This window comes from Miniopterus schreibersii, assembly GCF_964146895.1.
Source record: "Miniopterus schreibersii genome assembly, chromosome: 6".
Classification (NCBI taxonomy): Eukaryota; Metazoa; Chordata; class Mammalia; order Chiroptera; family Miniopteridae; genus Miniopterus; species Miniopterus schreibersii.
In genome coordinates this window covers 16,951,532-17,095,710 of record NC_138107.1, presented here as the reverse complement: position 1 = coordinate 17,095,710, position 144,179 = coordinate 16,951,532, and the positions used below count along the sequence as shown (strand labels likewise).

At 43.2% G+C, this 144,179-nt stretch overlaps 1 protein-coding gene and 1 long non-coding RNA gene across 5 annotated transcripts in view; both read left to right on the top strand.

Annotated features, from left to right (window-relative positions):
* LOC308558742 overlaps positions 1 to 4,569 on the top strand; it is a 7,752-nt gene extending 3,183 nt beyond the window's left edge. Inside the window, exon 3 of one of the 2 annotated variants that reach the window (XR_013999042.1) lies at positions 878 to 4,569. This is a non-coding gene — a long non-coding RNA (uncharacterized lncRNA). The remainder of the gene's footprint in view (positions 1 to 877) is intronic. The other variant, XR_013999043.1, reaches the window with a different exon arrangement.
* Positions 4,570 to 57,823: 53,254 nt separating this feature from the next.
* On the top strand, positions 57,824 to 120,629 carry TNFRSF21 (TNF receptor superfamily member 21). Of its 3 annotated transcripts, XM_081139905.1 has the most exons (7): positions 57,824 to 58,390; positions 77,635 to 78,286; positions 79,879 to 80,373; positions 98,786 to 99,051; positions 115,398 to 115,505; positions 117,746 to 117,974; positions 119,233 to 120,629. In XM_081139905.1, exons 1-7 carry the CDS (start codon positions 58,304 to 58,306, stop codon positions 119,460 to 119,462), a joined length of 2,067 nt encoding a protein of 688 aa, XP_080996031.1. In that variant the 5' UTR covers positions 57,824 to 58,303; the 3' UTR covers positions 119,463 to 120,629. The 3 variants fall into 3 exon arrangements, with proteins under 3 accessions (XP_080996031.1, XP_080996033.1, XP_080996032.1); XM_081139907.1 differs by lacking the exon at positions 115,398 to 115,505 and having other exon boundaries at positions 57,856 to 58,390; XM_081139906.1 differs by lacking the exon at positions 115,398 to 115,505 and having other exon boundaries at positions 57,890 to 58,390; positions 98,786 to 99,117.
* The last annotated feature ends 23,550 nt before the right edge of the window (positions 120,630 to 144,179 follow it).

The following is a 144,179-nucleotide window of genomic DNA, read 5'->3' as shown; positions in this document are numbered from 1 at the left end:
CCTCAGCGCTAACTCCCTGGTGGGGTGAAGCAATGGGATGTTTACTGCTCTACCAGTTTCCATCAGTCATTTTTAAGGGCTGCTCCCCAGATGTCTATGTCCCTAGAGCCGGGTGCAGCCGCGTGAACTCCAGTGTCTAGATGAAGTCCTTGGGCAAAGGGGCCCTAATGCTGGCAGCTGGACGTCATAAAGGCTGAGCCACGGACAGCATCTACCGCAATATATTTAATTCAGAGGTGTTTTGTTTTTTTTTATTACTAATTCTAATGGGATGATATGAATTTAAATTGGAAGAGATATCTTGATTAGGCAGATTTTGAATAACATACTATAGCACCTACTGGGTGCGAAGCACATGTCAGTCACAGCATCAGCCGCTTGCTGCTACTCTTATCGCTGGACCGTCTACATCCTTAGCTCCGACCCAAGTCTTCACTTCGCAAGCCGCTCCTCGTCCCCTGCTCTAGTAAGAAAAGGCACACAATAAGAGCCTTCCTTTCGGAAGAAGGAAAACTTGGGTGAAAATCTCAGTGTTCTTCTGAATGTTATTAAATCTCACTTTTTTTTGTATCCCAACCTGTCTATAAGTATCTACAGCTTTTCTGGGGGTGTGTGGGGGGGTGTGGCGTGGGAGCGAAGCTGGTGGAGAAATCTCCTGGAGGACAAGAGATGGGCCAGGCTCTCAGGAGCAAAGCTAAGCTGTGCCTGCAGAGCCGTGAGAAAGATCAAAGCTTAATTTCAGTTATATTTCAATAAATACCAGGGACAACTCTCACCGTGAGACTATTTTTGTGTGGGTGGGTGTGTGTGGCCTTGTTGGAAACTTTGCAACTTTCTCTGCTTGCTATTTCCATACCCTTCCTGTTGCATTTTGCAGTAAAACCCAACCTCACCAAACGAAAAGTCCTTGAAAAACCTTCAAAACGTTATGTGGTTTGCGATGGCGGTGGGCCACATAAATGTCTCTGATGTGTGGGGCCCTGGGAAGACTAAAACCCTCACGGACACATCTTTGGAAACGGAAGCCGACGGACCCATCCCGATGAAATGGCAGGAAAAGGGAGCCCCCCACACCTCTTGTCCTTGGCACGCACACTGCAAGTCGCCCCCCTGGCTTAGAGCTGAAGAAACCCCCACTATCTGAGAGATGAGAAGACAGTCTCTTGGGATACTAAGTTGACATCAAGACCTGGAGAACATTTAAAAATGTGACATGCTGACAGTAAAATTACAGTTTAAACAGGTTTTCTCTGAAGCTCGAATGTCTTAGCATGTCCCGCTTTTGAGACCAAGCTCATTTTTATTTATGTCAAGAAACTCCTCAGCTGGAAGCGTTCGTGAGAGGGAACGTTCGTGTTAACCACTGAGAAAATATTGCTTTTCAGTTACCTGCCTGGCCTGTATTCTTAGAGTTATACATGTATATCAATGTATATAGGCCCTTCCTGAGGCATGAATGCCTGGCTTAGAACGGTACTGTATGAGCTATCACGCCATGAAAAGCCAGGGAGGAAACTTAAATGCATAGTTGGAAGTGCAAGAAGCCAATCTGAAATGGCTCCATACTGTACGACTCCAAAGAGGACATTCTGGAAAAGGCAGAACTATGGAGAGAGTAAGAGGATCAGTGGTTGCCCAGGGCCAGGGGCCAGGGAGGGATGAGCAGGCCGCCCACGGGATTGTTAAGGGCAGTGAGACTATGTGTCCGCTGTAACGGTGGACACTGTCATTGTACATTTGTCCACATCCACAGAATGTTCAACAGCAAGAGTGGACCCTAACGTAAAAATAAGGACTTTGGGGGATAACCACGTGTCACTATAGATTCACCAGTTTTAAGACTTACTCTAGTGGGAGATGTTGGTCATGGGCAAGGCTGTGCATGTGCAAGGGGCACAGGGCGTGTGGAAAATCGATGTACCTCTGCTCAGTGCTGCTGTGAACCTGAAATTGTTTTTAAAAATACTGTCTGTTTTGTTGTTTTTTGTAAAAAGGGTGTAGGGTATGTTTGGCTATTGGATACTTACACCTCCTACAAGGCCCCTTTTTCCATTTCAGAGGAGGACAGTCTTGGATCGATTTCGCCACCTAGTGGCCGACTTGGGGACGTGTCGGATGCAGGACGGCCTTTCACAGAGGCGTGGAAACTTGTAATATTCCAGACTGTCTTTCAGATGTTCACAACTCACAGCTCAGCACATGCCGCTGAAGATAATGTCTTACGCACACGGGCTCGCTCCCCTTCCCTCCCCCCTCCCCCTCTTTCCCTCTGCTTACAGCCTCCAACTGCTGCTGTTCTTTCTGTTCTCCCACAAGGCAGTTTTGTCATTTCCATACCCTCTCCTTACTTTTTTTCCTTCATTTGTGAACCCCTCACTCAAGTTAACAAAGTTCGTATGTCTTCAGGAGTTATTAGAGACGCTGAAACCAATGTAATAACGCCTGAAACGTTGGTGGCGCCCACAGTTGCCCTTCCTTCAGAATCCCCGTAAGGTTTCCTCTCGCCCCTCAATTAGGTCTGTTTCCCTCAACCACCAGCATTCAAGGCAACGTTTTAAAATCACTTAATATATTACTTGTCCAGGTGTATTTGCTGATATTTGTCAAAGGAAAACTGGTAAAACCAAGAACTAACAAAAATGATTTCTGTCGGGGATGGGAGAGATCAGAGTTCAGGGCAGGAATAGAGAGACTTGGCTGATTGTAGTTTTGTTGGTTGTGTGTTTTTGTTTTTTTTAAAGCAGATTTATTGAAGTATAATTGTGTAAATAAAATTCACTCATTGAAGTGTACAACTCAATGATTTTTAGTATAAATTTACTAAGCTATGCATCCGTCACTACTATCTAATTTTAGAGCAATTCAAACAACCCCCAAAGAAACTTCGCCTTTATTTGAACTAACTTCCCATTCCCACCCCCACGGCCAAGGGAAAAGAAGGTGGGCACCTCTCCTGTAAGACAGAGCATGGGGGGGTTAGTGTTCCCCAGGAACTGGGACTTTTTAATAAGTTCTCCGAGGGATTCCAATGTATGCGTTCTGTGAGCTTCTGCCTCTAGGGTGACGGTGATTAAGCATGTGGCCTTTGGAGCCAGATTCTAAATACTGCTGCTTCATACCTGTGCACACGTTGGCAGGTTGGTTGCCCTCTTTGTGTCTCAGTCTTCTTATCTGGAAAATGGGGCTAATGATAGATAGTACTCATTTTATAGATTTGATGTGAGGATTGGACGAGTTGATAAGTGTAAAGTGCTTGAGATACAATAAACACTCAATACTCATTGATACAGAGACAGACTGGTGTTGCCAGAGGTGGGGGAGGGAGATGAGGGGCGAGCACCATGGGTGAAGGGGGTCAAAAGCTACAGACTTCCAGTTATAAAATTAAAAAGTCATGGGAATGTAATGTAGAGCATGGGGACTATAGGTAATACCGTGTTGCTTTTTGAAAGTTGCTAAAAGAGTAGATCTTAAAAGTTTTCATCACATGAAAAAAAATTTTTGCAACTATGTATGGAGACAAATGTTAACTAGGCCTACTGCAGTGATCATTTTGCCAGATACACAACTATCAAATCATTGTTGTACACCTAAAGCTAATATAATGTTATATGTAAATTATACCTCAATAAAAAAATTTAAAAACTAGAGCCTTGTTTTAGTTAGAGCACCCCATTACGAAGGAAATGAAAAGTAATGGATTTTTTGTTTACAAAATCATCTTGGGCCAATGAGTAATACCCAGTTTCCTGTCAAAGTTCAAAGAATTCAAAACTTTGGTAGGATTTTAAGCAGGATATATGATTCTATTTTGGGTACCCTGTTATCTGCCACTAATCCACATGTCTATTTTTACCCAGAAGTCTAATCCTAGGGATTCATTATACCCTCAGGACTGGAGTGCCTGAAAAAAGTTAAGTTTTTAAAACATGAAGTTTGTAGCAGATGGAAGGTTAAGAAAATAACTAAATCTCTTACGATGACAATTTTTAGATGGTTCTAAATCTCCGCCCCCCCCCCCCCACACGGGATCTCTTGCCTGATTTAAGCTCCTTAGTAAATAAAAATATTTGTTCTAAAGTTGACAATAACCTTTGAAAGTTTCAACAGACGGGATCTTAAATAGCTCTGGGATACTTGAGATTATGTGAAACAGAGCAATATAAAAAATAACTATAATCTTTCCAGGGTTTTATAAAATTATAAAATAAACTATTATTTGCTTAGTTATTGATTTCTGCCTAACCCTGTTTGCAGAACTACTTCTGAGAGCAGCATTTAGGATTGCCGGGACATCATAAGTATTCAGTTGTCCCTCAGTATCCATGGGGGATTGTTCCAGGACCTTCCATGGGTACCAAAGCTGCAGATACTCAAGTTCCTTACATAAAATGGGAAAGTATTTGCATGTAACCTACACACATCCTCATGTATACTTTAAATCGTCTCTAGATTTCTTATAAAGCCTAATACAATGTGATTGCTATGTAAATAGTTGTTACACTGTATTGTTTAATGACATCGAGGAAATAATGACAAGAAAATAAAGTCTGTCCATGTTGAGTACAGCAACCATCTTAGGCCTAATATTTTCGATGTGCAGTTGGTTGAATCCGCCTATGTGGAACCTGTGGAGCGGGCCTACTGTGTGACTTGGGCACTATGCCAAAAGCTCTTGATTTCAGTTTGTTATTGGGGATATAGGGGCTCTTTTTTTATTGTGGCTCCTTGCAGACAACGTTCTTGCTAATACCATCACAGCTACCGTCTTCCCCATCTCCTTCTCCTTGATAGGGTTGTGTCTGTGATTCGGGGTGATGGTGACCATTAGAGCTCAGTGGCAAACACAGGGATCTCCATCCTGGGTGGGTTGTTATGATATCCTAGCTCCTGCCTGTGGTACTCCACGCAACCTATGAAAAGCATTCTTGCATTAAGCTCAGGAACATGCCTTAGCTCCTGCATATTTCATAATAACATTTCCTCCTCTCCACACCCACATGACCAAGCCATATTTGCAAATCTTTTTCACTGAGTAATTGGTAATTTATGTGAGGCATCCTCAAGTGCTCAGGGCCTGGCTTTGTGCTCCACAGAGCCCCAGGGTGGGACCACAGTGGAAAGGCCTTGCCAGGTCCTTTATGACCTAGAGTGGATCTGGCTCTCGGCAGGGAGGGCTAAGCAGGCGATACGAATCAGCAAAGTGTCTGACTGTTGTTTAAAGGCTGCTATTTCTTAGGGTTCCTCAGCCCCAGGATATTCATTCTAATCCCTTCAGTTTCTATCCATATATGGATGATTACGAATTCCATAATTTCAACCCCAAACTCTCCCCTGGGGTTTCGTTCCATGTAATCAGCAGGCTCTCCTCTTGGCTGTCCCTTGGCCCCCTGTGCAATCCACCGCCACCCCCTCGCCGCCCAGAGCGCTGCTGCTTCAGGAGGTGTTTCTCCCCCAGTGAGGGCCACGCCGCCCGCCCGACTTCTCCAGGCGGGTCTCAGGCTTGACTCCTTGTTTCCTACGTCACCTCCAACATGCACTACTGTTCCTTTCCTCTCTGTCTTCCCCAGTATTTCCAGAAGTCATCTGATTCCTTTCCCGCCCGCTGCCACCATCTCCACCCTCGCGGCCACTCTCAGCTCCTACGCTTCCAGCTCCTGGTCTTCTTGTCCCCTTTCCAGTCCTCTAAGTGCAACTAAAACACAGTTGGGATCATATCGCTCCCCTGCTTGAACTCTTCCTGGAGTCCTCTATTGTCCTCTAAATAAACACCAACTCAGCACCCCGTAGTTCTCAGGGCCCCCATGCTCCCACCCTCCTCCTAACTGGTACTAGACTAACTCCTTCCTAAGGTGCAGGGTCGAGTTGTTTGTTATTTCCCCTGGGGAGCCTTCCCTGCCTTCCTGAGGCCAGGCCCCGCCCCGCTGCTCCCACGGCTCCCGGTGCCTACCTCCAGAGCACCAGTGCTATTCCACGGCTCCCCTCTGTCGTCTTCATCACGCTCGAAGTGCCCGGTGTCTAGTTCAGCGTCGCAGTGCCAGTGCCTGGGAGGCGTTCTGCAAACATTATTGCGAGAGTTAGTGAGCCGATCCGCCTCCACCAAGATCACCATCCCTGCTGAGTAGTTCGTGGACGTGCGCAGGCCCTCCAGCAACAGAATGAAACACAGAATGGGGCCCGGCTGGCGTGGCTCAGCGGTTGAGCATTGACCTATGAACCAGGAGGTCACAGTTCAATTCCCGGTCAGGGCACATGTCCCAGTTGCGGGCTCGATCCCCAGTAGGGGCGTGCAGGAGGCAGCCGATCAATGACCCTCTCATCATTGATGTTTCTATCTCTCTCTCCCTCTCTCCCTTCCTCTCTCTGAAATCAATAAAAACATATTTAAAAAAATACAAAATGGGGAACATCTTATGTTTGAAATTCTGTAATCCCAAAGAACAAAATTGAGCCCCATGAATGGAAACATTTGATTCTTGCTCCAGTCAGGAGGTATTAGAATGAACCATAGAGAAAGTCAAGATGATTAATTCATTTATGAGCAAACGAGTGCCAGGCCTTGGAAACGCTGAGGTGACTAAGGCCTGGTGGCGCTCTCCGGGAGTTCACAGCGGAGTGGGCGACAGACTCCCAGGGTGCTGGAGCTGGGGAGGCACAAAGGAAATCCAATTCGGCCCCCTCGTTTTACGGAGGAGGTCTAGATGCTGTCTACAGTGTCTTTCAAATGACTCAATAGTTGGATAAAAAGAGAAAAATTTTCTGGTTACGCACCCACGCTTTCCCCAGCTTCAATGAACCGACTTCCTTAAAAAGGGGGCATTGTATCAGCGATGCTATGAGAGCACAGCCAACGTAAGTGCGCCTTGGAAAGGAAAAGAAAGGTATGGCCTGCCAGAGCTGCTGGAAGGGTCCACTTCTGTCTGCAATCTTGGTATCCCAGGTGCTTTAGGGGGTAAAACCCTGTCTGCGTGAAATAGTTTAAAAAAATAATCATTAATTACAATCATCGAGCTGTGTTTGCAGGATATGGGAAGAATTTGATTAGACAGTTGTTTGACTCAAGTATCTCGCTGGCCAGGAACCGGTTTTAAAAGAGAGAGTGGAATTATCAAAGGAAGATAGAATTCGTCTTTAATGGACATTTGAGGAGTAAAATGACCCTTTGTGCACCTTTGAATGTGTTGACGTCAGGCAAAGGCAGGCCAACTGGTTTGCATCAGGTGCGATGCGAGGAAGTGGCCTGTCAAAGACTGTTTTTCTTGGATAAAACAGCCTTTATTCACAGGGTGTGTGCCCCACCGGAGGAGACGGGCAGAAGGCAGCCTAGAATTAGAAGGTTGAAAATATCTACATCTTCAAGTCAGACAACCAGAAATGCTCACTTATGGAGGACAGCCGGTGCCTTAAATACCCTAGTTTCACTCACATGTCACCTGTTTCCTGGAGCTCGGAACAGCCATAGGTGGGGTTTCACATGTTCTGTTTATATTTAGAGGTTCACTGACCTTAGAAGACCTCCCATGTGCAAAAAGTCATACGCTAGGGGTTAGATAGCTTCGCCATTGGTGATGCTTGCTCTAGTATAGAGCACCATTACACACACATGCATTTTTACATATACATATGTGTATATTATTATATATACATGTTACTATTACATGTATATCTATACATCATTATAACTACTGGCAGCAATTGTATTAATCAATCAGACTATTCCTCAGTTAAATTCTGGGCATGGTTTTCCCTTTTGAATTTTATAGTTAGTGAGGGAAGGCGGGGAAAAGCTTTTCTTTTTTTTTTTGATATTTACTAGAGTAGCAATGACACTGTTCCTTCGAGTAGAAAGGTTGAAAGTTGCATCTCCTTTCAGAGATTCAAACAGCTCTCAGTTTATATGTCGGTCTCATGTGATCTGGGCTGGAATGCAATGGAATTTAAATTAGGCATGCTCACCGCCGAGAACCATTTTCTAATTAGGTAAGTGCCGAGGCTTGGGTGGCAGATGACAGGAACAAAATCTCTGGGAAGGCATTGTAATGTGCTTTAAATTTTTTTAAACCATTATATGTTATGCTTTTATATGTGTGTGTGTGTACGTGTGCGTGTGTGATTTTGAATTTGTTTACAGATACAATTTTCTCAAATTTGGGGTTGTGACCCCAATTTCAGTCAAGGGGACAGAGGCTCATAGCATGTATATAACTTGCCCAAGTTCTCCCTGCTGGTGTTGTAGGGGCGCCAGGGTTAGGAGACCGAGTCTGACTGCAGAGCCTGGATCCTTTCCTCCAGCACACACTCTCTAAACCATGCTATTCCTCCCGCTCCAGACCTGCCACCCAGCATTTAACAGAGTACCCGACCATGATGATTACTCAGCAACTCCTGGTGGAATTGAGGTGAACCCAAGTGTAGACGTGTTTACCACATTCAGGGAACAGGCCTTAAAAAGAAGTGGAAATCCAGGCAGCCACGTAGACAAAGAGGTGAACATGGACCTGAGTGCCACACTCTGCCTCCCTCACCACCTCCCAGCCCGCAGGAGAAAGACTTCAGTGTGACCTCAAATTATTTCTGCGCAAGTGGGACAAAGAATTCAAAGCTAGCACTGCCAACTCACTTGAGAGGTGGTTAGGAATGAATTTGGTTCCAACTGAGCAGAAATTCAATCTTGGCTTCCACTCAGCTCAGAAATAAGGTCAGTTGTGTAAAACTGTGTCCCAAGGAAAGGCTGAGTGTCACAGGTGATTATCTTCAAACTTCCAGCGTCCTGAGGGAGCCAATGTTAGTCTTAGTGCATCTGTATAAGCATTGATGAGCCTCAGCCCCGGCTTGGTTTTTATATTCACAGAGTTTACTCCCACGAGCCACACTATCAGTTTTTTCCCAGCTCATTGAAAAATCTCATTTCCCGACGGCACCAGTTCTTTGTGGTCCTCTAGCATATCCTTCTTGGGGCAGACAAGCCATCATTCCCTTCGTTTGTAAGGAGGCAGCCAATTATGGATTTTTATGCTTAGGATTCTGAAACACGACACTGGAGACAGGCTTACTTTCATCCATAGGTTCCCTCCGGCATAATCTAATTACCCACAAGGTAGAATACTTAGAGTCTTGCAGAGAACTCTGGAGTGAAGGCTCCATATCAACCAGAGATATCAATAAAGGAGCAGGAACTCCTAAGGCAGCACTTGTCGAACACCAAAGAGTGTTAGACGGGTCACAATGTGGTAACGAAGGAGTGAAGATTCTCAAAGCAGGATGGAGCCAGTTTCCCATCTGGTTGTGGTGGAGCCATAAAGATGACCAGGGCCTGTCCTGCTCACACTCAGTGAAGACAAGTCCTATCTACCCTTCCACTGGAGGGACAGAGACGAGCTCTCAGAGAGGAGCAGAGTTGAGAGGACACTGGTCGGAAGGTACAGAGGAGGGCAAAGAGCAGGGATGAGCCCCCTATAATGGGAGATCTTGGCCGGGAGGCGTGAAGACTGGCTCCGCTGGGAGCCAACACAGCACTGGCCAGACCATCCTCCGACCAGTCTTCACCCAGGAGCCGGAGGTGGTTTCTCCCCAGGGAGAGTTACAGAGCCTTTCATGTGGGCACCACCCAAGTACAAGGGCTTTGTCTACTCTTCCTTGGCTCCCCTTGGAATATTTGTCTGGCTTAACATCCCAACCTGGACCCTTCCTGGGTCCTGGCCACCCCTGACACGGGAAATGCACAGCGCGTCGACCTGTCCTAGGCTAAGCCTGGAGCTAGCTCTTATGTCACTTTGAATGCTTGTGGTTGGAAAAACTGGCTTTAGGTCTCTATGACTCTGGAGTGACGCACTGAGGTGCTAAGTATTTAAAAAAAAAAAAAAAAAAGTAAACTGATCATTTTGTTAAGTACAGTCGACACTCATTCGTTCATTCAACCAGTGTTTACTGAGTGCCTACCGCGTTGTTCGGTACTGTCTTAGGCGATACAGCAGTGAGCAAACAACAACATCAACCCCCTTTGCTCCCCCAAACCCACCAAGCCCCTAAATCCCTGACCTCATGGAGAGACAAGAAAATTAGATAAAACTATAGAGCGTAGTGTGCTAAATGATGTTAATTAAGCTCTCTGGGGGAAATAAGGCACGGAGGAGGGATGGAGAATTGGTGTGAGGGGTGGGGCTGTGATTTGAGAAAGGTCAGCCAGGAAAGGATGTCTGGGCAGGCAACATGTGAGTCAAGACCAGAAAGAGGTGAGGGAGTGAGTTATAAAACCCATGCCGGGAGGGCCATTCTGGGCAAATGAAAACGCAAGTGCAGTGCCCTGAGGCTGAGTGTGATGGAATAGTCCAAGAACACCGAGGAGCCCCGAGGGGCCGAGTTGAGTGAGGGAGGGACAGAGGGGTAGGAAACGGGGCCAGAGGGGGACCTGGGGAAGGGGGTGAGGGGGTGGAGGCAGGACAGAGCGGGAGGACTTTTAGGCCGTTGGAAAATGTTGACATTTATTCTGAGGGAGATGAGAGTCAACGACATCTGCTATATAGATATTTTTCATTTAATAAATTTTTTGGTGAGCAGCTATGAAGAATATAATGGTATGACTAATTGTTTAGGAAATGAAAATAACTAGGGCCCATTTATGTAGAAGTACATTTCTAAGAACAGGCTGCTGAAATTGTGGTATTTATCTGCTGTGTGTTCGAATCTTGCCTTTCTTTCTGCCCCTGATATACCGACATCTCACTCCCTGACTTGGTTTCCAAACGTCATCTCTGCAGAGAGGCCTGCTGGGACTACTTCGTCCGGCATGGCACCTCCCATCGCTCTCTGGTCTCCTCTCCTGTTTCACTTTTCTGCAAAGCACTTAGCATTACCATCATTACACTGGAGGTGGAAGTCAATGGGAGGGTTTGTCTTCTCTTTAATAGCTACTATGCTGAGAACATATCGAAAGGAGGTCAGAGAAGGGGCAGGAAGACTAGTTATTGATAGAATGTTGTTTCTCAGCATCATATTTGACAGTTCACTTAGAAGAGATTGTATACATAGTAGTAACATTTATCCATTTAAAGAGATGCACCAGGAGTTTAGGTCTATACACACGTTCTCTATTCTTAAACGATCCTGAGAAATACAATGTAATATCTGACAACTGTCCCCTGAAATTTTGTCTCAATTATACAGAAACAAGGTAAAGCCGCCTACAGAACACTCCCCTAATCTGAGAATTAGCACTGTGCCAAGAACAGACAAATTTACTTTCCTTGTTCTTGAGGTTCATAAAGCTAAGCTGCCACCTTCCACTACCATGTATATATATATGTGTGTATATATATATATATACACACATATATATATGTATATATATATGATACACATAGAGTGTGAGACAAAGATTAAAGAAGACAAAATTTTTAGAGTCACTCTCCCTGCACCACTTATTTGCTCTGCCTCTGGGGCATCTGACACTCTGAGGCCCAGGGACAGTCCCTGGGCCTTGTCTTCCCATGGCTAAGTGAGAACACAAAGGGAGACGCGCCTTGTCAGGTGCTCCAGCCCGCAGGGTCTGGAATGGAATGGCACTTCTCACCTGGCAGCTCTACATTAAAAGGGGCAAGAAAAAATCTGCCCTCCTCCTGTGCCACAGGGACCAGTCCCAGAGGCGGACAGTGCAGGTGGCTTATGTATTCCTGACTTCAACTCAAGGAAGCTCCTTCCTTTTTCCTAATGGTTTCTTGAGATAGTAAGATCCTATTTTATTTTATTATTAAAAAAATTGTTTTTGCAGTAGGATAATATTTTTAAAATGGACACACTTCTTTTTGTTGTTGTTGTTGGTTAATTCTCACCTGAGGATATTTTTTCCATTGCTTTTCAGAGAGAGTGGAAGGGGGGAGGGAGAGAGGAACATCCATGTGAGAGAGACATCGGCTGGGACAGGGGATCGAGACTGCAACTGAGGTAGGTGCCTTTAAGCAGAATCAAACCCGAGACCCTTCAGTCCCCCGCCGACACTCTAACCGCTGAGCCAAACGGGCCCGGGCCATGCACTCACTTCTTACTAAAAGGACATTTCGTTACCGCATCTCATTTTCCTCATACGGCTGTGTGCAGAGCCGCCTGAGACATCGCTGGGTTTCCAGGCGGCTTTGAAATAGATCGAATTCTGTTCCTCCCTCAAACGGATGAATTGCTCTAGGTTTCAAAGGTGGGAAACTTCTTGGTGCTTCACATGAAAAAGTTAAAGGTTGCTTGAAGCTTACAAACAAGGAATTTGTGAAGTGGAAGGAAAGAAGGAGGGGGGAGGAAGGAAGAAGGGAAGGAAGGAAACTTAATTTGATCTGTACCCCTTTAGAATCAAAAGTTACTGTGTAAAAAAAAAAAGTTACTGTGATCTTAATGCCTTCGGATATTCCTTTTCCTGCACTCAGATTCCTACCCTCCTGCTTCTTTCCCAAGCTGAAGAACATGGCAATGATTTCGCTTTAAAATCATGGATACCGTATCTCTGATTTAAAAGGGAGACTGTTACTGTGTTTTCAGTTTCCAGTGTTGCTGCAGAAGGCAGTCAGCTCATTCGATTCTGTCACCTACACTGCATTTGAGGTTTGGTGCACAGCACAGGACGTCCCTGATGCCATTCATTGCATCCAAAGTTGAGGGCAGGACTCCAGAAATATGTCTGCACCAAAAAACACACTAAGCGTTTGCATGGCTTCCATTGCTTGGGTAAAGTAACCCGATAATTAATGTTGTTTTCCATTTGGAAGTCTTCTCAAGAGGAGATGAAAAAGACCTGGTTTGAAAATGTGTGTGTTTTAATTCAAATGGCACACAATCAACATGAATTGTGCAAGCACAGACTTACTGCGGTGCAAATTCAGAAATCTCAGCGATTTAAAACAATGTACTTCAATTGTTACTAAGGACTCTTAAAAAACATCCAGTCTATTCTGTATCTCTTTTTCCTCCCTCCCATTGATTGAGAAACATTTGGGGTAAAGTAATTGCTTTCATTTTATTATCTCTTTTCGTATTTTTCCCCCCACGTTACTGTTTTACAGATGGTTTACTTCTTTTGGCTATTATGGTTCCTAAACAACACAAGGCTTATATTTACCCATTTAAATCTCCCGGGACTCCACCCAAGTGTTTGCCCTCTCTGCGTTTAATGTTTATCCATTCCATACCAGCGAGTTTCTAGAGACTTTCCACAGGATTCTTGGAGCCAGCGCATTTTCTTGCAATTTTATCTTGGAATGATTAGGATATAAGAAGAGTCATCAAAAAGAAAAAAAGAAAGAGAGCTATCCACCTATGGCATGATTAAAATAATTGTTTTATTGATTGATAAAACATTATTGAGGCAGTTGAAACATTATTGAGGCCACAATGAACTGAGTTACCACATCCTTCTAGTCTAAGTGACATTTCTCTTTCAGGTTCTATAATTTGCTTCTCCCTCTCTTTGGTATCTTATGTTGTCTTCTGATCCAGCTCATCTGCCTTTTAATGGTTGCTTGTTGTGAGCAGAAATCTTCAGTGTTATTTGTAGTTAAGCCTAAATTTTGCCGTCTGGATTAGTCAAAATTAAGGCTTAAAGCGGAGTCTCTGAACGGTCCTCAGTTGAAGCTGTAGCTGCTGCAGAGACCGGGGAACTGCAGGGATGCTAGGCTGTTCCTCCCGACTCCTCCTTTGCTCTGCAAACTGCAGGAGGCAGCCACTCATTGTGAAAGGGCACCGTTGTATATGTGCCCGTCCCTCCTCTGAGCTCAAGCTGTCCCTGGCGCACAGCGACAGTGGAGGGAGCCGTAAAAGTCCCTGGATCTTTGGACAGGAAAAGAGTGGTTTCCAGGCCGAGTCTCCAGCTTTTTTTCCATATTTGTTTCCCACTATAAAATTCCCACTCCATGCCCAGCTGGGCATGGCTCAGAGGTTGAGCATCGACCTAAGATCCAGGAGATTGAGGTTTGATTCCTAGTCAGGGCACAGGCCCAGGTTTTGGGCTTGACCCCCAGTGGGGGGCGTGCAGGAGGCAGCCGATCAATGACTCTCTCATCATTGATCTTTCTCTCTCTCTCTCTCAATCTCTCTCTCTCTCTCTGTTTCCCCCTCCTTCCCTCTCTCTGAAATCAATAAAGACATATTTAAAAATAAATAAATAAATGAATAAATAAATAAATAATAAAATTCCCACTCCAGCTTTGACTGCTCAAAACTTTATCAGTTCACGACCCCACAAATACTACTGCATGGAAATGCAAAAGAAGCCAGGTCAGCTCTTCAGATTTTCTGCCATTGTCATCTGGCCAAGCAGAGCTGTAACTTCTACAAAGACCTTGACACGTCCCTCCTCACATCACCCTTTTTCGGCATGTCCTTTCCTGGGTGCCCCCTGCCCTCAGGCCATCGATGGCCCCTTGGGAAGTCGGGAATAGCTATGGATTGCTCCGTCTGCTTGTTATACTTTATCTTCCTTCAGGTTATGGCACTCCTTTTCTTGGGGTAATTGTTCCCTTTTTTCCTAGCTTTCCTGGTCGGGCTCCCCCCATTCCCCCCCACTCTGGGCCCCATATGCAGTAGTCATGTGGCCCAAGCAGGCCCAAGCAGGGCCTTATTTGATATTCATAAAAGGGGGGTGAAAAAGAAATCCTTTGTGTACGGGCCTGAGGTTATGTCTCCCCGAAGCCATCCTCTCTATTATGTGGCACAAGCCTGTCTCTAGGATGAAACCAAGGAGAAACGCAGGCATGGGTGATGGGTGATGGTGATGGAGGGAGAGAAGAGTCCCGGTGTTGGGAACCCCTCTCCCAAGGACTGGCTCCTGCAGCTCAATTTTCAGTCATGTGAATTGCCCAGTATCCCTCCCAGATAACTGAGCGAATACATTTCCTTTTTATTTCCCCTCTTAAACTCCTTTGAGTTGGGTGCCTGTCCCTGGTGACCTGAAGAGCCCTGGCTAGTCCAGTCATCCCTTCCTGAGCTGCCCGTCATTGCCTGTCCTTTCTGTGAAGAGTCCGATTTTCACAGGCGATTCTCTATTACTCTCTTTCAGACCTCCCGTAATTGACTCCTTGTCTTCTTGGGTGCCCTTTCCCAGCCTCTTCTCCCCTCTTTCCAAAGGGACAGCTAAGATAATCAGCACCAATATCTCAACAGCCTGGTCTTTTCCAAAAACATGTTTAAATACTCCTAGCGGTATATTTAATGCAACATTTTACAGCCCCAGAGAGGACACACCCTGTATATGTAATGCAGTCTTATACAAAGGAGCCTTATGGTCCCTTTCACACAGATACCCAGACACTCTCATCATGGAACCTCTCCACTTTTTACAGTGAGTCCAAGGATATTTATTTTCCCAGCAGCTGGTACAGGTTTCCTTATAGGGTGAGATCTGCCACTGTTGAGAAGGTGCTTGGTTAGAGCCACTCCCTAAAAGCAGATGAGCTTCCAGGATCTCAATAAAGGAGACGGATTCTGCAGATGACAGGGGGAGAGTGTGCCCATTGCTCAGGGCAGGAGAGGAGGGAGGAAGGGTGGAAGGGTGGTGAGGGTGTTAGACATGGCCTATGAATTAACGGGAGATGACCAGTTCATGATGTGGCCTCTCTTGCAGTTTCTGGAGTCCCTGAGTGCTTGGGTGTGAATGACATGTGTATGGAAACTGCTGAAGGACTAGACATTCTGTGACCTGGCAGCACATGTGGGTGGATGGTGGCGGAGAGAATAAACTCAGGGAATCTGTAGAAATATTACTTAATTCTTGCATATGCGTGCAGATTATGATTCAGGGCAATTTACTAAGGAACTTATTGGCAGCAAAGAGAAACCCTTGACATCTCCGTTAAATTTTTTTTTTTTAAATTTAAGATGTTTTGTTAAACTTTACTTCAATTATGTTCTAAAAGTGTACGTTCTGGTGTTAGCTTGAATTTGTGCCTGGGGGCATGGGGTCTAAAACAGTAACTGTATCTGTTGATGGACAAAAGCAGGTTGCTAGGCCCAACCTTGTCAGCAAAGGAAAATAGAGTATTTACAAGTCCGATACACTCTAAATGGCATCTAGAAATCTAAGGCAAGAGAAGTCATTTAATTCCTCCCAAAGTGGCACCCTTTCAGGAAATCTTGAAGAGGGAAGATGACCTAATGTATTCCAAACTGCTGTTTTGGAGGGTTACATGTGTCTATTAGCTTGTAAGCTTCTGTCATTGAAAGGAAAACAGAGGCACATGAAGAGGCAATGTCTTTATCCCAAGTCTCCTACCGGCTAAGGAAGGGAGCGATGGAGGGCTGGCTTATTGCCATTGCTCCATAGCACCTGGGTCTTGACTCCCCAGTTTCTGCTGAGTTGAATGCTGAACAGGCAAACTTCTGAGAATGGAGTCAAGTGAGAGACAACAAAGGGGTGAGGGTTTCTCTTTGGAACATAAAGAGAACAGAGGACCAGGGCAAAATGATTTCGGATCATAAGAATTTAATAAGAAGGAGTGTATACAAGACCAAATAAATATCTGTTTCCATTTTTTTTTTTTTAATCTTCACCTGAGGATATGTTCATTGATTTAGAGAGAGAGAGAGAGAGAGATCGATTGCCTCCTGTATGCACCACAACCCCGCAGGGATCGAACCTGCAACCCAGGTATGTGCCCTAATGGGAAATCCAACCCGCCGCCTTCTCGGTGTGTGGCACAGCGCTCCGATCAGCCGAGCCGCCAGACCGAGACGATTTGTTTCTATTCTTAAACCTTGGTCAACAGCCTTAGTATAGTTTAGTAATACTTGATGGAGTCAGCTATTTTTATATACAGTTCTGTATTTGTTTTAATTATGCCAAAATTTCCAGCTCGAGCAAACCATGTCCATGGCAGATATTCCTGTTTCTCCAGGTGCTTGACCAGACCGTGACTGTTTTCCTGGTGTCAGTACAAGCACCAGAGCTCAAGAGGAAATATCCTTTCTAGCTTTAAGCTACCAGCCTAAAAATGCGGCACTGATGGCCCGCCGTTCGCCCACTTGTAGACGCCACTGCTCTCTTTTCTTATCCTAGCAACTTCTTTTCCTTAAGTTCAGGTGGACAGCAGTGTGGGAAGCTGAGATCCAGAGGAACCATAGTGACTTTGATTTCTAGCTGAGGGAGAACATGCCCCGGTGGCCGTCCTCCCAGCACCAGGATATCGATGGGGACAGGGGCTGCAGACATCAAGGTGAGCATCCAGGCCGACAGCTGGACGCTTCCTGCCCGGGTGTCCCAGGGGAGCTGGCCCGGCACCCTCTGCACTGGCCTGCGGAAACGAACAGGGAGTGCTCCAAAGGACAATTACTCCTCCAAATGGGGGGCAGGCAGGCTTACTGTTAAGAGAATATGAGAGTTTTAAAGAGTAAAATATCAAATGTGGAGTAGAAAGGGCATGGGTGAGCTTAAATCACTCTGTTTATTTAAAAGGGCGTAAATAAGGGAATCAGACAGCCCTGAGCTTAATCTAGGCTTCTCCACTTACTAGCAGACTTTATTTATAATTTGTCACACAGGAGACACAAAATTCTCACTGAACAAAATTCCTAAAAACTCACTCTAATGTTTAGCATCTTGCAGCCCTTCCTGTTACACCCCAATTCGTTGTAATATTTTCACCCTCCGAACTAGTTTTGCATTTAGCATCTGCACAAACTCATTGGCTCTTAGGTATGTTAATTAGGGTTCTCTAGAGAAACAGAACCGAGAGGACATCTATAGGAATAGAGTTATTGTAAGGAACTGGCCCGTGGGGGCTGAGAAGCCTCACAGTCCGCAGTCTGCAAGCCAGAGTCTCGGGAGGGCCGGTGTGCGATTCAGTCTGAGTTTGAAGGCCTGAGAACCAGGGGAACCAAGGGCAGGAGAAAACTGATGTTCCAGCTCAAACAACTAGGAAGGAAAAGCCAAACTCTTTCTTTCTCTGCCTTTCTGTTCTGTTCAGGGCCTCAACAGATTAGGTGATGCCCACCCACACTGGGGAGGGCAAACCAGTTTACTGAGTCCACTGACTCAGGTGCTAATTTGACCTGGAAACACCCTCACAGACACACCCAGAAATAGTGTTTAGTCTAATATTAAGGCGCCCCATGATCCAGTCAAGTTGACCATAAAATTAACCAGCACATAGTAGATGCTGTCCTATCATACTATTGTATGTATAAATATATTTATCATATTTAGTATTTTTTCCTTTGTCTTTTTCTTTCTTTTTTAATCTTCACCCCAGGATATTTTTTTCCATTGCTTTTCAGAGAGAGCAGAAGGAAAAGATAGATAGAGAGAGAGGGAGAGAGAGAGAAAGAAACATCCATGTGAGAGAGACACGTCCATTGGTTGCCTCCCTCACGTGCCCTGACAGGGCCCGCGATCGAGCCTGCAACGGAGGTACATGGCCTTGGCCGGAATCGAACCCAGGACCCTTCAGCCTGGGGGCCAACACTCTAACCACTGAGCCAAACCAGCCAGGGCTTTTCTTTCTTTTTGTAAATCCTTGCCCAAGAATATGCTTTTATTGATTTTTAGACAGAGGAAGGGAGAGAGAGAAGGAGAGAGGTTGATGTGCCCTGACTAGGAATAGAACCCGAGACCTTTGGTGTAAGGAATGACGCTCCAGCTGAGCCACCCAGCCAGGGCTGAGTATTTTTCCTTTTTCCATGATTAGGAAATGAGCCCCAGCCCGGCCAGTGTGGCTCAGCAGTTGAGCATTGACCTAGGACCCAGGAGATCGAGGTTCGATTCCTGGTCAGGGCACATGCCTGGGTTGCGGGCTCGATCCCTGGCAGGGGGCATGCAGGAGGCAGCTGATCAATGACTCTCATCATTGGTGTTTCTATCTCTCTCTCTCTTTCTCCCTTCCTCTCTCTGAGATCAATAAAGATATATTTTTAAAAAGACAATGAAAAAAGAAAATAAGCCCCATAATGGCAGAGGGGACTATGTCTTATGCCTCTATATTCTCTTCAGCCAACGTAAGTGCTTCACCACGAGACCTCTGTTGACCTCTAAGCCCTGGCAGCCTCTGATCTTTCTACCGTCTGCATAGTTCTGCCTTTTCCAGAATGTCATACGGGTGGAATCAAGCAGTATGTAGCATTTTCATATTGACTTATTTCACTTAGTAACATGTATTTATGGTTCCTCCCTCTCTTTTTTTTATATAGCTTGATCGTTCGTTTGTTTTTAGTGCTGAATAATATTGCGTTATCTGGATGTGTAACAGTTTATTATCTGTTCACCCGCTGAAGGGCACCTTGGGTGCTTCCAAGCTTTGGCAATTATGAGTACAGCTGCTATAAACATCCGTGTGCAGGTTTTTGTGTGGACATAACTTTTGTCACTACTTTCGGTTGATTCTCAAGAAGTGCAATTGCTGAAATGTATGATAAGAGTATCTTGGGCTTTGTAAGAAACTGCCAAACTGTCTTCCAAAGGGACTACCGCTTAGCATCTCCACCAGCAAGGAATAATAGCTCCTATTGCTCCATGTCCTTGCCAGCATTTGGAATTATCTGTTTTCTGGATCTTGGCTCTTCTAGCCGGTGTGTAGTGGTATCTCATTGCTTTAATTTACATTTACCTGATGACATATGATGTGGAGCCCCTTTTCCCATGCTTAAATGCCATCTGTAATCTTTCTGGTGAAGAATTAGGAAAGTCTTTCACTGTAAATACAATATCTTCCATATAGGCCTACTCAAGCGATGCATTTTTTCTTGAGCAAGCATTAGCAGTTTGTATCTTCCAAGAAATTTGTCTGTTTTATCAAAGCTGTAAAATGTATTGCCACCCAGTTGCATTAATATTATCTTTATTACCCTTTTAAAATCTGTAGAATCTGTAACTGCATTCCCTCTCATTTTCTTGATAGTAATAATTTATCTCTTCTCGTTTAAGTCCTCACTAGGGTTAACGTTTATTAATTTTGTTGAACTTTCCAAAGAGCTACATTTTTGTCTTAGTGATTTTTCCCTCCACTGGTCTTCTGTTTTCTGTTTCATTGATTTCAGTCTTATCTTTTTAAATTTCCTTTCTTCCCCTTCTCTGAGCAGTTGAAATGAGACCATTTAGAAATGGTAAATAGGTGAGTAAATATAACTATTTTTCCTTATTTTTACATTTCTTTGAAAGAGACGTTAGCCCCAGCTGGTATGGCTCAGTTGTTAGAGCACTGGCCAGTACACCGAAGGGTCTTGGGTTCGATTCCGGGTCAAGGGCATGTACCTGGGTTGCAGGTTTGACCTCCTTCCCCAACTCCAGTAAGGGCATGTGGGGGAGGCAACCAATCAATGTGTCTCTCACATCGATGTTTCTCTCTCTCCCCTGTTGTAAATGTATAATGATAATGTACAGTTTATAGCTTATTTAGATAACATATTTACTATGTTATAATTTGTATAACAATATACATTGTAAATTTTATAATTACAGTCTATAATTTGTAGCATATGTAGAGGTCAATTGTATAATAATCTATAGGGTATCCCCAAAAATGTATACACACACTTTAAATAATAATAAAGGCAGTATTTATTAAAATACATGTCATTTTCAAAATTGAGTTAACAGCTGTCACAGTGTGTGTATTTTTTCAGGAAACCTTGTATATTGGTGATATGCAAATGCCTGAAGTTTGGGAAATAATACAATAATTGAAGATGACTTGGAACATTAAATTAACTTTGGTATAGAAAGTTAAACCGACCTGATATTCATATATTCATACATTGCTAGATTTTCTCTGCTGGCAGATATTAACTGATGACGTACAATGAGATTAAGTTAACTTGACTCAAAGGTAATTTATTAAGATAATGCCACTTGTTTGCTTTGTAATTTCTGCAATCCTAATACTATTATCAATATTATTTAACTTTTCTGCCTTAGTTTTCTCACCTTTAAAGTAAGGGAGATAAGGTATCGACCTCCTTGGCAGGTGTGAGGATAAGCTTGCGTTCCTACGAATAAAGCCTGAGGAGCCAGGGCTCTAGGAGGTTAGCTCTGGGAATTACTGTTTCCTCCCCTCTGTTCCCCTTCTCTTGGTTCCTGTCACACTTTTTGCAGGATGCTCACTGAAGTCTCCCCTTGGGAAAGGCACCAATACATCTGTTCACATTAAGGCTCCGGGGAAAGAATAAATGTGGCCCATTAGGGGAATAAAGAGAAGGCTGGTGGTCTTAGAGCACGAGGTGCGAGGAAGGAAATGATGGAGTGGAGACTGGAAAGAGGGTAGGAACCCAAAGAGATCAGAAAGCCTTCAATCAAAGTGATGTCTTAATGATAGAGCTTTTAGACCACTGTGCTGGTAAAGGAGATAGAAAAAAAAGATGCATGGCCCTGAGAGCCTGCACTGAAATCACAGAGCAGGGGTTCTGAGCACAGGCTGTGAGATAACTGGGCTAAGCGCCAGGGTCTGACATCAGCGGGAGCCCGCCCTCGGTGGAGCAGGCAGGCTGCTGCTGCGGGCGGGGCTGTGTTCTGGAAGCCAAAAGAGCTTGGTGCGGTTCACTGCTCAGCCATCAACTAGCTGCACGACCTCTGCCATTCTGGGCCTCAGTTTTCTCACCTGTAAACTGGGACAAGGGAACTTTTCAACCCTCTCCATTGCTACACCATTCTACAGGAGAAATCACTTTTGGCTGAAGTGGTACAGGAGAGCTTTATGGAAAATAAAGAGTGTGAATTCATTGTCCAGTGTCAGAATCCAACTTCCTAAAGCTGCTTTAGGACGTATCTCCAAAGAAGAGGTCCCCATAACATATTAGTTTCCTAGAGCTGCTATAACAAATTACCACAAACTTTGTTGCTTACAGCAACAAAAATTTATTCTTCACAGTTCAGGAGGCCAGAAGTTTAAAATCAAGGTGTTGGCAGGCTGTGTTTTCTCCAAAAGCTCTAAGATAGAGTCCTTCCTCGCCTCTTGGCATTCCTTGACTTGTGGCACCATAACTCCAATCTCTCTGCCTGCTGTCACAGGGCCTTCCCTTATCTGTGTCTTCTCTTCTGTTTCTTATAAGCACAGTTGTCACTGGAGTTAGGGCCCCACTTATATAATCCAGCATGATGTCAAATTAAGGTCCCTCACTTAATTACACCAGCAAAGATTCCTTTTCCAAATAAACTCACATTCTCAGGTTCAAGGGGTTAGGATATTGAGGCATCTTTTGGGGGGCCACCATTTAATCCACTCTACACATGGCTGGTGGTAAATACCCCAGCTTTCTGACATAGATCAGATATGCTAATGTTCAAAAGGTAAGGACTTTGATATGAAAGGGAATGCCCACTGGCGGAGTGGGCAAGGATCTCGGATGCTAGCTGTGTGGGATCGGTCCTCATGAAGGAGAGCTGACCCATGTCTTATAACAAATTTCCAAAGTCCTACCCAACTCGCATATGTCCCCAAGGACATTGTTGTAGGTGAATTCTGTTTATAATTATTGGTTCCAGAGCATATCTCTAGTTTACAAACAACCAGGAGGTTATATCATCCGTGAATTTCATTTTAGAGCAGGGAGAAGGGCATTGCAAAGTATTTATTACAAAAGAGGGTTTTGGAGTCTGATAGGGTGAAAACTCACTTGTATATAAAAAGAAACCCCGCCCTAGCCAGTCTTCCTCAGTGGTTAGAGCCTTGGCCTGCAGACTAAGGGTCCCAGGTTTGATTCCAGCCAAGGGCACGTTGTACCTCGGTTGCAGGTTCCGTCCCAGTCGGGGCTCGCGTGGGAGGCAACCAATGGATGCGTCTCTGTTCTCAGTGTCTTAGGCCTGGTCCTTGGAGCGCCAACTGTGTGTTATGCCCCTGTCTCCCCTTGGAACTCTCTTCCCCCAGATATTCTCGTGCCTCATACTTCATACTTCATGTTTCCTTCTTTCCTGGCTTCCTTATAGAAAACAGTATCCCCAGCCAATCATATTACTTTGCCCTATTTATTTTTCACCGTAATACCTGGCATTATATCTCATATGTATTTGTTATTTGTTTATTGCCTCTGTCTCCCATGGGGACATAAGACCCACAAGGGCAGGGACATTGCCCTGGCTGGTGTGACTCAGTTGGTTGGGTGTTGTTCCTTGCACTGAAACGTTGCTTCGATCCCCAGTAGGGAGCGTGCAGGAGGCAGCCAATTGATGTTACGTTCTCGAATCAATGTTTCTCTCTCTTTCTCAAAATCAATAAAAAATATTTTATAAAAAGGGGGGGCAGGGACATTGCCTAGTTCATTATACTATCTTCTGTGCCTAGAACAAAAAATGGCATATAATGAGCTCCTAGTAAATATCTGTGGCCTTTTGCATTTCACTCTTTCTTAATTGTATATTTTTCATCAGAGCTACAATTCCAGGTTGGTACTTATTCATGAGTTTCTTTGGCACATGTTCTTCATGATTTAAATGATGCATTTCTCTAGGACCAAGAGCTTCTTCTTCCATTTTTGTTTTATGTTCTGAATTTCCTTTTGATAGTTAATAAATATCTTTGTCTGATCAGCTTTTATTATTTCCATCCAAGCAATTTATTAGTCATGGCTTAAAGGACTACTTAAGAGTTTGGCCACATAGTATGCTAGGCTTTGAGGGCCCCCAAACATGGCTCAGCTAATTCATTATGTAAACTTTGCAACCATAGACCACTAAACATGGGCAAGATTAATAGAGCATTACAAGGGGATTTATAGCAGGTGATAGGAGCATGGAGTCCTTGAATTGTTTATTATTTATGTTATGTTGGGAAAAAATGTCTGTCTTGCTCTCTTCTATATTTTTAGGCCCTAAAACAGTGTTGGGTATACAGCTGGGGTTCAGTAAATGTTTTGAATGAATCACTGAATAAAAAAATAAATACTGCCATTGGGGAAAGAGCAGGAGGACACTCTGGAAATTAGTACTGGTAACATTTCATTCATGTTTCTATTATCAGCCAGATAATTCAGAGCCCTATCACATCCCTGACTCCTTATATTCACTGATATAGTTTATCTTATATTTAGTAATTTTTAACAATTTTATTTATTTATTTAGTAAAATTTAAGTAACAATACCAACCATCAACTGATCTTAAAAAAAATAAATGAATTCTTGAAGCGTTGTTTTTAAAAGTCTTTTCTCACAGAAACTTGTGCTAGAACAACAAAACCCTCTTCATTTTGTGATCGACTTTAGCAGCATGACCACTGTTGTACAGTGATTTTCAATCTTTTTCATCTCATGGCACACAAACTAATTACTAAAATTCTGCAGCTCCAAAAAATACATTGTATTTTTTGCTGATCTGACCAAAAAACCCCCACAACAGGTATACTTTTGATTGGTTTACAAAAAATAATAATAATAGTAATTACTATTTGCTCCAAAGTGACTTTTAAACAAATCAGGTGCCTATACTTATATATATAAAGATAGCTGGAACAAAGAATTAACCAATCAGGTGCAACCTTATTATGTGATGTGACCAATAAGATACGGTTCTATTATATGACCTATATATTTATGGTTCAAGAAAGACAGGGCATTCACACTGGATATCTTTTGTTGTGTTGGCTGTTGCAATTTTTTTAAAAAAAATCCTCACCCGAGGATATTTTTTCCATTGCTTTTCAGAGAGAGTGGAAGAGAGAGAGAGAGAGGGAAACATTGATGTGAGAGAGACACATTGACTGGTTGCCTCTTGCACGTCCCCTGATCAGGGCCGGGGATCGAGCCTGCAACTGAGGTACGTGCCCTTGGCTGGAATTGAACCCTGGACCCTTCAGTCCACGGCCAAAGCTCTAACCACTGAGCCAAACCAGCTAGGGCTATTGTCATTTTTTTTTTTTTTTTTTAATATATCTTTATTGACTTCAGAGAGAGGAAAAGAGAGGGAGAAAGAGAAATGGAAACATCAAGGATGAGAGAGTCATTGATCAAGCCCACAACCCGGGCATGTGCCCTGACTGGGAATTGAACCCTGATCGCCTAGATCCTAGGTTGATGCTCAACCTCTAAGCCACGCCTGGCCGGGCTATTGTCATTTTTTAAATTTGACAATCTAAGGGAAAAGAGGTTAGTGCCCCTGACTAAATAGTCAGGTATTGCATGTTTTAAAAATCCTTGCAGCACACTGGTTGAAAATCGCCGCTGTAGTAGATTGAATGGTAGGCCCCAAGAGATAAGCCTATGTCCTATTCCCTGGAACCTGTGATTATTATCTTATATGGCAAAAGATGTGATTCAGTTAAGGCTCTTGCCGGGCATGTCTCAGTGGTTGAGCATCGACCTAGGATCCAGGAGATCAGGGTTCGATTCCTGGTCAGGGCACATGCCCGGGTTGCGGGCTCGATCCCCAGTTGGGGGCGTGCAGGAGGCAGCCGGTCAATGACTCTCATCATTGATGTTTCTATCTCTCTCCCTCTCCTTTCCTCTCTCTGAAATCAATAAAGATATATTTTAAAAAATAATACTAAGTTAAGGATCTTGAAAGGGGAACTTACATGCATTATCCAAGGGAACTCTACATGCAGTCACATATACTCTCATAAGAGAGAAACATGGAGGAGACACACAGACAGCCAAGGAGAAGCCACTGGGCGGTGTGGTCACACGTCAAGGAATGCCGACAGCTACTCCAAGTTGGAAAAGACAAAGAACGAATCCTCCCCTAGAGTCCCTGGAGGAGTGTAGCCTGAAGACATCTTGATTTCGGACTTCTTGCCAGCAGAACCAAGAGAAAATAAATTTCTGTTCTTTTAAGCCACCTAGCTTGTGGTGAGTTGTTACAGCAGCCGTAGGAAACTAATGCACTCACTCGCAGTCTCTCTTTAAAAAAATAATTGAGTTGCCATCAGTTTTGTTCAGGGCCTTTCTTAATCTTTTGGTGTTCTTTTATTCTGATTTTGTCATTATGGTTAATCTTGTTTCCTTCCATTGTAAACTGGCAGTGCCCTGCCAGATCCTCACTAATCAATGGCTTTTGTTTGGGATGTGGGCGGTTGTCTAGCTGCCAGTCAGGCTGAGTAGGTGTGGATTAACTTTACATGACCATCCTGATGATCCACCCTTAGAAAATAATGACAAATTATGACCACTTCTGCTTCCTTGACCAGTTCATACATGGAAAGGCAGAATAAAGGACTCCCCTGAACACGTTGGAAAGGGTATGAACTCAGAGAGATCGATGTGGGCTCGGTAGAACAGTCAGAAAAGCCTACAAGGAAATCCTTGGTCTGTGTTCTGAAAGATAGACCAGGACTGGCCTAGGGAGAGAGGGCACCGAACAAGGGTATTCTGGGGCTTAAGTGGCTTGTGATCGGAGCCACTTTCTTCGCCAGCTTTACTTGGTAGGGCGCCGCAAAATGCCTTCCTCACGCCATCAAGTTTCGTCGAAAGGTTACGAGGCCCACTGGGCTTCGGTGCTGAAGATCGTGTAGAGAGTAAGAGAAGCAGGTCTGGGTGGAGTTCCCATCCCACAGCCTCACTCTGTTTACCGGTCTTTTTCGGAGTGGCCCGAGAGTGGCAGATGGGCCCCACTTAATTACCTAACCCGATAGGACGTGAGAAAGACAAGCATGGTTTCCAGCTGTCAGGCTAAGTGGCATGTCCTGTTCCCTCCACCTACTGAGCTCAGCTGTGCTCTGCCACTCTCAGCAGGCCCTGGAGTCCTGACCCAACACAACAAATTAATAGCTCTTTCATTTATTTCGTAGCTACGTTCCTCACACAGCTTGTCAATTAAGATGATATAAATTGAACCTGATTTTCCCACATGTGGACACAGCATTGGATGCTGATGTCTTAAAATCTAGAAAGAGTCCAGGCCAATCAGATTTTCTAGATTTGTGACTCCCAATGTTCTTGTTTTTTTTCTAAAATGATTTTAACATCCCCTCTACTTCAACTCAATCAGGTGTGGATATCTTAGTATTTCCTTTTTTTTTAAAATGTGTTTTTATTGATTTCAGAGAGCGGAAAGGAGAGAGAGAGAGAGAGATAAAAACATCAATGATGAGAGAGAATCATCGATTGGCTGCCTCCTGCACGCTCCTGACTGGGGATCAAGCCCCCAACCGGGCATGTGCCCTGACTTGGAATCGAACCAGGATCTCCTGGTTCCTGGGTGGATGCTCAACTGCTGAGCCACACTGGCCGGGCTCCTTTTTTGAAAAATTTAATTGAATTTTATTTTTTAAAATTGAATTTATCGGGGTGACACTAGTTAACAAAATTTTTCAGGATTCCGGTGCACAGTTCTACAATGCATCATCTGTACATTGTATTGTGTGTTCACCACCCCAAGTCAAATCAAAGTTAGTATTCCTGTAATGGCTTGAATAGTATCTGTAATCTCACCTGGAGTATAAACTCCATAAAGGCAGGGATTGTCTGCTCTGTTCTCTGCTGAATCCTCAGATTGCAATGGAGTATGTTGTAAATGGCAGGGACTCAACAAACATTTGTTGAATCAATAAACAAATGAAACAAGTATCACCTCATAGTCCCAAGGACGCTGAAGTCATATGGTTCAGAGTTACCACGAGAGGTAAAAACATACATCTTTGAGCCCCCTGACATAGAAGTCAGAGAACAGCCCATACTGTGATTTCACACCATTCTTTATGTCACAGGCTCTTTCACCATTACATCTTTGAAACTGTATATCCCATGGATCCCTTTTGTGAATGTTTATTTTACTGGGAAGGCTTTCTTCATCTACCTTGATAAGTCTTCCAAAGCCACAGTTTGCTGCCATACTTCAGGTTTCTTTGCAGAAGATACGTATCCAAAGTCCCCTTCATGGGTGAATATTCTATTCTCTGCCATGAAAGGGAAGGCCGAATCATATTAGCTAGGTCTTGACGGTCTGGGCAAAAAACATTCACCTAGCCCGGATAATTTCTCCCTCTGGAAAAGTTCTGAAATGGACCTCTAGACATCAAATTTTAGAATAATAACATTATCTTAAAGGTAATCTGTGTGAATAGGTACACTGATGAGGCAATGGGACAAAGTGTTAGGCTCTTCTTCCCACCTATTTGTTTTCTGTAGGTCTGGTTCTTTCCCTGGTCCTCTGTTTGCCTGATCTGTGAAATGGGCGTGAGAGCACCACGCCTTCCCACGGGACTAGAACTTTGACGTCAGCGAGCTTCATTAGCTGCTGTTTGCCTCACCAAAGAGAACACAGGAGAGGTGGAAAGTCTTTTAATTATCTGTCTGCCCACATGCCAGGTGCCACTTTCAGACTGAGATAGGCATCAAATAGACTGGCCAAGCAAGGAGACCCGAAACAATAGAAACAAAAGACAGAAAGAAAAGGCTGCTGGGTAAGCAGAGCTTTGGTCTGGGGCCTGTGTTTCAGATGGTGGAACAGAGACACCGTGTGCTTGGCAGTTAGGCAGACTCCGATTCAAATCCCAGATGAAAATCTTTGCAAGTTACTTGAGTGTCTGAGCCCTATTTCCAAGATAATACCCGTCTTCTAGGGTTGTTGTGAGAATTGGGGGCATGTATTTAAAGCATATGCTGCATTGTACCACTCAAAAACTAGCAGGTGTTGCTGTTTCTGGTACTCCAGGGAAAGAAGATATAGTTTGATAACTCCTGCTGTGTGTTCTGGTGAAAGAAAGTAGCCAGTTTTCCCCCTTCGTGCTAGAAGAAACTATTGTCTATTCATTATACTAATAAATAGATTTTGAAGATGAAAGTTTGCTTCAAAAATTTTGCTTCCAAAAAAAATCCCTTGCCTCCCTCACCTATCAGTTTTGTTTTTAATTTTATTTTTTCCACCTGAAACATCTTTCATGGAAACTCACCCTTGGTTGTAGCTGAGGCTATTGGAAATTAATTAAAAAAGAAATACAAACATGTCATCTTGATGGGTGTCTCCTCCCATCCCGGGTACACTGCTGATGTCTTATTTCACATGTCCCCTGCTCACACGGACACTGACTATGTACTCAGGCCTACAGTGTCCGGGAGCCAGAATGACCACACACTGTGTTTGCCCCCCTTGAGAGCTCCTCACCCTGAGAAGTCTCTGAGAGCCTTATGTTTTTGAGGAACCCCTAAAATATTTTAGAAGAGCATGTAGAGTTCCCAGGAAATGTAGCTATAGGAATCTTGGCTGAGCCAAGCTGATGTGACCCTGGTATTGGGGGAGCTAGCATAGAAACACAGTCCAGGTAAAAATAAGACTTTTATAAAAGCCAGCAACAGAGAGCTCAGATACAGAGAGGGAGAGCAGAAAAGTAAAGGAGGGAGGGTTTGCCATTGGGTTAGCCAAGATATCATCCCATGTATTAGCAAGCAGCCTTGGGCGTGGTACCTAACCTTATTTTTCACAGCTTTAGTGGCCCTAGCCGGTTTTGCTCATTGGTTAGAGCATCAGCCTTTGACCGAAGGGTCCCTGGTTCAATTCTGGCTAAGTTGTAGGCTCAATCCCCAACCCTGGGAAACAACTAATCGATGTGTCTCTGTCACATCGATCTCTCTCTCTTTCTCTCTTTCAGTCTCTCTGAAAGCAATGGGAAAATATCCTCAAGTAAGGATTAAAATAATAATAATAATAATAATAATAAATAAATTAATTAATTAATTAATAGCTTCACTCTTGGCTGCTTCATGGATTGAAACGGGATAGGAGCAGGAGTGGAATCAGGGAGACCATTCAGAAGGCTACTGCAGTTGTCCAGGTGAGTGATAGATTAGGGTAGTAATAGAAAAATGGAAGAAATGGGTGAATTCAGGATACATTATAGAGGCAGTTTGTCAGACCTAGCTGATGAGGGTGAAGGGGATTACAGAGAAAAATCAAGAATAACTACTAGATCAGTGATTAAAAATAAAATAAAAATAAATGGGGATAATGAATACCTACCTTAAACATTTATCATCACGATTAAGTAAGATAATATTGGAGCTCAGGCGGCATGGCTAGTGGTTGAGCATCTGCCTAGGATCCAGGAGATCCCGGTTTGATTCCTGGTCAGGGCACATGCCCAGGTTGCGGGCTCCATCCCCGTTGGGGTCGTGCAAGAGGCAGCTGATCAATGACTCATCATTGATGTTTCTCTCTCTCTCTCCCTTCCTCTCTCTGAAATCAATAAAGATATATTTTAAAAAATGATGGAGAATAAACATTGGGATTTTGTGTCAAATAACCTAATGAAAACTGAAAATGATGGAGTAATAACGATTAATGTTAATGTAACCAGAGAAGGTGACAATGGCATTTCATTCAGGCCAGGGCTCTCAAGTCCCAGTTGTTCTGAGCATCCTGAGAGAGTAGAAGACCACAAAGGTCAACATCTCAAGTAGAATAAAGTCAGCATCCTTATCTTCTAACCAAATACATTCAGCAAACATATATGCACCAGGGCCCTCTATATTAGATGCCAAGGATATAACTAACAGTGGTGAAGACAGTTTCTGCCTTCAGGGGCTTTACAGTCCAAGGAAAGACAGGCTAGTAAACCAGAATAGCAATTCTGAGTGACAAGCGTCATGACCGGGGGGAGCACAGGCTGCTCTAGAGCTCTGCGGTCTAATACAGTAACCACCGGCCACCTATGGCTACTGAATACTTGAGATGTGGGTAGTCCACAGAGAGATGTGCTGCAAATGTAAAACACCAGGTTATGAAGACTTACTATTTTAAAAAGTAAGCGATCTCATAAGTAATTTCATTATATTGGTTACATGTCAAAATATTCATATTTTGGATAGATTGGAAAAAATAAAATATATCATTGAAATTAATTTTACCAATTTCTTTTTGCTTTTTAAATGCAGCTTCTAGAAAATTTAAAGTTATATATGTAGCTCATATTTATATTGGCCATTTGTATATCTCATTTGGAGAAATGTCTATTCAAACCCCTTGCCCATTTTTAATTAGATTATTTTGTCTCTTTGTTGTTAAGTTGTAAATGTTCTTTGTTATCCTGGGTGCCAGGCTCATCAAATAAAAGCTTTGCAAATATTTCCTCCCCATCTGTGTCTTTTCACTTTCTCTATCTATAGAGTTCTTAAGATTGTTTTGGCTGTTCTGGGTCCCTTCATTTTACATAAATTTTAGGATCGGCTGGTCCTTTTCTGCCAAAAACGTAGTTGTAACTTTTTTAGGGATTACATTGAATCCGTAGATCAATTTAAGGAATATTGTCATCTTAAAAATATTAAGTCTTCCGATCCATGAAGATTTACTTAGGTCTTCTTTCATTTCTTTCTGCAACGTTTTGCAGTGTTATGTGTGACAATGTGGCTAATTTTTTTCCCTAAGAATTTTATTTTATTGACACAGTTGGATGTGGAACTGTCACACTGGGATGGCAGTGATTTCATCAGGACTCGCTTTGGCTGCCTCTTTTCTGGTATCTCTGTTAAACTCTCTGCTGTCTTGGTATCACACTGAGCTGGTAGGCTCCTCTAATTGCCAGCTGATTGCTCTGCTGTTTTAGACAATGCCCTGGGTGCTAATTTGCTCCCCAGTCTGATCCACATAAATTCGGGCCCTTTGCAGAGCAGTTTTGAGGCGAGTCTTTGAAGTTTGTTTTGACACCTGGGAGGCTCTCCTTAGCTGTATCTTTCCCTGATTCTTTTTGGTCAATTAGCTGACCTATGGTTTAACTTGTCACCGCAATGCAGCTACCAACCTCCTCTTAATGGCTTGCCACCAAAATCTCCATTGTTTTTGAGAGTTACTTTATATTTGAACTTCCTCAAATCTGTTTCAAATACAGTTCATTTCTCTGGGAAGGGCTTTCTGTTCTTCCAGGCCAATGTGATCTCAGGGGTTCCTATAAGTGGAAGGGAGATTTTTGCCTCTCCCTTTGGGCAAAATCTCTGATACCCTGCCCTGGAACTGGAAACACCCCTGCTTAGCGGGCAGGACACTGGATGGTGGTGCGGGGGAGGGGGGACAGTCTGTGGTCGTCGCAGTTTGCCTCTCTCGGCATGAAATCTCTGCCCTGTGAGTGAGCTGGGGCAAGGGGGGTTAGGGCCCATTATTTTCAGCTTGCCACATGGGGGTCAAGCCTGTGCACCTTTGGGTATGGGGTGGACGGAGGAAGGAAGCCCCCTATTTCCTCTTCATGCTCCCTGGGAACTTAGCTTCAGCATCTTAGGGCTGGGGTGGGGGCGAGGGTGAGAAATGCTGGTGGTCTGCCACTCCTGGGGGGATACTGTCTTTCATGACTGGAGGCTGAGAAGGAGCCTTGTTTTTAGTCACCCTTGTTTTTACTCAGTGTCACCACTGAGGTTTAGTAGATTTTCTTGAATAAATATTTCTTCATTTTTTTATATGCCCTTGGGAAAATTTCTAGAAATTTTGACTGGTTGTTTTCACAAAATTTTCACCAGTTATAGTTGTTTCCTGTGGAACGAGCCCACAGCGGTAGTGATTTTTAAAACAAAACTCCAAAACCATGAAGGGGATAGTTTATATTGGTTTTCACCATATTAAAATAACATAATGGGTGGCAGGCTGATGTAAAATATTTACAAAGTATATTGCTAATAAAATATTGTACATTGTTAACCCATATACATTTAAGATATATAGGAATTCCTGTAAATCTACAAGAAATAATGGGCCACATCATAGAAAAATGAGCAATAGATATAAACAGTAGTTCACAGAAGAAGGAAATCCTTAGAGCTGATGAGTTCATGAAGGCAGCCTCATTAGTAGTCATATGAAATGCAGTTAAAATAAGATTCCACTTTACTCTCAACAATAGCCAAAATTAAGTTATTTGCTGCCAAATGCTGATGAAAATGGGTAAACAGAAAGTCTCATGCCCGTCAGTGTGGCTCAGCGGTTGAGCATCAACTTAGGATCCAGGAGATAGTAGCTCGATTCCAGGTCAGGACACAGGCCCAGGTTTCGGGCTCAATCCCCAGTAAGGGGCGTGCAGGAAGCAGCCGATCAATGACTCTCTCATCACTGATGTTTCTCTCTCTCTCTCTCCCTTCCTCTCTCTGAAATCAATAAAGACATATTTTAAAAAAAGTCTCATGTATTATTGGTGAGTCCATAAGCTTTTGGAGAGCAATTTGGTGGTAGTGAAATTAAGTATGTATTTAGCCTATGATTTAAGAAATTCCATGTTTGGGTAAATACCTTAGAAAGTGCTTCACAAAGAAATGAGGGGAAGGTCATTATTATTATTAATTCCGTCAAAGCAAAGATTTGGAACCAATCAAAAAGTCATCAACAGATAATGGGTAAACATAGCCTGGTATATGCATATTGTCAAATTCAGTGTATCAATAAATAAAAAGGAACTAGATCTACATATATCAAAAAGGGGAGTTCACAGATTTAATACCGAGTTTAAAAAGTGAAAAGCAGAATGAAATGCTTAGTAAAATGCAATTGATGTAGAACATAAAATAATACTTTATGTTGTTCATTGCCATTCAAGTTTGTGACTAGAAGTGTGGATAGTGGAATAATATACATTAAATACATGAGCATGAGCGTGTTTAGTGGGAGAAGAGATGGAGAATGACACTGAGTGTGGGAGGTGAGAGTGACCAAAAAAACTGTGTAAAATTAAATTGAAAAGAGACTATGCAGGTAGTGCTGTCAATAATCACTGCAAACTAAGAAGTCTGATTGGTCTTATCAATCAGATTCTATGTGCCTGAGAGCCTCAGAATAGTACTGATGATAAAATAAGAAAATGTATGCATAAGTGACTAGCAGGGCAACCACCCATTCCTAATTCTCCTTTCCTTTCTGACTCCTTAGCACCAGAATTAGGGAGCTAGACATTCACCTGAACTTACAAAATTCTCACAAAAAATTTTAGTTTGAATTACTTTTGCAAAAATCGGGCATGATTTACTGTAATAAAAATTACTATTTATTTGTTTGAACTGGCCAGTGGCGTAGTCAGGTAGCGACCAACTGGGAGCATAGAGTTTAAAAAGAAAATGTTTCAGCAAGGCAAGGTGTCCAGGCTCACATGAATTACACACAGAAAAGGGAAATAAAAAATTCCTGGACAAAATCTGTGAGTCCTGAAATGTGGTTCAAATAGTGCCATCTGTTCATAAAATCATGGAGAGGCTGTTGGAACTTTCCAGCACAGTGCTGGACTGTCTCCACGAGCTGCCCAGGCAAAATTCTGCAGCACCGGATCATCAGGAGAGTTTCCAAGGGAAAAAGGCCACTGGAATAGTTTCACTCACTCTTCTTGTCTGATTTCTGCACAGCAATTCCCAAAGTAAAGAAAATGAAGATTTGCCCTTATCAAACACCAGTCTAAATCGTATTTCCTTCTACAGAACACTCCTTCCTTATTAACACCACCCATCCAATTCATCATCATTCTTCAAATCTCAAGTCCGAGAGAGAGTGGAATGAGTGAGAAAGGACGCTGGATACAGACAAACCTGGGTTCAAATCTAGACTCAACTACTTATTAACTGCATGAGCTTGGGCATAGTTTTAAATCTCATTGTGCAACAATTTTCCAAGTAAAATAGGAAAAACAATACCGAACTTTCAAGTTGTATGAATGGAAAAATTAGAGCAGATAATCAGATCAATATTTATCTCTGCCTCCCTGTCCCTATTGATCTCTCCCTTCCTGGAACTTCCCCAACACCCGTAGGTGCAACTCAATAACTTCCTGTATTTTTTTTTTTTTTTTTTTTTTTTAGAGAGACAGAGAGAAAGGGAGGGAAACATCAACTTGTTGTTCCACTTATTTACGCATTCATTGGTTGATCCCTGTATGTGCCCAAGGAATCGAACCCACAACCTTGGTGCATGGGGATGACATTCCAACCAACCGAGCTACCCGGTCGGGCAGTAACTTTCCGTCTTGATTGTAATCCCACCTCATGGTGTAAGTCTTACTGCACCAGGGAAAGCTGGCATAAAGCTCCTTTTCCTTCTTTGGACCTGCCCTTGCCTCTCCTCCCCATTTTCTCTCTCCTGTGCCTAAGGGACCAGAGCTTAACCAACCCTTGGAGACATCCTGAGGAGAGTGCTCCCAGCCTTCCTAGAGGCCTCCAGGAGGACATCTCAGTCAGGTGAGAGGGAAAGTTTATTACTAGAAAGTGAAGCAAAATGTTATTGTTGGACAAACAACTGCAGTGCACTGGATAGTGCCAAGTATTCCTGTGTGCCCAGAGTCACCTCTTAGTGCTTAGAGAGCCAACCTCACATAGGCACCTGGAGGCCTTTTCCAATGTGTTTCCTCGTTTCTCCTCCCTCGATTGGCCCCTACCAACCATTCCTTCCCTTTTGCACCTTACAGGGCACCTAGAGGAGCACTTTCTGGGCCTCTGGGCCCTGGGAGTTACTGGTGGTTCCATCCAGAAATATCTCCACCCTCCCTGGGTGGAGCTGGAAAAGGCATTAAAGACCTTCAGATTCTTCAGAGGGGAGCACTTCAGAGCCATAAGCAAATAGTATTTCTTTTGTAAATGTAAAATTTTGCTCAGAGAATAACTTTATTGCCTCGCTCTGCTGAAAAAGCCTCTATTTCTATATTGCCTTATAACAAAAATACCTCCCATTCATTGACTACTAAAGTCTATGAGATATAAACTCTTACTGCCTCTATTTTAACAAATGAGGAAACTGAGGGGCACAGAGTTTGAATAACTGGCACAAGGTCTCTATCTATTGCCGGATCTACTCTACTTCACCCCTACTACCTCAGAGTTAAATAAGGTGGGAGAAAAAGAAATTTTCACCCTGCCTCACAAGTCTTGATGTATGGGAATGCTTCCCCAGAAGTCCCTCAGACTTGCCAGTGACTGAGTGGGTGAGAGGGAATCTCATTGTCCCTCCAATCCCTGAAGGAGATTTGATGGGGCTGGGACCTGGCCAGCAAGGACACTTCTCCAGGCCTCTCCTGGCCTTACATGGTCAGCAGGGAGCCCGGGAATCTGGGAGCATTTTCACAAGGGCATTCTCAGGGAGCTTCTTCATAACCAGGTGACCTGGGTGTGATGAAGCGGAGAATCACAGAACTACAAGAGGCGTTAAGAAAACCCCGCCCTATCTGAAGAAAGAGGAACCAAGGGGGTGCCCTGTGAATCCAGCCTGCGTGCATCCCTGGGAACAAACCCAAAAGAATATTCATTAGCGCAGGAGCTGGGCCGCACATTACCAAAGTGCCACGAAGAGATTCTAAGAACAGAGGGAGCCTTGAATTTCACTTAAAATATACTACTGGTGGCCAGTGATGAAAAAAATGTCTGGAAGTCCTCATCAGACAAGGGTGCTTTAGGTAAAACAAAATTGAAGGAAATGTTTTCAGCCACAGTGGGGCTACACTCATTTGTCTTTATGTTTTCATTTATTTTATTTTATTTATTTTTTATTTTTAGAGGGTGGTTATTAAAGCTGGGGACTGAAACAAGGGCCTCGCATAGAAGAAGCAATGGGAGAGAGAGTCGGTGGGGAAGTGAGCGAGGCGGGGCTGCGTTGGCTCACTGGGAAGTCAGAGAAAAGGGGCCTTGGAGACAGGTTCAGGGGGTAAGCCCTGGACGAGCTGCCGCTGCCCACTGCTCCCCTGGTTGCAAGTCTCATGGGGTCCCTTAGAGTTGCCTATGGGGGAAGTAGAGGGGGAAGGGGAAGGCGCGGGCGAGCTCCTGGGAGCGAGAGCTCCCCTCTTTGTCTTTAAAGGGGCCCCAGCAAGGGGAAGCCAGATCCTGTGTCTCACGCTCCACAAATACAACAGTGACTCAAATTCTCCTTTCTGCTGCCACAAAGGGAGGGGACAGTTTACTTTTCCTACAATAAATCTAAAGTAGATAATCATTCTTTTCTCCAGTTAAAAGGCAACACTCACAGCCAAAAAAGATTCTCTTTTTCTAGTGCATCTAAACTCAGAATTTCACATAGGCCTGTAATAACATACCAGCCCCCGAACACAGGCCAGTTTCATCCTACAGCTCCCAATCAGAAAAAATATATATTTTAGTTGGAAAAGGAAAGTATTGAGAGCTAAACGTCATAGCAAATCCTTAAGCATATGGATGATTTCATGGCTACATAGCCAACCCATTTCCCCAACATTCACTGGGAAAAGAGATGATACCTGTTTTTCCAGGTGCAGGAAGCTGAGTGCCCTGCTTGGTGGGATGGCATGTCCTTTCAGGTGCCATGTCGCAGTGGTCCCCAGGAAGCCAGTCACTCATCCAGCCCTAGGGTGATGAACTGCCAAAGTTCTGGAGACAAAGAACTTTACCCCTTTTTAAAAATGGATTAATTGAGGATTGATTGATTGACTTTAGAGAGATAGGAAGAGTGACAGAGATCAATTTGTTGTCCCACATATTTATGGATTCATTGGTTGATTTGTGTATGTGTCCTGACCCAGAATCAAACCCACAACCTTGGTGTATCGGGACAACACTCTAACCAACTCAGCTACCTGGCCAGGGCTTCACTTCTTTTTAAGGCAATGCAATTTTCAATGAAGGGCTTATAACCTTTAAAGGAACTTAAAGTAGTTACATTCTGGCTTTGATATAGAGGCCATTTGTTCCACAGGTTTAAATCAATCCAGTTACATTCCAATTTACACAGTTAATATTTGCTGAGTGGCTACTACGAACAAAGCACTCCATACATGCCCACGAATAGCAGCTCTCACTCACGGAAGGGAAATGAGAAGACCTGGGGAGCTTTTCTTTTCTTTCTTTTTAACAGCTTTGTTGAGGTTTAGTTCACATATCCATAAAATTTTAAGTATACAATTCAATGATTTATAGTAAATTTGCAGAATTGTCACAATGCAACTTTAGAACATTTCCATCACCTCAGGAGCTTTAAAATAGACTGAGGTACAGGCCTCACCCAGAGCAATTTAGTCAGACTTTTTGGGTGATTTAAGCAGTTTCTCAAGTGGTTGTGAAATGCAGCGTATTGAGAAGGACTGTTGTTCAGGACATGAACACGGGTGGTGCCTGGTTCCTGCTCTTAGGGGACTTACAGTCTAAGCTGTCTTATCCTTGGCACTGTGGACATTTTGAGCAGGATAATTCCTTCTTGGGAAGGGCAGGCTGTCCTGTGTATTGTACAGTGTTTTGCAGCATCCCTGGCCTCTACCCACCAGATGCTAGCAGCACTGCCCTCCCCAAACTATAAGGGCCAAAAATATCTCCAGATATTCTTAAATGACCACGGGGGGGAAGGTTCCCCCTGTTGAAAACTACTGGTCTACAGAGGTGATAAGACATGATTCCAAATAAGTTGAGTACTTGACAGAGGCATAGTAATACCATGAGAGATACAAAAGCAATGCTATAGCAGTTTAAAGAAAAAGAGATCCTGTGTGTGTCTCAGTGTGACAGAGTGGCAAGATGCTGGGCTTGGAAGCTACAAATGTTTAGACCGATATCTTGGGTCTGCCACTGGCTGGCTTTCTGATCTTGGATAAGGTAGTTACATTCTAGGAACCTGTTTTCTCATAGTAACCATTCAGTATGAATCATTTATACAATTTAGTATTATTTGCAAAAGAAAGATAATGAAATCTTGGCAGGGGGAGTAGAGGTGGTGTGCCAAGTATTAGCACATAGTAGGCACTTGATATAGCCTTACACTGCTTGAGCATTGACTCTGCTGGGCAATGGAGTAAGTGGAAAACTGGGGAAATGTGTGAGACTTTGATAGAAATAATGAGGAAACAGCATGAACAAAGGGGAGAGGCTTAGATGTATGGGGCGTGCTTGGGTAAGAGGTAACGTTTATTTTGCACTTAGGGGAACAGGCACTGTCCTAAGCATATTCCACATGTCATCTTATTTTATCTTTACAAACAACTTTGGGAGATCTGTACTGTAATCTTCTCGTTTACAGATGGAGAAACTGAAGTGTAAAGAGGTGAAGGAACTTGCGTAAGATCTCATGGCCGTCAAGGGGGCCAGCCAGGATTTGAAACCAGACAGCTTGCATCGCAGCCTCACAACAACCAGATGGAAGTACCCGAGGCTCCGCGAGCGTGTGGAGTTTCTCCAACACAGCAGCTCAGTCGCAGGGATTAGACTGAAATGTGAGTTTCTCTGTTCCCGAATCTTTACTTTTCTTCAAAACGCCATTGCCTGACTCTGAATTGTGAGGTGCTTTAGATACTGTAGCTTCCTAATTACTTTAAAAATATTTATTGTATGCCCATCATTCATTCAAAATAGTCAACGGAGTGTGTGCATAGGGCGAGAGCCCCAGAGCTACACAGAACTAAGGCATCATGGTCGTATCCCAGGACATCACAGTCTTGAGTGGAAACAGACACAAGAACAGTTACTTCTAACAGTGGGAGAGTGTAAAAAGCACTCTGTCTAGAAAACAGGATGAACGAAATTCTTCCCAAGGGAGCAGAAACTCGATGCGAAGGCCCAGGAACCCTGCTGGGGCAGAGTCTGTACTCAGTTCTCTGCAATAGGGCACAGGTGAGAGCAGAATCAAATGGCATTTTAAGGTGAGTCGAAAGTAGGATGGAAGTGGGTGGAGAGCAGATAAACTGTTAGTCCAGGCAGAAAGCTCTCCTGGGAGACTGGGAATGAAGCGGGAGATGCTGGGGACCTGAAGTAGGGCCGTGAACGTGAGGAAGAGAGGGGAAGGGGACAGGGGGTGCAGAGCATGTACCCAGTGAACACGCGGTTAGTGGTCAAGTCCTTTTTGTGCTCAGTCCTCGTAGAGGACTTGCAGAGAGAGGGAGAGGGCGTGAGGCGCAAGGCCAGATCCCAGTAATTACTCCCCTAACCCCGTGGGAGCTTCTCGGACCCAGAGCAAAGGAGGACTAGACAGTTGTCCTTTGGCCATGCAGATGCTTCTGGGAGAGCGTCTGACGTCTGGGAGGAAATGAATGAAAGGTCGAGACAAGCTTTCCCAAATTTTTAATTTTGCTAAGGCCTCTGCTGACACTTGCTGAGTGAATGCTAACTCCGAGCAGCTCTTTTTATCACAAGGATGCAATTCTCACTAAGTAAGCAGGGCTCGGCGCTGCTCTCTGCCACCTTTCCCCTTCCCCTGCAGCCACGACCATGAAGGCTGAGCTCTGTGGTTCTAACAGGGGTAAGATCTGCCCTGGACAAGGGAGGCTCTGCACCAGGACGGACTGAAAAGGTTTCCCAGTTTCTTAATGCCAAAGGCGAGCCTGCATTCCTTTCTGAGGGGAGTCCTTGGCAGGTCAGCTGGGCCGTGCTCTGCAGAAGGACGCACAGGAAAGGAAGGCCCAGATCCATTCAAAAGAAAAGGACCCGCCATGCAGTCAAAGCCCAAAAGGCCGTCACTGGTGCATCTCTTGCTGATTTAACGACCAAAAGGGGTCAGAAAGGCCTGAGGAAAGGTGAAGGTGGATGAAAGTTTAACATGGTGGCGGTGGTGAGCGGGCAGGCTAAAGAGCCATCTCAGACGGTGAGTAAAGACAAACTAAATTTATTAAAAGGGGATGGGGGTATCCAAAGGGAAGGTCTACACAGCACTGAGCCAAAGGGTATTGGGTCTATGATGGCAGCAAAAATATAGTTGGGACAGTGAAACTAGGAAGAGCATAGAAAAGCAACAGGAGAACCTAGGCTGGGCTGCTTTGGCTCACTGAGAAGTCAGAGAGAGAAGGGGGTCTGGAGACAGGTTCGGGGACCTTGGAGACAGGTTCAGGGGGCAAGCTCAGGATGAACTTTGGCTGCCCATTGCTTCCTTGGTTGCAAGTCTCGTGGGGCTGGCGTGGTCCCCTGGTGAGGAGTGTGCCCTGGCTCATTTATCTCCTTCTTGCAGGTGAGAATCTTAGGGGAGGTCTCAGGGGAGGGTCTCAATAGAATATTCGTCAGCTTTCCAGGTGTGCTCTTTCAGGGTCGAGGCCTCCACTGATTGGCCAGTGCCAGGGCAGGGGGTCATTAGTCCATGCACCTGGTCCTTAGTCAGCCACTTGTCTGGTTTTGCTGCTTACCTGGGCCTGGAGCTGAAATACAACTGAGGCCTAGATGTTATCTTTAGGGAGCCATTCCCGCCGCCTACAACAATAAGATGTGCAGTGGGAAGGCAAAGTCAGAGGGACATGAGGCGGGGCCAGTCCTGCGTGTAGCTGGGCGTTTGGGTATTATCCTGGGGTGAGGGGAAGTTCTACTAAATTGTGCAATGTCTCTACTTTCCTTTCTCCTGCTGCTGTGCCCTCTCCTCCTTCCTATGCTAGTCAGCATGTGCTTGTCATTCCCACCAAGTGTGTCAGTGGAGATGGGAGCATTAATTTATTTAGCAGACTTGTGTCACCATCACTGGGAGAAAAGGCACTGGACCCATCACTGTACACTCAGATAATGTGATTAGGACCAGTTTGAAAGCAGCAAACCTCAGGCCCTCCTAATTCAGCCCTGACTGCTTCAGCCCTTTCTGCTTCTCGGCCTATCTTTTTAGGCATTCTACTTTCCTATCCCCCCCTTCTCATTCCCTTCTCCCCACTACCACACACACACACACTTTGCCCATCTCAGTCTCTCCCTTGTCTTGATTCTTGTAATGGCAAACCATGATACTCACTAACCTTCCATAACAAGGAAGGGATAAATTCTTAGGATCCATCTCCCTTAATGGGGAGATGGAAGGGACTGTAATAAAAAGATGTTTCGATCCTAATCTCTTCACATCTTTATTAGATTCATGAAATTCTAAGGAGGGACCTTAGAGACTATCTAGTGAAATTTAACTCCTTCGTTTTAGAAAGAACAGTCCTGACTGTCCCCATCAGGGGTGGCTCAGCCCCCAAGCTGCATCCTGTAGTTGAAACTCCAGAGGGTTGGGCAGTTTATCTTTGAGAATGTGGAAGTTGGAAAATGGGCCTTGAGTTTGAAATTCGGTCATTGCACTGGTCAAAATTGAGGACTGAAGAGATAAGCCCCAATATTAGCAATAATAACAAAAACAAAAAGTAAAAATGGAGCTACCTTATGACCCAGTGATTCTACTTCTGGGTAAAGTATATCTGAAGAAATCCAAAACACCAACTCAAAAGAATACACGCACCCCTGTGTTCATGGCAGCGTTGTTTACAACGGCCAAGATATGGAAGCCCAAGTGCCCATCAGTAGACGAGTGGATAAAAAAGCTGTGGGACATATATGCAATGGAATCTTGCTGGGCCATAAAAAGGAATGAAATCTTACCATTTACAACAGTATGGATGGACCTAGAGGGTATTATGCTGAGTGAAATAAATCAGGAAGACAAACACCATATGATTTCACTTATATGCAGAATCTAAAGAACAAAACAAACTAAATAGAAACAGACTCATGGATGCAGAGAACAGACGGATGGTGGCCAGAGTGGAGCAGGATTGGGGGACAGGGTGAAAAAGGTGAAGGGATTAAGTACAAATCGGTAGTTACCAAAATAGTCACAGGGATGTAAAGTACAGCATAGGGAATACAGTCAGTAATATTGTAGTAACTGTGCATGGTGCCAGGTGGGTACTGGAAACATTGGGGGTAACACTTTGTAAACTATATGATTGTCTAACCACTATGCTGTACACCTGAAACCAATACAAAATAATATTGAATGTAAACTGTAATTGAAAAATACAATTTAAAAAATGTAACTTTTTTGGACAGATTTCCTCATTCTGGTATATTTTTAAAAAGAGTACAACCAGCCCTGACCCATGTGGCTCAGTGGTTAACGCGTCGGCCGGAGCACCAAAGGGCCGCAGGTTCGATTCCCTGTCAAGGGCACACACCTGGGTTGCAGATTCACTCCCTGCCCCGGTCCGGGCTCGTGTGGCAGGCAACTAATTGATGACACACATTGATGTTTTTTTTTCTCTCTCTCTCCCTCCCTCCTTCCCTTTCACTCTCTCTAAAAAATATGGAAAAAAATATCCTCAGGTGAAGATTAACCAAAAAAAGGAGTACAACCAAAGAGATCAAACAAAGAATGTATATGAATATATGCATAACCTATGAAGGCCTGTAGGGGGGCGGGGTAGGGTGCAGGGAGGCACAGGGGGGAAATGGGGGATACCTATAACAGAGTCAACAATAAAAAAAATAATAATAAAAATAAAAATAATAGAAAAAAAAGGAGTACAAAGAGTAGGCAAGTTAGGCAGGCCTGGGTTCAAGTTTTGATTCTGAAACTTAATAGCTGGGTAACTTTAGTCCATAATTACATTTCACAAGTGCACGAATTAACTAATGGGATATATCTAGGTGACCACCATCCTCTTTTGTTTTGAACTTTCTCTCCCTCTCTCCCCTCCCTTCCTCTCTTCCTCTCTCTCTGTCCCTTCCTCCCTCCCTCCATCTCTCCCTTTCACTCTCCCTTTTGATTTAAAAAAAAATTATATATATATATATATATATATATATATATATATATATATATATATATATATATATGTTATATCCTTATTGATTTCAGAGAGGAAGGGAGAGGGAGAGAGAAAGATAGAAACATCAATGATGAGAGAATCATTGATCGGCTGCCTCCTGCACGCCTCCGACTGGGGACTGAGCCCGCAACCGGGCATGTGCCCTGACCGGGAATTGAACCCCAATTTCCTAGATCCTAGGTCGACGCTCAACCACTGAGCCACGCCAGCTGGGTTCCCTTTTGATTTTTTCAAGAGCTGTATGGCATTCTAAAGACATTCAGAATGTACAATATACCATAAACATTTAATGAAAATGTTGACATTTTTCTAAGAAAATGCTTCAGTGTTCACAGCGGGTGTCATGCCAAACCAAAAGCAGTGAGGAGGAGGAGAGGGAGGAGAAACGGTGAGAGGGATTTATGAAGGAAGGAAGGAAGGAAGGAAGGAAGGAAGGAAGGAAGGAAGGAAGGAAGGAAGGGAGGGCTACGTAATATTCTCTCTCCTCTCTCCCTTTCTCTCTCCCTCGCTCTTGGAATGCAAATTCCCAGAGTGTAAGTTTCCCAAATATACTTTTACTTTTATATCAACTTGTCCACGTATCCCAGAATAAAGGTTGGATGGACGGCTGGTCTTGAATTAGATGGGCAGATGTATATCAAGCCTTTGCATGGAGAGCGTTTTCCAGGTTTGTATCGGCCCCAGAGCTGGGATTACGAGCATGAATAAGAAAGATCTCTGCTTTCAGGTGGCCTGCACTCCAGCTGGGGCACATAGTCTCATGAAAATGACAATAGCTGTAATGCAAAGCAGACGTTCACGCGTAAAAAGAGCATGTGTAAAAGGAACCAAATAACTAAATTGTCCTTTCTGTGGGTCCTTGGGGTTTGTACATCTAAGGATTAGGATAGGAGGGTGTGGGGCAAAGCTGGTACTGTTGACTCGAACCCTAGTCCACTCATAGCCATCACCCTCTCTAGTCTGAGCTGTTTCAGTAACCTCCTGAGTGGTATCCCTGCTCCCTTACAGTCCATTCTGAACACAGCAGCCAGACTGATCCAGATAAACACACATCAGATTATGAAACTCTGCTCAGTGGCTTCCTGAGTCACTGGAAAATGTTGTCTTAACCATGGCTCCCAAGGCCTCCAGGATCCGGTCCCTGTTTTCTCTCTGACCTCATCTCCTGCCACTCTCCCAGGCACATGCAGCTGAGGGCCCTCCCTCAGTTTCCTCAGATCTTTATGCAAATAACATCTTCTTTGATCACGCTATTTAAAATTGCAACTTCTCTTTCTCTGCTTTGACTTGTCACTATTATACTGTATAACTAACTGTACTGCTTTGCTAGGGCTGCCATAACAAGGTATCTCTCACTGGGAGACTTAAACAACAACAACTCATTTTCTTGCAGTTCTGGAGACTAGAAGTCTGAGATCAAGGTGTCAGCAGGGTTGGGTTCTTTGAGGCGTCTCTCCTTGGCTTTAGCTGGCTGTAGTCTCCCTGTGTCTTCACATGGTCTTCCTTCTGCACAAGACTGTGGCCTCATCTCTTCTTATAAAAATACCAGTTATTAGATTAGATTAGGGCCTATCCTAATGGCCTCATTTAACCTTAACTACCTTTGTAAAGGCCCTATTTCCAAATACAATCACCTTATGAGATACTGGGGGCTAGGATTTTAACATATGAATTGGGGGGGAGGGGCACAATTCAATCCATTAAAAAATAACTGAAGTATTTATTTTTATTTCTCAGTGAGTTTCATGAGGGCAGGAGTTATTGTCTATTTTGTTTATTGCCAGGTACTCAGAACCATGGCTAGCACAGAGTGGATACTTAATCAATATTTGAAATAAATGAGTAGTAAAGGAATAAAAAAGAAAACAAAATAATCTTTTAGTAGTTTGGATATGTAATAATGGGGTGGATGGTGGTGGTGGGAATATGCATAATGAGTTTAGAGAGCTGTCTTCAGCAAGGATCATATTCTTCTCTGGTCTTAGCTGGATGAAGCTGCATTTCTCAAACTGCATCTTTGTTCCTGCCCCCAACAGGTGTCATCGAAAGCAGCCCAGTTGGACTTTAGCTTTATTGCTTGGTTGTGTGATCTTGGACCAGTTGCTTGCCTCTCTGCAAATTTCTTTCTTCTCCCATAAAATATGGTTTAAGGATTCTTGCTTCACAGGATTAATATGATATATTTGTGAAAAGTGCTGGCATACAGAACGCATACTAAAAGTTCCCAATCCGTGAAATTTAAAGTTATATACTTCTCTGATCTCTGCAGAGATAACTCCACTCCCTAGCGCTGGCTTCCCCATCCTTAGAATCTGTTCTCTGCTTTGCAGATCCCTCTGTCTCAGCCCACACAGCAGGAGAATCTGAAGCAGAAACAATAGAAATGAGGGTGTGGCTTTTTTCTTTAATTGCTTGTAAACAGATATAATTACTTTATTAGGGAAACAGTAATTTAATGCCTTAAAATGAAACTCATTTTTACTTCTAAGAGAAAAATTGCAGAAAATAACAATTTAGCAGCCAATAAAGGCATTTTCAATGTTTACTTTAAAAAACAGTAAACAGCCCGGCAGGGCGTGGCTCAGTGGTTGAGCATCGACTTAGGATCCAGGAGATCGAGGTTCGATTCCTGCTCAGGGCACATGCCGGGGTTTGTGGCCTCCATCCCCAGTCGGGGGCCTGCAGGAAGCAGCCAGTCAATGACTCTCTCATCATTGATGTTTCTCTCTCTCTCTCCCTCTCCCTTCCTTCCTCTGAAATTAATAAAGATATATTTTTAAAAAAAAAATAGTAAACAGCCTGGCCAGTGTTGTTCAGTGGTTGAGCATTGACCTATGAACCAGGAGGTCAAGGTTCGATTCCCCTGTCAGGTCACATATAAGAAGCAACCAATGAATGCATACAGAGGTGGAGCAATAAACCACTGCTTTTGCTCTCTTCTCTCTCTCTCTAAAAAAAAAGTGTATATGTTACAAACACCACCAACCACCACCAACAGCAAATCTTTTGAAAGTGTATTATTTCAATTTCTTTACTTTTATTCGTTTTGATGAATTTTGAATAATTAATATTTTATTTATCTTTTTGTTTCATTTTGGTCAATGTTTGCCATCTTCAGTAGGAGAGACAAAAAAATACAATTAAATATGTGTTACTCCAAAAATATTTTAAAAATTGTAGTAACTACAAAACAGTTAAAAAATTAAACTTCTAAAATTTTTGGTAAGTTTGCAACACATATTCTTCTGAAAGTACTAAGGTTTCAAACTGCACTAAGACCTTTGGGATCCCCCTTATGAAACACTATATATGGTAAGTGCTGGGGGGAATTAATCAGGTTTAATCAGAAGGGAAAATTTCCTCTTGAGAAAAAGATCCTTTTCCCCCCTTGGATTGGTTGTTACAGGCCAGTCATCCAAAAAACTTAAAGGCCCTATGTGATGGTAAATTGGGGAGCATGGGATAGTATTGCTTAAATTTCTATTGTGTCGGTAAGTGACTCCGGATCCAGTTTTCTTTTGCCAAGGAAGTTTTTCTCTGTCCATTTGTCAGAGGCTTTTAATGCTGCTCTTATAATTTCCAAGAGCTGAAAGAATGGCTCTAGAGAGGTGCTGGTGTATCTATTCACCTAAAAATCTTCTGCAACCAACAACCTATTATTATGAGTCAATCTCCTGTGTATTGGCTAAGCAGGTGAGCTATGAAGCCACAAGACTTGGGTTCAGATTCTGTCTCCTCCAGTGGCTAGGGTAGGTATGTGACCACAAGCAAGCTACAAAACCTCTATAAGCCTCAGCCTGCCCATCTGTAAAATGGGGGTTATGATTCCAATAATATATACCCCAAATGAGATAATGTATGTAAAGGACTTATAAGGTGACCAGTCCATAGTAAATGCTCAATACATGGTGCCGACTATTAGTGCTACTCTGACTACAGTACCCCAAACCTTCTCCTTGCTCCCATCATAAATAGAACCTGGTTTCTTCATTTGAAGATGGCAAAAGGAGAACACTACTCCTTTGTTTTGCAAAATGCCTACTTGAAAAGCAAAGTCCTCTGGTGTCAAGAGGGCTATTAACATAGCAAAATAAAATCTTCTCTGGGATATGAAGGTTTTTCTATGCAAAATACTTTGGGATTTCCCAGGGAATGACTCCAGGGAGGTTTGGGGAAGTGTAGGGATGCTGGGAAGAAGAAAGATGCAAGAAAGGACTGTGAAGAGAAGGCTGGCCTGAGAAACAAGGTGGGATTTTCCAGGAGCCAGAAGGTGGTTTGTCCCAGGCTCCCTTTAACTGGCAGCTGGACTTTCAGAACATGAGCATCTAATCTAACTTCCTGTTGTGCCCAGGACCTTAACAGTTACCGGAAAGGGGACCTGGCCTTGAGTGGGTCTGCCTAGAGCCAACTGAGCCAACCCAGCCAACCGAGCCAACCAAGCCAACCGAGCCAACCGGCAGTGTGGGTTCTTGACTTCATGCAGGAAAAATTTCATAACGCGAGTCCTGGTGAATTGTACAGGACATTTATTAGAGCTGGGGACAGTGAAATAAGAAAGGGCTGGGGAAATGAGCGTAGGTTGCTCTCCTTTGGCTCACTGAGAAGTCCGAGAAAGGGGGCCCTGGGGACAGGTTCAGGGGGTTTGTCTGGGGCGAACTGCTGCTGCCCATTGCTGCCCTGGCTGCATGCCTCAGGGGCCCTTAGAGTTTAGGAGATGCACGCCTGTGGGGGAAGATGGGGGGAGGCATGGGCGTGCTCCTGGGGGAAGAGCACAGGCTGGACCTTGGTTTTGAGGGGGTTTAAAGCCGGGGCGTTTAAGGAGGTCTTAGGGGATGATCTTAATAGATTATTCATTAGCTTTATGCTGATGTACCAAAATGAGGTTCAGTCTCTTCATCTGTCCTTGGGTCTGGCTGGCAAATGGCACTAATTGGATTTCTGCTGCCTCCTGGAGGAGAGTGATTTAAGCTATTTACCCTTTGGTTGGGGAGGAAACGTGCAAACCATTCACTCTTAAGTGTCCTTGGTTAGGGAAGATAGGATTTATTTACTAGGTGGCTGAAACTGCTTGGCATCTTCATTTTCTCAGATGGCTGCAAACTGCTGTTTATCTGGCCTCAGTTTCCCTATTCTGCTTGTCCTGGCTTACTGGCCTTTCTCACTCACCACTATGCTGCAGGGCATCCCTCTGCTAGAAATGCAACTTCTTCTTTAGGCCTTCCCAGATGGACCCTCAGTTGAAGTAGATCTTTATTTCCTATTCTCTATTGTGCACTATGCACAGCATGCACTGTGTTTATTAGTACAGTGTCAAAATCTGAACATATTTACATGTTTCCAACATGTCTTTTCAATAATATTGCCAGTCCCTTGGAGGCAGGAGTCACCTTTACTCACCACTGGGTGCTCACACTGCCCACCATAGTGCATTCCACTAGTCAGTCCACAGTCAGTATTTGCTGAATTGAATGAAACTAAATAGAGGTAAAATATTAAGATGGGTCTTGACTGATGATTTCAATTGGTAGAGATTCCAGGCAGAGGAAATAGACTAAACAGAATCACTTAGTAAGAAAACGCATGGTATGGTGTAGCAACAGTGAAAAAACTCATGTTCCTATGGCTAAGGGAGTGGTGGGTGGTGATGCAGAAAAGGGACGTTGAAATCATATTGTGGAGAGCCTTGGATGTCAAAATGAAAATTTTATACTTAATGTTTCAATCAATGGGGAATCATTGAGAGTTCTTCAGTAGCTCTGGGAAATAATCAAAGTTGTGATTTAGGAAGCATCATTTGCCATGCTATGTAGGAGACGCAGAAAAGTAATCAGGCTAATCAATTCAGCTAAGCAAAGATGGTAGAAGTTTCAATTAGGTTGTTTGTAGAAAGAAATGGAAAGACATACAAAGACATGAGAGACTTTGCAAAAATACAGGTCTTGGCAGCAAAGCAGGTGCTGGGATTAGGAGGTAGGGAGTGTTAGAAGGCAAAAAACAGGGCGGGGGATGGTTTTGGGAATCAGGCCCATGGGTAGGAAAAATGGGGTGCCATTAAAAACACCAAAACAGTGATAGCAAAGAGATGTTGGTTTATTTAGGAAAGAAGTGGAAAATGGTAAAGCGCAAGGGTTTCTTTTGCTTGTGTAATTCTTTATGCATTTTAGGACGAAGAGAGATTTTTTAAGATGCAGGGAGGAAAGGAGTTACAATCTTGGAGAAGGCAGGAGCAGGGAACTCAAGATCACAAAAGGAAGCATCGGTCCTGGCAAGAAAGACTAAGAGACTGACTCAGGCCTGTGATGAAGGAACTGGAGGAAGCTTTCATCGCAGAACCATGAAGTCAAGATTATCTGATGAGGGTGAAGCGGCCAAGGTGGGGACAGAGGATTTGAGGTAAATAGAAGTAAAGGAAAAAAGCCCCTGAGCAGTGAGGACAGAACTGAGGTAGGACAGCTTGTGGAGTTTGTTAGCATAGACAGGACTTCTTTACCAACACTGACGTGAGAAAACCAAGACATAACAGATAAACGTTTTAAGATGGGGATGGTAGGCCACAGGGTAAGGACTTCTGGGATGCCTCTGGGGCAAATGAAGTGACAGTGGGAGGAGGGAGACAGACTGGGAGAGCAGAGAGAGGCAGATCGATCAGAAACCCCGAGGAGAATACAGGGCAGGCTCAGCAGGACTGAAGGGGGTGGGGGAGGACAGGGTACTTGGTCTTAGAGCTTGAAATGGCAATGCCATGTCTTCCTTGTCCCTGTGCCTTTGCTTGTGTTGCTTCCCTGGCTCAGAAACCCAAGCAGTTAATTCCAGTACAGATTTTCCCATTCAGTCCCATCCAATCTTCTCCAACTGCTCAGACCTTCGCTAGTCTTCCCATCTTCTATACGTGTTCAGTTTGGACCACCGCAGCTTCGCACTAAATTACGGTCTGGCCCTGCCGGGCGTGGCTCAGCGGTTGAGCATCGACCTAGGATCCAGGTGATCAGGGTTCGATTCCCGGTCAGGGCACATGCCCGGGTTGTGGGCTTGATCAATGACTCTCTCATCATTGATGTTGCTGTTTCTCTCTCTCTCTCTCTCTCTCTCTCTCCTTTCCTCTCTCTGAAATCAATAAAGATATATTAAAAAAAAAAAAAAATTACGGTCTGATCCTGTAGGCTTTTCCTGTATGTTCATCTCACCTATCTGACTTTACTGAAACTTCTGGAAAGCAGAGAACTTGCTCGATGTGCTGTCTGCAACCCTGCCTCTCAGCACAGTGCTAAGTCAAAGCCTGCCGTCCATAACAACTTGGTGATTGAGTGGATGAAAGGAGATCAGTCAGAGAGAGCAAGTGAGAAGCACGGAGAAGCCAAGGACTCGATAATTCCCAAACTGGACAAACGACTCCTCAACAGAAGCTGATTGTACTCCATGCTCCTTCCACACCTCCCAGCATCTGCTTCGACCGCCTGCTCCCAAAATTCTTCCTTGTTCAATCTTCTCTGCCTTCCTACTTCCAACAATTGGAGCTCCCCATAGCCAGGAGAAAGGATTCCACATGAGCCAGTTAGAATCCTAGAATTTTAGGGGTAGGAAGGATCATTAAAGATCATTTGGTTGCCCTGGCAGGGAAGCTCCGCTGGTTAGAGAGTGGTCCCAATAAGTCAAGGTTGGGAGTTTGATCCCTGGTCAGGGCATACACAAGAAGCAACCAACGAATGCGTAAACAAGTGGAACAACAAATCAGTTTTTCTCTCTCTTTCCCTTCCTCTCTCTCTCCAAAATCAATCAATAAATAAAATTAAAAGCCCAGCCGGCGTGGCTCAGCTGTTGGACATCGACCTAAGATCCGACAGATGCAGTTCAATTCCAGGTCAGGGCACATACCAGGGCTGTGGGCTTGATCCTCAGCAGGGGGCATGCAGGAGGCAGCCGGTCAATGACTCTCTCTCATCACTGATGTTTCTATCTCTTTCTCCCTCTTCCTTCCTCTCTTTGTGAAATCAATAAAAATATATTAAATTTTTTTTTTTTTAATCTAAAAAACAAACCAAAAGAGACCAGTTGGTCCATATTTATCATTTTGCACATCAGGAAGCTTAAAAGAAAACCCCCCAAAATGCAGAGAAGGGCAGCTCCTTGTTCAAATTCACACTGCTGGCTAATGCCAGAGCCAAGGTCAGAAATCTTGGCTCTCAACTATTACACTTTTCTTGACACTATATTGCAGGCTATTAGAGTAAGCAATTTTTCTATCCATTTTAACCCCCAATTCTAATGCATCTCTGAAGAAATTTTAAGCTTTTCAACCTAATGTTTCTTCTCTAGTTAAAGTAGTTTATGGAAGATTCTCATTTCAGAAAGGGATTGGAGAAGGGGAGTTAATTTATTGAGTGCATAGTGAAGGACAAGCGCTGTGCTGGGAATTTTACATATTTTATCTCATTTATTCCTCATTTCACCACTATGAGATAGTTCTTACTGTCTTATAAATGAAGAAACCAAATAATTGATAATAAAAATGTTCTTGCCTAAACCTACCCAACTAAGTGGTACAAAGGAAATTTGCTCCATATCTGGTGGCTCCCCAAACCCATTATCTTTCAATTAAACTATTAAACAAGGCCTATTTTCTCATCAATAGGGAAAGTAATTCAGCGCCCTGAGTGGAAAAAACTTATGGCAAAATGAAAACATGACAGGTGTGGACTTCTAATGCACATGGACAGCAGGCAATTCAAGGTGAGCTCCACTCTTCACAGTGCTGAAGGTTCTCTCCTTCAGAGAGAGGAAATAATTTAACCACACTGTTTTGGGGAATGAACCAAATGTGTCATACCTTCAAAGGATTGGCTATTTTACTTTTCAAATTATCCCTCTCTTGTCATCCAAGAGGAAAGGAAGCTTCTGAAGCCCTGCCTGCTCTGCAATTCTGTTCCCATTTCATCTTACTCACGAGTGCCTTCTTTGTCACCATGGAGACTCCATCAAACTCATGCTCATGCACCTTAATGTTGCAATATGTTACCGACTGGCTGATATTCCTTCTTAGCCAAAGAACAGCAAGTTCTTTGTAAGGAAACCGAACTGCAGACCAATTGCTTAACCCCAGTCCAGGATATGGCACTTGGGTAACATACAAGATTAAACCTGTTATTGTTTACATAATACAACTCTGGATGTTTGAAGTAAGACTTGGAAAAATAAAAGGTACACCAGGTGTGTTAACTATTCCACAGCTTATCAAATTTTCTAAGTTTGTTTCACTCGGCAAATACTTATTGAACCAGGTAAACATCTTGAATCTCGACTATGGAGATATGATGATTAAAACATGGACTTTGGCCCCAAAGAACTTGAAATCTGCCCAGGGACACAGAGGGGTAAACTAACTCTAGTATCATGTCATACGTGTTATAACAGAGCCATGTGGGGGGGGGGAAACTAGAAGGAAGAACAACTAAGCCTTTTCAAACGAGGGTAGAGAAAGTGAACAAAAGTCCATGAGAAAAGGCTTCTCAGATGAGGTACCATTTGAGTCTGGTCTTAAAGGGTGGATTCTTGGGAATTCGATAAGCAGGGGAGGGGAAATGAAAAGAAAACAACACCTACCAAAAGCTTGGAAGTATGACAGGGACCAGGTAGTTAAGAAACAATGACCTAATGGGATTAGTGTGTAGAACCTGCAGTTTGTAGGGACTGGCAGGCAGTGGGGATGGAAACCTAAGCTGGCATATAGGAAGGCTTGAGGTGTCACATCTGGTCCATGTTTACTCAACCTTGTAGCAGTGGGGAGGGTTAAATTATGAGCAGAGATCTGAACATGAATAATTTTATTAGGACTATGGACTTCAAGTTAAGAGTAATGAGGAATCTTTGTTTGGCTTTTGGCAAGGGAAGGACATGATCAGATGTAGGTTCTAATAAGTTGATTTTCCTTAGGGCGTGAAGAAGAAAGTATGGGACTGAGAGGTCCAGGCAAATGGAAAGGCAGGGATGCCAAGCGTGAGGTTTGTGCAACCACTTTGGTAAGCAGCCTAGACTAGAGCAGAAGGTATGTAGAGTAGGAGCAAGGGGGAAAAGTATAGAGATAATTACAATTGATTAAGATAGAATTAGCAAGCTCTGGTGACAGATCTAATGAGTCCTAGACAATGGGAATGCTTCCCAGAAGGCACACATGACAATTCTGTTTGGTCACATAGCCATACCTAAGAGCACTGGAGGCTGGGAAAGGTAGTCTTTTATTCTGGGCAGCTGCATAATCAGCTGAAAATAGGTGTGAACCTATATCTGGGGACAACGGCGATTGTTACGACTCATACCTCCTATTTCAGTTATCTCTTTACCTTTGTCCCCTCTGAGACTGTGAGCTCCTCAAAGGCAGGGTCTGTTTTTGTTTTTGTTTTTTTTTTAAGTCCTCACCCAAGGATATGTTTATTGATTTTCGATTGAGAGGAAGGCAGAGAGAAAGAGACATTGATTGGTTGCCTCTTGTACGCGCCTTGAGTCGGGATTGAACCAACCGCCTCGGTATATGCCCAGACCAGAATCAAACCTTCTGAAGTACCAAAGTGAGCCTGATACATGTCGATAGTCAGCACGTGTTGAAATGAAACAAATCCCCCCTTTTCTTCCCTTTGAGCTTGATTTCCGCCGCTTCCTGCACCTTCTGCCCGCTTACCTCTTCCTGTCAAACTCCCGCCATTGCTTCATGATGAGCTGGGTGTCGACCATAAAGCAGTCACTACTTAGAATGTGGGCAACTTTTATTTTCATTATAGGAAGTGGGTACATTCATTTTTAAAAATTAAAATTTTGCCCAGCCGGGCGTGGCCCAGCAGTTGAGCGTCGACCTAGGATCCAGGCGATCAGGGTTCGATTCCCGGTCAGGGCACATGCCGGGGTTGCGGGCTGCAGCCGATCAATGACTCTCATCATTGATGTTTCTGTCTGTCTCCCTCTCCTTTCCTCTCTCTGAAATCAACAAAGATATATTAAAAAAAAAAAATTAAAAATTTTACCAGAACGGCTCAGAGTGGGCAGAATAAATAAATAAAAATAAAGCAAAACTCAAGGCAACATGGAAATTTTGGTGATTTGTCTAGTGTCCAGATATATAGTCAGGTTTTTAACTACAAAGATAAAGAAGATGGAAAAATGTAGGACAGAAAAAGCAGATTGCCTGGAAATGTACCGGGAAGAGGAAGGAATTAACAATGATTTTTTAAAAATTAAAAAAAAAAGTCTTTATTGATTTCAGAGAGAGGAAGGGAGAGGGAGAGAGAGATAGAAACAGCAATGAAGAGAGAGTCATTGATCGGCTGCCTCCTGCACGCCCCCAACTGGGGATAAAGCCCGCAACCCGGGCCTGTGCCCTGACCGGGAATCAAACCTCGATCTCCTGGATCCTAGGTCGATGCTCAACCATGCCAGACGGACTAACAATGATTTTGAGTTTAGAAACTAAGAGAATTGTGCAGCCCTGGCAGGAACAGAAAAAGGTCAAAGTAGAGGTGGTTGTTGGAGGGTGATTTTATGGCAAAAATATGGCAAAGCTAATCCTTATGCGTACTGAATTCCTAACCTTTTTCAGAAAATAAACATGCTTAAGTGACCATACTGAAAATGTGGCGATGAGCTAATCAATAGTTGAATTTTTTTACAGAGTGAAATGAAAAGCATTTATATATTTTAATTCAAAGTAATAAAGTTTTAACACTCATTTAGATGCAAGTTATTAATCATCTATCATTCATATAGAGGGACATTTCTTTAAAAGTTAGCAGTAAATTGAGTGAATTTTTCATCTCTCAAAATTGATGATCAATTTCACCTTGATGTGATCAACGCTACACCAGGAAATGATGACATTTCAAAGTGGTGGAAGCACAATTCAGACTTCTTTTAGCTTTTAGGAAGACAGATAGTTGAGAAAGAACTCCTTATACCTGCATAGTAACCCAAACTCTAAATTTGCTCAACTTCATGGAGTAAATGAATCAGATGGACTAAATAGCAAACTACAGCTTTGACTCTCCCTATTGTTTTACACCTATGTAACTTTTTAAAAAACAACTACTTATGAGGGCATTGACCAGTCACTTGCATTTTTTGAAGAAATAATTGAAACTTATATAGAGACCCCATGCATATACCTCTCTCTTTTGAACTTCTGAAAATAGCTAGAGAGATTCAGGTCTAAACATTAATTTCTCTCTAAAACTCCGTAGATAGCGATAAAGTTTTCTAGAACATCTTTGAGTTTCACCAGATATATCTTATGGCTTTTCTACCCTCCAACACTTAAGGACAAGCCTTCTCTTTACTTGCAGAAGTTTGAAAGAGTAGGTTGGAATTAACCCTCATATTAATTTTTAGCATCTTCCAAAGTGTTCACAAAGGCCAAAGTACAATATATCAATAAGAAAACAAATAGTTGGCACCTCTGGTTACCTTCAGGAGTACTGGCTATTGAGTCTTGAATTAAAAATTGAGAAAATGCGTTTATCTTGAAGTCGAATGGACCAAGGAAAGCTAGAATAAGCTCAGAATCACAGGACTCACAAGCGAATGGTGTGAGATTTGCCAGATTGCCAAAGAGGTGGTTTCAATCGAGTATGCCATGGGCTGTCAGTACCTAGGCGATGGAGGCCACAGTCAGGACAAGCTCCCTCTCCCCAGGGAAAACAAAGGGATGCCAGGTCCTCTTGTTACCACTGATATGAGGAGACCTTGGTTCTTGTCTTCTTGAGGGAAAGATTTCAATCAAGAGACAAAGTGTAGAAAAGCAAGCAAGAATTTATTGACCGCAGCAAAAATATACCTAGGATAAGTGAAACAAAGAAGGGCATAGAGGAAGCAGCAGGCGAGCTAAGGCTGGGCGGCTTTGGCTCACTGGGAAGTCAGAGAAAAGGGGACCTTGGAGACAGGTTCAGAGGGTTAGCCCAGGACGAGCTTCTGCTGCCCATTGCTCCCCTGGTTGTAAGTCTCATGGGGTCCCTTGGAGTTTAGAAGATGTGTGCCTGTGGGGAAAGGGGAGGGAGAAGACAATGGCTTGGGTATGATCCCTGGGGGGAGAGCACCCTGGGACTTTCATTTTTAGGGGTTTTAAAGGCTGGACATTTAGGGGAGGTCTGAGGGTAGAATCAATAGAATATTCATCAGTTTTATGCTAATGTACCAAAATGAGATTTATTCTCTTAGTCTGTCCTTGGGTGTGGTTGACAAATGGGGCTAATTGGGTTTCTGTTATCTGTCTTAGGGTATAGGGTGATTTAAGCTATTTACCCTCTGGTTGGGGAGGAGAAGTGCAAACCATTTACTCTTGAGTGTCCTTGTGTAAGGGAAGATAGCTTTTACTCGGTGGCTGCAAACTGCTATTTAACTATCTGTCTTAGTTTCCCTGTTCTGCTTGTCCTGGAATTTTCTTAGCTTCTTCCTATTCTGTAACACTCTCACATTCAGAAATGTGGGAGATGCCAACCATCCATAACGATGCCCTGGCTGTTATTACTTCTGAAGCAGGATACTACCTTTCTACCCATCCACATCTCACAAAGGCATTTGGAACTCAACTAAAACATTTTAACACTATATATATAATTGATTTTAGAGGGTGAGGAAGGGAGAGGGAGAGGAGAGCTAGAAACACTGCTGAGAGAGAAACATCCATCCAGAGAGAAATAATGATGGGCTGCCTCCTTCACGCCACTTATTGGGGATAGAGTCAGGAATTCGGGCAAGTGCAGGGACCCAGAATAACCAGTGACCTCTTGGTGCATGGGTGGACGCTCAACCACTAAGACACACCGGCTGGGCTTAACACTTCTTTTAAGGGGAAGAGAGTTCCTTATCTCTATGACAATCTGACTCAAAATCTCTGGATGCTTTAGTTGGGAAAATACATCTGCCCACACATTTGAAGGATTTCCAGGGCTTCTTGAGTACCATCCCTGGAGCCAACCGCAGGGCCTCCGGGTTTGGAATCCTCAGTCTGGATTTCCTTAGCTGCATTCACCAGCCTGGAGGTTTTCAAAGTTCACCCCACATTAAAATCACCTGGAGAACTTAAAAAAAAATCCAAATGCCTAGGTCATACCCAGGTCCAATTAAATCAGAACCTCTGGGTGGGACCAGGCATCCATGTACAGTATATGTTTTAAACTCTCCAGGTGATTCTAAAGCGCGGCCAAGTTTGAGAACCAACTCACTGGTCTCTTTTGGGCACGCAGGTGATCTAAGTGCTTACGGTCGTTGGCTGTTTTTAAGCTTTGGGTCAGATGCAACAGAAAGGCGTCTGTCGCAGGTATAATTTACTCAGAATCAGCCTAGAAAAGAGAGGTGCGTTTGGTCTGGGTGTGCACGCCTTCGCCGCGTTTGCCTCGGGTTCAAAAGCAGCTGCAGTTTTTCCAGCGAACGCCAAGGGGCACCCTCTGCCTCCCAGCGCCACCTGGAGAGCCTCCCTTTAGGATAGCACAAAGAGCCCGGCCTCTTCCCGGGTGACATCACAAAGGGCCGATCCTCCGCCCCTTCGGCGCCACCACGTGTGTCCCCACGCCCGGCGGCCACCGACTTAGTCCCTAGCCGGCGGGTCTCGGCAGCGGAGGCGGGCGGCTGGCGGCGGTGGAGGCTTCGCTATGGGAAGTTGTTTCTTCGCTCTCTCGCGCCCAGCCCTCCTCCCTCGTTCTCCGCAGTCGCTCTCGGAGGAGAGCACGGGGAGGCGCCGGCTGCAGCCACGGCTCGGTCTCCCGGCCCCGGCGGCCGCGCCGCGGGGCAGGTGCTGAGCACCCCGACAGCCTCCGGCGCCGCCTCCCTCCTCCGGCCAGCTGCCCGGCTGCACGGCTGCCGCAGTGCATATGGGGTGTTGGAGGTAGATGGGCTCCCGGCCGGGGAGGCGGCGGTGGATGCGGCGCTGGGCAGAAGCAGCCGCCGACTCCAGCTCCCGGAGAGCCACGCGCTCCCGGCGCCCCTGCGAGCCTCGGGCTCAGCCATGGGGACCTCTGCGAGCGGCAGCACCGCCCTCGACTCCTGCGGCCGCGTCGCCCGAGCCGCGATGAGCGCGGGCTTCCTCCTCCTGGTGAGTGCCCGGGGCACCGCGGGCTCCGGCCGCGCGGGAGCTGCAGGCGCCGCGCTCCCGGAGCGGGGCGGGTCCCCGGGCTCGGGCTCCGCGGGGCCGGGCTGCGGGGGGCGCGGCGTCGGGCCGGCTGGGTGAGGGGGCTGGTCAGGGAAGGCAACACGTCGGAGGGCTCCGATCGGTCATTTGGGGGAGTCGCGGGGCTCAGCTGGGACTTGGAAACGAAGGCGAATTGTTTTCCTTGCCATCGGGCTTGGTTGGAGGAGGCGCTGGAGGTGGCCGCCGGGCTTCCAGCCCCTTTCAGGGCTTTTCCCCTGCTCGGCCCCCTCGGGCTCCCACCTCCCCCATTCCCTAGCCTCCGGCCGCTGCTCTCCCGGGGTGGCGCGGGCCCGGGGCTGCGGCGGGGCCCGCGGGCCGGCGCGGCCGGCGCTTTGTTGCAGCCGCAGTGTCATGTCGGGATGCTACCGCAGTGGGAGAGCGGCCCCGGCGCGCCGGACCCTGGGGACCGCCGGGGCGCCGCGCCGCGCATTCCCTCGCAGGGCGCAAGCCGCCCTTCCCCCGCCTCTGCTCCCTGGCTGGGGTGGGTCGCAGTTTCTGCACGCCAAAAAAAAAAAAAAAGAGAACCCTCCGACCCACTCTCAGGCGCCTCCTGAGGGCCGGCTCTCAGCCAGCCAGAGAGCTGGCACTTAAGTGGGGGAAGGGGGGGGGATCTACATAAAGGAAGATGAATTTTCTCCAGTCTTACCTGTCCCTCCGTTACCTGTGGCCAGGCAGGTTGACCCTGCAGGGTGGGGCAGGTTTCGTCTTTGGGACTTAAACTGCATTCAGCCCTACACACTATATAGTCCTCCATCACTTACCTGGTCAAAGCCTGAAACCACCCTTGACCCCAAACTTATTCCCAAGCACCCCCTCCCCCCCATCCTTTTCTCTTATTTTCAAATGTTAAAGAAGAGGGGGAGAGTTAGATGGAAGACAATGCCTTTGAGGTCAAACTCTGGAGCCCCCATAAACTTCCCATGCCTATCTTTTGGTCTCTGCCAAGGAGATGGAGATTCTTAGCTAACAAACAAACAAAAACAAACAAAACAAAAGCCTAAAGGCAGGCTTGCTGTCTCCTTCCCAGAAAGGGTTTAATGCCAGGTCAGCCAAGATCTGCTTAGATCCCAGGGCAGTGCAGTTGCTATGGCCTGGGAATTCATCCTACAGACACTCTGGTTCCCTGTGGGAGTGTGTGTTTTAAGGGGAAGAGTGAGACTAAAGAAAAGTTTTGTGTTCTTAGCATTTATAATGAGGCAAGTCCCAGTCTCCTTTCAGAGACTCTTTTCTGCCCATTTATAGTAATGGCAAAGTCAAGACTTGTATCCATGAAACTAGTGTGGGTGGTGAGCAGTAGAGGGTCCTTTCAAACAGTAATCCTGGGTTGACAGTCTTGGTGTGGAGAGAGACCCATCTAAGTCCATATCAGTGACCCTACTATCAGTGGAGATAGCTCTATCTCCCTTCTCCACCTTAGATCTACTATTCTACCCCTCCCCCCACATGCCTATCTGATGATTATGCTTCCCATAGTATCCACTCCTAGATTAGCTCTTAAGCCAATATGATATCTCATTTATTTTACCTTTTAGTATGAGGTCGGTGCTTAAAGTAAGGTCATGATGCAATCCAAGTGCTGTATAGGTTGCTTTAACCAACCGAGAAAGAGCCCCCCAGCTCCTTTTCCTAAATTATTAAATTCAGTATGTAAAAATTGTGCACTGGATTTGTAACTGAAGACCTGAGAATTAAATTGGGCTATCTCTTTAAAAAATGTAATTTATAGTGGAGTTTAGATGCAATCTCAAAGTGTTAACTAAAAGAGGAATCCTTAGTCTCCTGTTAACTATAATAGAAAGGCTCTTCCTCCATGGAATGCCCTGGGGTTGATCCCTTTGTCTCACTCAGGCAGAGTGACTGAGAGGGTCTATCGGAGTTAATAGGGACTGGCTATGCTGTAACCCCCAAGCAGGGTGGGCAGGCAATGTCTTTTATTTTTTCCATCCCCACTCAGAAAGCTCCAGTCCTCAAGACAGGTGTTAAGGTATAAACTTATGATCTTGTGACATTGTTCTAAGGGTTATTTATCCCATTGAGTTCTTGGCTATGGGAAAATGATAGACACCAGGTCCCAGAGCCCAGGTAAACCTGTCAGGTGCTCAGAACTCTCCTGGGGGAGGTGGGGAGGTTAGTGACCTTACCCATACATTACAGTTAGATTAAAAAATAATGCACCCAATAAAATGTCCTGTTTATTATGGCTTTCAGTTACTCCTCTTTCAAACATTTCCCTTATTATGCGGTAACATTTGTTATTGTCATATTTCGGACACTTTCTTATCATGATAGGCTAACCATATGAAAGAGAACTTACTCTAAGCTTTAAAAACCTAATAAACATATGATATAGAACATATATTATGATTGTTACCAGTGAGGCAATAGTGGAGAAAAGCAAGCAAGAATTTATTGACCACAGCAAAAATATACTTAGGACAGTGAAACAAGGAAGGGCACAGAAGAAGCAACAGCAGAGCTAAGGCTGGGCCGCTTTGGCTCACCGGGAAGTCAGAGAAAAGGGGACCTTAGCCCAGGATGAGCTTCTGCTGCCCATTGCTCCCCTGGTTGCAAGTCTCATAGGGTCCCTTGGAGTTTAGGAGATGTGTGCCTATGGGGGGAGGAGAGAGGGAAGGCAATGGCTTGGGTATGATCCCTGGGGGGAGAGTGCCCTGGGACCTTCATTTTCAGGGTTTTTAAAGGCTGGGCACTCAGGAGAGGTCTGAGGGGAGAATCAATAATGTATTCATCAGCTTTATGCTGATGTACCAAAATGAGATTTATTCTCTTAATTAGTCTGTTCTTGGGTGTTGTCAACAAATGGCACTAATTGTATTTCTGTTATTTGTCTCAGGGAGTAGAGTGATTTAAGCTATTTACCCTCTGGTTGGGGAGAAGTGCAAACTATTTACTCGTAAGTGTCCTAGGTTTAGGGAAGATAGGATTTACTAGGTGGCTGCAAACTGCTATTTAACTATCTGTCTTACTTTCCCTATTCTGTTCTGGCATTTTCCTAGCTTCTTACTATGCTATGACATGATTACAAAAATTACTATGTGTTAGGCGCTTTATATACAGTATTTTATTTAGTTTCAGCATCTCTGGAGCAGGTGCTATTTGCTCCATTTTATAGGTGAGAAAATGGAGGCTACAGAAACTTCATTGGTTTGTGCTCGACCGCACAGCTCACAAGTGAGGGCACTGGGGCTGGACCCCAGAGCCGCCTGACCCCTCAGCTCAGGCTGTCCCCCACTCCTGTGCCACACAGGCTACTTCACAACTCCAAATTGCTAGGTGGTGAAATGTAACAACACAGAAGGCTCACTTGGGGAAAGTTGAGACTGGTGGTTTGATTTGTTGCAAAATATTAATGAAAATTACATGAGTGCCTTTGGAAGGAGGTGTTCTTGCTGCTTTGCGCTTCTGTTTCTGATGAGTTGTGTCTGCATGATATTGGAAAGTCAACCATAAACTGAAAGACAAAATATTATGTGTTCCCAGCCAAAAGTCTGGAGAAGATAAGTGAGATCTTTAGGTTTGTACTGGGAATGCCCTAGAAGGGCTTGCCTAGTGTGATACACCACACTCACAGATATCTTTTGCCCTCAGGGAACTTGCTTTGACTGGACAGATAGAATGTTGGCAGTGGGGCAGTCAGAAGGGAAGGGAGCCTTAAGTGACAAGGAAACCAGGTCTGGAATTTTAGAAAGTACTATTCTGCATGCATCATGAATTCTAGATAGAGGGACATTTGCTGTAAGAACTTGTTCAGCTGTGTGCTAGCCAAGTATTAGGGTTAGTCACTGTCTGTTGTGACTAGATGTCTAGCTTAATGTCACCTCCTGTCCTTCGCTTATCAAAGTCAGTTATCAGTATTTTGGCTCTCTGGCTGTTTGACTAGGCAGGCATGGAGTGGTCTGGTGGGGGCTGAAGTCCTGAATGGACTTGGTGGCAAGTTCAGGTAGAACTTTCAACTAGAGCTGATATTATATAAAAAAAATTTTCTCCTTTTTGTTTACCTTAACTCCAGAATCCTAGAGGATGAAGGCTGGAAGGGAAACCAACCTGGAGGGGGGAACAAAAAGCAGCCTAGATAGGGGAAGCAACTTAATTTTCATGTTAATAGACCTACATTGAACATGTTCTCTGCGAGAGGCAGTGGGACCTGAGTAGGAGCTAGGATTTGGATCTTGCCTGCAGGTACACTGTGTATGGTATATAGAATGTGCGTGGCCATCAGTCATGCTGGGTGGGTTTCACTGTCATGTGGAATCAACAGATGAATGTACTAAAAGCAGTACCCAAAGTGTGATTGATGTTAAAATATTTAAAAACTTGACGTAAACTTGGCTGTTAGTCTGAACATCAGAGGAGAAAAAATCTGCCAAGTTTCAGAATGACATACATTAACCTCTGTAAGGAAAGTAACTTCTAATCAGCAGAATGGGTAATGGAGGCCTGTACTGGAATGCAGGAGTTTTTAAAAAATATTTTTATTGATTTCTAGAGAGAGGAAGAGAGGGAGAGAGAGAAATATCGATGTGAGCGCAACACAGCAATTGGCTGCCTCCTGCATGCTCCACTTCCCCCACTGGGGATCAAGCCTGAAACCTAGGCATATACCCCGATCAGGAATTGAACCGGTAACCTTTTGCATGGGCCGACGCTCAACCAACTGAGCCACACCAACCAAGACAGGACTTCCGACTAACGCCATGAATCTACCATCCCTATTGTCAAAATGTATAGAATGTGATCAAGCTTGCTTTTTTATCCCAATTATTTCTAAAGGCATACGGGATGAATCTGTCTCAGGTCCAGTCCAAAAGAAAAAAGCAAATAAAATACACAAGTGTCTTTTAAGTAAAATACACAATCTAAATCAACAAGAAAAAAATGCCCTGTAATGGAATGTTGTACTAAAATTGAGAAAAAACCCCGAGACTAACTAGGCAGAGATCCACCGGTTGGCTAAATTACATATGTTGGAGTGGTTCAATCTGGACAGTCTATCAAATAGCTGGATTTGCTTAGCACAGTTAAAGCCAAGTTTTCCAGGACAGTTTCCAGAAGACCCCTTAACGTGGGTACATCCTTATTGGATAAGGGCAAGTAGATGTGTGCTGCTGGGCTGACTCTAGCAGGTGGTCTGTGTACTTTCTGCATCATAGATTAGAAGGCGGAGACATCACACTTGAACTTTACACTTGACTCAGTCCTTGAAGGTGAGAGGTAGAGCCTCTTTGGAGACTCAGTAGGCAAGCTGCAAATTGGTTTTGTACTCACTCAGCTGGCCCTTTATAAAGCATAAACTATAATTAATTGGTTTAAGTAAATTTGATTAAACTTTTTTTTGGTGATGGGAAATGGTCAGGTGCATCATCAGACTTTTGGGGGCCCAGTATGAATTAAGTGACTTTTCATTGTGGATATTTGGATGCTTATATTCCAGTAATAGTGTACTAATACTCGGCTGGTCCTCTAACCCCAAGCAGGCCTGGCAAATTCTGATGGTGCCAGGTCACTGGCAACTTCCTGGCAAACTCAAGAACCCAGGTCACCTCATTGCCTCTGGGCACGTGTCCATGACCATTTGGAGCAGGCTCGGTCTGGACCGTCAGACACAGATAGGTCTGTTTGACAGAATGAAAACTGGAGCCATCACAGGAGTCAACTTGGTCCCCAAAATTGAATCTCCGTTTAGCATTAGCTGAACATTAGGCTTTGTTCCTGCTGGAGCTTTGATTCTTTAGGAATAGGTGCGAGATAGTGAATAAATACTGGCCTTGCCTCAGTGTTTGTATTTGTCAAATACCAAAAATAAACAGGAATCCTAAATTGGCTTCCATGCTGCCACTTGGCTTTCCAACCACCTCCCACTTCTAGCCTGCGTCCAAGAGGAGCTAGGCAGAGGTCAGAATCCGGAAGGAACCTGGCAGTTGTCCGTGACCGTGTGCTGGACTTGGGGCTGTTGGGAGGTGGGGCTCATGGGTGTTAGGCTGTTGATTCAAAGCAGTGATGACTTCACTTTCTTGAGGGGTGGTAAAGGCTGCTGGGAATGGTTCTTTCCCCCTAGATACTGGCTATCTAACTTTCTCGTTTTCACATGTCAACATCCTGGTCTTGGAGATGACAGATGTTTGCAGAGTGGTGGGAAAGTTGTGCTCAGAAGGACCTCAGAAGGGTGAGCCTGAGCCCGGTGGGGGTGGGTAGTGAGGGCCCTGAGCCATAGCCCCATCTTCTCTTTAGAATATTTGAAAATTATGTCTAATGGTTTCTTCTCAAGAAAAACAAAAAAGAGGAGAGGGGGCTTGGGAAGCTGAGTCCTAGCAAAGCTCATTATCTGATCTTTATATAATTTTCCATTTGCTCTTCTGCCGCCAGAACTGCCTGGTGGCTCCATCGCTTGGAGCCCTTTGCAGATCTGTTTGGGGAGGAGAAACATGACTTTAATGGATTTAGGAGAGAGGAGAGGAGTCAGCCCATGAGTCCTGGAATCAAATGAGAGCAGGCGTGGATTCAAGAGGACTTTAGCCCTGAGAACTCAGAGGGGAGGAATGTTAGTGGCTGTTCATATTAACCATCGATATTGATATTACTAGTTCCTTTTCATTGAATACTTACCATTGAATACCTTAGCATTGAATACCTTTTAAAAATGATCCCAGTTAATCTTGCAAGTCCGTGAGGCATGGCGTTCACCCTCTTTTACACATAAGGAATGAGGCGTAAGAGAAGTTATGGTGAAGCAGTTGGCAACTGCTAGACCGAGGATTCAAATCTAGGCCACTGTGGCTGCATACACACTGCTGCTGCTTCTGCCAAGCTGCGGGCAGGGGATGAGTAACCTTAATTTACTGGAATTTTGTTTTCTCTTAAGGGAATGATTTTACTCGAGAGTTGAACATTGACTTTCCATCGGAAGAGCACTTCTGCTCCATGATGGCACCTGGAATTTTAGCCCCAACTGCTGATCATAAAGCATGAGCCACCTGTGTGTGTGGATTGAGAGGGGAGGGCGTGGAGTCATTGGTAAGCATTTTCCTATGGTGTGACTGTGACGGGCAGTGGTGCCATGGTTAAGATGGAAAGCTACGCTTGCAAAGTGTTATAAATAGGGAATGGATACTTTGCTTTCCTGCTACTTGGGTCATTTTGAAAAATATTTGCTTAGTGAGTAACAGTGGGACATGGGTTCTGCCCAGCAGTGTAGTTTCAACTCACTTATCCTGAGAAATTGAGGACCTTTTAGGGTTTTCATCGCTGCCAACTTGATTATTTGTATAGGATTAGTGCATGAGTTTGCATCATCTGTAGTTAGCATTTCCTTTGTTAACTTTTCATTTCAGGTCTCTTAGAAACTGGTTTAACTCCGATTGTGTGAGGTTTATCAGACTCCCTGGTAGCCCTCCCCTAAGCAAGCTTTCAAACATATCTCTTCATAGATTGAAGATACTGAGTAGATGAAAGAAAGGCAAAGGGTGAGAGGAAATTTAATCACTGATTCCAGGAAAGAGGTTGGAATTCTGGTCTCCCAAAGAATCTTTGGGACAAGGCCATTATCTGATTTCATTCTTGGTCTGGCCAGGTAAACTAATCAGGATTAGGAGAGGTGGGAGGGTTGGGAAGGGGAAAAAGCTTCCAAGGCAAATGGATACAGGTTTCCAGAATAATTTAATTGGTCATTGTGCACTCCTTGCTCTTCCCTTAGTTCTAGAAGTCCAGGGCTTCTCTCTTTCTTTCTCCTTTTCGGTTCGAGTCTTGTGTTAAAACCTGGTCCAGGAAAAATACCAAATCAGACAAGGTTTGGGTGTGCTTCTTTCCTCATTTGGAAGGCTTGGGGCCAAGGCTGCGATTCCATTTTAGCTCCTCAAAGGCAACAGACAATGCGCTATTCATCTTTGTGTTTCTGGCTCAGTGCCACAACACCTGTAGTTAAGCAATAAATGATTGTTGAATGAATTCCAGAAGGATCTTGCTCTAAACTAACTGTTCAATCTGGACAAGTTAGAGGGCTGGATCTTGAGCTATATCTCACTGCTGAGAGCTGCAATTCAAGGGTATTGAGTTATTAATAAAGCACATTAATAAAGAACGCTTTAAACTTAAGCGAGTTGGCAGATTAGAAGAACTAGGGTATGGAATTCTCTTCATGTGCCTTCCCGATTCATTTCTGTTCTTTGACAGCGTATGAACATTTATGTCTAGTTAAAACTAATGTGTATGTACTTGCTTGTGTTCTGCTTTCCTTCATGTAGCTATTTTCTGTTATCTTACAGAGATATTTCTATTTTTCATCTATGTAATAAATATTTATGGTGCGTCTATTAAATGTCAGGCTATACTCTAGGTATATGATAGTGAAAGCCTATTTATGGTCCCTCCCCTTGGAGTTTGTAGTTTATCAGGGAAGACAAAAGCAGTGATACATAAGGACGACCCTTTAAGAACAGAAGGAAGAGTGTGCCGGAAAGAGGGAACAGCATGTGGAATGGCCTGGAGGTAAGAAAGAGCCTGCATGTTCAAAGAATAGAAAGAAGGTCATTGTGGTTGGTGCTTGGCAAATAGGGACAAAGGGTATGTGGATTGAGGTTGAAGAAGTCAGGGACCAGATCATACAAGACCTTTTAAAGGTGTGAAAGTCTCAGGATATCACTTGGAGTACAGTGGGAAGAAGGGTTACGCTGTGGCGTGAATTAGATTTCTTTTTTAAAAGATCACTCTTGGCAGCTCTGGAGTGTGGATTAGAGGGAAGCGTACAAGCAAGAGATGGGTTGGAATCTTTTGCTGTAGTGCAGGGGGGAGATGATGGTTTTTGGATGGTGCCAGTGAAGATGGAGATTAACAAATTTTAAAGATTTTGGAGTTTACCGGTGGTGAAATATGGTGGTCTGATTACTTTGCAGGGGAAGGCTGGGGAGGAGTGGGTGGGATTAGGAACCCAGAGTTGGGATGGGTAATAGTAATTTCTAGGTCCCCATGATTCGTGTCGGTTCAAGCCTTCATGCCTACCATTTCTAACAGCCGCCTCTCGTCCGTTGGTGAGCCATCCGACTTGGGTTGGACACTTGGGTTGTTCACTGTTTTCCTGCTGCACGAATGAAGCTGTCTGTGTACAGACCAATTGCTCTTTTTCTTTTTGGGTTGTTCCCAAAAGTGAGGGGCATTTGAAGTATAGTCCCCAAAGTGGAATCACTAGGTCACAGGAAACCAATGAATAGTTTTTATGGTTCCTGCTGCCTATTTCCACATTGTCTTTAGAAAGACTGGATTAATTTAAAGTGCCACCAGCAACCTATTAATGTGCCTTTTACCCCATAAGCCTGCCAGCATTGGAGCTTATCACTTTATTTATGCTGCTCTAGTATAGATGTAGAAGGATCCTTGCTTGCCCAGGTTTGCATTCCAGGTAGTTGCAAGGGATGTAACAAATTTATCCACATGATGGTTACTTTTATTCATGGCACCTTCTGTCCTGGCTATTGAGTGGAATTTGTGTTAATCTCGTTTGCATTCTTTTTTTTTTTTTAAATCCTCACCGGAGGATATTTTTTCCATTGTTTTTGTAGGAAGATTGGAAGGGAGAGAGAGAAAGAGAGAGAAACACCGATGTGAGAGAGACACATCGATGGGTTGCCTCCCACGTGAGGGAGCCTGACCAGGGCAGGGGATTGAACCTGCAACCCAGGTACGTACCCTTGGCTGGAATTGAACTCGGGACCCTTCAGTCCACAGGTCAACTCTAACCACTGAGCAAAACTGGCCAGGGCAGTTATAAGTTTTTATGGCATATATTTTTACATTCTTCTTTTAATATTATTATACTTAATAACACCAAAATTTAGGCTAATATTCCTAAATCCATTTCATTTGTGTGGAAACTATACTACTCGGCTCTGACTGTGTAGTACTTCGAAGCAGCCTTAAGCCGTACCTAGAGAATGGGCATGGCTATGTTCCAATAAAACTTGATTTCTAGGCACTAAAATTTGAATTTCAAATAATTTTCATGTGTCACAAAAATATTGTTCTTCTTTTGATTTTCCCTCCCAACTATTTGAAATGTAAACAGCATTCTTAGTCTCTGGGCTATAAAAATGTTGGCAGCTGGCTGGAGTTCGTTCACCCATGTTTTAGACTCTAGAATCATTAACATCTTGGGACGAGATCAAAGAAACTCGCTCTAGAAAATGCTTACTTAAATTCTGACCCATTTGCCTAAAGTGTACTTATTAACAGCAAGTCTTCCCTCCTCTCTTGTATTCTCATTTATAATATGCTAAGTTGATATTTTAAATCTGTTTTGAAATGCCCCTTGTTTGTCTTTTGTCTGCAGTCTGTATTTTTTGTTTTGTAGTATGCTCCATGTCTAGTAAGGCACATTTTCGGATTACAGCTTTTAAAATTTGGAGTCTTTGATACATTTCTCAGAAAGTAGATATTTGCATTTTAATTGGGGCATTTAAAAAGATTGTCTCGTCCCAAGGGAAGGAAGCTAAAATATAGTAAAATCATAAGTAGGAGTGATAATTAAAGTTACTAACATTTATGGAGCGCTTACTTGTGTCATGTTTGTCTTCTCTGCTTTACCTGTAGTAAAAATTAATTCTGAAAACGATTTTAAGAGAGTAGGTGTTACTAGTCTCCATTATCCTAATGAGGAGACAAGAGACACAGGGTTGAGCCCCTTGCACAGATCCCCCAGCCAGGACCTGGGAGAATAGGCCTGCCCAGCATACTCCAGGCTAAAATGGGTTTTGTTTATACTTTCATGCTGGCATTGCTGCACTGGCTGATGTCCTTACTTTTGCTTTGGTTTGCGTAAGGATTTTATAAATTCTTAGCGAGCACAGAAGAGTGTTTCCCCTAAACCTTTACCATGTCTTATTAACAATGGCTTCTGCACGTAGGTGAGGGTCTCAGCCTGTAGAAATGCCCATTGCAGCAGAGGGAAGGAGATGAAGGTCTGTGGTCCATGGACTGAATGCTGAGTGCACACTCCTCTGCATTGCAGGTTCCAGGCAAGACAACATCTGGGTTATTTCCTTGCCCGTTATTTCCTTTTCCCAGGGTCCGTAAGCTCGCCTCTTTCCAGTCCGACAGTCAGCACATTCTAGCTTTGGCATTGTCTGTATTTGTAGCTTTTAACAACAGTCCCTGCCTTTGCCCTAGCAACAGAAGACTTGTAAATCAGAGAGGATAGTAGGAAATAAATGCAAAAGCCAATCAAATTTATATAGCATTCCTGGGAACAGTTCTGCCTGTCTGTGCTTTGTGGAAGCTCTGCCCTTGGCGCTTTCCTCTCCACACGTTCTTTTTCCCCCTTCGAATCTGGAGAATTCCAGCAGTCTGTCTGTACCTTGCTATTACGAATTTAATGGGATGCTCAAAAGAATGGTCAGAAATTCTGGGAGTGTCTAGCTCTGCCTGGCTTTTACCTTTTGATCATCTGTTAGCATGTTTTATAGTCACCATCTCAGGAATAGATCTTGGTTGCCTTATCTTTGTTACAATGTCCACAGTGACTGAGATTTTTCTTAAAATACTAGTTTTATGCAGTATTAAAATTTTTTCTGTTAAAGTCATCAGTCTTCCTGCTTGTCCATTATGAATAGACAAGCTTATCACTGCCTTCAGTTTTTTTTTTTTAATGCAATCTTTTTTTTTTTTTTATTAAAAATGATTGCAGTTTGATAGGGAACAAAAATGGCATAAATATGTTCTTCTGGTAAACTGCACGGAAAATTTTGCCCATTTGTTTGAAGAATGAGGTCATGGGATAAGAACTGGTAAAGATAAATTTGCATCAGTGTTCTTTCACATTAGCACATCTGGATGTGTCTTGTCTTCAGTCAGGTCCACCTCTGTGCCCTGCAGTAGAAGTGACACTAGGACAGGTGTGATGAGGGTTGCGACAGTGAGTACAGAGACCTGGAAGCATTAATCACTGGTCATTTTAGAGATACCTCTTCCTTCCTTTGAAATTTGCTTTGTCCTGGGCTTTACCTTTTAATCTACTTGAGAAGTGCAGTGTTCTCATATCCCATACAGTTTGGGACGGTACACTGACATTTGCTCATTTATCCGTTACTGTTGGTGAAGTACGTGTCCTGAATAAAGGACAATTTCTAAATAACTAAAGTTGAAACTAAGGTGGAACATCCATAGCTTCCGGAGAATAATTTCATGATACTGCTGATAATTCTAAGCATCAATTGGAGATCTTTTTACAAATCAGTGTAAAATGAGGAGGGGATGTTCTAATTCATCATTACATTTGCTTGTTCTCTTAAGAACCATGCTGAGCATAAGGCTTGCCAGCCAGTTATGGTTCTGTTCAAACAGTGATATCCTGAGGATCTTTGGAGGTGAAACTAACGATTTGCCTTTATTCTGAAGGGTGCCAGCCTATTTTATCTCTTGAGTTATTGTGGGTGCACAGTGGAGGCTTTTTGGGTTTCTCACAGTTGCTTTTATATCTCTGCTCATGTCCAGCAACCTTCTCCACCTCCACAGTTTAATTCTATGCTTCTAGTTATGGTCTGCAAATCCATCCACTCACTTAGTCCACGAACACCTGTCAGGTGTACCATGAACTGGGTACTGTCCTTGAGGGCTTGGATAGCATCAGCATGTCAAATAGACTGTCCTGGTCCTCTTGTGGCTCAGAGGGGAAGACACCCGAAATGGAAAAATTCGTGACTACAAAATTATGGTGGTCCTATGGGGAAGACAGTGAGAGCTAGTTTAAGCTGAGGGAGAGGAAGGCAGGGAAGCATTTCAGAGGATGTCCTATCTCTATGAAAGATTTTGCATTTCTAAGTCATGTTTTAAGCAGGGAGTGAAAGTGTCAGATTTGGTGTGTGAGTTAGAGTGGGTGTCAAAAAGGAAGCCAGGAACTCAATACTCATTGCTAGACTCTAGAAGATGCCTAAGGCTCCAGTCTGCATTTTTAGACATTTCTTTTGACTGATCAACGAAGTATCAGCAGACTTTTTTTCTAAAAGGGCCAGATAGTAAATATTCTAAATTTGTGGGCCCTATGGTCTCTTTTGCAGTTCTCCAGCTCTGTCATTGGAGCATGAAAACAGCCATGTGCAATAGCTAAACGAATGGCTAGCTTCCAATAAAACTTATTTATGAGAACACTTGGCATGCAGGAATTCATCTGCTGGCTCCTGGCTCAGAGGGTGCTTTCTTTATCATTTTTGTGATCTTCATTTTGAGATGGTTGAGCAAGGGAGGAAATGCCATCTCTGTGGCTGCCCCTGGCCTCAAGCTGCTTGTAATCATTATGGGAAGATAAATATATACACGGATGAGGCCATCAGCAAACATTACAAGACAATATGTAATTAAGCACCTCAATCACAAACAGAAACAGGAAATGGGGTGAAAAGTTTGCTTGTCTTCTTGGAATCTGGGAGACTAGGAAATGTAAAGGCTTTGTGGAGAAGGTGGAACTTGACAATCACAGGCACCCAGAAGGCTGGAGTTGAATGCAATGTAGTCCAACCTGCTAATTTTACAAGCAAGTAAAACCAGGTCCAGCTGACCTTGAGCCAGTGTCTGGACAGGAACACAGGTTTTCTGTTTTCTAAATCTTTGCCCAGCTATTCTTTCTACTTCAGATCTGGTCCTCCCACAGGCCCATCCTCCCACAGAAAAACATATATGGTATTCATGTTAATACTGTATCATATTAATACTATGTCACACTAGTAGGGAGGAAGAAGAGTGAGAGGCTCCAACTTAGGGGTTGTATGGAGACTTCTTCTGTCCTTGAAGAAAGCAGTTCTCAAAAGCCTGAGAGCAACATGGTTGTAGCTGTCATTTAGGATGAAAAAGAAAGAAAAGAGAAACTAGGGTGGGGAGTGGGAAGCGAAGAAGGGGACTATGGAATGTAGAAGAACACATGCAGCCCTACCTAGACAGTTTGTCTCAGTGGTTAGAGCGCTGGCCTGCAGGCTGAAGGGTCCTGGGTTTGATTTCGGCCAAGGGCACGTACCTCGATCGCAGGCTCGATCCCTGGCCCTGGTTGGAAAGCTTTCGGGAGGAGACCAATCAATATGTCTTTCTCATATCGATGTTTCTCTCTCTTTCTTTCTCTCTTTCTCCTTTCCACTCTCTTTGAAAAGCAATGGAAAAAATATCCTCGGGTGAGAATTAAAAAAAAAAAAAAATGCATGCATACACTGACAGGGACCAGGAAGCAGTCTACATGTCCTCAGTAAGAAGTGTCTCTAAAATAAGACAGATCCACACAGTTGAAGAGAACTTGACTCTTCTAAAGAATGAAGTAGTCTGTGTTCTGACATGGAGAGATTTCAGTGATGCATTATAAGACCAAAATCAAATCACAGAACAGTATGTGTGGCCCATCTCCTTAAGATGAAGCTGGAGCAGCTCACTTAAAGTATGCATGCATGTATTAGGTATAAATGCTCAGGAAGGGTCTGGAAAGATGTGCACCAAAATTAATAGCGAGTATCTCTAGGGATGGGTGGAGCTGAGCAGATACCTAAACATTTTAGTCTATTTTGAAGTTGTTAGAATTATTACTAGAGTACTTACTATGAAAATAATAATGAAGCAAGAACAATATTTAAACAATAAAAGGATGCAAGTTGGGAAAGAGGAGGAGGGAGCGGCTCTGACGGTGGAACTGGGCTGTTTCCAAAGTGTTTCTCAGAATCAGAGAAGATTCAAACCAGAGGGGTCAGGCCTTCCAGTTCAGGGCATCAGGGCAACTAAAAGTTGGTTGGACATCAGAATCACTTGGAAAGCTTAAAAACAAAACCAAACAAATTCCTGGCCCCATGGCAGACACACATGATCTCAAGTAATGGGACTGAGGCTGTGAATTTTTTAAAAAGCTTCCCAGGCCCTGGCTGGTGTGGCTCAGTTGGTTGGGCATCTTCCCCTGCACTGAAAGGTTGCTGGTTTGATGCCTGGTCAGGGCACACGCCCTGTTTCAGGCTCAATCCTCTGTAGGGGGCTTGCAGGAGGCAGCCAATTGATGTTTCTCTCCCTCTCCCTTCCTTCCTCTCTCTCGAAAAATCAATACAAAAACCAATAAATAAATTTTAAAAAATGCTTCCCAGGTAATTTTGATGCTCACTTGAGGCTTGAGGTTTTGGTGAACCTGATTTAGTCTCTCCACCTCTGTACAGGTGAGAGAATTAAGGCTCTTGACCAGGTAAAACCCCAGCCTTGAGTGTTCACTTTTCAGTGACTGTGTCTTGTGATTCAGGTGTTTTCCCCAACAGTAACTTTTAGGTATCACCTAAATTGTTTTTTACATTTTATAGGGACCTGGATCCCCCTCTTCCCCGCTACCCATTACTTCACCCTTTGAATTGTCTTTGGGAATGATTTTTATATTATTTTAATTTTCTTAGAAACCAGAGGGCTGCCACCAGGCTAGTGGAAAAAGCTCTAGCTTTGGGTCACAAGTCTTCAGCTGACTAAAAGGCCTTAGGAAAAGAACTTTTCTCCGGTGGCACCTGTGTCTCTGTGCAGGGAAAGGGACATCGCAGCCTCTTCCTCTCAGCAGGGCTTCGGGAGGAAGAGCAGCACAGGGAACAGCCCTCCGGCTTTGTAGCTCAGATGGGTTAATCATTAACTTTGGGACTGGAAGAGCTCTTGGAGGTTCCTCTAGTGCAGGGGGAGTAACCTTCCTTCAAATGAATTCTTCCGTGGAAGGAAGGTGCCTAGCGAATCGGTGAATCTGAGTTGCAGTGTTTGAGGCAGAGACGGGGAGCTCGGAACCTCCTGTCCCTGCCCTGACGTGCACCCGCCGGGCCCACGAGCAGCCCTGAGAAATGTGTTCGGTACTGTGCACTCGAGTCCAATTTGAAAACCATAGATTTTTCTCCCTTTCCTCCTTCCATAGGTAATTATTCCCCAAATCCAGCTGATCTGACCTCTCCTATCTGTCGCCTTGTTCTTCCATGACCTCCACCCTAGTCCAGGTCATGCCCACCTTCCCCTTGGCTTTCGCCTTCTAAGTGGGTTTTCTCATCTGCCCTCCTCCCACACTGCTTTCATTGTCCACTCTGCAGCCAGATCATTTTTTTATTGACAAATGTGATTATATGCTTCTCTCCCCAACCTCCAATATAAACAGACAGTGACTTTGGATTAGGATCAAATTGTGGAGCCTCTCCAGGTTCAAATGTGGCCACTGTGTTGTATCTGGAGGTAGAGTCACACAGGATTTTTTAATAGTTCCTGAGCTGATCTTCCTCCGCTTCAGACTTTTGCTCCGGGGCTCCCTCTGCCTAATCCCCTGCCACTTCCCCTGCCCAGACTTAAGTTCTGCTTCCCTAGCCTTCAGTAGTAAATGCTCCAAAACATTTCTCTAATATCTCTGAGCTAGGAAGTGCCTGTTGAACCCCTTCTCACGGGACTTTATTTCTCCTTAGGAGTAATCTCAACTCTAATTAAGTAATTACTGATGTAATTAGTTGTTTCCATTTGTCTTCCTTTATATTTTAGAAGGTAAACACTGTAAAGGCTGAAATAGAGTTGTTAAGGTTCTAGTACACACATAGTAGGTCTTCAATAAATATTTGTCCAGTGCTTGTATATTACCTGGTTTGTGCACAAATCTCATGTCTAGTGTTCAGCCCAGGTGAGGCTGCCAAGGAATATTGTGTGTTAGCACTATTTGTAGGAGCTGGAATTACCTCTGTAGCATGAGGTAGTTTAATGGTCCCTTTTTAGAGCCATATTGTCTTAAGTGGGTTACCTAGTAGGGTGCAGTTTAAAGAGCCCTGAGATTTGCTTTAATTAGAAACTTGATCAGTTATTCTAAATGAACACAGAGCTGGAAAATCCACTCAATGAGTAGGGAAGTGTGTGGGTGCAGTGAGGTTTGGAGATGGCTTTTGTATCCTGCTTGGTGGACCTCCAGCAATTCAGTAATCAAGGGACTAATGCAGAACCTAGTAGTAGCATCTCTCACTTTAGGTTTAGAAGTGTGTCCTCTGGGGAGATATATGAAGCTATAGGAAGCTGATCCCCATGCCCATGGCCATGCCCAGGCACACACACACACACACACACACACAGTGAACTTATGATCCCCTGGGTGTGTTTCTGGCTGACTGCATAGCCTCGCTGCACGGGTAAGTGCCAGACTCAAATCCCATAGCACACACATCAGTGATGTTCGTCCCTGACCACTGTCAGGCTAGATTGCCTGTTCTGTTCTCTGATTTCATTTAATTTGCACAAGTGTAATAACCTGCCATTTGGGTTATTTATACATCTTTCAAACTTCCAGAACACTGCAGTTCCCTAAAACTGCTTTTGCAGTTAGAAACTAGATATGAAGGAACTTGAAGTACAGAGCAGAGCCTCTTTTGCAACCTCTTGGGTTGGGTCCTCATTGTTGGGGAGACTGGGACAAGATCTGTCTTCATGTACTTGCCAAAAGGCACTTGGGCTCTCCACAAGATGGTAATGAGTTTTCTTTCCTCAGTCTGATGCATCTGCTGTGCTTAGAAGAGGGTGGCTGGGCTGATTTTGCAAAGACAAGGAGGGAAAAAAGAGTCAGAAGTGAAAAGGGATGTTACTGCAGTACTTACTATCAAGCAGATTGTTTTCCTTCAGAGTCCAAGATGAAGTTAAGTCTCTTACCAAGAAAATCAACTACTATCCTTTTTTGGTCTTAGATTAAAGAAAATATGAATATATTCTCATAAGTTGGAAATTTGTTTCCAATATTGCCATTTAACTGGAGACATCTGGGACAGGGTAAAGGACCTTACGAGTGATATTTTTGGTTCAAATCGTTAAGTTTGAGGTAGAGGAGAATTGCATCTTGGGTTAATCGCAAGGTGCTAAGGAGACAGCAACTCTGATCACTTTGAAGACCTTACTTTATTCTCTCAGTTACTGGTACAGAGGCAAATTTAAACATTCACTCCCCCCACCACTGCAGAAGGACCTCAGGATTTAGCGCCACAAATATAACTTCCTTTTCCCCAAGTTTTCATTCTGGACGGTATTATAAAATTCTGTCTAGCTGGGTGAAGTTTCTGTTCTATGAATTTAATTTATGTGTCTATTGAGTCCTTGCTGAGCCCAGCTTTGTGCTTGGGCTCCCAGGTGGCTGCAGGTCCACACTATTAGCCATGGCCTTCAGAGGCTGTGCATCTAAAAGCATCAAGGGGCCTAACTCTGTTTTGCAAAACAAACAAACCTCAAACCAAACAATCAAAAAATATAGCTTTGCATAGGTGAAATATTTGAAAAAAATCATGCCATGTCTATAGGTTGACTCCAACCGGGTAATCGAGTGCTGCGAAAGTAGCAGCTTGTATCAGTGCCATCCTACTTCTCAGTTGTTTTGTCCTGGTATCAAGATATGGAAAGGAAGACGAACTATTCAGCAAGTTATTTTTTTCTTACATTCGGGTGTTTGACTTCCATACAGTAGGATATGCTTTTATTTATTTTCGAGAGAAAGGGAGAGAGAGAAACATCAATAGTTGCCTGTTATACACACCCCGACCGGGGCTCAAACCTGAAACCTGGGTATGTGCCCTGACCAGGAATTGAACCCTCAACTTTTCGGTGTGCGGGATGATACTCTAACCAGCTGAACCGCCCTGGCCAGCAATACATTTTTTTAAAAAAAATAAATTTTTTTTTTTTAAATTTTTTTAGAGGGCTAGAGAGATAGAAAAACATTGATTGGCTGCCTTCCGCACACCCCCGCCAGGGCTCAAGCCCACAGTCCGGGCATGTGCCCTGACTGGGAAGCGAATTGGTGACCTCCAGGTTCATGGGTCGGTGCCTAACCACTGAGCCACACCGGCCAGATATCCAGCAGTTTTAATACGGGCCCCAGAGTGTTTTCGTGTTCATATTCTCAGCTGAGTTTTTATAATTGAGAGGTATTGTCAGCCTCACTTTGCACATGGAAGAAAAGGAAACTGAGGCGTAGGTCAGGCGCCGGGAGGAATCGGAGCCTTTGTTTCTCTGCTGTGCAGCAGCCTTGTGTTAAGAGGACATGGTACCTGTCAGATATTTACCAGGCATGATAGCGGTGGCGCTGGGATTGTTTCATCTTTTTTCTCTGTTCCTAGATAACACCTCCTTGGTTTTGTTCCTCCCCCTCCCCCTTTTGTTTCTTGCAGCTTGGATTCCTTAGCACCACCTCTGCTCAGCCAGAACAGAAGGCCCCCAGTCTCATCGGCACCTATCACCATGTTGACCGCGTCACTGGCCAGGTGCTAACCTGTGACAAGTGTCCGGCGGGAACCTATGTATCTGAGCACTGTACCAACACAAGCCTGCGTGTGTGCAGCAGCTGCCCAGCGGGGACCTTTACGAGGCATGAGAACGGCATAGAGAAATGCCATGACTGTAGTCAGCCATGCCCCTGGCCGATGGTTGAGAAATTACCGTGTGCTGCCTTGACTGACCGGGAATGCACTTGCCCACCTGGCATGTTCCAGTTTAATGGTACCTGCGCCCCCCACACGGTGTGTCCTGTGGGCTGGGGTGTGCGGAAGAAAGGGTCGGAGACCGAGGACGTGCGGTGTAAGCAGTGTGCTCGGGGAACCTTCTCTGATGTGCCTTCTAGTGTGATGAAATGCAAAGCATACACAGACTGTCTGAGTCAGAACCTGGTGGTGATCAAGCCAGGCTCCAAGGAGGCAGACAACGTCTGTGGCACAGCCCCGACCTTCTCCAGTACAACCCCACCCTCCCCTGGCACAACCATCTTTTCACGCCCTGAGCACATGGAATCACATGAAGTCCCTTCCTCCACTTATGTTCCCAAAGGTAACTTAACCTCATGAGTTATTTATTTGAGGAGGGCTTTGAGTCCAGTGAAGCTACTGGCAATGGGCTTGTACTTGTACCATGGATGTTTTCTGCGTTTTATAGATTCCCAAAGTCCCCCCTTGATGAAGGGACTTGCACTTTGTGGCTAATTGAATTTAGCTTCTTTGGACCTTTTAGAAACATTTAGACTCAGAAGTTTTAAGTTAGGGGGATCAGATATCTATAAACTAGGTCACATCAAAATAGAAAATAAGAATCCAGTAAAACAGGGACAGTGAGTGACCTTATGTAAGTCACTGAACTTCTGGCCTTGGTTTCAACCTTGTCAAATAATGAGTGATTTAGATGTTGAAGGTCTCTCCCCGATTAAAAGCTTTCCAACATGGAATCACTCCTGGGTAGAGACAGCCAGAAGGTCAGACGGAGGGAGAAGGGGAGGAAATGCAACGGCATCCGGAGGGGCAGGATGAATATTGGATCTAAGGTGGGGCAAAGAAGGGGAAAATAAGTTAGAAGTTTCAGCAAACAAGCAAATTTGTATCACACTGAAGGTAACTAGCATTCACATGTGGAAAATAGTGTTTATTTTTTTGAGATTATTCCAACTTGATGCCCTTCATCGAGTATCTCAGTTTTCCTCAGAATTCATTTAGAATCTCAGGCCTAATGTAAAATTTAGTCTTTATTTTCAAATCCTTTTTGATTGAATTTAATTTTCATGAAGTGATAGCCAACTTGAGTTGTGCTTTCTAGCATCATCTCGCGTGCGATTGTACTTGACCTTGACAAGAGCCCTGTAAGGAGGGCCTTTTTACAAACACCATTTTAAAAGGAAAAAACTGGCTCAGAGATCTGAAATGACCTGACCAGGTTTTCTCATGGGCCGGTACCGGACAGGTCTTATTTCTTGGGAGTCAAAAACCTCTGGCTCTCACAACTCGTTAATGAAGACAACTTGTGGAAGCTTCTCTGAAAGAAATCCACTAAACCACCAGCCCAAGTCTTATTTAATCTCTTAATAGAACATACTAGGAAGTCCTGCCTTATTTATTCACTGGCCTGTCTCACCAGACATTTCTTTCACTGGCCAGCCTTGGATTCGAGTTAGGGCACTTTTCTTTTTATCTTTGTGACATTTTCAGTTGTACCCCATTGCGTTATGAAATAGTCAAGAGCGGGAGACGAGGTATAAAGGAATTAAAGGACAAAGGAGTTAACTTTGAACTAGTTCTCTGAAATAATCAGAACAATTAAAAGTCGACTAAAGCTTTGAACATACAAGTGCCTGCTCAGGGTGCGAGGCGCTGGAGTAGCTGCTGTGAGGTTCAGATGTTGGATCCCTGAGAAGGCCCTTGGTTTTGGCACAAGGAAGTGAATGAGTTTAGCTGTTCAGCTTAGTTTTTAACCATCCACATAAAAATGCTTTTAAGATCTTTATGAAAATGTGCAGTATAATTTATTCTTAAGCTCCAAAGGTCATCTCTTCTTGAATTATCTGGCCTCGTTTGGAGATGAGCAGGAAGAGGAAGGAATATATAGATCCCCAAATATAGAAAAGCTCTTCCCCCCTCCTTACTCTTTTTTTCTAGGCATGAACTCAACAGAATCCAACTCTTCTGCCTCTGTTAGACCAAAAGTACTGAGTGGCACCCTCGAAGGGACATTCCCTGACAACACAAGCTCAGCAAGGTGGGAAGGAGGTGTGAACAAGACCCTTCCAAACCTCCAGGTAGTCGACCACCAGCAAGGCTCCCACCACAGACACATCCTGAAGCTGCTGCCACCCATGGAGGCCACGGGGGGCGAGAAGTCCAGCACACCCATCAAAGGCATCAAGAGGGGCCATCCCAGGCAGAACACGCACAAGCATTTTGACATCAATGAGCATCTGCCCTGGATGATTGTGCTTTTCCTGCTGCTGGTGCTTGTGGTGATAGTGGTGTGCAGTATCCGGAAAAGCTCAAGGACTCTAAAAAAGGGGCCCCGGCAGGATCCCAGCGCCATTGTGGAAAAGGCGGGGCTGAAGAAGTCTGTCACCCCAACCCAGAACCGGGAGAAGTGGATCTACTACTGCAATGGCCACGGTGAGCTTTCTTTTCTCCTTGCTTTACAGATCCCCTGCCTCTCCTTCCCTAGTCCCTGGTCTGAAGGAGTGGGAAATGCAAAGTTTCTGGAGTCTCTTTTGTACATCTAGTGTTATTTGATCTAGTTGTGTTCTGAGAAATGAGGTGGTCAGCATTTGACGCAACGCGTTCAGAGAGAGTAACCACTCTGCCCTTTCCTCCCCTGGCGCATTTAAAGGAGCATTTTGCAAAATGAGAGACCTGAGAGGGACCTTTAGGGACTCTGTTCAGAAGCCTTGTCATTGAACACTGGAGGACATTGAGTTCAGAGAGGTTTGACTGCATCTTTGACCCAGGCTGGTGGTTTGTCCAGGATGGATGGGACTGATGCCACATCTCCTGACTGGTGGAGCCCTGGCTTCTTTTTCACTACTGGGCTGCTAAGAAAATAAAAAACAACTTGTCTTAAGCTTGCCTTTTTGAACCTGAACCTTGCTTTCAGATTCCTATACTTTTTGCCCGTGTTGTAGTCCCACTTAATATTTTTAGGATCCCATTTCTGTCAGGATAGGAAGGTCTGTGAGATTACTGACACCCAAAGCTTCATACGTTGGTGATCATTTGAGGCTGGGCCTCCCCTCGTCCGCACAGTAGTCAGTGTGTGTTGACACAGGCAGCAATATTTGTTTTTCCTTTTTTGAAGGCCAAAAATAGCTTACAGAAGTTGTCCCAAGAGCTGTTTGAGGTGAGATGGCAGTTTTCAGGCTGAGGCTGTAACTTCCTTTTCTATAAATCCTAAAATGAGATTTCAGGGTGAATTTTGATCATTCTAGTCAGGTGCCCTCTTGCCCCTTAAAGGTAAAGATGCTAGCCTAACTTTCTAAAAAAGTTGTATTGAGTCTTAAACCTATGTTTATACCTTTTGGCCCAGCATATTCAATTTTTGTGAATCTGTTATGAACCAGAAATATTAAAAAAAAAAGATTTAAGCACAAAGGTCTTAAACTTTAACCGTTATTATGTATAATAAGTTGAAATTGGAAACAAAAGGACAGTTTTAAGGAAATGACTGAGTATATCGTGGCCTATCTATAGTATGGACTATTATGTTGACCTTGCAGATTTTAAGAATTTTTTTGACTTATGACATAGCAAGGTGTTTACACTAGGTTAAAGAAAAGAAAAACAACTCAGACCACGCAATTCATATAATATGATCCCAGTTCCCTTAAAACTTTGAAATAAAGACTGAAAGAAAACGGGCCAAAATGACAGTGATGTTTCTTCAAGTTTGGTGGGATTCATGTGTGGATTTTTTTCCTCCTTTCTTAGTTTTCTTTCCTTTCCCCAGATTTTCTAAAATTTTCTAAACATAGCGCATGCTAACTTTATAATCAGAAATTTAGAGAAAGTGAAAAAATTAACTCATTTTGCTTTCCTTTACTAATTTGTGTAAATGATCAAACGAAGTGACAATCAGAGTAAGATGAGCATCCTCCTGGGGACAGAGCCTGCACAGACTTGAAGAAGACTACCCCGTGCTGGCAGCCCAGCTGGGGAAGGAAGGCTTCAATCCTCCCTCCTTTTTAATAAATCTTTTTATTTGGACATAATTTCAAACTTATGGAAAAATTGCAAGAATAGTACAAGGAATACCTGTATACTTGTGCCCAGAATTGACCTATTGTTAACATTTTGCCCGTTTGCTTTATGGGCTCTCTTTATATAAAAAATAGATTTTATAAATTATAAAATATGTATACTACAGAATAGTTTTTTGTTTGTTTTTAAATATATCTTTATTGATTTCAGAGAGAGGAAGGGAGAGGGAGAGAGAGAGAAACATCAATGATGAGAGAGTTGTCATTGATCGCCTGCCTCCTGCACGCCCCCACCTGGGAATCCAGCCTGCAACAGGGCATGTGCCCTGACAGGGAATCGAACTGCGAGCTCCTGGATCCTAGGTCCATGCTCAACCGCTGAGCCCCGCCTGGTTGGGCCAGAATAGTTTGTTATGTATTATACAACATAACATAATATACAATATATGTTATGTATATACAAACATGTGCATCCATAAAACAATTTTTCTGAACTATCCTGGCTGGATAGGAATCGTGCCTTTGTCCAGTGTCTTCAGGCCAGTAGCCACCTTAGAAATCAGATTGACTGTTGTGGTGTCACTGTGCTTGTGTTCAAGTAACCCCTATTTTTCTTAATAATGTCCCCAAAGGCCCAGATGGAGTGGCTCAGTTGGTTGAGTGTTGTCCTATGCACCGAAAGGGAGTGTGTGGAAGGCAACCAATAGAAGTTTCTCTCTCTCCCTTCTCTCTAAGCATGTCCTTGGGTTAAGATTTAAAAATAATTATGTCCCCAAAGCCCAAGAGTAGTGATGCTGGTGATTCGGATATGCCAAAGTGAAGCTGTAAAGTGCTTCTTTTAAGTGAAAAGGTGAAAGTTCTCGATCTAATAAGGAAAGAGAAAAATCGCATGCTGAGGTTTCTGAGACATATGGTAAGAAGGAAACTTCTACCCGGGAAATTATGGGGAAGGTAAAAGAAGTTTGTGCTAATTGCTGAGAGACTGAGCGACCGCACACTTACATAACTTTTATTGCAGTCTATTGTTATAATTGTTCTATTTTATTATTGTTGGTAATCTCTTATTGTGCCCAATTTATGAATTAAATTATATCATAGGTTTATATAGGTAAAAGCATAGTAATTATGTATAAGGTTAGGTACTATCTGCAGCTTCAGGCATCCGCTAAGGGTCTTGCCTCCAAGGAGATGAGACTGCTGTGGTCTCATTCAGGTGTAACTTTTCCAATCGTTTTCAATTTCCCCCCAGATTTTTGCATTGGGGTGTTTATATTTTCTTTAGAAAAAGAAGGTCTATTTTTTCCAAATTTCTGTTCTCCAAGGTTTAACCAAGTAAAATCCCATTACAAAGAGAGGTTCTGTTTAATAAAAACCATTCCAGGTACTCAGAGAAACAGTATCTTGTTGTTCTGATTGTGGTGAGTTCTGGGCAGCAGGTAATCCTGTAGGATAAGATCTTTTTCTGGTCCCTGTTCATTTACACTGAATTGTTCGTGAGGATGAGAGTTGGGATAAAATTGCCTAGCCCTGGGTGTTCGCTGTGAGAGGTTGCGTAAGACCTCACTCACTCCTGCCCACCTCGAGCAGCCCACGCCGCTCTCCTGAACACCATGTAGACCCTCGGCACTCTGAAGGCAGGCCATTGGTTCCCATCTTTCTCAACAACACGAACCTCTTTATTTGGCTGTAGTCACCCCTCTCTGCCTATCAAGGACTTAATGGTTTTTAAAGTTGAAATCCACAAAAATGCAGTCCTACTTTCATGGAATCCTAGTGTTGGATCCTAAGATTCTATTTCTTAATTCCTTCAGCTCGCACTGTCTTGTACCGTTAAACTGTGTGTTAGTGGGGAGACACTGGGTCTTAGTGTGTGTTCCCTATGCTGGGCCAATAGCTCAGGGCTCAAGGAGGGGTGGTCTCGAGCTGTGCTGGCAAATATAGTCATCTCCTGAGCTATTAAATTTAAAACTAAAATGGACTAAAGTTAAAAATCCAGTTTCTCAGTTGCACCAGCCACAGCTTAACCGCTCAATAGCCACATGTTGCTAGTAGTTACCATATTGAACAGGACTGATAGAGACCCATTTCCATCAAAGAAAGTTCTATCGGACAGCAGTGGTCTAGAGCACCCATGACTTATCCACTTGTCCTTTTCAGGATTGGATTGTTTTCAAGCTGTTGACCTATTGGATTTTTTTTCCTTTTGAATTATAGTGATATGTGGTGTTTGGGATTGAGACACAAAGATCTTCTGGTGGGTTCTTTATACTCAAGAATTATTTCTCTGAGTTAAAGGAGGGTTCCACGGCAGCAGTGCTTTGAAATATGTGAAAGCTGGCTCCAAAAAGATTGCTGATATTCCTCCATTCGATTTACTTCTTTAGAGTGGAACACTTTGGCCCTTAATACTGGAAAGCAGGGTGACAGGAAGAGAGGACCCTCTAACTCAAAGGCCAACGCACCTTTGTAAATGCTTAAGTGTTTGGGTTTAACCAGAATGGAAGTGGACTAGCCCTAAGCAGAGAAGCCGTGGGAGCCATGTGGTTAGGCCAGAGGTGGGAGTAGGGAGACAGTGGAGGCAGTTAACGCTCAACCTGACTTTTAGTAGTAACCGTTTCCCAGTTCGCTGAGGGGATCAGCAATAAAGCATGGCCATCAGATATGTGGGGTAGCTAGGAAAAGGTGGCAGTTATCCTTGTATTTTCCCTTCAAACTTATTCCCCAGTTCCTCCATCTCCTAATACATAGCAGCTTTTGCTAAACCTTTGTCCCCATGTAAGCCAGGGAACCCCAACCACAAACAACTCCTGGGAATGGCTTTGTGTTGGTCACAAGGGGGGCATGTTTTACCTGCTTTGGAAAAGTCCCTTGACTTTTGTACTGGCCAGCAGCTCCTATCCACCTGTAAAGATTACTCAGCTTCTGGGTTACACATTTGCTGGTTGTATACTCCTCCCAGTCTAGCTAAGTATTGATTAATAGGTTTACACATTGGTTACAGGGAAACCCTGTTCAGCTTTCATATATTCTTATCTTGGCTCATTAGTGTGAACATTCCTCTCCTAGGTAAAGAGTTTCTTAAATTCCAGATTTACCAGTGATCCATGCATTTTTGTAATTTGTTCCCACTCAAAATGGTCCTTGAGGATGGAAAAAAATGTCCCTTCTATAAGGGCAGAAGGTTGGAGTTACAGAAATAATTCACTTCACTTCCAGAAAGGCGATGTCAGGCACTCCAGAGGCGCAGGCAAAGCTCTTTTCCACAGGATTTGTCTTTAGCTATGACGACCATGAGTTTCTTCAGGGAAAAAAAAGTGTGACAGATAATAGATAAGAGAAGAGCTAGTCTCTTGTCTTGGTTACATATTTCTCCCTCTGTTCTGCTTTTTGCTGTTTTTTTTCTCCTGTTTGAGTTACTGTCCAGATGTTGAATTATTTCCCTTAAGAGAAACTCACTGGTCAATCTGCCTGACTTGGAATTGGTTGTACTTTGGCTGAAGAGGGGAGCAGAATACATGAGGTAAACATTTCCTGTGCACGCTGTGCTATCCTACTCTGAAATAATGGGGAGGTTTATAACCTGATTCAATCCCAAGGCAAAGGAATGATTAGGAAAGTTCAAAAATGACTTGTTATTAAACTACTCAACTTGTGTTATTTTCATTTAATTATATGTATCTGAACATCAAGTTCCAAACACTGTCCTAGGACTAGGACTTTCTAGACTTTAGTAACATCAAGAGTGTTTTAGTTTTGTTTTGGGAAAGCTTCTTTCAGTGTCTCCATGATAATGGTGGTCCCTAGTATATAATTCAGTCAAAGGGGCGTGGTACATGCCTACCTTGGCGGAGCATTTAATTGGATGATCTCAGACTGGGAGATGAAGGAGCAGTTGGCTGGGAGATGAATTAGGAGATCTTGGCTGCTAGTGAAAGTGAAGAAATTCTTAAAACTCTTACAATCAACACAAAAGCTTCCCTACACGAAAGCATTCCCTCCTCATTTCTCCTTCCTTTATACTCGCTTCACCTGTCCCTCAGAGACCTCTCTGTTGCTCTTGATATTCTGACTTTAGCTCAACTTTACTTGAAAATGTCCTTGTCCTGGGTGAGTCCAAAAAAACTTTTCTGTGTGCAGTGCCTTGTTATTGACACACTGGTTTTGGGGGAAGATAGAGAAATAATACTTTCTGTTTATTAAATGTTTAACAGGCACTCTTCTATTGGATTTATGTGTATTTTGTCATTTAATTCTCAGAACTACCTTATAATGTCAGGATCATACCCATTTCCCATATTATGAACAGAGGCACAGACAGATTAATTGATTAGACTAAAGATCATACCACAAGCCAGCGGTGAACCAGGACTGGAACTCAGGCAGTCGGTTTTGGATCCTGAGCTGGTAACTAGTGTGCTAAACTCCGTCTCAGTCTTGTCTCTCTGTCTTTTGAAGAAGGAGGGGTTGGGGTGAGGACAGATGGTCGAGACCTAGACCATCATGAATACATCATTGGAACATAGTTCTCCCTTAGTTCTACTTGTCTCCTTTTCTGTGGATTTATGTGTATTTTCAAAACAACCTAGACTCAGAAAGACAGGGTTAATAACACTTGGCTCAATCCTGGGAGGCAGCACACTGCTGTGAAAGATGAGGGCTGATGAGTCAGGTTCGCCTGGGGTTTGAATATCAACTCAGACTATGTAACTGTGCCAAGCTACTGAACCTCTCCTCAGTTTTCTCATCTGCAATGTGGACATAACTCCTGTCTATCTCATGGGGTTGTTCATGAACACTGAATGAGATCATATGTGACATTGATAAAGTTGCTAGCTCAGCTTTTCTTTTTTCAAGTTTTTTATTTTATTTGAAATGTATCTCTGTTGAAAGTATTACAGATGTTGTGCCCTCCCCCCCATTAACCCCCTCCTCCCCACTCTAGCCCCCTACCTTGGCTTCCTTTTCTTTCTCCCCACAAAAAGTTCAGGGAGTTAAGCTATACTGAAGATTTCATGGAAAACTGAGGCCAGGTCAGGAGGACAACTATATTTAATTTTCAACCAAGTAGAAATCCGTTAAGGGTCAAATTTAATGAGCCATAGGGACCAGGAGAAATGGCTATAGAGAAAACATCTGCACTAGGAACTTTGGCCATAAAATTCCTTAAAGGCTGATTGACCAGCACAAAAGGAAGTGGAAAATGACAGTGTGGCATATGTCTGATCTCAGCATTCTAGAGGGTGAAAGGAAGGATCTAGGCTCACCTGTCCTGCTCTGGTAGGGTCAGGAGCACCTGTTGAGGTGATAGTGCAGCCTGGGGAAGCGGGAGAAGGGAAGCAGAGGGGGAGATGGAAACCTCAGTAGGAGCCAAGTGGAGGGGGCAGTATTGGCTAGGAGAGGGGAGCTGTGCAAAGGGAAGGACCTTGTGGGCCTGGTTTTGATGAAGGTCTTGGATTCGGTGATGTCTATTCTAAAACTCTGTCCTTCAGTGATGCAAAAATGGAAATGTGAAATTGAAAACAACCCACAACCAAACCATTTCCATATTATCTCAAGCTTGAAACCCAAAGACAAAGTTCAAGTACAGACCAGCTGGCTTGGTGGTTGAACCTCTTATTTACATAACTTTGATGTTATCTGTATGTAAGGACTGTTCTTAGGGGAACAATGCTGATGAAGAACCAGAACAAGCTTTGGGTAGAGCACTTATCTAAAAGGTTCAGACACTGTCCTAGAACCAAGCTCTATTTTAGATCCTGAGTTTCTGGTAATATATATATTTTATTTCTTCCATCCTGTCCCCTGTCCACAACTCACTGCTCAGTGAAAGCAAAATATAACATCATCTCACCTTACCTAGTAAACAAACAGAAACACATCCTTTCTGTTGCCTTTAGGTTTTACTCAGTAACAACCTCATTCTTTGTTCTGTCCTTATGAATCCCAACAACAGGCTCAGAAAAAACAACAACAATGCTTCCTTTCTTCCTGAATTGTGGTTCCTCCTTAAGGATGGGTCTAGTGTGGGGAGGATAGGTGTTAATCGAGGGTTGTGAAGAAAACACATCTTTCAGATTCACAGCTGTAGACTTTCTTCTCTACCCACAGTAAGTGGTCAGATGCAGTCCAGTTGTAGGAGGGGAGTGTGATTGTGTGTTTTGTATAACTAGACAAAAAAATTTTGTACAAAACAACCACAAAAACCTTGAGGTTGCTGTGGTTGGTTAATTGACAGATGCTCAGTCTTAGAAACTGTATCCTGGATATATTTAAACAATATCAACATGCTCTTCAATCAGGTTGCAGGAATGACTTAAGAAAACATGTCAACAGAATGATTAAAACCACCATGTTCAGTGTTCAGAAATGAAGAACAAATGAAGTGTGTTAATAAGTAATCTCCCTTTCATTTATTTCTAAAATAAGGTTATGGGGTGTTTGCTACTACTGACATAGGTCACCTGGTGATTTAGGAATGCAAAGATGACATACACTGTGACTACTCACATATTTTTTTATCCTTATAAGAAAGGTTTCTGTTACCATGAAATTTTCATTACAAAGACTTACATCATGCTTACTGAGTACTATATCTTGTTCTCAGCATTTTATAAAGATTAACTTAATTTTCTTAACCTATGAGGTAAGCCACTATCTTTGCATTTTATGAGTGGGGAAACTGAGGTACAAAGAGTGACTTGCCCAAAGTCACACAGCTAGAAAGTGGCAGTACAAACTTTAAACTTGGCACTAGTCTGACTCTAGACACTACCCCTTTATTCTTAGGATCTGGATTTATAAAAATCTGTATTTTTTCCAGTTTAGAAATTTTCAGGTTTCTGTGGTTGACTTTTTTTTAATACCATGCTCAATCAAAATTCATTTCCCTTAGTAACAAACCCCAGCTTGTTCCGAAATGAAACAACTACAAAATCGTCATCAGTAAGGAGTTTCCCTCTGTAGAGGTCTCCCTGATATCCTACCTTTTTTCTGGGATCCCTTGAAAAGGAAAGATTCTAAAGCCAGAGATCCAATGGCTGAAGGCTCTGAGGGCTGTTTTAAAAAAAATAAGAGCTGTTTCAAGTAAGTGAGAGTGATGGAGCCCTGCTAATACATCTGTTGAACTTGGTTTTCTCAGCACTGGGCAGAGCAGCAGCTTCGACTAAAGAAGCCATCCTCCCTCCCTCCACCAGGAGCCTCCTTCACTAAAAATTCCAGACAGTCATCCTGTCTCAGCCCAGGTTTCCTATGGGAAGTAGACTTGAAGTGTAAACACCAGGCAGCCGAGCTGAAGGGGGCAGATTATTCCCTGCAGCCACAGTCCCTTTACAGGGGAAGGAACAGGCTGGCTGTTTTTACCCACACCCGGCACCAGGGCCTTTTCCACCTTTGCATCCAGTAACGCCTTTCCAGCAGACAGCACCTTTCTGTCTGGCCTCTCCGGATGTCTGAGGTTCTGCAGCACACAGAACTGCTGCAGGGGAGAGCCTCTTGCTGCTGTAGCTTAAAAAGCATTATCTGACGACAGAGTGGCCAGAGACAAAGTAGCTGATGTGGCCTTTGCCCTGGGGAGTTGAGGCTGCTTTTCACCCCAGGCCCACCCACTGATGACTTCTTCCTCTAGGCTTTAGAAAGAAGGTGTTTATTTTTTAAATGTATATTTTATTCTATGCTTTATTGAGCAGCCTTTGAATTTAAGCTGTTTGGGATATTGAAAAGCAAATCAGCATTTTCCCCACGTAGGGCTAGAATACAAATAGGAAAGAAAAAATCTTTAAAAAACGTAGTGTCCTCGGATCAACCCGGTCAGGTATTTATGTAAGCAGGTTTTGTAGAGGATGCGGAGTTGCTAGAATCCTGTAGATCATTTTTCACGACCAGTCGGCTGTAAACATTGCAGTATGTTTACAGAGCTCCACATATTAGGTGTGTTGATGATACGTTGAATTTTTACAAATAGGTGGGTTCAAGTTATAAATTAAAAAAATAACCCTTGCTGTATTTCATCAAATCTGAGATGCCATTGATTGTGAGACATACCATTATTTACATACCATTAAGGGGAAAAACCCATTTCAACCAAGCTGTGAAAAGGGGCTGATTAAAATATGCATTCAGATGTCTTAGAATCAGTGAAAGATGGCAACATCTTAGGGACCATCTTGCCTCTTTTCCACAAAACCTGACAACACAACTTTTACTGTGTTGTTCAGTTCTCAGTTTCCCTCTCCTTGGCCCATGGACAGCATTTGGCACCTTCACTCCCCTCTTGAAACACTCCTTTTCCTTGGCCTCCAGGGCTGTGGATCCTCCTGGCCCGCCCAGCTCTCTGGCTGTTCCTTCATCTCCTTGACTGGTTCTTCTTCAACCCGACATCTAAGCGGTGGAGAGCCCCAGGGCCCAGGACATGCAACGCTTTTCTCCTTACACTCTTCCTCCCTGGATGACGACTCATGGCTTTAAAACATCCTCTATCTGTTGGTAATTCCCAGATACATACATATATCCAGCCTGGATCTTGTACCTGAGCTCAACATGCAAACATCCTCCTGCCTGCTTGACAGACCAGATGTCTAACAGGCACCTCACTCTCTCTCTTTTTTTTTAAAATCACTTTTTATTTTCAATTACAGCCGGCATACATTATTATATTAGTTTCAGGTGTACACCCCAGTGACCAGACATTACATAACTTAATAAGTGGTCAATCCAATAAATCCCATACTTGTCCAGCACCACTCCTAGTTAGTAGAATATGATTGACTGTATTCCCTATGCTGTACTTTATATCCCCATGACTGTTCTATATCAACCAATTCATACTTCTTAATCCCTTCACTCTCCCCACCCCCCTTCTGGCAACCAACGAAAAGTTCTATTATCTATGAGTCTGTTTCTGTTCTGCTTGTTCATTCTGTTTGTAGATTCAGTTGCTGATAGACATATTTATTGTCCATATTTCTGATCTTCACCCACCTTCTCCTCCTCTTCTTCTAGAAGATCCTTTAACATTTCAGGCAATACTGGTTTGGTGGTAAAAAGCTAAAATACTCCTTTAGCTTTTTCTTATCTGGGAAGCTCTTTACCTGCCCATCAATTCTAAATGATAGCTTTGCACGATAGAGTAGGTCCCTGCTTTTCATCACTTTGAATATGTCTTGCCACTCCCTTCTGGCCTATAAAGTTTCTTTTGAGAAATCGGCTGACAGTCTTATGTAGGTTAACTAACTGCTTTTCTCTTGCTTTTAAGATTCTCTGTCTTTAACCTTTTGCATTTTAATTATGAGGACAGGCACCTCACTCTTAAGACTCTGAAACTGAATCCCAAACCATACCTCCACATCAGTTTCCCAGAGCAGAAAGTGGGTCCTCCAGGCTTTTGGTTGATTGGTTGCTCAGGCCAAGACCTTACAGTTACCTCCACTCCTTTCCTTCTTTCTCACCCCATATTGGATCCATTAGCAAATCCTCTCAGCTCTACCTTCAAAATATATACAGATGTTTATACCTGTATGACCATTTCCTACCATTTCCGCTTCCACCGCTCTGGCCCAAGTCTCTGTCACCTCCCTCCAGATCATTGCTCTGGCCTCTGTCTGGTTGCCTCACTTCTGCCTGGGCCTCTTGACACAACTTCCAGAATGGTCCTGTTCAAATGTAAGGCAGACCATGTCATTCTCTGTTGAAAATCTCCAGTGACTTTCATTACGCTCAGGGTAGGAGCCTTGATGGCCCGATGTGATCTGTACTCCTGCTCCACCGTTTGTCTCTCAGCCTAACTCCCACTTGTTCCCTCCTGGATCACAGGCTCCAGCCTCCTGCTCCTGGTCATGCCAACATCCTCCCGTCCTTCACACCCACTGTTCCCTCTTCCTGGATATCCCTTCCCCCAGATACCTGCATGGCTTCCTCCCTTACCTCCTTTAGCTCGATTGGAAAGTTCAGTGTCAGCGAGGTCTTCTCTGAGATATGGGGGAGAAGACCCTGTATCTAAATTGGAGCCCCGCCCCATCCAGCCCCTTTCCCCTCTTTTTCTCCTTAGCATGCCTCGCTGTCTAACACACTAAATATTTATTACTTATTTTCTTCCTGCATCCCCCAGTAGAATGCAGGCTTCACAAAGAGGATTTTGTTCATGCCACATCCCCAGCGCTTAGATTAGTGTCTGGTGCACTACACTTCTGATGAATGGATAAACGTACAGCTTCATACTGACTAAGACGAGGAGGGAGGCATTTTTAGTTGTGTGCATTTTGTTTTCCTCTGTGGAATGAAATAAAGGACTATTAGTTTTTCTCACAGCCTCGGTAATATCTATTTCTTCCATCTGGAAAATGGCCTGCTGTTTTGATAGAGTGTCATTGGTAAACATTCTGTCCATTAACCTCATGAGACCTCTGCGCAGTGGTTTTTAGTATCTCCTGAGACTGATCGGAGCGTACAGTGATTGTCCTTTGAACCTTCAACAAGATAGTGACTAATTTTGCTTCAGAAAGCACCTTTTGGGTTTAAAATGAATCTAAACATTTTCTTCAACATTGGTGCCTCAACTAGGAAAGCAGTATTTTTTAACTCAGGGCAAACCAAGTTCCTGGTACTGATAAAGCAGTTGCCTGTGTGATGTGTTGGGAGTGATCCCTGTTGTACCACTTTTGAGCCACCCTATCATATGCTGGTTACGACAACCACACATCTACGTATGAGATTGTTGCTTTTAGGAGCGCTTACTCTGCTATCAGGCCCGACAGACTGTATTGCCTGCATCTCTGCAGGAGGATTTCGCTGCAGCGGGAGAACCCAGGAGAACCTTGCCCCTGTTGAGCTCTGTTCCTGACGTGGACGTGGTGGGCCACCCTCAGCAGGAAGAGGGCACCAGCAGAGGGAGAGGTTGTTGCACAAGAACTGGTTTCCTATGCCAGGGAGCTCAGGCTCTACCCGTTGGTGACCACTCTGTGCTCTCCTTGTGATTATTATAGAGACTGGAGATCTGGCAGGGCCACAGGGCAAAGGTGTGATGGTGTGTGGCTGCTCAGGTACTTAATGGCTTGTTACAGAGGCTAATGAGATGGTAAATGGTGGGGGCATTCAGGCAAGAGGCAAGGGATGACAAAAAAGGCTCTCATTCATTCATTCATTCAAAGATGCTCATGGTATTTCTGTCTTGTGCTAAGCTCTAGGAGGTCCTGGGGATAACAGTAATCAAAGCAGATATGGGGCTTGGGTAAGAAGGTGGTCAGAAAATTACCGTTGTGCAGGGAACAACATCAGTTTTAGGAATGCTAAAGCCAGGCTTTTATTCAAATTTCCAAACATGACCTACGTTCTGTTCATATATTGTGTCTCTCTTTGCCTTGTTTGTAAGCCTGAGGCCGCAGCACATGTCAGTGAATGGCACGTCTGCAGGGGCGGGGTGGCGGGGATCAGGGTGGTGGTAAAAGGGAAGTCGTCTTGAGCTCGTGTCTCCTGATTCCCCGCGTGTGCCTCAGGAGGCTGCCGTGTGTGCAGGGAGAGCCCAGCACAGGGAGCACTGGGGCGTCGTCTGTACTGGAGTGAGGGTGTGTTAATTACCTCCGTGGGAATTTTCTCAGTATTTGCCCCCCTCCCTCTCTTTCTGGGAGATAATGAGAACTGACATTACATTTAACGAGTTGGGGGATGCATTGGGAATGCTTTCATCTTTGAAATGATGAGCATTTGGCACCTTGAAAAAGCTTATAAACATTTATTTTCTCCATGAGCCCCTTCTGAGCGGAGCCGGGTTGCACAGCATGAAACCCCGAGTGCAGTGTTGTGGCCTGCAGGTGGCCTTTGTTCCCTCTGCCTCTGGCAGCATCATCCTTCCTATCCCATCCCGGGATGGCTTTAATAGGGGCTCTTAATGATGGCACTCGTTGTAGATATTTATCTCCAAAAGGAAAGAGCTTTAATACCTTCTCTGACTATAAAGGTCCATTCAGGTTTCTATAAAAAGAGGAGGAACCTTCTTTTCCATACCGTAGCTCACATTGAGCTTAAAAAGGAAGGAGCCTCAAATTAGGGTTGTCACCCAGATAGTCTCTCATTCGGGGTTTTACGATGTACTGGAAAATGCCATTTTTTTGGTAATTACCCAGTTGATCACCTAATGCCCTCTTCCTCGTGGTGGGCCTGGGCGGGGGCACCAGCAGCAGCAGCATTTTTGCCTTTTGAATTTGCCTTTCTGTGGATGACACCCCTCCCGGGCAGTGGCGCCCCTTCTAACTCGTATCAGTGAGGTTCTGAAAAGCCCAAGAAGCCGGGATTCTGGTGCTTGGCTTCATTGTATAGCACCTGTGACCCTGGTGTTAAAACCTTTGTCTGTGTAGAACTCCTCCCGCCTTTTAGGTACATTGCCCAGTGATACTTGTCCGTGCAGAAAGGGATGGGCCAGGAGAAGGAGAGCCAATGTGCACCGAAGTGCTGTGCTTGGCGGTTTTAATACTTGATTCCATAAATATCCTCACCCACCCTATGAGGTTAGAGGTAGTATTTTCAATTTACCGATGTGGACACTGAAATCTCAGAGGTTGTCATTTGTCCAAGGTCATGGAGTTTGAAACCGTATCTTGTGACGGCAAAGTTCCCAATCTTTCCACTACTTGCATCTTAAAATTTACAAGCCATTTACCCATGGCCAGGGCCACCTGAGCATATATCACTCCTGGCAAAGTACAGATTCTGGTTTATAGGCCTTGGCTCCTGATGACTTGTTTAGAAACTTCAGCCATTCCCAGAGCTCTGGGACCTGACAAAGAAAAAGTGAAGTTAAGCTCCACGCCTCTGTCTCCCAGCATTTCAGTGGGTTGAAGGTTGTTTTGCTTTTCAACCCAAGAAAAAAGAGACTTGGCATCACATTTAGTTAAACAATTCAGGTCAGTTCAACACGTGGTGATTGTCTCCCATCTCGATGAAAACTCCTAGAACTCTGATGGGACGGATGACCAAGCAGAGAGCTGGTCTCTATTTCATTTACTATCATTTCACATTGAGGTTAATAATTGGGGTGGAAACGTTCATTGGGTTATTTGTGTGTGTGTGTGTGTGTGCGTGTGTGCCTGTTTTCTTCTAACAATGCTTTCCTAAATCCATAACGCCATTTGATAGCCTAGGTCTCTTTAAACTGCTATAGTTTCAGGGGCCACAACTAATTTTTTGTAAATTAAATTTTAATTAGAACACAGCCACACTAGTTTGTATTGTCTAGGGCTGTTTTCTCATTAACAGCTGAGTTGTTGCAGAGATCATAATGGTTCTCAAGCCTAAAATATTTACCGTAGCCCTTTACAGAAAAAGTGTACTGACTTCTTCTTTTAGGGTACTATAGTTTTAAAGAAAAGAAATATACATGCTAGCCCCAAAGAAAACTTTCCCAGCATCTGCTTGGTCCATAATAACAGGCCAGGGAGAAGCACACACACCATGGCCAACCCTGAGTGCACTTGTACATGGACTAGGTGACCATCTCTAGGAACTAATCCCAGTGAATAATAATGCTTCTCTACAACACTAGATTCCCTATTCACCACAGTATGGGAGCCACTAACTAGCTGGGTGATCTTGAACTGGACATAACCTTTCTACATGAGATTCCTTATCAATAAAATTGAACACTAAAAAAATTATATATATCCCACATAATGGTATGTGTGTATATAAATTATATACAAATACATGTTATATATGTGTGTGTTATGTGTACAGTTTTAGAGGGAATAATAAACAGCAAATAAAGTAAAAAAGTAAAAAGACCCATTTTCTCATCTAGCCTAGAAAAAAGAACCTTGTTAATCGCTTTGACTCTCTTGTGCACCTACCTGGTAACTAGCATTTCCTTCCCTCCCCCCAGAGGTAACTGTCTCAATTTGGTTTAATCATCCTACTGCTTTTCTTTATAGTTGTATTTAGTTTTGTGTAAAAATTTTCTAAAGAAAGAATACTTTAAAGCCCATCAAATTTTGTGTTTCATTGGTGTTGCTACATTTTCTTGATGACAAGCTCTGTCTTTTTTTTTTAGTCTTTATTGATTTCAGAGAGAGGAAGGGAGAGGGAGAGAGAGATAGAAACATGAATGATGAGAGAGTCCTCGATCGGCTGCCTCCATCTCCTGGATCCTAGGTCGATGCTCAACCTCTGTCTGGCCAGCAAACACAGTAACTCACAGTGGCTGCCCAATAAACACTCCTGAAATATACCCAGGTTTTTCTTTTCTCCTTGGTGCATGGAACTCAAGGGCTAGTTCAGACTGGTCTCCCTTCCCTTGCTGAGGTTTTGTGATCGTGCGCCAGGGTAAAAGGCTGGTATCCCCAAAGGGAGCCATCGTCTCTGGCAGCTTTAGATTTATCGACCCCCACAATGCGAGGGGGCAGTGGTGTAGAAGGTTGCTGCTGACCCAGGCTGGTTCCCGTTGAGTTGACTCCTTGTTTTCATAGTAAAAGAATATGATAAAACTTGATTTGTGGACCTTAAATTTAGCTTCCAGGCAATTTTAGTTGAAGGACAATCTCATTGTATCTATCCTTTGTGTTTTTCTTTTTTCCTTTATTTTGTGACTGAAAAAAAGTATAAATACTGGGTTTTGGTAGAATGAGCTGTTATTAAGCTTAAGCCTTTTCAACTCTGTAATTACTCTATAAAGGCTGTGTATTTGCATCAGAAATGCATTTAGTCTTAAGTTATAGTGCCTAGTAGCATTTATAATGATGGGGTACTTCCAAAAATAAATCAACTCTATAGAAAATGCTAATCAGCTCATCCCCGGGGACCATAGTGACTATCTCCATTGTACAGATGAGGAAATGGACATGACAGTTAGTGGTTTGCCCAAAGCCACACTGTCATTGGCATTATGAAGATTAAGCAATAGACCCACATGCAAGAAAACAGTCCTGTTTTCATGTCAGACACTGTGGACCTTAGTCAAATTGACCTAAATTAACATTCAGGGCCTAATAAGCCTTTTGGTGTTTGGCACAATCTGCTACATCAACCACAAAGAGCTGCCTTACTCCTCACAGTTACCTGCGGGTTTTTTTTTTTTTGAGGAATCTGTTTACTTGAAATCGAAAGCTGTGTATCTGGCTAAACATTGCTATGAAAACTGAAAGGCAACCGGTTCAAGTATATTTTACACTGCCAAAGAAAACAGCGTGAGGAGGACAGTAATGTCTCAATTTGTGGCATTCTACTTTTACAGTTGACAAGAAAGCAGCCTCTACAAAGAACTTTTTCCCCCCCTGAAAACCATTTTCAGGAGGTTGATTCGGGGGGGTGTATGCAGTCTTCTAAACCATCTGCCTCAGTAGGATTGCAGGGCAGAGGAAGGACTGCTACTGAGGAACCACGAAGCCCTCCATTTTCAAAGAAACTTCTAGAATGAATGTTGCTCTTTTCTTAGGGAAGAATTGATAGCTTAATTTATAAATATTTCCCCCAACAACTACTTGGAGCAAAAAAATTATTATTTTTTTAAATCTTAGTTAATATCTAATTAATTGGAAAAGTCAGTTAACTATAATGGGAAGCTCCTCTGTTCTCTTTTCCTTTCTTCGCTAGGCTTCTCTTGGGAAGGTGTCCCCATTTTGTTTATTGAGTAGTAAATGTTTTAAAGGCACTGTTAACCATAGTAACTCATATCAGGACTTGAGTATGGCCTCATTGGAAGACATGGTATTGACTCTGAGAACTCACCCACCTCTTAGGTAAACTACCGGAGCCCTCACTGAGGCCACATACACACCTTGTGTGTACGTTTGGGCAAAGCTGTTATGTATTTGCAGAGAGAGGTTTCTGTAAAGAGGAAGACATCAAAGCATGCTATCAGGGAAAGCTGCACCTCACAGAGGGTCAGTGCCAGCTGACTATCCTGAGCTTGCACATTCTGAGACTTGATTATGGCATTTCACCCTGTATTTTCATCAAATTTGGGGACTGCAGACCCCACATTGTCTGAGTTTCTAAATGACTGATAAAACAGAAGGACAGTTTGTAACAGTAGCCAGCAAATGGGGCTCAGTACCCAACCTACCCACCTTTGTAACACTGGGCAAACTGCATAGCTCTCCAGTGTTCTTTTTTTCCTTACCTGTGCAATTGGAATGTTAATGCTTTATAAAGATGTGCAGTGAGCTAAAGTCTTAATATACTGCCTGGAAGATAATAGCTACTGTTATTATAGTGTCACTTTGGCTGTTGTCTTCATTATAACTGCAAGTCAGCTTAGGAGACTAAAGAATAGATCAGAAAATTGCTTCTGGAGCGTAAATTAGAGCACGGGAAGCCTGAGGTTCTTAAGGAAGCGATGCCACCGCTGGCCTGGAACAGCTGGGTGCATGGTCATTTCCCATAATGGGCGCCCTGGCGGGAATCGTGCGGGAATCGGAACACCCTTTACCCAGGCAGTGCTGGAGAAACTCCACTGCAGTTTTTATCTGTGGCTTATCTTTTTCTAGGTTTCTTAAAGCCACCACTTTTTTAGTCGGGGAGCCTCTAATCCATTTGGTTCTAATTGTTCTTAGCAGTAACAGAGGAATCACTCTGATTAATTGGTTCGTGTTTGGCTTTCCACACATCTTTTAGGGGCGATTGATTAGACTGTCGGGATTGAATTCAGGAATTGAATTTGCAGGAGGGGACCTCACCGGTCCCGGGGCTGGGCTGCGCGTGCCAAGTGCTCACAGGAGGCAATGCATTCCTCCGACGGGCAGCCGTCGGCACGCTTCTTTTAGTTCATTCAAAAACAACAGCCTTCTACAAAGACCTCCCCTCGCGGGTTTTCATTTTTATTATAATTGTCGCTTACTTTGTCTCCGGAATAGGCATTGACATCCTGAAGCTCGTGGCCGCGCAGGTGGGAAGCCAGTGGAAGGACATCTACCAGTTCCTGTGCAACGCCAGCGAGCGGGAGGTGGCCGCCTTCTCCAACGGCTACAGCGCGGACCACGAGCGCGCGTACGCGGCGCTGCAGCACTGGACCGTGCGCGGCCCCGAGGCCAGCCTGGCGCAGCTCATCAGCGCGCTGCGCCAGCACCGGCGCAACGACGTGGTGGAGAAGATCCGGGGGCTCATGGAGGACACCACCCAGGTAATGCAGCCGGGCCGGCCGTCTTTTCCACCAGCCTTTCCGTTCCCGTGCTGCAGATTTTGCCACGTATATGTAATAAGGGAAAAGAACTGATATTAGGTGTTTAGGTGCGCGCGCACACACACACACACACACACACACACACACACAGAACTCCACACCCTCAAGGGCATTGGCACTCCATGGGTGTTCGTGAGAATCATCTAGACCATTTAAAAAAAAAGTTTTGGTGCTTTGGTCCCACTGGAGACCACTCAAGTCAGGATCTCTCCGGGGGACTAGGAATCAGTATTTTTCCAAAGCTCTCCAAGTGATTGTAATGTGCAGAGTCAGGCATCATTGTCTTTGGGGTTGGGGTCTCCCATCGGACGGTGCAGCCTGAGCTACTCCTTGTAAACATGAAGGCAGACTTTTTTTGGGACCCTCTCCCCTGCAGAGGACGTATCCTGCGATGTGGCTTAGGAGGCTGCACCTTCCCCCATGAGCATGCGGGTGGTGCTGGCCCCAGTTAGCAACAGGATCACCCTCCTGGGGGGCTTGTTCAGTGCCCGCAGCACATGGGAACAGGGTGCCCAGCAGTGTGATTTACCTACAGTGTCTGGCCCATGAGCCCTGGCTTTGGAGCCAGGATTTGAATCCTGGCTCTGACACTAGGTGGGTGACCGAGGGTAAGGGACTTCAACTTTCTCTGCTTCTGGTATCTCATTTATAAGCCAACTTTGTAGGGTGAGTTGACTAGAAATGAAGTATATTAAATGCCAGGTACAGTGAAGGTGTTCTACAAATGGTAGTTCCAGCCATGATGTAAATCACTTTACTTAGCCTTTCCTATTCATAATGTGCTTCCCTGAAAGGCCATGAATTAAGTACAAATGTGGGAATCGATTTATATTCCTTACAGACTTCGATTAAAGTTTGGAACATATTCCCAAAGTAAAGAGAAAAAAAAATGCTGCCACTGAGACTTGATAAAACCCACTTAAAATGTAAAAGGTTATTCTGCCTGTGTTATTTTCTATTGGTCTAAACTCATTACCTGAAAGAGCTAGTGAATTAACTCTCATTCACTATTTTTCTGCACCAAATATTATATATCAAGGGACTCAATTTTATATATTTAAGAACTGCAAGTGCTTTTATCTTTTCACACCAACAGTGTAGTGTTTCTTCACTGTTGAAGTAAATAGTCATGAGGTGGATCTTTTATCTAAGTGACTAGATAGACATTTATAGGTGCTAATTGACTCTGAAGGTGGTCTTTAAAGCTCCTGCCATATTTTTAACTTCTCTGAAATGCAGAATTTCAGACAAAACTATTTCCTAATAGATGTGGTGCTAAAATTCCAATGCACACACCAGTGTCTTGAGACTTTCTGAGGAACAATTTCAATATGTGTGGCTCACAACTAAAACTAGGCTTTAAGTAGCTGAATTTGGGGAAAGCAAAGGGAGGTTGTTGAACATCCAATTAAACAAAGTGGCTGCATTTCGAATGGAGGGAGCTCAGAGGCGGATATTAATCATGTTTCCTCGCAGTGTTGGCTTTAAGGAGAGGACTGGCAAGGCAAACAGGACTGGATTTAGGTACTTGAGAATAAGTCACATTGTCTCCTTGATGATTCCTACAAGAAAGGATGGGTTAAGTGCAATATTTAATAAGGTAGAAAGATAACCATGATATATTAAGGGGAAAGAAGGTTACTGAGCTGCATTTCATATTTCTCATTAGAAAAAGCCAATGTAAGCATGGGAAAATAGAAACATAGGAAAATGGAAATGCATAAATGTTCACGTTATATTACTAAATCTAGGTGGTAGACTTAGAAGCGATTTTCTTTTTTAATCATTTGCTATAATGAAAACATTACTATTGTGATTTTAAATATTTTTTTGGAATGACAAAACTGAAAGGGCACAAGAGAAAGATAGGTAGGGCTTGCTCTACTGTGCTAAATTGAGAGGGACCATCCTCATTTTAATTCAGGGAGAGCAGTGATTTTTGTGACAATTCTTCCTTATTAGGGCTGTGTGAGGTTTGTGATGGTGAGTCAGGTTTGCCAAAAACTTGTTAAACTTACTTCATTTTTGGTTTCTGCAAATCCATTTTATTTTTCTGTGTACACGCAACAATCACTTAAAATTTGGACCTAGTCCTTGAAGTACTTTTTGGGGGTCGGGTAGTGATGACGATAGGGTATTGACTCTAACAAATGGCTTTTTTATGTTTCTGTGACGGTTCCATTGAGTTCCATAAGATTTATTGAGCACCTACTTTATTCTAGGCACTGTCATAGGTGCTGGGAACAGTGAGCCCAAAGTCTCCATGGAGGAGAGTGGTTCAGAACAAAAATCACTGGGTAGTCAATAAGAAAAACAGCCCCAAATACCAAAAACTCTTGTACCTTTTAGTTCTTTCCTTGCTCTATTTCCTCTGTAATACAAAAAAAATCTAATATCTGTTTTTTTGTTATTTATTGTCTATGAAACGTCAAAGCATCTTACAGCTTTCTCTTTGGGGCTAGTGTAGCCTGTGTGTTATGATGGAGGCTGAGAATGCAATGTTAACCTTCTTGTTCCATGTTTTAATAATGTCCATCATTGTTCTGTGACATTCTGGATCCAGCTTGGACTCTAATAGCCAACAAGCATGGATTTCTGGCTGGCAGATCTTACTAACCACACAGTATGTAACCATAGGTTCATAGTTTATCTCTGAGATTTGTTGAGTCAAACAAGAGAATCAGAATGCAGGGGGCATAATTGAGACTGATTCTTCCCATCTTATGATGGATTTGTGTTCTTTGTGTATTGTGGGACTGCTGGGGGTTTGAGACTTTGCCCTAGGTGCTAATGGACTCTTAATGTGTAAAAGTGACTGTGTGTTTAAAAGTGGTTCGTGTTTGTTCCTATTCATGAGCCTGAGAGTAAGTACCTATGTTATGTTCCACTCGAAGGATTAGCCCCAGCGTGCTTTTCAGTGACCTCTGTCCAGAACAGCTGGTCCATTATTAACCGTGGTATCCTACTAGCCATTTTTAAATTAAACACATTGAGAGTCTGACTTTTTCATTAAATTTTTTTTAATACTAAAAAAATTATAGAGTGAAATCCACTTTTTGGTGTACTGTTTGTTCTTTGAGTTCTTTTTAAAACTGACTTTTTGTTGTTTTTTTAAATAGCAGTTTTAGGTTTTAAACAAAATTAAGAGGGAGGTAGAGATTTCCCACATACCCACAGCTCCTACACATACATAGACTCCTCCATTATCAATATAACGCTCCAGAATGGCGTGTGTGTGTGTGTGTGTATATATATATTTTTTTTTTTACCAAGGATGAATCTACACTGATATATTATAATCGTCCAAAGCCTGTGGTTTATCGCAGGGTTCATTCTTGGTCTTGAACATTCTGTGGGTGAACATTCTGTGGGTTTGAACAAATGTATAATGACACATATTCATCATTCTAATACCATACGGAATATTTTTACTGCCTTAAAAATGTCTTTTCCCCTAATCCACCCCTGGTAATCACTAGTCTTTTTGTCGTCTTCATAGTTTTCCCTTTTTCAGAATGTCCAATAGTTGGAACCATAGAGTCCATAGCCTTTTCAGATTGGCTTCTTTCACTTAGTAATATGCATCTGAGTTTCCTCTAGTCTTTCATGACCTGGTAGCTCATTTGTTTTTAGCACTGAATAATATTTCATAGTTTGGATGTACTACACTTATCCATTCACCCACTGGACTCTTTATCTTATGTATGAGCTGAACTTTTCAGTACTCTGTTCTTTCAATATCTAAACTGTACACAACCTGCTAGAATTATACCTATTCTTCCCTTTCCAGGGCATGAGCATTTGGGAGCAGCAGCAAAGCAGTGGGATAGCTCTTAGAAGTTACTGGGACTTAACCAAAGCTATTTAAAAACCAAAATGAGCCCGGCCAGGCGTGGCTCAGCGGTTGAGTGTCAACCTGGGATCCAGGCGATCGGGGTTCGATTCCTGGTCAGGGCACATGCCCGGGTTGCGGGCCCGATCCCCGGTCGGGGGCGTGCAGGAGGCAGCTGGTCAGTGACTCTCATCATTGATGTTTCTATCTCTCTGTCTCTCTCCCTCTCCTTTCCTCTCTCTGAAATCAATAAAATATATATTTTTAAAAATGAAACAAAAACCCAATACAAATCATATATTATTGCTTTTTTCTGTCCTTTTACTTTGATTGTTTTCTGTAGCTTTATTTAAAGAAAGTCTTTTGTAAGTAGCATATATTTAAGGTTTTTAAAAAATCTAGCCTGACAGTTTTTGTCATTTAATTAGGGAATTTCAGTGTGGCTACATCTTTAATACAATTACTCATATATTTGGGTTTAAATCTACTCTTTTATTATTTGTTTTGTATTTGTCCTGTCTGCCCTCTTTTTCTCCCCTCTCCTTTCTTGTCTTCTTTTGGCTTAATCAAGTATTTTTTATTATTCCACTTTTTCTCTTCTTTTAGCTTGTTAGGCACACATTTTTTACTTTACTCGTAGTGGATACCGTGGAGATTACAACATGCACACTTCAAGCATCAGATACATTTTACAAATATGCACTTTTTACTGTTTCTAAACAATACAACAGCCTCAGAAGATTTTAGTCCTGTTTAGTCTTCTCTTGCATTATGTTTTCTTGATGTCATGAATTTTGACATTACACATTTCTTAACCCCAAAAGGCATAATTATTATGGCTTCACGTTGATTTACCGGCAGATAAATATTTCTTCCTGCAGCTTCAACGTGGGATCATTCTTCTTCGGCCTAAAGGGTATTATTACCTGTAGGTTTCCAACAACAAATTATATTATTTGCCCTTTGTTTTTGAAGGATAGCTGCAAAATAGAATTGAAGCTTTACAGTTATTTTCCATCAGTACTTGCATGCCTGGGTTTACGTTTCCCCCACTATGCAGTAAAGGAGATGATGCGATTTTATTTTGAAATCTGTATTACATAACAAATGATGTGTGCAATATTATACCCGGTAATTTGGGCAATGCAAAGACAAATAAGTAAGACAAATTCAGTGTCATCAAGGTAACTTGCAGTTGATTTTGAGAAACTTAGACATATTTACATAATTTAAGGGAGTAAATCCACAAGAGTGGGAGGAGGGAGCACTGGATGTACAACTAACCTACCGTTAAGGCTCCATATCACAATATCAGTGTGGAGGTGTGTGCCAGGCTAAATTCCTGTCTGGCAGCCTCTCACTTTGGGGACATTATGGTAAATTCCTTGGCCTGTCTACCTCAGTTTTTTCCTGAGAAAATGGGAACACCATTAGTGGCTGTCAGGTGAGCTGTTGTGAGAATTAGGTATGTCCCACAGTCAGCACTTAGTGACCATGCTATTAATAGTTGCAGTTATTCCCAGGCTCTTAAGAGGTAAGAGAGATGGAAGAGTGTTTCTAACAGCTCCAACTCATGCAAATAATAAATAAATCCTTTAAATCCTGACACCGAGCATTACTTAGTGTCAGATGGGGAGGTACTCCCAACTCCAAGACTACTTAAAGTAGATGGGGGTGGGGGGGGCACATGGGTTGCTATTCCCAAGAACTGGAAATTCCAGCTCATTGTAAATATTTATTTCTTTCTGCCTGAGCGAATGTTCCCAGGCTGGCAGGGATGTTTTCTGTAGTGGAGAAACAAAGGTGATGGTATGTGTGAAGATAACGGTCTGTTCTTTCAATAGCTGTCAGAAAAAGGGAAACAAAATTGAGCAACTGAACTTCTGTTTTTCCTTTTATGCTTTTTGTCTTTTCTTTTAGAAACTGTGTATTTAGATAAACTTAATCAATGCAGTTGTTACCCCCAAGCCCCCCCCCCCCCCCAACACACACACCTTTCAGGGGGTGGGGGGGTGGGGGTAAGGATTTTTTTTATTGGTTCAGATTTTTGTTTAAAATACGACTTCAAACACCTTAGCTGGTTTGGCTCAGTGGTTACAGCGTCGGCCCTCAGACTGAAGGGTCCCGGGTTGGATTCCGGCCAAGGGCACATACCTCGGTTGCAGGCTCCATCCCCGGCCCTGGCCAGCAACCAATCAATGTGTCTCTCTCACATCGATGTTTCTCTCTCCCCTGCTCCTGAAAAGCAGTGGGGAAAATATCCTAAGACGAGGTTAAAAAAAGGGGGGACTTCAAGTGGTTATCAGAATAAGACAAGGTAATAGCTTGTTATTTAAAATATTAAAAACAACCACAATAATTTGAAATAACACAAAGTGTTACTTTAGCTGTCTGCTTTGACCAGAGATTCACAAATGTAAAGATTGATGTTGATCAGGTGGGTTATCTTCTCCCTCCTTCCATCCTTCTATAAGGTTAGGTAGATTAAAACCACACCGTAATTTAACAACCAGTGGAACTGAAGCCAATGTTGATGTTATTGACTTGTATGTAGTAGAACGATTTGATTCTTTGTTAGGGTATCTTATCTTTTCCAGGAATGACATGGAACTACTTCCCAGGGGACAGAGGTCATTCTTTCTCTCTCTCTCGACTCCAGTAGACTCTGTGTTGGAGACTGGGTGGCTTCACTCTAAAATCAACTGGGAGATTCTTAACAGGGAGAAGACCACTGGGCACGGTCTTGGTGGGGACGGAACCCGCTTCTGCCGCACGCCGCAGAGGGAACGACAGTTACTGGTTTTTCGTTACCAGCTGCAGGATGCAGCTGTCTTATCTAAGGTCTGACCGAGACCAGCTACTTTCAGAAATTTAATACAGTGAGGACGAGTTGAGGCAGATCCCAGCTGTACACTTAACTGTTGGCTTTTTGGCTATTCCAGTTGTGTTTATCTTCACTTTGCCAGTTGGTCACCTCTTAGAAAATAGAGATTATTGTCCTAAGACCTTAAGGTGTGTTGGCTAGCCCCTGCCTTCTGTTGTGTTACGGCATCGTACTGGGCCGTTGAAGGTCAGGTTACTTAATTTGTGGGGTGTGGCTTCGGGCTCTGGGGAGTTCTGGGGTGACAAGGAGGAGGCATTATAAAAGGATTGCCGACACACAACAGGCCCGGGTACATTGAATGATACCCGTGTGTAAGGGGTCATTGTGCATCCAGAAGCAGTGTCTGTGAACAAGCCTTTAGAGTTTTAATGACATCAGGCTGTTCTTCTTATTGTCATATTTTGAGGTTCCATTCACTTTGTCCACGACCTTTGGTCGAGCACCAGCTGTGTGCCTGGTACAATGTAAAGAAGGAAGGTGGCCCCTGCCTTTCGGTAGCTGAGATGGAGACAAGTGTGCAAACGATCCTAATTCAGTGGGATAAGCAAATGTTCTAACAGAGTGTGCACCAGGAAATGTAAGATCGGATCAGAAGGCAGGGGGACCCCGCCCACCAAGATGCACATAGAAAACAAGAGCAGGTATGTATCTGTTGATTTGAAAGTCATTTTAAAAAACACAAACAGACTAGTTTCTTTCAAGACTGTATTTTGGTCTCCTTCCCCAAGACGTTCCCACCTGATTTCGGCCTCGAGCCCCACCTGCTTTTTCACACCAAGGGCTCCTCAAACTTTGGATTCTGCAAAGAATGTCTGATTTCCTTAGAACCTTGCTTCGTTCTGCTCAGTCACAAGCTTTTTGGAAACTTTCTCTGTCCTGAGAGATTAAAATCACAGGACTAAGGTGCTGCTTCATGTCAAGAGCTGGGACTTGAACTTTGAATCTCCAAAAACTAATAGAAAGGACCGACCAACTGAACAATTTGGTTTTGAATCTTGCCTTTGCCACTCATTGTGTGACCTTGAGCAAGTCCGATTATGTCTCCAAGCCTCAGTTTTTTTTCATAGTTGCCTTGTAAGTGTCTGGTAAGGACTAGAGACAGTGTGTATACAAAGATAGTGTGTGTGTATATATATTCTAGACATAGGGAGTGTAAACGCCTCGTCCTACCCTGACATATAATAAGGGGCTCAGTAAATCTTAGGTTAGAATTTGAATTCCACATTATTTTTCTTAGACTCAAGAGCTAATAATACCTCTCTACTTTCAATAATGCACATTCAGGAGAAAAGGAAGCAGCATTTGCCGAGTATCTGTTGTGTCCCAGACACTATCTGGGTGCCTTACGTCTGTGCTTACCTGCAAGCTTTGTGATCATGTGAGGTATAGATAGCTAGTGGAATTAAAATATATTTCTATATTTTGTTGGATGCCATATCCATTGTAAAATGTACCATTATTATATGTACCTCTAAGAAAGAAATAAAAACACTGCCCATTGTAGTTCTAAGATACATCCCTATTTCAGAGATGTTAAAATGTGAAAAACTGCGTCACAGAAGTAATGCATAGAGTAGCTGAGCTTGAGGTATACAGGTTATAAGAAGAAAAGTCAGGGAAACAGAGTCTTGGGGTCTTGTTATTGATAGACTCTCCCTTCCCAACACACACATATACATGTGCTTTTTGTTTTAGAACCTTTTAAGGGTGACATGGTTTAACACAAACAATTTATTTAGTAAACATTGATGGAACACCCATTGCATTTTGGGCCCTGTACTGGGCACTGAAGATACTAAATGAAACACATAAACACATACACACACAAAACACAAAAACAGGGCATCGTGTCTCCAGATGCTGACGTTTTTAGAGGAGGGCGAGGTATGTGAGCCAACTTTTAGAATATATTCTGTGAAACTACTATATAGAGGATTTGAGGTGGGCTTTTATTTTTTCCTGAAACATGTGTCTCAACATTCAGAAAAGACAGAACCTATTAGTTGATGACATTTTCCAGTCACTTGTTCCACACTCTTACTGGCTTTCTCAGAAAATGCATTGGGAGGAAATCAGAATCAATATTGTGAAAAGAAGCTTGTTTTCTTCATCAGTTACCAATGCTGAAGATCATATTTTCTTTTTCTTTTTTTAAAGCCAAAACACATATCTGGATAAAGCTAGCAGCTTCCAGTGTTGGCCTAGCTTCTCCACCCTGTGTTTGAAACACTGTCTCTTGACCTGTTTTAACCCAGGTGCCAATGGTGGGCACACTTGTTGATTTGGAATTGCATTGTGGTTAACAGTAGGTTTTATTATATACCAATTAACTTCAACATTTAAGTTGCTTATTTCTCACTGTTTCCTTGAGAGAGAGAGCTGTCACTTATGAATTACCCATGAAAAATTGTCATAGAGGGACTTTTGATTTCTTCACAATTGGGCTGGGTCAGGGTTAGCTAAGCTGGAATGACCAACCCATTAGGATGACTTATCACCCCAAAACTAGGAAAAATGCGGGGTGGGGGGGCACAATTTTTTTGGTTTTACAATTGCAGTAGGTAAGTCTCGCCTGAGAATGGTATGAAACAGAAATTACACACAATTTAACTGCTTAACAATATCTGTACAAGCTAGAAAACATCTGCACATCTCAGGACAAAATAACTGGGAGACGTTGTTTGCAACATGGGGTTCATTTCCTTTAAAAATGAAGAACTTGTACAAATTAAGACACCAACAACCCAAAAGAAACATGGGCAGTCTGTGAACAGGTCAGTTCACAGGAAAGGAAACACCGAAGGCTCCCAAAGGTATCCAGAGTTTTAACCTTGTTCGGGATAGGAGTAATTCAGATCGAAACCTACACCAAGGTACAATTTTAGCCTCTCAAGCTGGCAGAGAGGGAAGGGTATGGCCTTGGAAATTCTTGTGCTGTGAGGGAACAGAGAAAGAACGGCATCTGCTGCTAATGGGTGTGCAGTAGCCCCGTCCCCGTGGAGGGCCATCTGCCATTAGCCACCAGAGCAACTCGGTTGACCACTGACATTCCACTTCTAGATGTCCTCCATGTACTCCCACATGTACCCCACGTATGTGCAGAATGATGCAGGCACACGCATTCCTTGTAGCGTCATTTGTAATAACAAGAGTGGAAGCAACACAAATGCCCCCCAGTAGAGAGCGTCACACAGTGGGACAATATGAACTTGTCAGAAAGAGTGACTCGCATCTTATGTGCTATTGCCAAGAACTTTTTAAGTGGAAAAAGCCAAAGCGTAGAACAGTGCGTACACTGTGTCACCATATTGTAAAAAAGAATGTAAAAAAATGAAAGGGACGAGCTGGGGTGGGGTGGAGACTATCTGTACCTATTTGTTGGTGTAAGTGTAGACGGTCTCTGGAAGCACACAGGGAATTGCTAACAGCGGTTATCGCCAGGGAGTGGGACTGAGTAACAGGCCTGGAAGCCAGAGGTTGCAGTCACAGGTTAGCGAGGGAGAAGTGTATTTCTCAGGATCCCCTTTGATACTGTGTGTCAAACATTGTGTATCACATATGTTGTAATTCTAATGGCATGAATCCAACTGATGATTTTATTAAATAATGCTAATTTAATCAGATTTTGGCAAGTTCGGAAAACTTGAGTCACAGATGAGCTTGAGCCTTCTCATGTCAAAGTCACGAGTTTCCTGTGAACTTACTCGCTGGCCTCCAGTGTTTTGCGTCATGCTTTTAAGATTCATGCAACTTTTTTTCATGGTTAGAAATGTCCAAAGGCTTTTTTGGGGAAAGGTTTTCTAGTGTATCTCATTCGGTGAAGTGTAGGACACATGATATCCTTTCCAACAGCATTGTCTCCTCCCGTATCCAGGGGGCTGAGCTCTTACAAGGTTCAGCAGTACCTCTGAATGCGAGTGGACTCCCAACTGTGAACCAAGCGAGCCCTCTTGCTAGCCTCACTTCCTTTGTTGAGAAAGCTAGTCAGTCAGTGAGTCAGCTCAGGGCTGCAGCCTTACCATTGATGTCAGCGGCCTGGCCAGCTTGCAGACAGGCGCCCGGCAGCTGGGCGGTGCACGCCCTGCCCTCCCTCCAGAGCCAGCTGGTTCTTACCAGCTTTGGCAGCTTTGTACAGCACTACTTGTGTGACTTCCTGTGGTTTTTCCCCCGGCTTCCAGAAGAGGAACCGTTCTCTTGCCTAGGGCAAGGGTTGGCCACTCACACCTGGACTTAAATGTGGGTGTATTTGTAGCCTTTGGGATTCAGTTTTGAAATGAACTCTTAGAAGGGATCAGAATTAGCAGATGACATATATACACATAGAGCAAACTACCTTGATTTTTGCTTGGAGTACTTAAGGAAGAAACACACCATGGGCAGCTAATCTGGCTAAAATGTAAACGTAGTCTTTAAGGTTGTAGTTGAAACAATCCTTTCATTGTCCTATGCTTAGAGAGATCTAGGGTGGGTGAGGGGTATTTTTAAATAATAATTCCCTGGTGGTTTTGGCATTTTTTTGGTCAAGTTAGTCTTGTGAGCCTCCTGAGGGTGGGTGAATTCATTCTGCAGGCTCTGCTATTGGCCCCCCACTCACCTGGGCAGGGCATAGAGTTCATTGAGTTCTGCAGCCTCTGGTCTGGTGCAGGGCTTCCCAGGATAGCTGAGCAGGGCATCTTGGCATTCACTCCTGTTCCAGCTTCTGTCTTATGACCTCCAATGACCCCAGGGAGATTTAGACAGCATAGGGCAGACAATGTCTACTTGCCGAGTGATGATTTAGATTTAAGTGTTAGGGAGTGCTGTTCCCTACTTTTGCAATCGAAGTACCTCCTCGCTCCCTTTCCTGCGATCTGTGCTGGGCAGAAGGAAAAAGAAGGAAAGACAACACAAGACTAAACAATTAGAAGACTAGGAAAAGTTTGGGGAATTTTTGTCATAAGGTTATTTGGCTCTTAGCCCATTTTGAAAATTTAGTTTTCTAAGTTTTAAAAGTAAGACTTACAAAACAAAGTTGAAAAGCACAGTATAACAACCACTTATAAATTTAACCGCTAGATTCAATAAGTATTTACATTTTATCATTTTGCTTTATCTATATGTATGAGTGCATATTTCTAGTCCATATTTTCATTTCTAAGACTTCCTCCAAATTTCTGGTAACTGATACCCTTCTTTTAAAAGTTAAAAATCAGCATCTTCCTATTTTCCTCTTAACTTTTCTCTTTTTGTTTGCAAAAAAATTTTGCGGAGTAAACTAAGATGATTCTTTCCCAAATCCCTAATCTGGGTTGGATTTAACAAGAATCCCACTCAGGAGAATAATCTAAAGTCATTGTCTCCTAGTGAGACAGGTGTGTAAGCCTGGAGAAGTGGGTAGGGCAACTGAGACAGATAAAAAGCTCAGCAGTTTACTGCGATCTAGTAAACCTCAAAATCCTATCACCCCTAACCCAGGACACTTAAGAGTAAGTGCTTCACACTTCTCCTTCTCAACCAGAGGGTAAATAGCTTAAATCACCCAACTCTGGGAGACAGCAGAAATCCAATTAATGCCACTTGTGCCAGCCTCACCCAAAGACAGGAAGTGGAATAAACCTCCTTTCGGCTCATCAGCGTAAAGCTGATGCATATTGGATTGAGCCTCCCCTAAGGCCTGCGCTAAACTCCCAAGAGCTTAAAATCCTCAAGAGGAAGGACCTATCCCAAGCTCTCCCTCTCAGGAACAAGCCTGCGGCCTACCCCGTCCCACCCCATTCTCTTCCCAAGAGTGATACCTCTGCCTTTCTCCTAAACTCCAAGGGCCCTTCCACCTCTGTAACTTTCTAAATCTCTTATAATTTGAGTTCTTAGCTCTGAAATCTTTCTTTGCTGAACAAACTCAAGAACCAAAGTCCAATTTTGCCACCAACACCACTGGCGACACTATAATTTAGGATTTTAAAGAAACCTGTCTAGTTTTTTTTTCTTTTTTGTTGAGGTAGTGTATTTTATTTTCTATAGGGAGAAATCATTGTTTGTAGGTATTCCTTGGTTTCTGAACTAAGGATTTGAATGGATTCAGATAAATGTTTTGAGATAGGGCTGAGCCCCTTTTATGTCTGAATGCCTGGAACCTTGTTGATTTGGGTAACAAAGCATTATTCCGGAAAACACAGGGACTGAATGGATTCGGATGTCAAGAGGTGCTTATAGGGCAAGGAGGATAGTGCTTGTTTTTATCTGAGCTCAGTTGCACAAGCCTGCATGGAACTATAGGAGGTCATGAAATCACATTTACATGAGCAGCTAGGAAAGCAGGGGAAACAGGCTTGAGATAAAATGCTTAAATAGTTGTAGTTATGTATTTATTTGTGTATTAATTCCTTTGAGATAAACCTTTAATGGAAATGGAATTTGTTCTTTTTAAACAGTCCCTGGTCTGTTGGGATCTGAAATATTTTCATAGTCAACAAAGTTACTGGCTACAGATGAAGTGACTCGTATTTAGAGTCTCATCTTTGTCTCCAGACTCATCCAGTGTAAGGTGTAAGCTCTGTCACTGAGTGACAGGTCCTTGCAGACCCGGCCTCTGGTCCCTTCACTCTGGCTAAGGGGCCAGGGCAGCTCCTTAGCTTCCTCATATTGAGTTTATAGGGTTCATCAATTTCTCTAAATGCAATGAGTCCAGACAGGGAAGGACACGGCTCAGCAAATAGGATTATTTGAAACTTGACAGACCTGAACTTGAGTCCTGGCTTTGTGACCTTGATGGGGTTACTTATACCTCTTAGAGCCTCGGTTTTCTCATCTGTAAAATGGAGCTAATAAAGAGCTACCTTAATAGCAAATGGATTACATATATTTCATGCAGGATCATTTTGCATAATATTAATAATGGCTTATTTCTTAAAGTCCCTTTTTGTTTGCTGGATCTGAGTAAAAAGCTGGTCAACTCAGATAGAATAGCAATTAGTTTTTATTGAATTTAGCAAGTAGGCTTTTAAAACCATTATTAAATTGATGGAAATTTTTCTAAGTGTTAGATGAGGTCTGGAGGAAAAGTTTAGCTGAAAGGGTGATTTTTGACTCTTAAGAAGCTTTCTTGAGTCTGTCAAGCATATTTGGCTGCAGAGAGGAAAAGGGTGCCTCTGGAATCCAACTGGGTAGTGCCAGGAGCCAAGGGGTTAAGTTGAATCATTTGAGCAGATTGGTAAAGAGAATCCAGGCTGGGTAATTAATGCTTTATTTCAGGGGGTCACTGAGGCATCAAACATGTTAATTAGTTTTATGAAAACAGATTGTGCAACCACAGGGAGATTGTAATTGGGTAGTAATTGAAAATAACTCGGGGGTAAACCTTAGTTGAGTGAACCAGTTGGTGGTAACTTGGAAGGAGAAAGGGTAACTTGGGGTGGAGGCCGGGGTGGGGGTAGAGAGTGAAATGGCAATAGGAAGACAAACAAATAAGACATACTCTGAACAGAGATGACCTCCTCTAACTTTTTTGGTTTAGAAATGGGGGAACGGGTCTGAGGAGGAAAGTGGTTTCTCTGAGACCACACCTTCCCTTGCAGTGATATTCCAGGATTTTCATGACATTTTTAGGAGTTGACTGAGGAACAAGAAATGTGTGATGAAAAGACAGCTTTTGAGGCCCGAGTTCTCGGCGCATTCCTGTTGGTAGAGTATGTTCAGGAATGCTACCAGATCACGGGAGAGAAGGGCCCTCGCAAAAATCTTGTTTCATATGTATAGCACCCTGGCCTTGGATGCAGCTTGGAGGGCTTTCCCTTCGCCAGTCACCGCTCCATTCTCCCCAGGGGCTAGAGAAACACTCCAGCCTTCCACACCCCATCACCTTAGGAAAGGCCAGGCGACACAAGTGAATTTTTGCTTTGATATGAAAGGAAGAGAATTCTTTTCTATTTTCAAGCTTCAGTTTCCAGCTGTGACTTGGTGGAGCACCCAGTGTGAGCACTCCGTTTTGGGGCTCTGGTTGAGGTAGGAGTGAGGGTTGTGAAGACACAGCTGGAAACGGGTCAATCCAGTGCAACGCGAAGACAAGTTAGAGCCTTGTTCTCATAAACAAGGCCGCAAACCCCCGCAGCCCAGAGACGTTCCAGCCCGCACGCTTCAGTCAGTACCCCAGTAACTCAGCTGTTGGGGTGGTTCTCCCTACTCGGTGGTTCTGGAGATGAGAAAGGAAGACGGTCGGGTCAGCAGTGGAGCTCCTCTAGGTGTGACTCAGCTGTTGAGTCAGGGGAGCCGTTTATCTCGTCCCATATCAGTTTGGACTAAGAACTGCGGTATCTGGAAGGACTAAATGTACTTCCATGGAAACTAATACAGGAGGACATTTGGGGCTCATTTGGCCAAAATATATTACATGCTCTTGTAGTTTCCGCAATAGAACCATCTGTTTTTGGCTGGTTCTGTCTTTATTATCCCTGCCCCCTCCCCTTTTGGTTTGTCTTACTGTCTCTACCTCATTTCTCAATTGAGTCTTCCAAGTTAGCGTGATTACCTCATGGCTATAAAGCAAAAAGAACTGCACTTTTCAAGTTTCTCCAAAGGGGCTTCGGATATCTGGTGGATGCGTTTCCTTCATTGGCCCAGTTTTCCCAGAGGCCTTTCATTTATGTCTTAATATCTACCTCATTGGAAGAAGTTTGCGGGGAGTGTTGCCCTTTTGTGCCCGTAAACATTTAACAAAAGTATAGAGAGGAGCTCAGCCAAGTAGATGCTCTTCCAACTATCCTGTTTCTTGGCTACCGACACAAATAAAAGAGGCTGCGGCCACGACGTTTTCAAGTTACCAGAAGGAAAATATACTTATCCGTAGCAGAAGGAAAATATACTTATCCGTGGTGACTGCTTTCACAAATAACATTTATTGTTTTCTAATTATAAAGTTAATATGACCCTGCAGAGAATTTGGAAAGCTCAAAGAAGCATAAGGAATAAATTAAGTTACTCATTTTTGTGAATGTTTTGAAAAGTTTATGCGCAAAGCTTTTGTAAGAAGATAAGACCCTCTTCTGTGGAAATCTGGTTTTCCTGTTTAGAATATCTATCTTCTCTTTTAATATCTAAATCTTATTGTAAGTGTTCTTCATTTGCTATGAACTCAATACTGAACCATGAACGTTCTGAATTAATAAAATAAAGAATTCATGTATTGCAGATATCCTATGACTCAATTTCTGATTAGAGCTACCACAGGCCACACAATGCATGAGCTGCATGCAGTGTTGTAAACCAATTTTGAGGGATATGGTAAATATTAACTAAGGTAAAGAGAAGAAAGAATTAAGTTCCTTGGTGCAATATTTTTCTTATAGGAAAAAAAAATGCAAATAACAAGAGAAATCTGGAATGCAACCAGCTATTGTGTATATTTAGTAGCTGCATAGATGTTCTAGAATGATTGCCATGGCCTCTGGCTTTAGTGGTAGTTGTTAGCTCCAGTGTGGTGATGCTAAAAACAATTCCTGGGGGCATTTTCATACTCATCTTGACTCATTATTATTTTTAATCCTCTCCCGAGCATATTTTTTATATTGCTTTTTTTTTTCTTTTCTTTTTTTTCAGAGAGAGTGGAAGGGGGAGAGAGAGAAACATCAATGTGAGAGAGACACATGGATTGGTTGCCCCCCTCACACACCCCGACTGGGGCCAGGGATCGAGCCTGCAGCCAAGGTATGTGCCCTTCTCTGGAATCGAACCCGGGACCTTTCAGTTCGCGGGCCAACGCTCTAACCACTGAGCCAAACCGGCTGGGGCCGTTGAATCCTTCTTAATTATAGGAGAGCATCATATCAGCATTCTATCTTTTAAAGCTGTGTTGGAAACCGTGTGCTTACTTTCCATTGATAGGATCCTTTGGCAAAAGTCAGGGGGCAGGGAGAAGAGGAAATAAATATTTAAAGTTTTGAGTTCAGGAAATAGGTGGGTGGACTTCTTAGCCTGTTGGCATGTGATTTGTGGGCGGGCATTTCTTTTAAAGCAAGAACAGTGCACTATATTGACTGACCATGTCGTGCAGTGTAATGTCCCTGAGAACCAGAGTGTAGACAAGTCCTCTTTGTCTAACTGAGTGAATAAAAAAACGTGTATTGGCATGAATGGCCATGTGCATTTTCAGGGAGCAGGGGCACATGCCAGGGCCTATTGAAATAAAATGTTAAAAAGCATATGCATGAAACATATCTGTGGATCAGAAAGGGGCTGCTGGGAATGCGTGTTATCCAAGCCTTAAACTTGCACTGGAAGCAGATGTGGGTTGTGGGTGGTTGTACAGAGCAAAAATGCTGCTGGAACAACATTAGATGTGCAGTAATCAGTGGTCCTCAGAATCTGCAGTCGCAAGAATTTCTTAGGCCTTAAAGGTTGTAAGAGAGGCCGTTGTGTTTGCCATGTGCCTTTTACAACTATTCAACGTGATGCTTTGAAACGAGGGTCAATGTCTTCTTGACTGAGGAACTTGTGTGATTGACTTCACGAGGGTTCTAATGAACAGTGATTAACAGCTCTGGGAAGAGTGTACATCACTCCCTGAACCCTGCCCTGTGTGGCCTGCTCCCAGATTTTCATCCATGCCAGGAGAGCCAATAAAAAGATAAAGTCAATGGACTAGAAAATACCACAAGTACCTGCCCCAGGTCTGAAGTATAGTGTCAAATGACAGCGCTGAGTAGAGATGGCAGGCACACGTGAGATGAACACTGGCTTTCTCCCAGTAGCTGTGTGCCCTCTCTGGGCCATAGTCATTTCCCTTGTAAAATGGGGTGATAACACCTCTCACTTCCCCCATCTCCACTACACACCTGGTATATACAGCCATGATTTTACCTCACCTGGCCAAAGTAGCAGCATGCTAACTCTCTCCCTGCTTTCTTGTCTCCCTAAAATCCATTCTCTGCTCACCAGCCAGAGTGTTCATGTAGCTCACTATCTCCATCTGAAAACATCTTGTTTCCTTCCTTTTTGTTATTGTCTCTCTGGTGCCCAGTCCAGAATGCAAGCTTCAGGCTCATGCTTCTGGTGTTCTGTTCTCATTCTTTCAAACGATTTTCTTTAATTCATGAGCTTATTTGAAATGGGAGTCAGGAAACTGAGACTCTAGTCTTAGTTTTGCCACTTACTGCTTGGGAGCCGTTAATGAAGAAAGTTACTTCTGTAGGCTTTGGTTTCCTTACTTGTCAGGAGAAGGGTGTATTGGGTTGCTAGGGCTTCCATAGTAAAGTACCACGGACTGGGAAGCTTAAACAACAGGACGTTAGTATGTCACAGTTCTGGAGGCTAGACGTTTGAGATCAGTGTGTCACCAGGGTTGATGTCTTCTGAAGCTTCTCCCTTAGGCTCATAGGAGGTGGCCGTCTTCCCTGTGTCTTCACATGGTCTTCCCTCTGTGTGCATCTGTGTCTTCTTACAAGGTCGCCAGTCTATTGGATTAGCACCCAGTTGTACCTCAATTACCTCTTTAAAGGCCCTATCTCTGAATAATGGAAGACATTCTGAGTTATGGGGAGGTATGACTTCAGCGTATGAATTTTTGGAGAACATAATTCAAACCATGTCAGAGAGGCATTACTAGTTATTATCTACTACCTTTCCCAAATCTAAAAAATTATGTTTTAAGTTGGAGATTTCCCTCTTCATTCCCTGCCCAGTTCCACTCCTGTGAGGTGACAGCTCGATGCATATGCTTCCTAATTTTTAATGCTCATACATATCCTTACGTATATTTTTTAAGTGTTTAAAAGTGTTGTGTGTGGTGTGTTTGTGAATATCTAACAAGTTATATAGGGACTATCAAAATGGGAGAATTTATCTATAAAATATTAAAATGGAACAAAAAAAGCATCTGAGAAAAGATTTTAATTTTGTGATTTTTTTAAGATGTATAATTTAAAAAATTGTGTTTTTCCCTCCCGCAGCTGGAGACCGACAAACTGGCCCTCCCGATGAGCCCCAGCCCACTTAGCCCCAGCCCCATCCCCAGCCCCTGCACGAAACTTGAGAATTCCACTCTCCTGACCGTGGAGCCCTCTCCGCTGGAGAAGAGCAAGGGCTTCTTCGTGGACGAGTCCGAGCCCCTTCTTCGCTGTGACTCCACATCCAGTGGCTCCTCCGCGCTCAGCAGGACGGGCTCCTTTATTACCAAAGGTACAGAGCCTTCCCCAAAAGAGCCCTCGGGGTGTCTCCCTGCCACTTCCACAGTCCAGTGGTGGCTGCGTCACTTGCATGACCTGCCCTAGAAAACCCACCCCAGACAAGAAGATAAGGCTGGCTGAGAGGGATCAGGTCTTGAGCCAGTGGGGATCCATCTGGAAAGTCTTCACAGCTCCGACTGCCTGGCCGAGGGTCTGTGCTCCCGGAGTATCCATTACCCTTTATCCTCATGATGCTATCAAACGTGTTTCAAAGGCCTGATAAAATGTGGTCTGCCAGGTTTTCTGAAAATTATTTACTAGGCTCGTGGAACCCAAGGATTTAAAGCATTAAGCTGTCTTGAGTATCTGAAGTAGAGGTTTTTTCTTTTCTTTTCTATTCTTTTTTTTTTTAAAATTTTTATTGATTTAGGACAGAGAGGAAGGGAGAGGGATAGAGAGATAAAAACATCGATGAGAGAGAAACATCGATCGTCTGGCTGCCTCCTGCACGGCCCTATCAGGGATCGAGCCCACAGCCCAGGCATGTGCCCTGACCGGGGACTGAACCTGATCCAAGGGTTGACGCTCAGCCACCAAGCCGCACCAGCCGGCCTAAAGGGCAGGTTTTAGTGACTCAAATTAAAATTTGCTGTTAAGCTTGGTTGTAAGTAACAGTGTTTCAAACATTATGGATTGGTACTTTTGGTAAATAATTTGCCCCTTTCAGTTTTTTAATGGTGGGGTATAGGGAATTAACATGCACACATGTGGTATTGATGACAGATTTTTGGGAGAAATTTCCTAGTTTATTTAATTCCAGTTATATTTTAGTGAAAGGGTTATATTTTTATGTTCTATTTTATATATTTATAAAATATGTTCTATCTTACACCCTTATATTTTAAATACTTTACATATTTATGTTTATTTAGTTTATATTTTGTTATTATGTGTTATATTTTAGAGAAAGCTTTTAGAAGTCATTTAGGGTTAGGCAAAGGTCGTGGTAAAAGACAGGCACATCAACAACCCAAGCAGATCCTTCTGATCTTTATTAGGCAAGTCTTGTTTTGTTTATCTTATGTGCAATGCAAATAAAAACTCCCATGTTATTTAAAATGTGCCAGAGGTTCCCTCACTCACCTTGGGGTGGTGGTGGGGTGGGCCTAGCCTGGGGGGAGAGTAGCTGTCACTCTTAGCTTTCCCTCGCATCCCACCCACACGGTCCCTTTACAGCTTCCCCCTTCCCTTTTCTCTCTTCCCTGGTGCAGAAAAGAAGGACACGGTGTTGCGGCAGGTACGCCTGGACCCCTGTGACTTGCAGCCTATTTTCGATGACATGCTCCACATTCTGAATCCTGAGGAGCTGCGGGTGATTGAAGAGATTCCTCAGGCCGAGGACAAGCTGGACCGGCTATTTGAGATTATTGGAGTCAAGAGCCAGGAAGCCAGCCAGACCCTCCTAGACTCTGTTTATAGCCACCTTCCTGACCTGTTGTAGAACACGAGGGACACCGCACTCTGGAAGTTACCCATTGTAGTGTAGTGTCAGGGTGGCTTGTTTTTGTTTTTTTATTTTGTCTTTTGGTGTGTGTGCGTGTGTATGTTTAACAGAGTATATGGCCAGTGTCTTCAGTTCTTTCTTTTTCTTGCTTTTCTTTTTTTTTAACCCTTCTGGGAAGTTAGTTTATAAACCTTTTCAAGATGTAACTGTTGCAAAATACCCACCACTATAAAGTTTTTTAGGTTCCGTATTTTCTCTGTTTTGCCTTCTTTATGTATTTTCCAAGTTGTTCTGCGCACTTTAAATTCACTTAACGTGCCACAAACGCGGCGCGGCGGGCGCCGGGCTGTGAGCCGCTCCGGGCGCCGAATGGCATCGTGTGAATTCTGTCAGCGGCCTTCGCGTCTCAACAGCCACAGCTGCTTTTTAAATTCTTACTGTTGTTGTTTTTTACTATTATTTGTCAGTTAGGAATTTTCTTAAGGGTTAAGGAAATGTCAGACCCCGTCGCGTCGCTGTAACTCGGTCAGGCGTCGCGTCACCTTTTCCATATGCCTTGTTGTGTAGTTTGTGCTCATGGCCGAAGCTCGACCGCGCCGTGTGGTTGTCACCCGGACACCGTGTCGACCGCTTGTTTACTTGTGCGCCTCTCACTGCTGCGCTCTGGGCTGGAGACGGGACGTCCTCAAGCCACCAGGACCTGCTATTTAAGCGGCTTGACAGCTGGGCCTCCAAAGAACTTCATATTTTAGGGGGTGAGCTGTTCTGGAAGAGATGGCTGCACTTCGGGAAGTCACAGCCGACTGCCAGTGGCACCGTTTCCATAGGGAATTTGCCCCGCTTTGCTTTCAAGATGTCTTGTTTTTTATCTACACGTAGTTGATAGGTGCAGTCCGCCCTCGATCGAGGCCTTGCTCTTGGTGGGGTCCCTACATCATTCAGTCACTTCATTAAAATGGCTGCAGCTGTAAGAACTCGTGTCCGATGTGTTTGCAACTCTGCTCCCATTTATAAACATGCTGTCCCATGCTCAGCCGCCAGCTTCCCCCGCAAAGGGCGTGGACTCCCCTCGTGTGGGCTGGGTTTGTGGTAGTGGTGAGGGACCGATATCGGGAAAATGCCTTCAAGTGTACTAATTTATTAATAAATATTAGGTGTTTGTTACTTGAGTCGTTCGAGTATATTTAATCCTTGCCTTGTACATGTGCTCGCGTTACAGCTCTTTGATTCATCTCTTGGGAAAACATGTAGGTTCTGGAAACCTCAGCCTTTCTAAATCTGTAAATCATGCAGATTAGCAAAGGGTTGCATCTGGAAAATTCCCTGGAGAGTCACAGAAAAGGACCACCAAGCACGAAATGACCGAGCATTTCCTAAGTCTTTGGTGGTAAACCTGAGGCTCCTGCTTTTGGGATTGTCTCTATTTTAAAAAAATGAGAATTTGGGGGTGGGGTGGAGAGGTGCAAATGGTGAGGCTTCGGAGTATATTCGTCTTACTCATTTCCATGTAGGAAATGTACCACTCATGGGAGGGTCTATATACAAGTTCCCAGGCTTCTGTATGGAACCTCAGTGCCCCTGAGTAACTCCTTCCTTGGCATCGAGGCAGGGTGAAACCTTATGACCCAATAGAATACATTACATTATGTATATCACATTTTATCACACAGCTTTGCCTGGGAACCCTCGCTCAACAATTTCAATCACCAGAACCTCAGCAATTTTAGTTCTTCTTTCGGTGAGAAAGTGGAAGTAGGTACCCTGTCTGAACACTTTGAACCCATGTCAGGGACATGACTTTTTTTTAACTTTCCTCGTGGGTGGTTTCTAGAGAACATCTTGGTATTTGGTTTAACTGGTTCTTGGCCTATGTTTCCCCTCCTATTTTGTGGAAAGGAGACAGGAATTCTTCACACACACAAAAACCAAACTAGAATGGGTCGTAGGTGGTAGCGGAGGAGACAGATTTTGTATTTCAGATTTCAGGACTGCCACTTATTTATTGTGGGGGTGGAAAACAATGAATGGGTGCAAAAATGTTATGGTAATTAAGTGTAAATTATTCAAAGCTTGGGGATGCTCTTAACCATTTACAGTTTTGACAACTATCCTATGACAGGTACTATGGGGTATTATAGTACCTATACAATATGAAAGGTAGGCTTAGAAAAGGCTAAGGAACTTGCTTAAGGCCCTACAGCAGAATTGAAGAGGTCAGACTTGAATCTGAATCCAGGACCGTTTACTCAGGACTAGTAACCAGAACTCCCTCGGGCTGAAACAGTGGGCAGAGATCACAGTGATGAAATTTTTCTGGCTTATAAGTAAAACCCTACACTTACATCCAATGCATAAGAGTGAAAGCATAGGTGGTGTCTCTCGAAGACCCAGGGGGAAAAGAGATAGCAGTTGTGATTAAACAGTTAATATTAAATTAACATGATGCAGAGCTTTTCTAAAAACAAACAGAAATGCAACCTCTCGCTGTAGGATTTTAAAAAATGTTCTGATCCAATGATAGTCTCTATACCATGTTGCTCATGTTGGAGGTTTTCTGTGCTTTGAGCTGCCTAATTTGAGGGGTGTGCTGAACTGGAAGGTTTCCAGCGTGGGGTGTGGGGGCAAACAGAATAGCAAGAGAGAGAATGAGGAGCAGTCGTTGGGGGTATGTAAGCCTGATGATGAAGACCTTACACACAAGGGAAAACTGTCTTCGGTTTTTTTGAAGGGCTATGGAAGAGACAATTTTTTTTCTTTAGGGAGTACTACTGTTTCCTCTGGGCTGATGTAGGTTAAATGCAGAGGGGCTTTTAAACAATTAGACTGAGCTGCTTTTCAAAGGAGAGAATGACTCCTACCCTGGGGACAAGTGTGGGGGGGGTGCTTCAGTGGTCCTCCACCTTTCGTGTAGACAAGAATCACCTGGGAATGAGCAGTCTGTGAAAGCAGAGTCCCAGAGGCTCTTTCCCCCAACTGTTCCAAATACTTTAATTTTTTTTTTTTTTAATTTTATTTTTCAATTACAGTTTACATTCAATTACTTTTAGTTTCAGGTAGACAGTCATCTACTTTACTAAGTGATTCCCCCAATATTTCAAGTATCCACCTGTCACTATTCATAGTTATTACAATACCCAGAGACTTTTTGATTCGGGAAGGTTTGCAGTGAAGTCCAGAACAAGCTTCCTACACTTTTTCCCCCTGGAAAACCTGAGAACCAGTAGAACCACAACACCTGGGAACTTGTTAGAAATGCATAATTTGAGGCTACTCTTCTGAGCTCCTTAAACTTTAATGAGCAAAGGAACACCTGGGGATCTTGTTAAAATGCAGATTCTGTTTCAGTTGTAGGGGGTTGGGTGCTTGGGTGATGTGGATGTCACTGGTCTCCAGATCACATTGAGTGGCCTGAAATTATGCCTTGGTTTCATGCAGAGTAGTGCTGATATAGCTCCATATCAATCCCACATGAGAGAAGTAAACAATTTCTGATGATCCAAAGAGATTTCCAGAGTCAGGCTTTCCTGGTCAAAATCTACAGTAGTAGTTCTCAGTCCTGACTGCACACTGGAATGAGCAGGGGCGCTTTGGAAACCCAATGCTTAGGCCATACCCCAGACCCATTACATTAAAACCTCAGGGGATGGGACCCAGGCATGAGCAATTTTAAAAAATATGTCTTTATTGATTTCAGAGAGAGGTAGGGAGGGGGAGAGAGAGAGAGACAGAAACATCAATGATGAGAGAGAGTCTTTGGTCCGCTGTCTCCTGCATGTCCCCTACTGGAGGTCGAGCCCGCAACCCGGGCATGTGCCCTGACTGGAGTCGAGCTGCTATCTCCTGGATCATAGGCTGATGCTCAGCCACTGAGCCATGCTGACCCGGCATGAGCATTTTTTAATTTCTCCCCAGGAGGTCCTAAAGTGGTCAGTTGGGGAACCACTGATTTAAGTTCTTGAGAATGCTTCTCAAGCCTCCCCCCAAATCTCATGGATAAATCTTACAGGGGGTCAACCTGGAAATCTGCTGTTGTGATTTCCCTATAGCCAGTCCCGCTCAGCTCTGCAGACTTGCTTTAGGACCCATAACAGTACTTTAAAAGCTTATGGAACTGTTAAGAGTTGATATACTACCAAGCATGGATGGGGCAACATCTTAAAGCTTAAATTGCGTTGATGAAACCTGCAACTAATCAATTGGTGGTTTTGAGCATAATGTATTACTCAAGAACATCATTTGGGTAGTGATGTCATTAAGGCCTGATGAATCAACATTTGGGAAGGGATGTTCTGATTTATATTTCTATATATATATATGATTGAAGTTTTCTCAGTTTCCAAAGAAATGAGGTAACATAATGAGTCCTAAAACTGCACTGACTATCAAAAAATCTCAGAGATTTGTAGCACCTGGGTCATTGGAACATCAATTTCATTGCACATTCCTATAGACACAACAGTACCTATCTTGAACTTACTGGAGAAAAGTGTGATTTCTTGTTTAGCAGAATTGAGGTTCTTGCCTTTGGAAGGAACCTTGGATGTCTTCAAGAAAGCCTGTAGTTTTTAGGTGGGAAGTCAGACCATATCTATCTGTTAATGACAGCCCGGCTGCCTTAGTGTCTGGCAGCGCTCCTTCTCAATTCCAAGATATGTCTTTTTGCTGCTTTTCTTGAAAGCAGGTAGAAAATGAAATTAATCATCTGAGCAGGAATTATTAGAATAAATCAAAAAAAGTCTTTACATAGTCTATTTGACTTCCAAGTAGCTGCATATGTGAAATACATTTGCATGCAGGAGTCTTGTTATTTCCAAAGTGTAGATAGTCATATAATATATAGGATATAACAAACATCATCGGATGCCTCTAGGGACAGGAACAGGGTGGCCAGGAGACAGGAAGACAAGAGGAAGGACCTGTTTCATGATTTGTGCTTTGGAGCCTTTTAAGTTTTGGACCATATGTGTATATTACTGAATTTTTTTTAAATTATAAATTAAAATAATTTTAAGAATTTTTCTATGACATCCAGTGAATGTACACTCCAGAAAATGGAGATTAGAGTTACATAGGTCAGACTTAAAATGTTAGTAATAGCTTTGTGAGGAGCATTTTAGTACAATCTGCAGAGAATCTTGTCCTGCTCTCCAGAGGAAGTGCCCCCCCCCCCATCTTTGTGATTCTAGATCCTTTACCTGGACTTGGCTGAAACAAACAAAGTTATGCAAAATTCAAATGGAGACAATTCAAGCTAAGGATTTTAAAGAGAAGCTTAGCTATTTTCTGGCCAATGTTTTTATATTTCTCAACACAGAAATTGCTTGTAATTAATATCTTCATGAGAAAAAAGGTCTTCACATCTCCGAAGGAGCTGCTTCTGCACTGGCATTGTCTTGTTTTGTTCACCTGCTGCTTTCTACACAGCAAAATGCCAAGTAGGAAATCTCATAGGGAAGGAGAAAGAGGCAAAGTGATAGCTCATTTGCAATGGTCATGACAGTTGTTTCTCATTCTCTCAGGGGAGCTTAGAACATTCAATTTCACACCAAGTTTTGGTCCATTTTGTTTAAATATAGTGTGCCCAACAACAGAAATATCTATTTTATCACTCCACCCATCCATTCGTGAAACATTTGACCACCTACCATGGGCCAGGCACTATGGAAATACAAAGCAGGATTCCATACAAGGCTGTAACTACCAGCGGGAACAGGGCATATGTCTACACTGCTGTATCCGCAGTATCTGGAATTGCGCCTGGAACCCGGTAGGTGCTCAGTCACTACATATTGAATAAATGAATGCATGCAGGTTCCTGACTTCAGATTCACAGCTCCGTAAGGGAACCAGACATATGGACTTGATAATCAAATGTGTCTACATGACATAATGGAAATACAGAGAGATTCTTCTTAAGAGAGCCAAACCAAATACGAATCAAGGGGAAATATTGCAAAGTTCCATAGTGCAAGCCCTTCTTACTAATTTCAAAGAAAATTTTGTCAAAAAGCAAAGGGCTGACCATTGTTCCATGCATTTCAAAGCTTTGAGAAGTGAGATAGGTTGAAAATGGAGAAAAAAACAGAAGGAAAGATAGGTATAATGAAGAATTACTACAAAAGCAAGGAGTTCATATTATTGATACATTGGCTCCTATACCATTTCTCAGGTTTATTGTTAACCATCTCCACCAGACATAAGGCTAATCATGTGATTGCTTGTATATATCACATTTATAGGATAGAATGTATATTCACTCTAATCTTAACCTGAGTCTTAAGGTGTAGGAACCATTATTATTTCCATTCTACTGATGAAGAAACTGAGGCACAGACAGATTGTGACTTTCCCAAAGTCACACAGCCAGTGGTGGATCCAGCAAGCCTACTTGTAGAACAGAGTCAGACAGACACGGTTCTAAATGACAAGCAAGGTGGACCAAATTCCTGTCTTCCTAGAGCCTTTCATCTGGACTCCACCAAAGCTGAATTGTTTTTGTTTTGGCTTTCTCATTAAACAAGTTATTTTACTTTGAAATAATTCGAGACACATAAGAAGTTTCAAAAGTAGTGCAGAGAGTTTCTATCTACCCTTCACCTAGCTTCTTCCAAGGATTCTTTTTGGGTAGGCCATAAACATTACCCAAGTCAGGAAACTGACAATGTTATTAACTAAACTACAGCCCTTACTCAGTTCACACCAATTTTTATATGCACTTTTATTTTATTATTATTATTTTTGGTGTATAAGCTCTGTGACATTTTATCACTTGTGTAGATTTCACGGAACGACCATCATAGTTAGAATACGGAACTGTTTCATCACCACAAAGAAACGCCCTCTTGCTAACCTTTAAATGCCTCCCCCTCCACCCTAAACCCTGGCAACTGCTCTCCCATCACCATGGTGATTGACAGTGTTATTTATCTGTCATTTAGAGAGTGTTATATAAGTGGAATCGTACAGTATGTAACCTGCTGAGACTGGCTTGTTTTCCCTCAGCGTAGTTACCTGGAGATTTAACCAAATTGTTGAGCATATCAACAGTTCGTTCTTCGTATTGCTGAGCATTATTCCACGATTGGGATGCACCAGTTCACCCATTCATACGCTGAAGGACATTTGGACTGTTACAAGTAAAGCTTCTATGATGACCGCTTGTGTACAGGTTTTTGTGTGCACATATGTTTTCATTTCTTTTTAAAAAAAATATGTTTTTAATGATTTTAGAGAGGAGAGGAGGGGGAGGAGAGAGAGAGAAACATCAATGTGACAATTCGATCAGCTGCCTCCTGTAGGCCCCCCACTAGGGATCAAGCCCGAAACCCAGGCATGTGCCCTGACCAGGAATCGAACTGGTGACCTTCTGATGCACAGGAGGATACTCAGCCAACTGAGCCACACCGACCAGGGCATGTTTTCATTTCTTTAAGGTAAATACCCAGGTGTATGATTGCTCAGTAGTATAGTGAATATATGTAAATATATGTTTAACTTTATAGGAAACTATCAAACTTTTCACAGTGTTGGTACCATTATATGTTCCCCGGAGCAGCCTTGTTAGTCCTTAATATTGTTGTATTTTATTTTATATTTTTATTTAAAATATATTATTTATAATTTTATTAAAATATTTTCTATTTTTTAGTCATTCCAATATGTAAACTTGAATTTATAAAGTATTTTAAAATTTTATTGTATTTTTGACAGTATTACGGGTATCTCCCATTTTTCTCCCTTTTTGCCCCCCTGCACCAACCCCTGCCCCACCCCAGCCTTCCCCATGCTATGGTCTATGTCCAAGGGTTATGCATATATGTTCTTTGGTTAATCTCTTCCTGTCCTCTCCTCCCCCCCCCCCCCCCCCCGAGATCTGTTCCATACCTCTGGGCCTATTTTGTTCATCAGTTTATTTTGTTCATTAGATTCCACATATAAGTGAGATCATGTGATATTTGTCTTTAACTGGCTTATTTCACTTAGCATAATAGTCTCCAGGTCCCTCCATGCTGTCTCAAAGGGTAAGAGCTCTTTTGTTTTTACAGCTGCGTAGTATTCCATGGTGTGACTGTCCCACAGCTTTTTTATCCACTCTTCTACTGATGGGCATTTGGGCTGCCTCCAGATCTTAGCTATTGTAAATAATGCTCCTATGAACATAGGGGTGCATATATTCTTTCTGATTAGTGTTTCAGGATTCTTAGGATATACTCCAAGAAGTGGGATGGCTGGGTCAAATGGCGGATCTATTTTTAATTTTTTGAGGCAACTCCGTACTATTTTCCACAGTGGCTGCCCCAGTCTGCATTCCCACCGGCAGTGTGCTAGGGTTCCCCTTTCCCACACCCTCCCAGCACCTGTTGTTTGTTGACTTGTTGATGGCAGCCATTCTGACAGGTGTGAGATGATACCTCACTGTAGTTTTAATTTGCATCTCTCTGATGATTAGTAATGCTGAGCATTTTTTCATATGTCTCTTGGCCATTTGTATGTCCTCTTTGGAGAAGTGTCTATTCAGGTCTTTTGCCCATTTTAAAATTGGATTTTTTGTCTTCCTGGTGTTGAGTTGTATGTGTTCTTTGTGTATTTTGGAAATTAAACCTTTGCCAGATGTATCATTGGCAAATATGTTTTCCCATACAGTAGGTTCCCTTTTCATTTTGTTGATGGTTTCTTGTGCAGAAGCTTTTTAGTTTGATGTAGTCCCATTTGTTAATTTTTTCCTTTGTTTCCCTTGCCTTAGGTGATGTATCAGTGAAAATACTAAGTCTGAGATTTTACTACTATGTTTTCTTCTAGGATTTTTATGGTTTCGTGACTTACATTTAAGCCTTTTATCCATTTCGAATTTATTCTTTTGTATAGTGTAAGTTGGTGGTCTAGTTTCATTTTTTTGCATGTACTTGTCCAATTTTCCCAACACCATTTATTGAGGAGACTGTCTTTACTCCCTTGTGTGCTTTTGCCTCGAATTTATAAAGTTTTGAACAAAAACAAGTAAAAATTTAAAATTGAAAAGTTCTATCTCTATGATATTTTAATTACTACAAATTTATTCTTTTTCACTTTTTAAAAATTTCATTTTATTGTGATAAGAATACTTAACATGAAATCTACCCTCCTAACAATTTTTAAGTGTACTATAGGTACAATGATAAACAGCATATTCACCTTGTGTAACTGAAATTTATGCCCATTGATTAGTAATTCTTCATTTTCTTTCTCCTTCTAGTTTCTGGCAACCATTATTCTATTTTTTTGATTCTATAAATTTGACTATTTTAAATACTTCAGATAAATAGACTGGCTTAGCACAATGTCCTGAGGACTCATTTATGTTGTCACACACTGCAGAATTTCCTTTTTTTCTAGGTGTGAAAATATTCCATTGTATGAGTACACCAGATTTTCCTTTTCCATTTACCTGTCAGTTGATATCTACACTGTTTCCATATCTTGGCTGTTGTGAATAATGCTGCAGTGAACATGGGAGTGCTGATAGTTCTTTGAAATCCTGATTTCAATTCTTTTGACTATATACCCAGAAGTGGAATTGCTGGGACATATGGTAGTTCTATTTTTAATTTTTTGAAGAACCTTCATATTGTTTTCCATAGGGGCTGCTCCAATTTACATTTTCACCAGCAGTATACAAGGGTTCTCTTTCCTCCACATCTTCAGCAACACTTGTTATCTTTTGATTTTTTGATAGTAGCCATTCTAACAGGTGTGGTAATATCTCACTGTGGTTTTGATTTGCATTTCTCTGATGATTAGTGATGTTTAACATCTTTTTATATGCCTGTTGGCCATTTATATGTCTTCTGAAATGTCTATTCAACTCCTTAGCCCATTTTAAAATTGTGTTATTAGTTTTTGTTTGTTTGTTTGTTTTGTTTTTGCTACTGAGTTGTAGGAGTTCCTTATGTAGTTTGGAAATTAACCCCTTATCAGATGTATGATTTGCACATATTTTCTTCCATTCTTTCACTCTGTTGGTTGCTTCCTTTGCTGTGTAGAAGCTTTTCAGTTTGGTGTATACCACTTACCTATTTTTGCTTTTGTCGTCTGTGCTTTTGGTGTCACATTGCCAAGACCAACGTCAAGAAGCTTTCCCCTATGTTGTCTTCTAGGAGTTTTACAGTTCCCAATCTTGTGGTTAAATCTTTAATCCACTTTGAGTTAATTTTTGTGTATGGTATAATATAAGGGTCCAATATCATTGTGATGTTTAGAAAGGTCAGAAATTTAGAGAGAAATTTGTTCAGGTAGCTCCAGGTCAGCATCAAAGAAAAGAGCTTAAGTCACTCAGTATTTCCCATGCAGTGCTCCTGGGAGCTTCTGGTGGCACATAGTATTTTCACAGAAATAACTTCTGTAGGTCAACAAATTTTTAAAAAGCTATATACTCTGTCCCTTTCCCACCATCTCTTTAATATTACAGTGCTCATCAGTAGCAAATGAAAGGACTTAGAAAGTCCTGTAACAAAGCATTTTCCAAAGTCACATGATCATGAAATAAACATATATATACTTTTCAGTTTTTTTTGTTTGTTTTACAAATTCCTATTGTCTCATAGAATAGTAATTTTCTACAGAGATGAGTCTAGAGGACACTGAGGTAGATCATAACATTGTGGCATCCTAGAAAGGCCACCTGGTTGGGGTCAGAAGTCTTGGATCCACGGTTACTCTTGGTTATGGCTAGGAAGGTCTAAGTACTTTCGAGCCAACTATGGGAGTAAGGTAATATCCCAGTGGCTCAAGAGGCCCTGAGAATTCCAGGGGAGCAAGAAGTGTAAGACGAACACCGTTACCATGGTCAGTTCAAACTCTGGGTCAGAGACCAGTGTCTGGACATACAGGAAAGAGAATCAATAGCAGAGAAAAGCAATTAGAAAGTGATAACGTGGTGCTGGAAACTGAGGTAAGGCTTTGGCAGAGCCAGAAATTTCACTGTCAGTCTCCTTGGTCAGAAACCAAGTCCAGGGTCATAAGTGAGGCTTCAGGCCTGGCAGGGGCTGGGACAGACTAGGCAACTGTGGGGTTATGAGCCCAGGCTGAGCTGTCGATCAAGACAGAGACTGAAGGTCCACATGCAAACCCAGCTGGGAGATATATGATGGTGGGGTTCCAAAAGTTATGTGTCCCAGGGATCTAGAAGTTATAGATCACAAGGACAATTTTCAAGGCCTTGTGGTTTAAAATTCAGTGGTAGCACCAAGCAAGAGTAGGGTGGGAGATAAGCCAAAGTCCACAGAGCAGGATGTTAGTATGAAGAAAGCTAGCGGCATGTGTTGGGCAAGCAGCCTCTGAATGATTGGAAATAGACCCCACTAGTGATCGTCTGAGAGTGGAAGGATTAAAGACAGGGATGTTAGGCTGTAAGTACCCAAGAACCAGCCTGTCTTCTCTGAGATTAGATCTATCTCTGGAGTTGGAGGCACAATTGAGCTTATAGATGAAAGTGAGAAGTGGATGGATGGCAGCCAAGCAAGACAGTACAATCAGGGCAGAGAAAACCATGGACTACGAATGAGAAAAACAGGTGAGTGAGACTCAAATGGAGAACATATGGGTGAAAACAGTCATATCTGGATGCAGGGGAACTGGCATTGTCCTGGAACAAGATTCTTGGTGGAATCTAAATCTAAATCTTATAAGTATGAAACTAGATCTCAGCCTTGTCAAACCTTTCCCTACATTGTCTACACTGGTCACTGAGTTATCTCCCGGAAGTTTGGTTAACTTTTATTTTAGAAAAAAAGTTATAAATTTAGTAGCTCCGGATACCTGTGGCCCAAGGACTAGAGTATTATGTAAATGTGAGGAACATTAGAGGTCATTTAATCACACTTCTCACTCCAAAGCTCTCTATTGCACACTTCATTGCAATTCAAATTCGTGACCCCTGGAGCTTAAAAAAACACCACCCCTCCAGCCCTTGAGCTCTGAAACCAGTCAAGTGCAAAGTGTGGACTTTTCAACTGCCAAACAAATTGGGGCAGTGGTGACAGCCAGGAGAGATAATTCCATGGCAATACTTTTCTCCACCACTCCAACTCAGCAGCCAATTGGCAACTCTAGGTTTCATTTTGAGGTCTGCAAATCTCAAGGTCTCAGCTACATGATTAAATAACTTTTGTGCCACGAAGTGAACATTTCCAAATGTGTATCTACAGGTGCATTGCAGCTACCAGCAACCGAGTAAAAACAATAACCAGAATAAAAATGATCTATCCGCATTACAGTCCTTCCATCACCATTAGCATTTGTTTTGTTGCACCAAGTGAAACAAATATATAAAAATAATAAGGTCTGGTCTTGTCTCTGTTTTGAAAACATTTTCTGGGAAAGCAAATGTTTGCAAACTAAATAAATGTGCATGCCTTGGGTAATAGAGCTAATATGACATGTTTCCATATCAAGGAACAATCTTTGGCAGAGGCACCAGCCCTTAGTAAACTATCGAAGAAATATGCTAGTTTTCGGAGGATATTTTCTCATAGGAGATGCCGTGGAAGCTGAAAGTGGCGCGGTGAATACAGGTGCCCGGAGAGAGCATCATGTGTCTCCATCACATCAGGACTCCTTCTCCCACCAGCTCTTTTCCAACCAGACCCCCTCATTCAATCCTTACTGCCCTCCAGGATCTGGGCTATGCTCAGTTCTGTATTTTCAATCTTCACTATTCTCCCCCCTTTATCCATCACATGTTTTGGTCCAGTCACATGGTACATTTTGCAGTTCCACAAATAGGCCCCAAATTTCCTTCCCAGACCCTTGCTAGGCTTCTTCTGCCTAGAATGCCCCTGTTGCATCTTCAACTACTTCCCACCTCCTCTTTCACTGGCGAATTCATACTCACTCTTCAAGACCCAGCTGCATCCAACACCTTCCTGCCAGCTCTCAGCCTCCAGTGTCTGTCTGCTAGGCGTTCTCATCTCATTTTTTTTAAATCATTTTTTATTTTTCAATTACAGGTGACATACAATATTATACCAGTTTCAGGTGTACACCCCAGTGATTAGACATTATAAAACTTATTAAGTGATCATCCCAAAAAATCTCATACCCATCTGGCATCATACATAGTTATGAGAATATTATTGACTATATTCCCTATGCTGTTTTTTACACCCCCAAGGACTGTTCTGTTACTGCCAAATTGTACTTCTTAATCCCTTCACCTTTTTCACCCATCCCCTCAACCCCTCTCCCATCTGGCAGCCGTCAAAATGTTCTCTGTTTCTATGAGTCTGTTTCTGTTCTGCTTGTTCGTTTATGTTGGCTTTTTAAGATTCAGTTGTTGATAGGTATGTATTTATTGCCATTTTATTGTTCATATTTTTTAATCTTTTTTCGTCTTCTTCTTAAAGAAGACCCTTCAACATTTCATGTCACACTGGTCTGGCGGTGATGAGCTCCTTTAGCTTTTTCTTGTCTGGAAAGCTCTTTATCTGACCTTCAGTGTTAAATGAGAGCTTTGCTGGGTAGAGTCATCTTGGTTGTAGGTCTTCGCTTTTCATCACTTTGAATATTTCTTGCCTCTCCTTTCAGGTCTGCAAAGTATCTGTTTAATTTTTATTTTGTCTACGTATATGCTAGGAGATAGGCCCAGAAAATGTTGATGGGATTAATGAAAGGAAGTTATTAAGTTATTAGGAAGTTAGGAGATTGGCTAGGGAGGCGGGCAGGGCATTAGGGAGGAAGGGAGGTTAGGAAGGTAAGCCAGATGTCACGTGGAGCATTACAACGTGCAGCATTCAATTCAGGAACATGTCTCTCGCTGGCCAGGTGTTTCCCATTCAATAGGAGTTGATGAGGCAAACCCAAGTGTGATTTTAACATTAAAGCTAAAATTACAGGGCAACATATTCAACAACAACGATAAAGAATGAACTGTGTAAGTGTAAAGTGGAGAAGCAATTCAAATGGAGTAGAATTAGTCACCTTCTGCCCATCCTGGGAACTGAGTGTCCTGCTTTCCTTTCTGCCATGGCCCCCATCCCTTGTTTTAGGATAGGCAAAATTTATGTAAAATGCATGTGCCCCATCTCCCTTTTCTTTCTTTTTGAAGTATCCTCATCATGAAATGATACAGTGTTTTGGATTTGCTTCAAAATAGTTTGGGTTTGGGCAGGGAGTGAGTGGGATACACATGAAACAAGCTTGGCTATGAGTTGAATCTGGGCAGTGGGTACATTGCGGTTTAGTAAGCTTTTCTACTTTTGTGTAAGTTATTTATAATAAAAAATGCAAAATAAAACTCTGGGAATTGTGAGTTCTGCTGTGGTTAAATAATTTGCCAGGCTAAATTAAATCCTAACTGAATGCTTGTCTATGCCTTCATCAGAATTTAATGCACATGTGCAATGCGTCAGATGCTTGACGAGGCATAAGAAATTTACTGTGATAAATACAGCTATCCCTATATTTCCTGTTTCTTCCTCGACCTGATTCTGTTTGTCCTGGACCCTGACTCTGATTTATTCGGGGGGAGATGGTGAGAGTCATCAATGGCCCCACAATTGGCTTGCACCTTACGGAATTTAATGCTGTATGTTGTAGTGCTCCAATGTGACATCTTGTTTACCTTCCTGCCTCCCTTTCTTCTTAATTTCCTGCTTTCCTCCCTAACCAATCTCTTAATTTCCTAATTTCCTTTTATTAATCCTGTTAATATTTACTGGGCATACTTCCTCTCATTGGATGCCACTGAGGATCATTTACATATAAATATCCACCAAATACGGGGACACTTATCACTGCCATGCTACATCCCTTAATGGTCTCACTTATCTACTATCTTTAGAAAAGGAAATTAAGGCACAGAGAGGTTAAATAACTTGCCCAATTCACACAGCAACTTAGGGAGAGACTGAAGGTTGAACCTTAGGGTGTCAGACTCCAAAGCTGATTCAGTAAATCACTAAGAAACACCGAAGTCAGTCCTCCAATGCCTTGGCTTCTGCATCTACTTCATTTGTTCTGATACCTTCCGTCTCTCAAATACTAGCTTTAGGGAAAACTTCTTCCCTCTCCTCTCATTTAGAGGTTAATGTTTTTCTCTCTATTGTATATCTGATGCCGAATTCCTTTAGGCTAAATATGATTACTCGTACTCCCCAGAAATACTTTTTCACAAAGTTACAGTACTATTTTTGGTTCTGGAGACTTTGCAATTGCCCTTTAGGGGATGTGGTGATAGGATGGCAAAGTAAGAGAAGGAAGTAGACGAGTCAGTTGCTCCCTTCAGAAATTACTGATCCCCTTCCTCTTTCTGGAGATAGCTCATCAAAGAAGCCGAGAAGATGAAGGGCAGTAATAGCTAACATTTCGTGAGCACCCAGTGGATTCTAATGCTGAGCACTTTACGTTGGTTTCCTTAACTTTCAGCGCAACCAGTGGGGTAGGCTCTGTTATCTCCTTTTTGCAGAGGAGGAACTACAATAATAGAGGTTAAGGACTTGCCTCAGGCCAGGCAGCTGGTGGGCTCAGAGGAGAGGTTTGCCCCAGGGCTGCTGTGGACAGCTGTGCAGGTTGGGAATGCCGCTCTCTAAAGGGCACAAATGTGCCTATGGCCTAGTGGTGGCCCAGTGCAAACCCAGGCCCAGCGGACTCCAGAGTCAGAATCTCGACTTTGCTGCCCAGGCATGATCCTGGGCTTTCTGCAGAGCACACACCCTTCATGCCCCGGACTGTTACAATGACCTTCGGAGAGATCAGTGTGGTGGAAAAGAAGAGCTCCCGGAAGAAGTGAGCCCGAGCTGCCCCTGGGTGGGCAGGCAGGTTATTTTCAGGCAGAGGGAGAAGACGGGATTTCTTGGGGAAGAGAGGAGGGAAAAGACATGAGAGTGAGGAATGAGCACAGAGGATGCAGGGAAGGGCTCTGATGGAATCAGGAGTGTAGATGAGGGGGATCTAAGGATGGGGAGCGAGGCCGGACTGGGTCGGGGTGCTTGAATGTGGAAGAACAGTTTAGACTTGCACAGGAGGCCATGTGGAGCCAGGAGAGTGATCTAACCCAGGGAGGGGTGAGATGAAAGCATTTTTCAGGATTAGGCTGGCTGAGGCACAAGATGTCTTGGTCTTAGACAGGTTCAGACCAAAGGTTGACAAGAAATATCAAAAGAACTATCATATTCTGAGGTTGGGCCCAGCTTCGGTTCTAAGTTGCAGTTATGGCAGTCTCCTTAGGGAAACTGGAATGACCTAGGGGACCTGTCTGCACCGGGGACTCATCCTAACACCAGCTTTGCTTCCATGCTATGGTAATATAAACCAAGGACTCAGGAGGCTGGGGTTTTCTGAGGTAACTCCCAGAACCTGCCTGGTCTGGCTTTTCTCCCCTGCTGAGAGGAGAAATGCTTTGTTAAACTTGGCCAGGGGCCTTTGCAGTCATACATTCACGCTGGCTCTTTCGCTCACCTTGGCTTCTCTTTGGCACACCTCCTCTGCCCCTCTTGTGGGGCCCTCTCTCCCACCTGTTCACACATTGCACTTACTTCAACTTTCTCCACCCCCTCTGGCTTCTTTACGTGGAGCCTCTGAGGAGAAATTCCACTGCCAGCCCCAGCGGCAAGGTTTGGAAAGACACTATGTACAGCCAAGCCTGGGATGGTGACTTAATGAGAGGCTGAGCCTGGCTACTGCTGCCCTCTCGTTGGCAGTGTTTTATAGGTGAAAAAGAAGGCCCCTGGCTGGCACTGGTGCCCACCTCACGACAGGTCAGGAGCAGGCCTTGAGTTGAGGTTCTTGATCAGCCAGAGCTTGGTCCAAGCTCTACACCATCTCCAGGCCTCACTTCTCCACTGGTGCCCTGGCCTTGGGCTTCTTGCTCTCTCGCTCCTCCCCAGCTCCAGCCTTCAGGAGTCCCTGAGGGACCTTCCCATTCTCAGTGTGAACCAGGACTGTGGCTGCCCAGTGAGGGCACATGAAAGCAATGGCCAAGTAGGAGCCACTTCTGCAAACAATAGTCGCACACATGCTCACACACTGCGACAGGCAGATAGACAGACACACAGACACACAACTCACACACACACACAACTTTGCTTCCTGGGACTCTGATCCCTCTCTCCCCAGAGAGAATGAATTGAATTACATCTCCCCCAAGAAGCTTCAGTGAATGTATTACTTGTGTCCTTGTCACTAAAATCCTCCTGCACCAGGTAAAGACCCTTGGTTGAGACAAAGCTAAGGGAAATTCTACATGTTTAATGTACTCGCATGTTCCCTAAGTCACACAGTGTCCTGGCTCCTCTGCTTTGCCCCATTTCCCTGAATTTCCAGATCCCCTTCTAGGCTATCTATCCTTGCCTCACAACAGCAGTAGTCAAGCGGGGATGGATCCGAGCGTGCTCGAGGCCCTTGGTGCTGCCCCAGAGCAGCGTAGGCTAGGGTTTCTGCTGGAAGGATGATTTCCGTCTGGTCACGGGAGTCAGGTAACCAACCCTACAGAGAGGTTTATATGGAAAATATCCATGAAGGGAGCGGTTTTCAGTGCCACAGGCTCTTCAGGAAACTGAGGAGCTGATAGGTTCAGAGAAGGTTTCCAGGGGTGTGTCTTCAGTAGAGATGGAAAGGACTGGGAGGATTTGGGTGAGTGGAGTGGACACTCGGAGATTTCTCAGGAGAACATGGGCCAATATGCATGTGAGAAAGAAGAGGTCCGCAAGCCTGGACTTGCCTATTGGAGGCAAAGTTTCATGGGCAGTGGTGTTGGAGAGACAGAAGAAGGCATGAGTCAAGGACATTGGGAACGAGCTCAACAGCTGGTTCCTGGACAGGGTGGGGGCAGTGTGTGTGTGTGTGTGTGTGTGTGTGTGAGAGAGAGAGAGAGAGAGAGAGAGAGGGAGGGAGGGAGAGAGAGAGAGAGGAAGGGAGGGAGAGAGAGGGAGAAAGAACTCATTGAGGAGGGAGGGGAGAAAGGACAGTGTGGTGTCTTACTGTTGGTGCTCAGTAAAAGTTAGTGCTTAACAAAGGCTGCTATATTGAACGAAAGGAGAGCAGAAATCAAAGGCTGTACCGGGACTATCACGCCTTCCCTTGCTTGTTGGGCTCTCCACCAACCAAATCAGCACCGTCTGGTCACCTCTGTAGCCACAGAAATGCTGGCAAAAGGCTCGAGCAGCTTGGGAATAAATTTCTTTGGGGACAGCTCTGCTCTTTCTTGTCCTTATTTTTAGCTGTTCTTCCTAGTCTTGGATTTATTAACTTTGCTTCACACTGAGGCTATGAAAAGTACCCAGAACACTGGGTCCACCACCCTGTAAGCAGGGACCCTCGAGAGTATGATTGGTTCCATATTAAACTGTCACTACTACTAAAGCCAGGCAAAGGTCTCCTGAGTTTGAGCCAGCACTGCCATGGTCAGTGATGAATGGAATGTGACATATCCCATCTTTCTCAGGGAGCTGAGCTTTCACTCCCATTAAACAAGCAACCAATTAATCGAATAAGTACTAATGAATGTCTATTACGATTTTCAGTATTTGGAATTCAAATTGACCTGTCTTTGCTCCAGAATTACTTGGTTTCTCTTAACTCTTTATTTCTTCCTTTGGAAACTGAAGAAATAGCTCTGGCCTAAGTGCTCACGGGGCAAGTAGAGAAATTGGATAATTAAGAATCAGTACAGAAAATTCCCAGAGTTACTGAGTTCTCCAGTGATTTTGGACTCCATGGATATTTTCCCTCTCATTTTAAAGACATGAACCATTTCACAGCAATAGAAAATAATCCAGTTTGTCAGATATTAACATTTAGCCATAGTTGCTTCAGAGTGTTTTTTAAAAATAAATGGAGCTCTATACTTAACTACCAATTACATTCTGTGACCTCGGGATAAGTTGGCTATTTCCATGCTTGTGTTTAAAAGGTGGGGCTTTGGGGCCCTGGCCAGGAAGCTCAGTTGGTTAGAGCGTCGTCCAGATACTCCAAGGTTGCAGGTTCAATTGCCCAGTCAGTGCACATGCAAGAATCAGCCAATGAATGCATAAATAAATGTAACAACAAGTTGATGTTTCTCCTTCCCTCTCCTTCTCTCTCTCTAAAAAAGAATCAATAAGAAATTTTTTTTTTAAAGATGAGGCTTTGGGAGGGAGAGAGGTGATAAAAGCTCCAGATTCTGTTGCACATGAATTATGAAATATGCTTAATAGAAATTCTAAAATATTTCAAAACTGAATTTTATCAGTTGTACAAATTAATAGAGTTTAAGTTGACCTTAATTTCCCGAACTACTAAAATATTTGAAAGCTTTTGAAAGTCCTTCTGTCTACAACATAATAAATTCACCCATCAGTCTAGCTATTGTCTTTACCCTCTTCAAATCAGGTACAGCCAAGTGATCATCAGGCACTTAGGACTTAAGAATATGACTTACTCTTTTGGTTTCAGTCCTTAGAAACCCAAAAGCTCAATGTCACATTTCTGTTTTGGCTTGGTTTAACAATTTCCTAGGTTGTTCTTTGAAAAAGAGAGATATGTGTGAATAGTTAACTCAGTCTCATTAATGAGTTGCTACTTGAGTGCTTTGAGTTTAAAAAATTGAGTGGTTGTTTCACTTGAATCGGAGAGTTGGTTTGTAGGGTATTTGTTTATATACAGAACCAATCTGATAATGATTTTTAAAATTTAGAATATGAAAAATCTGTGGATAATAGTGGTGATATTTTGAGAGTTAAAGATGATTCTAACAAATCACAAGATATTTTATTCTCATTTTACTTATTTTATTTTTTAACTTCTTGAATGAATAAATGAATTGGTTACTCAGGTGACATCATGAAATCTGGCTGGGTTGGTTAGCACAGGGTGTATATAGGTAATGACGAAAAAAATTGAGGAGAGAATTTTGGCTTTCAAGCTAAAATGTTTTAACTCCCTCTTATACACAAAGTTGACACTTGGAAGACATCTGAACGAGAGAACGATGGGCTCTATCATCAGTCTAGTCGTCTATTCTGTTAACTGGTGCAGTGTGACCCATGAAGCGAAGCATGGAGGATAGTCTAGTTGAGCAACTGTAAGAACAGAAAGATGGTGATCAGTTGGAGAGGCACGGTGACCAAAGGTATGTTGGGGATGATGAAAGAGAGGAAGTCATTGGAATTACTCTCAGCATTCTCTTCTGGTTTGTTTGAGCTGGCAGGATATTTTGGAGATATTGCAAAGAAGCATTTGGAAATTACAGCCTGCAACTCAGAGTAGTTTTGAGCAAGATATGTGGAGTTGAGAGACCTTTGAAGAGAGATAATGGTTGAAGATGTGGCAGTCACCTGGGAGAGAAGAGAAAGGAAAAAGAGCTAAGGGATGCATGTAGGGGGACCTGGAAGGAAGCTCACCTTTTTGGTAGAGGAAAACAAAGGCAGCAAAGAACAAATGAAGAGATTTTTCAAGAAGGAAAAGGCCGTCATACTCAATCAAATATGTTGAGGCAAAGTACCTTGGAAGTTGGTAGATAGCAGGGCAAAGATGAAGATGATAATCTGACATGGATTTCAAAACAGGAAGCGTGGTTGAGTTTAGGAGGTAAAAAGTAATGCAGCCAGGCCGGCATAGCTCAGAGGTTGAGCATCTATCTAGGAGCCAGGAGATCTCCGTTCGATTCCCCATCAGGGCACATGCCCGGGTTTGGGGCTCCATCCTCAGCAGGGGGCGTGCAGGAGGCAGCAGATCAATGACTCTCCCTCATCATTGATGTTTCTCTCTCTCTCTCCCTCTCCTTTCCTCTCTGAAATCAATAAAAACATATTTATAAAACACAACAAAAAACCCAAATGCCACCCCCCAAAAGTAATGCAAAGACGATCTGGAAGCAAGTGGAGTAGAGTTAATGAGAATATGCCCCCTTCTTGACTTTGAGATGTAGGAGAAGAGAGGAAGGAGGCAAATTCTACTGAGGAGATGAAAAGTTGGTTAAAGGGAAAGTGAGGTTTTCAGTCGTGGAAGGAAATGGAAGGGGAGGGAAAAGTGAAAGTGTTCAGGGCAAAGGTCCGGAGTGTAAAGGAATTTATTGACAATGGAATGAGAGTTCCTAAGGGTACAGTAGCAAGGTTTAATCAGTCAATCAATCCTCACTGAGTCAAGTAAACCTGGCATTAGAGTGCACCTCATCAACTATCTGCCATAAGAATATAAGTTATGGGCCTATTAACTGTTATCATAGTTAATCCCATGTTTCATAAAGATGACACTTAATTAGCCATTAGAATTTCTGATTTTTGTTCTTTTGACGAATCACCCTATTTCTATTTTCTTTAAATGGGCTCATTATTTTCTCATCCACATTCTAAATACTGATATGCATGAAATTGGTAGTTCATATTTATATTTTATACACTACGAATTAAATGCATAACTATTAAAATAGAAAAAAATTTATGTAGGTAGAGTATGGGATCTGGCACCTGACAACTTGAGTTAAAGCTCATCTCCACCATTTATTAGCTGTGTGACCTTGGGCAACTTACTTAAACTCTCTGTGCCTCAGCTTTCCCTTATATAAACTGAAGATGTTGCTGTACGTTCCAGCCCATTATGGTCTCCTCCTTCTCTCAAACATTTTAGAGTTTTTTTCTCTCTTATTTTCTGAATAACTTATTTGTCCCTTGTCATATACTACTTTCACTCTTTTTCATTCCAGAAAAATTATGGAGCTCTTACTATGTGCTAATTCCTTTCAAGGAGTCTGTATTCTACCTCAGAAGGAAATGACAGTCTGGCAAACTGACCACTATGGTATAGATAAAACCTTTAGCATAAACCTCAGAGAGGAGCTGTGATCATGGGTTTGGGGGTTCATGTGGTTCTGGGAACCAATGTCACTTTTATTGAATTAACCATGGAACCTCAGCTAAGTTATTTGACCAGGCTGAGCTTTGCTGCCTCCCCCTAGAAAATGGGGTTGATAAAATCAACTTTGCAGTGTCATGAGTGTTAAAATGAGGTCCAGTAAGAAGTGGGCCTTGTACAGTGCCTGACACACACATAACAAGCACTCTTTGAAATAGAGTGATGATGATGGTTTGGAATTTGAAGGTAGGTGCTAAATCCCAGAGGTCTGAAGAACATCCTGTGGACATGTTAGACTGTGCCCCTTACAGCAATTTCAAGAGCTATACTTTTAACATAGAAACCTCACGGCATTCTTATTTTGATGTGCTAGCTCACTTCATAGGACCTGGGACTATCATCATTGCCTTTTAAGACTTTGAAGTTTACCTGGGTTTACTGACAAGAAAGAAGCCACTTAGATTTGGGCAAGTGGAGACTGAGGGAGGGTGAGGAACAGCAGAGAAAGGGGAGGAATTCTCCTAGTGACCTAGGAGTGACGATTCAGTAAATAGAAAGACTGTCCCTATCTGTAGTTAGGACTCAAGGTGACTTTTTTAGCAGTTCTTTCTTCCCTGGCTGGGACTTATCAGAGCAGCAAGATCTTGGTTCACATTTCAAATCAGCCCAAAGAGTTTCAAGGAAAGCACTCCCTCTTTAGCTCTGGCAGATAAAGGAAACGCATATACAATGCCTCATGTCTATGGGCTTGATGGTAGTTGTCCTTCTCGTGTTTGGAAAGTTTCTCCCTTTGTCTAGAAAGTTTTCAGGCTCTGAGTGAGCCCTTGTGGTTGAAGAAGTTATGAACTTGAAAAGCAGTGCATCGTGGTCTTTGATGTTTGTTGAATGGAATTTGGTGAATTACAATGAGCCCCATTTCCAGTTCAAGCTCAGGGCAGGTCCTGGATTTGAAACAAAAAGGTGAAACTCTTCTGGAATCTGTGGACTGCCTGATTAATCAGATAAGAATCAAAAGGAAATTTTCTGAGGGGATTTCAAAGTTTTTACTATAAATAGCTGAGAAGCCTATAGCGGAATGTGAGCTTTCCTTTGACTCCTGACCTGCATGTTGCCTTTAGAATAAACACCAGCTACTTCTGTGACTTCTCTCTGAAGTACAAAGAGCCTGCTGAGCGTCTTCATTGCCTGAATCCAAGAAAAGAGAAAGTGAGGTACACTCTTTATAGCATCCAGAAGCTGAATTTCAACATAGAATGAGTTAATCAATTTTCATTTTATTTTGTACATTAATAATATACGCCATAAAGGCCAAATCAAAACTTATCAACAATATTTAATTATGAACTAGATTCAAATTGTGATCTGACTATTACTGGATATCTATCACAAACTATGACATTTTATTCACGTCATCACATTTAATCATATTAAAATCTTCATAACAAATGAGTGAGATAAGTATTATTAATTCTGTTCTAGAAGGAAGAAACTGAGATTCAAGGTCACTTAGCTAATACCTTACTCAAACTGTAACCACAAGAAAACACTTTCAAAAATAGTTTCCACACAGTGAAACTCATGTATTCATGAACAAATGCAGAACTTACAAACAGTATAGTTTTAAAATTATAAGTTAAGGGTAGTGAGATGAACTGTAAACTAGTTGAGGCCTTAAGCTCTGTCTTGTTTCGCCTCCCTCCCTCCCCCCATGTTTCAGCATGAACAGAGATTTAATAAATGTTTGTGGAACAACCTGGGTAAATAATAATGATTTCCTTGGGCCTTGAATAAGTGTATACATTTGCAGAAAATAGTAGAATTCCAGAACTAGAGAGGATCTTATTACCATCCATACCAGTGGTTCTCAAACTTGAACCTGTAGCATCAGAATCCTGCTTCCCAATGTCTCAGAGTTCACTGTTCATAAGTCTGGGAATGGGCCTGAGCAGGTGCACTGCTAACAAGTTCCCAGGTGAGGCTCATGTTGCTGGCCGAGGGTCCACACTTTGAAAATCACTGATTGGCAGCAACAATAACTAACATTTATTAAGAGCTTATTATGTACCAGGGACTGTACTAAGTGCATTACGTATGTCATTTGATCCTTATGATTAGTCTAAGGTTGGTGGCATTATTAGCATCCCAATTTTATTTCTAAGAAAAATGAGAGACAGAGAAGTTAAGTGTTTTGCCCAAATTCACCTAATAACTGGTGGAACCAGGGTTGCGAACTCAGGCAGTCTGATGCTAGATCTGGCACTCTCACTATGTCATAGGACCTTATGTATCAATCCAGACGAGGAGATGGAGGTTCACAAGAAGAAGTGACTCACCCAAGGTCATGCAATGAATTGGAAAGAGAGTGTGAATGGACACACAGGCTTCCTAATTGAGCATCTTGACATAGACCACTAGGAGTGAGCAAGGGCTCTAGTCCCTCTTCCAGTTTGGATTCCTAAGGGCATTGCTTTCTAATCAGTTTGAGTGGAACAGATGTCCTTACCATGTTCTGATATCCTAATAGTTTTCCCTATTTACCCACTATTTCATTTGACTAAGGGAAATGCTGGTTACATGGAGGAGAGAGTAGTAGGTGATGGATGAGTCATGAGACTGGAGGCTAAGCCCTAGAAAAGAAAGGGGTTAATTAGATTGATGGGTGGCTAAAGAGTGGGTGGAAGGAAATGTGTCCATGTGTCTTGGCTAGTCCTCAGTAATGTCTCAGCCGACACTTACAAAATCCAGCTCTTAGGGAATTCAGGTCACGGTATCTCGACCTCCCAAATCTCCCAGGAATGCTGGGAAGAAAAATTAAGAATGTTTGGCTAACAGAAGATTGTGCCTGGGAGGGCTCAGAAGATCTAAAATTCAGCTCCCCAGAGGCTCTATCCTTAGATATGCTATACCCATTGC

What these genes read in the sequence shown, in the direction of transcription:
- TNFRSF21 (XM_081139905.1), top strand. Translation starts at nt 58,304, where the DNA reads ATGGGGACCTCTGCGAGCGGCAGCACCGCCCTCGACTCCTGCGGCCGC. An exon ending in CTCCACTTATGTTCCCAAAG is followed by an intron (nt 78,287 to 79,878) that starts GTAACTTAACCT and finishes CTTTTTTTCTAG; the next exon opens with GCATGAACTCAACAGAATCC. An exon ending in TCATGGAGGACACCACCCAG is followed by an intron (nt 99,052 to 115,397) that starts GTAATGCAGCCG and finishes CTTTTTTTTCAG; the next exon opens with AGAGAGTGGAAGGGGGAGAG.